General features: G+C 42.5%; 1 protein-coding gene across 8 annotated transcripts; it reads right to left on the bottom strand.

The window, feature by feature from the left end:
- Positions 1-62,818: 62,818 nt before the first annotated feature.
- On the bottom strand, positions 62,819-133,598 carry LOC110970024 (cytochrome b5 reductase 4). 8 transcript variants are annotated; one of them, XM_051957255.1, is made up of 16 exons: positions 133,397-133,598; positions 132,881-133,005; positions 132,393-132,546; positions 107,847-107,947; positions 90,560-90,644; positions 85,174-85,255; positions 85,022-85,079; positions 83,779-83,872; positions 81,499-81,531; positions 81,293-81,415; positions 80,830-80,970; positions 76,107-76,253; positions 73,308-73,458; positions 67,988-68,074; positions 65,659-65,820; positions 62,819-63,313 (listed from the first exon to the last, which is right to left on the bottom strand). In XM_051957255.1, the coding sequence occupies exons 2-16, from the start codon at positions 132,962-132,964 to the stop codon at positions 63,259-63,261; spliced, it is 1,557 nt and encodes a 518-aa protein (XP_051813215.1). In that variant the 5' UTR covers positions 132,965-133,005; positions 133,397-133,598; the 3' UTR covers positions 62,819-63,258. The 8 variants fall into 8 exon arrangements, with proteins under 8 accessions (XP_051813215.1, XP_051813214.1, XP_051813217.1 ...); XM_051957254.1 differs by lacking the exon at positions 133,397-133,598 and adding an exon at positions 133,227-133,390; XM_051957256.1 differs by lacking the exons at positions 62,819-63,313; positions 65,659-65,820; positions 133,397-133,598 and adding exons at positions 66,018-67,902; positions 133,227-133,390.
- Positions 133,599-144,179: the final 10,581 nt, after the last annotated feature.

Genomic DNA, 144,179 nt, shown 5'->3' with positions numbered 1-144,179 from the left:
TCAAATTACACAACCTTTAACCTCGGTTAATTCTCTTCTTGATCGAGATAAATTGAAGTGTTCGGGAAGATACTCAACTGGTTCTACTATATATGTACAGGCCATTGTACACCAAGAAGGTAGTCCTTGCGGGCCTGTAAGAGGTTTAGCCACTAACACAAACAAATCCTGGGTTGATTGGGGTAAAGACGAACATGCATAGCAAGATTTCTTTGTCATTCTTCGTACTCTTCTTAAATGATTGATACCATAGATTAGATGCAAAAGGATGATCAATTTCAGGATTTAAATCCAAATCCTTATAACTCAAATTTTCATCAGTTTCGATGACTATTGATGTTGCATCAGGTTCTTCAGATATCTGTGAAGGCCAATTAGATGTCTGAGATGTATTTTGTTCTATGTCAGGTGTGAATTTCGCCACTTTAGAGATCCAATATGGTGCACATATTCCTTGCCAATCAGGTGGAATAAATGTATGTAAATTATCCGCGCACATCCAAAATCAAATGTTCCAGTGCTGGAAATGGGAATTTGGAATAGACATGCAACCTGCGAGGACATGTGCGGGTGAACCCCAGTAATTGGCATTACACATACTAGAGGTGAATCCTTGCTTTGCTTTCAATCTGCGTCGGCCTCTTGATCCAAGTGCACATAGAAGTTTGGAGTCAAAGACTTCCACAAATTGTTACAAAATTCTACGGTGGGTCGCTCTGTCATGGAGCTCAGCACTAAAATTCGAACCTTAATGGTTTCATTTGCTACTGACTGATAATCAACAAGAACGTTTACAGTATGTTCCTCTATCGTAACATATGTAACGTTATGGATGTAATGGGACATAGTAGCATCAGGGGTTAGTACAGGCATTGCATTTCAAGTTCACTTACTGGCTTATTTTCCAGAGTACCTATCTCTAAATAAGGATCATGCTTCAAGTTTTTCAATGTAACTGCTCTTTTCATATGATCACTCATTCTCTCTTTTTTCCAGGTCATGCTGTCAAGATACTTCTCATACAGGCATTGCATTTCAAGTTCACTTACTGGCTTATTTTCCAGAGTACCTATCTCTAAATAAGGATCATGCTTCACGTTTTTTCAATGCAACTGCTCTTTTCATATGATCACTCATTCTCTCTTTTTTCCAGGTCATGCTGTCAAGATACTATTGTAGACCATGAATCATGGTCTACAATATCAGCAGGGAATACACAAAGAATTATAATAAAGCATGCAGAAATGCTAAATATAATCATGAGGTTAATAAAGGGATGCATCTGTGCACTTTATGTCTCCCTTGAGCTATTATGTGCTCAAGGTTCATGTCGTCACTGCAGCTTGTGAAGTCATTGATGTTGGTAATGGAGGTGAGGCCTTGATTCTGCTCGCATATATCCATTGAGGTTGACCCTTGACCTTAACCGCTGTGTGTGTCACCAGAAGCACTTGAGTCGGTGGGCCGTAACGTGGTTCCCCAGTATTCGGCTTCAGGCTGCGCACCAGGACGTAGTCACCTGGCAAAAAGTTGTGCATCAATTTCTCAGTCGGAAGAGGAAGAGAATCAATCACCTGCTGAGAATACTTAGAGACAAAAGAAAACAACTGTTTAACATAATTTTGTTGTAATTCTTGCAATTGAGTCAAATCCATGGATGGATTCATCCTCATTCATCCGGACACCTAAAGGAAAAGGTCTAGCCATTAAAACCTCATGTGGTGACAAGCCAGTTGTTTTATTTGGCATTGCTCTTATAGGTAATGCTTCAATGCTTCAACCCAATTCATTTGTCTTGATTGATGGACTTTCATTAATCGTTCCTTTATTGTCCTATTTAAGCGTTCAACCTGCCCTGAACTTTGTGGATGATATGGAATATGAAAGGTCCACTTAATACCTAACAATTTAGTCACTCTTGAGGTAAATTGTGTTCCATTATCTGAATCTATACCGAAAGGGATTCCATATCTCGGTATTACATGTTCCATTATACACTTAACCACAGTTTGAGCATTTTCTTTCCTAGTTGGATAAGCTTCAGGCCATTTTGAAAATCTATCCACAATCACTAAAAGATAGGAATAGCCTCTACACTTTGGCATGTGTGTAAAATCAATCTGTAGTGACTGGAATGGACCTTCTGGTTTTGGCAAGTGATCATGTTTCGATGGATTCACATGTGGATTACATCTGGCACGGATTAAACATCTTTGGATGAATCTTCTCACTTGTTTCTCCAATCCTATGGTAAAGAACAATTTAGAGATATAGTCAGTCACAGCTTTGTAATTGACATGTGTCACTCCGTGCACGTAAGCAATGAGAGAATCATAGGCCATTTTAGGTAATGCTACACGTTCATCAGTGAATTTCCATAAGTTATCCACATCTTTGTAACACTTCTTCTTTTGCCACAATTTAATTTCAGATTCAGTTGCCTGATTCTGAAAAGTAATCAAATCATTGATTGCATACTCACACGCAAAAGAAACGCAAGTTTCTTTTACCCGATGAAAAATTAAATTTGGTTTCCCAAAACAAAAATGCATTTGGTACTTTGTGGTGCATGGTGTGTTCTTAACATTTTCTGTTGCGTTTTGTAAGGTTGGTGTGAAATCCGAAAACGAATCGTCGCAATACACCAATGCATTGATGATGTGGACATGATTCACACTTTGCACGTGCAATTGAATATGCACGATTTATCGACACCTTCAGTGGGTATAAATTTCATTCAAGATCATAGGCATTTCACTTGCTGTTTAACTATGCCACGCTTAAACCAAATTGAGAGGAACCAAGCCATCAGACGTCTGCAAGCTGGAGAGTCTGTCCGAGACATTGCCCGTCACTTTAATGTCAACATCACCACCATTTACCGTCTCCAGCGTCAATACAACACCACACAGAGCACCGATGACCTTCCCCGAAGTGGACAGACAGAGATGTGGCTTCCTCCTCCTTTCCCAGTCCAAATAGGAGGTCTACAGGCAGACAGGGATGACGACCATACAATAGATAGAAAGGTGAGTACCCGGTGGCTTCGTGCCTTGTAGGCATGGACCATTTGTTGAATCTCTCAGATGGGTTACTCTGGGGGTGGTACGGTGTGGTGCGGGAGTGCCCCACTTCTGAGAGCCACTGCAGGGTCTTGAACAAGGTGTTCTCGAATTCACGACCCTGGTCGTGATGAAGCTGTTGTGGATAACCAAAACGTGGAATGAAATCATCGAACAGCTTTTCCGCCGCGGTTTTCCCTGATTTATTGCGGGTGGCATATGCCTGGGCAAACCGGGTAAAGTGATCCACAACTATCAAATCTCCCCCACACTGGGCTCTAGGTGTAAGTAATCGATGGACACTAGTTCAAGTGGTACTGTGGTGATAATGGATCCCATCGGCGCCCTGACATGTGACACAGGCTTCTTTTGTTTGATACAGGAGCACTTTCTGGTTACATACATTTCAATTTCTTTCTTCATATAGGGCCAGTAGAATCGGTCTCTGGCTAGATGAACAACTCTCTCCGTTCCAACATGGCCCATCTCGTCGAGATGTTTCAGGGCGATGGCTCTGTACTTTTCAGGTAAGACTAGTTGTTTTCTTTGCAGTGTCTTTCTCCACAGCAAACCGCTCTCCAGCTGAAGCCTTTCCCACTCATGAAGGAGTCTCTTCACTGGACCACTGAAACTCTTCCTGGTTTGACTTGTTAGGTTGTTGTACTTTTCCTTTAATTTGACGACTTCATTGATTGTTGTGTCCTCTCTCTGTGCCTTCCTGAGGTCTTCGGGACTGATCACTGACTGGGAGGGAGGTTTGTGTAGCCCTGTTCCTTGAGACAGGTTCAGCATCGCAACATAGGCCACATCACCTTCCTTTGCTGCTCAACTACCATCCCACATTGCTTGGACTGTCTCCTGTGACAGCTGTTCTGTGCAGGCAGCTATATACTCAGGCATGTCAAGTGGCAGTCTGGAGAGAGTGTCTGCATCAATATTAACTTTACCCGGCCTGTACCGGATTTCGAAGCGGAAGTCGGACAACTCCCCAACCCACCTGTGACCCACGGCATTTAGCTTGGCGGTACTCATCACGTAGGTTAGGGGATTGTTGTCCATGTACACAGTGAAACAGGGAGCATAGAAGAGGTAATCGCGAAATTTCTCGCACACTGCCCACTTCCAGCTGTATCCGCCCAGTGTGTTCATTAAATCTTGGATTCGGGGGAGCGGGTGTCTGTCAGGGACTGTTTTACGGTTGAGGAGATGATAATCCACGCATAGCCTTAGCGTTCCATCCCGTTTGCGCACCCGTATGTTGCTCCCGTGAAGCAACATACTGAGACAATGCGACTCAGCCGTTGAAACTCAAGCGAGCGCGCACTGTGGAATTAAACCACCATTGTGTGGTTTTTTTTCTGTTGGTTAACTATTATAGATACATTGGGAGTACTGTTTGAAAGAGACAAGTCTAAGTCGCCTTACGCTGCACCAGTGGTGACTGGTGCAGCGTAAGGCGACTTAGACTTCACAATCCACTTTTTGGCCAAAAGATCTTGGATGTAGTCTTTGACCTCTTAATAAAGTGGCTTGGGGATGGCTGCATATGCTCATTGCACAGGGATGTCATCCTTCATGGTGATGGCCATTTGGAGGTTGGGAATACATCCAATATCATCATTGTCACGGGCGAATGCATTGGATTCCTCATAGAGCATCTGTTTCACCACTGCCTGTTCCTCTACGTGCAGATGGGAAATGTCCACTGGTGGATGCCACAATGCTGCTGTGTTGAGAGGGCGTGTGTCAACTTCGTTCACCTGAACACTGTTCACCTGGTCTGTTTCAATTACTCTGTCAATTGGTTGGACACTGCCTAGTGCTGTGCGGCTGGCTAGAACTATATTGTACTTGGTTGGGTTACCCACAGGGATTTCAACATATGGTCTCTCTGTGTGGTGCACGTCTGCTAGACAGTCTCCCATATCTAGCTGCTCAAGCTGTGGATCATCGGGGCAGATTCCAAAGAGAGCAAGGGAATGGGTGAAACCAGGAGGTACTGGAAACTTCAGGTGGGCTGTCTGACCTGGGTGGATAACAATGTCACGATAGCCTACTTTCACTGGCACTTGCTCACAAATGTCCGTCTTTTTCTCTGTTCGGATGAAGTTCACTACTGCTTCAACCTGGTCAGTCTCGATCTGCAGGGCCCCTTTAAGGAGGTTGCATATGACAGGTAAGGCATCAGTTTCATCTCCCTGACTTAAGATAATCTCTTCAATTACATTGAAGCCTAGCAGTGGGCGTGGCAGATCAACTTGACTTACAAGAAATGGCACTTTGATGGAGTATTGTGGGTTATCATGACCAGGTAGGTTGACAATCACCTCCATCCATCCATCATAAGGGATTGCTTCGCTATTGGCTGCCTTGACATCGAGGTCATCACCGCCCATCAGCTCGTTTAACGGACGGATCTCTTGATGAGGTAGGTATCTCTGTCTCCAGGCTCGATCTATTAGGCTGACCAAACAGTGCAGTAACAGCATAACCACTCATATTACACTTCAGTAGGCACTTTTTCCCAATTAACTGAGCCACTCTCTCAGATGAGGGTTTGTGGATCAGTAGGGATGGTGAAGTGACTTTGCATTGTGCTGTTAGTGTTTGGTTGGGACTGGGTGTAGTTGCTGGTCACAGGTTGTCCCTCGTTTGTGACCGCTGCTGGTTTCCCGCCGGCTTGCGTCTTTGTAGACACCCTACTGCACGATGTCCCTCCCCGCCACATACAAAACAATGCTGACAATTCGGCAGTTTTTGCTCAATGCAGGAAGGACAGCCATATAGTTTCCCTTTCCTCTGTGGTAGCTTTGCGTGTGTATTGGCACAGTGACACGACAGTTGAGGGGGTTTCTGGGTTTGGGTGTCAGACTGCAACTTTGACTGTTTCAATGACTCCACCATTTGTGTCAGGGCTTGTACTTGTATTGTCAGTTTTTGCATTTCTTCATCTTTGCCTTTACAGTGAGAGTCCTCTTTACAGCTCCCTGACTTTTCTAAGCTCACTTCACCACTTTGGGCATAGATAACTTTGGCACGTGTGCTACGGCCTAGGTGCTGCCTTCTTTCACTCTCCTCACTAGTGGTTTTGTTAACTTGCTGCAATAGAGCTTCATCCATAACTGATGGGTCCGACAGAAGTGGCTTTAACTCCCTCCTGATGTCCTCATTTTTATCACTGAACCCCTGTCTGATTGAGCGCAGGAATGCATCCTGTACTGTGTGTGCCTCATACTTAATGTCTGCATCTATCTGTCTTGATGTGAAGATGACTCTCTGCTTAAGCCCTATCCTATAGAGGAATTGTTGGGGTGTTTCAGTTTCTAGCTGTTTGGCTAAAACTAGTTCTTGGAACAGCTCTGCGGTGCCTTTCTCCGCCATGTGAGACCGTAAGAAACTCTTCAACTCTGCTACTGTCATCTCATCTTTATCAGCATGTCTTTGAAGTGACCTGGCTTTATGACCCGCATGACAGCTCGAATTACCTCACGCTCTGTGTGTTGTTCTTTCAATCCTTCTTCTATCTGTTCGCAGATATTACTGAAGTTAATGTCTGCAGAACTGTCACCTGTCTGACCTCCATGCACTTTAAACTCTTTTCTGTTAAGCAATGCTAAATCTCTCAAAGTCACCTTCCCCTACAGGAAGGTGACTGTTCAGGCACTAACTGGACTGGTTGAGTAACAGGTGTGTGAACAGACTGATTAGGATCACCCCTATCATTGGCAGGCGAAAGACGAGAGTGACTGTGGCCACCAGTAAGGTACAGCTCAGGAACCGTTCCCTTTTCAGCTCCATCATAAGGTAATGTGTTGGTGTCAACTTGTGTGTCAATACTGTTTATGGTTTTAGCTGTCGATGTTGGTTGTGCGTGAGCCACAGTACCTGACCTTTCCTCTGCCGTTTCAACATGGTCAGAAGGACCTTTCATCATTTCATCAATTAAATCTTTCAACTGAAGCAACTCATTCATTCCCTCATCCTCTAACTCACGTAGACTTGTAGAAGACAAATGAGAACAAACATAGTCAAAGCATTCATCTTCACGCTGGTTCTCCTTGACATGATGCTGAGACAAGTTTTGCAATTTCAAAGATCTGGTTTGCAGAGAGGCACAGCAGACCCTTCTTGATGGATCTGACCAGATCCTTTCGTGCGTTGGTCGACATGGCGCACCCTTCTCGCTGATTGCAGTGTGATGTTGGACCGCTGAACACTGATGTTGGACTTCAGACCGATACTGTGGCGTTTCCCTCTGAGCGTAGACATGCAAACGGGACTGCTGGACGTGCTGAGCCCCTCACTCTGACCGTAGACTGACGAACTGGACTGCTGGACGTGCTGAGCCCCTCACTCTGACCGTAGACTGATGAACTGGACTGCTGGACGTGCTGAGCCCCTCACTCTGACCGTAGACAGACGAACTGGACAACTGGACACGCTGAACCCCACATTCTGACTGTAGACAGACGAACTGGACTGCTGGACGTGCTGAGCCCCTCACTCTGACTGTAGACAGACGTACTGGACTGGCGTGACCCCTCGGCTTTGACTTCCTTACAGGAGGTCCACAGGTTCTATAGACCTTTTTCCGAAACGTCATCATCGAACGTCACCGCCGGTCACTGGCCCTAGCAACGCGATTCTGCCATTTTAAGAGGGGTATGCTTTGCCTTGACGACCATTACTTTCCCACGTTTCCCTCCCGATTTGAACGACCAAAAGTAGATATGCCCAAAACCTGCGCTGTTTTTGGCTGTAGTTCTCAGTCATGGAGCAACAAGAACATTTCCTTTTACAGGATTCCGACTGAAAAGGGCCAGAAAAGGAGTTTATGGCTCACAGCATTGAGGCGGATAAACAATGATGGAACCAGATGGAGCCCACAGTCAAAATGGTCCTATGTTTGCAGTCAGCATTTCGTCAATGGTATGTTGTGTTTCATGAAATTATTACCCCTTAACTGATTTTCTGAAATTATTAATTAATAAGCTTAACCAGTTGCGCTTCAGTGTCCCGCCCGCGGTACACTTTGAAATCTGCATAAGCAATTTGCTAAATGTCTGAAACTGCAAACGCGATTATACAAACACTATACGCCGATGGAAAGCTTAGATTCTCATGAATCCGCCGATATAAACCACTTTCAGATGTGATTACCACAGCGGGTAATATAAACACATTTGTCCGACAAACAACGAACATCCATCCATCCGTTCTCTATACCCAGCTTCAACATACACAGCGCGACTCACATTTCCGGATTCATTATTACACACAGATGAAAATATTCCACAAAAAACGGCCATAATCCAACCTTGGACATCCAGACGAAACAAGCCAGTAACATATTTTGTCCAAAACATAGCTTGAAGTCGGTATATAATCCACGAATTGGTCGTTTTCAAGGAAATGCACCTCGCGATGCGCGTCCAATATTCCCTGTATTTCTCGTCATATTTTTATTTACAAATAGAATATTAGCGGGTTTTTTGTACTGAAAGTGGCTGGAATTGACTGCAGCTTATGATGTCTATAATTATCTGAAATGTTGAGGGCTAGCTACTTAGCTTAGGCTAGTGCTAGCTGTGCTTCCCACAAAAAGTCAGGGCTCTTTCTACTCACACTGCTATTTTTAAACCTTCTCTCCTCCCTTTCGTTCTGCTAACTACTATGCTGTAATCAGCAGCATTGTCCTCATTATTGTTAGCACCTCATACCCTTGGGTCTGGGTGGGTAGAGCTCATTTACAGGTATCTGACTCTTAGTTTTGATAATGCACATCTAACTAATATGCATACACTACTTCCACTTGAAATTAAAAGGTGTAATGGCTCACCCCGTTAGCTTAACATTAGCTTAGCATAGCGGAGCTGGTGTAGCCGTATCTTACAAGGCATTTATCATTCTGACATTGACCTGTATGCACAAAAACGCATAAATATAAGCATACCTCAAAGAAAACGTATGAGTTCAGGCTTTTATAAGTCTTCATCTTCTCCATTGTGTGGATGCCTGGGCTTGATAAGGTACTCGTAAATGGAGTGCCAATGAAGATCTGGACATGTAGTAGGGTCGTTTTTCCATGATCCCAGTGCAATTTGGTACGGACATGACTGCAAACCAACCAGTTCTATTTTTTCTTTATACCGTAGCTTGGCTTTTGGCTCAAGATTTCCGAAATAATCACCAGACGTTTTTCTCCGGGTCAAAACCGCGTCAAATCACGGTTGCTAATGACTTTGTTGCCCCCTCTTAAAATGGCGGCGTGCGTTGCTAAGGAAGGTATGGTCACGTGTCCCAGACTCTGACGTCACTGCGAAAAGGTTGTCAAGTGAGATGCAGATGTTGAGGTCTCAGAGAGGACTCAGGCTCATTATGGCCCTAAGGTAACAAAGGTTCTGAAGCAGACAAATAAAGATCTTAAGAAGAAACATTATAAGTTAACCATATGATTATGCTTGCTAAAATACATATATATTTTTTGAAGTGTTGATTTGATTAAAGTAATGATTCAGATGATTTATTATGTTCAGATTGAGAAGAATGATTTAAGAAGTGATTCTGTGTGAAGTAATCCTTGTTTAGGCTCTGTGTGTGCGTACAGGCCTCATAGGCTTGTGTGTCCAGGCCTTAAGAAAGCAGAAGTGAGAATGGCAGAAGTCCCCTTAGAAATGAGGAACTTGGAGTTTCCGCAGGATGACAGGATGGGCTGAGGCCTATTTGCAGAACATTGTCATAGCAACTGAGTGTGTGTTAAATGTATTTGCTGTAAAACACATGATTCTATGCAACTGTTGTGTGTGTAACAGGAAAAAGGTTGAGTCTTAAGACCTATGAGTCAAGGATATGGGCGTACCAAGAGGTAGAATTGTGTGTAAAACGGTGTATGTGTTAGTAAAAGCGAGAGAGAGTATAAAAAGGGAAGCGCAGAGACATTATACGGGAGTCGTTCGCCGGAGCTGCTAAGAAGAGCCGCAAAGGGAACTTGGCCGGAGTTCTGAAGAATCTTCACCTTCCTCTTTTGCCCGAGAGACGGGAAGACGACGCGGGACTTAGGCTCCAGAGATCGCTGAGGACATCGTTGGAAGCAAAGTCTTTTTCTGACTTTGTTCAACAAGCGAAGACCACACTCTGCCAAACGGAGAGTCCTAAGAGGTTCTGCAGTTATCCAGAAGAAACCAATAGAGGGAAGAACCGACTACACCCGAAGAGGCAAAGGAGGCAACAGCACCGGGCTGTTCCCCTCCCCGGGGCTGGGAGACCCAGTGACCCACTACAGCCTGAACAGACGAGGGTTTTCCATCACCACCATACCACAGAGAAGACAGCTGGGGCGTAAGCACTAACGTTCCAGCCAATTCCAGAGGTAACTGCCAGACCACGATTGGCTTACAGGACTCCTCCGCTCCCCCCTGCCGAGGGATAAGATCCTTTTGTCCACAAAGAAGACATCGTACCGAGTCCTACTGAGTGCTTTTCCCAGACGCAAGACAAGACCGAGTGATACGGTAGTGGCCACGCTGTTCGCTCTCTCTCCTAAATTTAATAATTAGAGAAGATTGTCAGGTACGCTCAATTTATTTACTTTAGTCTCATTTTTAATCAGAAATAATTAATTGTTTTAATCATGAATTGATGCTGTGCTCTTGCTAAAACTTGCTTAATAAAACGCTCTATTGCATTTAAAGAGAAGCCTAATGGAATTATTATAAATCACTGAAAATCTGCATAGTGGTAAAAAGTTAAGTTGATTGTGTGCATTCAATCCAATGGTTCTTAAAGGTTACTTAGTCCAAAGTGAGAGTGTTTAAACATTACCCCTGAGGTTAGTTCTTTCCAAACCTCTAAAACGAACCCAGGAATAGCACCAAGTGCAGGCAAGTCCTTAGAGAGAAGCTGACCGAAAACGGACGTGAATGATAAAACAATTCTACTACTAAGAAAGGCTGCTCAGTGGAATAGCATCTATCAGATAAGAGGGGTGAGACGTTCGGATGCAAGGCAGTTAGAACCTGGGCGAGTGTCTCTCAATTCCAGCTTAATTTATTCTGCTGAAACCTGTTAGGGGAAATACTAATAGGCAGATAGAATCTAACCCTTTAAACGGAGAGCTGGACCAAATTTAACCTGAGGAAAGGGTTAAAAAAGGCTAGACTGGCGAACATGGCGTCCCTGGGTGGGCACGAGTGAAGAAAGAAGTGTCCAAAAGAAGATTCTGAGGGTCCGGTACTGACACCTAGAATCAACCGCCAGAACCTTTCAGTGGAAACTGGGGAAGAGAGGGCCAATCTCTTCTGACCGAGGGTCCACGCTGCAGAGATCGGGGAAGGAGAGGACGAGACCTTCTGACCGAGGATCCACAGCACGGGTGATCAGCCGACAGAGAGACTCGGGATCATCACGCCTGACGGGAGGTACAGTGAGAACCGCAGGCTAGAAGAAGCCGCAGTGACCTTGGGCCAGCGCATCCCAGAAAAAAGGCACCGCGGAGCAGCCAGACGAAGTCTGCACTCATCCCTGCTCAACGGTCCTACGAGAGGTTTTGAGGGAGCAGACGACTCGAGACGACAAAGACGATGGCTGAGAGCCAACAAGACAAAGATGTACTCGTCCCTGATAAAGAAGAGGCGACAGCCCCACAAGACGACGCAAAAGCCGGAGGGTCCGGTGAGCGAAGAGAAGAAGATCCATCCCCCGAGGCCCCAATGCCGGGGGAAACGACGATCGACGAGGTGGTGAAGGACTCCACTACGAAGAAGACACGCCCAGACCTCACTCCAGTCCTCCAGTACCAAATTGTCCTGGCAGGCAAGGGGTGGGATACCTGGGAGGAAGAAATAAAGAAGCATGTGCACAATTTTAACCAGAAGCTGACCAGAGAGCAACTGAGGAAACAACTTCAGGAGAGCCTCGACAAAGATGGGTGCTTCACCTCCCGTGAGCGGGTGGGAGAGCACTGGCTGACGGTGCTAGGAAGCATGACAATAATGCCCAAATCGAAGGAAGGCGTGAGGCAATGGTTAATCTGGTGGGGTGAGTATCTGAAAGAATCAACAAGAGGTGCTCCAATGTCAAAAGTTGTCATGCTATTGAGTCCTTCTGCAGAGTATGACCCTGTGGTAAAGATGCTTGCCAAAGAGACGGGAGTGGTTCCAGTTCTGATCTCCAACAAAGTGCGGGCAACGGCAGTGCAAAGGGACCAGCGAGATGTGCTGAAGCCTATACATGAGTATGCAGCATCAAGAAGTGAGATGACGGTTGAAGAGGACCGGCGAAGCGAGCAGACGTACTCAGGGTCCGTGAGGGAGTCGGATGAAGAAGACCTGGATGCAGAGGAACCTGAGTATGCCGAGCCGCCAAGGCCAACAGGGTTTGCCAGCTGGGAGACTCGGCAGGCAGAAATTGGTGGACCACGTCGACCGTACCCGGTGCCCTGACCAAGCCTCGCAGGGGGCTACTCAGCACTGTCCCCCACGACACAAAGGGACATTTATGCTACTGATGAGCTCATTGCATCCAGCAAAAAGGTCCTCCAGTCCCTGAAGGAGTATACAGCCGCCCACAAAGCCGCAAAGTGCCCAGCAGATGAGGACCTCATTGAGGACGAGTCGATGAGCGACAGATCCGAGAGGACCCTCCCCACCTTACCACCGTTGCCCACAGATGGTAAGAAATTTAGCAACCAGACAGGAGCTACAGCTTACTACATCGAAGGAGACCCTTGGCAGTACCACGCAGATGCCCTGCTGGTGATATCCTCCTCCATCCTGAAGGTCAGAAATACAGCTTTCAGAAAGGCTCTCGCACGTAGAGGTGGCGAAGAGTACAAAAAGGAAAGAGAAGAAGCCAGTAGGGAGAACAGAAATCGTCCAGACGGATGTAGATCTGTGGTGGTAACCAGCGGGGGAGATTCAACGTACTGCTCTATAATCCATGTGATAGAAGATGAGTATCGTGAGGGAGATGACATTGAGTCATACAGAAGAAGGCTGTATGGTGCCCTGATCAAAGGACTGGCGAAAGCAAATGATCTGAAGTACAGGAGAGTGGTCATTTGTGCAGATGGACTGAGATCCAACACGCTGCCCTGGGAAGTGGCAGAAGAGGCAGCCACAAGAGCGGCAAAATGGCAGTTGATGGCGCATGAGGTCTGTAATGAATTAAAGCAACTGGTGGTCATGACCTCTCAAGCTCAAAACTAGAGGTCGACCGATGTGGGATTTTTAAAGGCCGATGCCGATGCCGATTTTTGAAAAAAAATTCAACCGATGGCCGATATCTAAGGCCGATTTTGGAAGCCGATATTCAAGGCCGATATACCTATATATATATATATATATATATATATATATATATATATATATCAGTATATGTACAAAGCATTGATTATGAAAGACAATTGCGAATTTGCGACACTAAAAGAAGAAACATGTGTATGCTAAAAATTAAACTCTACCATTGCAGTAGTAGAACTCTTAACATTTATTTAACTTTAAATTGCACACAGAAAAATACAATATCAAAACGTAACCTGAGTGACATTTTGTAAACAAATCAAACTGTAAAACTGTAAATTGAAAAGTGGCTTCAGTGCAAATTGCTCAGTATCAAAGATTAATGTTATCACACAATAAAACTTTAAATTGCACACAAAAAACCTGCTGCCTTTTCCATTCCTCATTGATAAAGTGGCACGTGAGGCTCATCAATGACTCTGTGTCCCCTGACCAGCAATCGGTTGTGAAAGACAGGAATGGTTCAACTTCTTTATCTTTGGATGACACTAGTTCTTGAATGTGCTCCTGAACTTTGTTGTAGATGTCTTCCAAGACAGTAGTGCGGTAGTACTTTTCAGACTTAAAGTTGTACCGAGGCTCTGCATGTTGCAACACTCTCCTGAATCCGATATCATCTACCACAGTGAAGGGTTGATTGTCTGTGGCAATCATTTCGACAATCATCTTGTCAAACTTCTTTGACCTTGGGTCATTATTTCCCCATTTTCTCTTGGCATCAAATAGCTGAACTAGCGTAGGTTGCTGTGGCTGTGAAACTGATAAGGCCATTTCATCCTTTTTCTTTATTGCCTCATGGTATGCCAGTGGATGACGACTCTTTAAATGACCCCACAGGTTTGATGTGTTCATTTTCTTTTTAACATCTGCTCCCATGCTGATTGTGTTGCTACAAATGTTGCATTTGGCTTTCCCCGGCGTTGGTTGGGTAAAATGATCCCATATAGGGTTTTGTGTTTGCGCAGCCATTGCCTGCAGGAAAAAAAAAAGGTTAATGTAAGTACCATTGGACAATTGTGTAAGAAATTAATGAGGAATAGACATTAAATTACTGTTTAATTTGTAAAGGCTGTCAATAATCCAGAAGTTTTCCATCTTATTTTTATAACAAATACCTTTTTTCACCAGTTGTTTTTGTAATAAAAACTTTAAAATACTGTTTGTTTTCCTGTATTATTATTACTACATTAAAAGTATAATAATTATATTGCAATACAGTGTTTTTTTTTGTTTTTTTTGTTTTTTTACTCCATTCATTACATAAAATATGAGTAATCTTGCACAACATGAGTGTTTTGTTATCCCACACAGCTTTTGATGAACAACTATATTCAATTACAGGATCAAACCAACACTAACTCATGTGTGGTGCTGCCGATATAAAAGTTATCTCTAGCATAACTAGACTTCTATTACTTAATTACGTAGCTCTTAGGCTTCGCTATTGGCTAATAATTCCCTTTACGTTTCCATCACTGTACTAAATTAAAGTTGAAAACTGATGACACCGCTAAAGGTGCGACTGCAGAGATAGCTTAAGCCGACTGTGCAATTGTTATTATGTCAGGAGGTCGTATGTAACTTAACCAAACTTTAGCGGACATGTTTTTAGTCCTGGAGCCAAGATTAATCCTGGAGCCAAGACGCAACAAGTGGATCTGTCATTGCCTACTGCACATATTCTCAATAATGCTTTTGCAATACGCATTAGTGCTCTTTGTATGTCTGTGGCATGAACCAAATCGTTAGTCTTTTTGTTGTTGAAGCCTCACTATGTAGCTAAGTTATTTGCTAACTATGCTAACATGGAGGATTGTTGCATGTTTGAGCCTGACGCTGGAAGTTAAACAGCTAACCTACGGTTTAATACCCACTCAGTAAAGATTTTTAAAGGCTACATCAACACTGTGTATTCGTTAAAACAAAGAAACAAATCTTTTACCTTTTCGGGAGCCTGATAGATTGCACTCGGCGTGTCCCATCTCCCAACTCCACGCTGCTCTGAACCCGGGGTCCTCCAGCTAAAGGACCCCATCAGTAAGCGGTGGCCTTAAGGGTGCCTGATCAAAAATCAGCTTTTTATTTATTCCATCGGCCGATGGCCGATGTTGAAAAAAATTCATCCATCGGCCCAAAACATCGGCCGGCCGATACATCGGACGACCTCTGCTCAAAACAAGGAGCGGAGAGATCGCATACTGAAGCCCTGCAAGGATGCAGAGAAGGCGAGAGGCCTTAAAGTAAAAGGAAAAACCGATCGACCGGCAGAAGACGGAGCAAAGCTGCCTGAGGTGTTCAGCCCTGAGCGGGAGAGAAAATCATCCACACCTGGTGAAGCAGCCCCGCCTGGAGCGTACCCTGGAGGTGAACACAGCTATGTCCAGAGCCAACCTCAGCACAGGTCCATGGTAATATGGAAGCAACAGACTCCTCCGGGAGCTGTGGTACAGAGGTTGTACCTACGGGACCAAGAAGGGGCCATGGAAGGCACAATCCCCGAGGGTGACTATACCAACCTGCAGAGCACTGGGCAGGACCCAAGAAAGCAGAGAACACCAAGGACCCCTGTACCTACAGGCCCAGCAGTTTCACCCATCACTCCAGGACCAACGCCTCCTGTCCCAAGACGACGCACTAGTTTGGAGCCAAGACGTGTTACCGTCAACTCAGCACCAGAACCAGATATCGTGGTGAGCAGCAGTGAGTCATCTGATGAAGAAGAAGAACAAGAAGACGACCAGTCACTAGAATCAGTCCCCCATCAGACACCTAACCCTCCAAAAGACCTCAGAGTGGGCACCAGAAAAGGTGAGAAGAAACCAGTAGAAATGGTGTCAGTAAGAAGAACCTCAGAAAGGTTGGCAAGAGATCCAAGCTTCGGCCCTATAAAAACCAGAGATGAGAGGCAAGCATACATGCCAGAGATCGGCCAGACCAGCTATGATGTGCCAGTCAGCTGGGCTGAAAAACCAGATGAGAGGAAAATCCTGCCGGTGAGTGCTACATTTGGGGAATGGGCTAATATATTGATGATGCCTAGTTATGGGACTCCAGCAGCATGTACACAGCTGACAGCTGGTTTCAGAACGGCCTTCATCGCCATAACCCATGATGTGATGCTTCGGAGAATGAAGAGGGCAGCATATAGCTACTCCAAAGAAGTGGAAAGGGCAATGTTGGAAGACTTTTACGAGGATGAAGAAACCGGAGAGAGACCCCAACAACAGCCACAGCCACAGGAGGCCCCAGCAGCATCTGCGGCTGGAGCAGCAGGTAATACAATGAGCCTGCTGACACCAGCCCAAGGCTTCACAGAATTCAAAAAGGTCAAAATGCTGGTGAAGGACAAAGAGTCTGGGCAAAGCATGGTAAATTACCTGAGAGACAACTGGTCACTGGTGAAGAACACTACTACGTGCGAAGAAGCCAGAAAGCTGTGGCTGACCTATGCAACAGGTAACACAGTGAAAGAGGGAGAAACTTCTCAGAGCCATTATGACCGGTTGGTGCTCGAAGACTCAGATGATGAAGAGAGCTGGTTGCTCAGGGCCAAAGCAAGGCTGGAGAAGGGACAGACCCTCACCCTCATTTGGCATGAGATCAAGGACAAAGTCCCACCAACAAGGTATATAAGAGCCCTGAGGACCCTGACTAAAGGCCACAGGGACGAGGTGGACTTCGCAGCCATGCCATATGAAACTACAGTATCCCAGCTCAATGCAGCCGTAAAGGGGTGGGACCTGAAGAGGAGGTTCTACCAGATGAGAAAAGAAAAAGAGTCACAACAGCAACCACCAAAGGCTAAGCCACCACAAGAGACCCCTCAACGACCAAGAGAACCAAACCAAACACAGCGTTCTCGGTCCTGGCCTCGACCAGCCCCCAGAGACCAGACAAGACCAGCCCAGAACAAGCAACCATTCCAGCCTCGACAGACCCAGAAGCCAGCTGGTGAAAGGAAGAGTGATTACCTGCCCCCAGAAGAATACAGAAAGCTGACCCCGGAGCAGAGAGACGCCCTCCGTGCTGCTCGCCAAGCAGCAGGCACACAGGGGCCTGAGAAATGATGGCCCAAGAGGCACGGGTCACCCTGGAACATGCCTACTGGAAGGGGGATGAAATCTACACTGATGTGGATGGAGTCCCTTAGCAAGTAGACTCTGGGGCAGAGGTGTCGATGACCCGCAAGAGCCTCGACATAGCAGGACACCTACAGGCCCAACTAGCTGATGGAGCAGTTAGGGAGTTCCCATATGCAATTTGGAAAGGAATTGTATGGGTTCTTGGGCCTTTCAATCTGGTAACGACAAAAGACCTAAAACGGCTACATCAACCCAAGAAGAACATGCCAGTCGAAAGACTGAAGAAGTTGCGGGCTCGCATGATCCGCTTTACACCTCAACAAGAAGAGTTCCAGCTCAAGCAGTGGTACAAGCCAGTCGATGTAAAAGAAGTCGCAGCACAGAAGGTTGAAGAGAGTGACCTGTCAGCTGCAGGAAAGGAGCGGCTGAAAGAAATCATCTCCAGAGCCAAGGTAGCGCGGTTCAAGAATGATTGTGGGGATCTTGGGGAGAAGTACACCCATACTATCATTGGAGGAGTGCATCCAGCGGTCCGCCAATATCCCCTCAATCCAGGTGCAGTAGAAGAAATGGACCTGATCGTCAAAGAGCTGAGCGCACTGGGGATAATCCGAGAGGAACCGAATCCAATAACCAACAGCCCAATCCAGGCAGTGAAGAAACCTGAGTCGGCAGGTGGAGGATGGAGGCCAGTGATCAACTTTAAAGCCCTTAACCGTCGGACAACCGCGAACAAGGCAAGTTTGATCAATCCCCAGGGCACCCTGAAGACTCTACAGGTCAAGAAGTACAAGTCCTGTATTGACCTAGCGAACGGATTCTTCTCCCTGCGCCTAGCCAAAGCCTCACAAGGCAAAACAGCATTCACGCATAAGGGAAAAGCTTATGTGTGGACCCGACTGCCCCAAGGCTTCAAGAACTCACCAAATGTGTTCCAAGCCGCTGTAATGGATATTCTACAAGGACTTGGAGCGACAATCTACATAGACGACGTGTTCATCGCAGACGACTCTGAGGAAGAACATCTGGCAAAGCTGCAAAAGATTGTTGAGAAGTTGACAGAAGCAGGCCTAAAGCTGAACCTGAAAAAGTGTCAATTTGGCCAGTTTGAGGTAAACTACTTAGGATTCCAAGTCTCAACTGACCTAGGGATCTCTGAAGGATACCGAGAGAAACTGGAGCAAATTAGACCTCCAGGATCACTGAGAGAACTGCAACAGATCCTAGGTTTGTGCAACTATGTGAGAGACCATGTCCCTGGGTATCAGAAGTATGCCAGATCACTGTATGCAAGATTGAAGAAAGCTGAGGACCAGCCTGAGGAGGACCGTGACAAGACTTGGACATGGACAGCGACAGACCAGCACCATCTGGAAGAACTGAAAAAGGCGATCCAAGGAGCTCTACGATTAGAACCCAGGAGCCTGACAAACAGATTGGTAGCTGAAACGAGCTGCGACGACGACGACGCCGTGGTAAAAGTCAGTAACGAAGGAGCAGGAATTGTGGCTCTATGGAGCTACACACTGACATCCGTAGAGAAGAAGTACCCGCCAGAAGAAAAGGAATTGGCAGTCTTGGCAAGATACTGGAGTGCCCTGAAGGACCTGGCACAGGGTCAGGGCATCAAAGTCAACACCCAGAGCCAAGTACACCGATTCCTGAGAAAGGCCACTGTAGAGAGTACCAAGGCGACCAATGCGAGATGGGGAAGATGGGAAGACATCCTACTGGACCCAGACCTCGAGATTGGGCCAACTCAACCTGCAAGTAAGAAAGCACCAAAGCCTGAAGAACCAACAGAGGATCCATATGAATGGACTCTGTACACCGACGGATCGAGAAAGGGTCCAGACAGCACTGCCTATTGGGGCTTCATCCTTAAGCAAGGTGAAAAAGAGCGTTACCGACAGAAAGGTAAAGCAGAAGGCAGTGCACAGACAGGAGAAGTTACAGCAGTCCTAGAGGGGCTGCTGGAACTAGAAAAAAGAAAGATTAAGAGAGCTAGAGTAATAACAGATAGTTCTTACTGTGCACAAGCTCTGAATGAAGACTTAGCCATTTGGGAAGAAAATGGTTTCGAAACTGCTAAAGGCAAAACGGTAGCACACCGCGACTTGTGGCAAAAAATTGCCGAGTTGAGAATGAACATGGACCTCGAAGTGAGGCACCAACGGGCCCATACGAGAGAAGGGGCCCACTGGAAGGGAAACGACGAAGTGGATCGTTTCGTCCAGATGAGAAAATTCGTCTTTGTCGGGATCGAGGAATGGGACCAAACCCCTAAAGGAAAAATCGTCCCAGAGAAGTACGTGGAAGAAGTGGTGCGGGCCGTACATGAGGCGCTAGGCCATGTGAGCACACTTCCTACCCGTAGGGAGCTGGAGAAGCTGCAACTCTGGATTCCAGAGTGCCGTGTGCGACAAGTACTGAGGGCCTGTGAAGTATGTGGTCGATACAACGCAGGACGCCGAGGGCAAAGAGTAGACGGGCTCACCATCAAGAGCACTATTCCCTGGGGTTCTATCTGCATGGACGTAGCAGGCCCAATGGGGGTTACAGGGAAAAGAGGTGAGAAATACCTTTTAGTGCTGGTTGATTCAATGTCAGGCTATGTGGTTACTAAACCAGTGAAGAAAGCTAACGGCAACAGTGTAGTTAGCATGTTGGAACAGACGTGTGGCATACTAGGGGTGCCAAAAGAATTGAGAACAGACAATGGAACACACTTCAAGAATGCAAAAGTGGATGCGTGGTGCCAACAGTATGGGGTGATGAGGATTTATTCACCTCCATACACGCCACAAGCAAATGGAGTGGTTGAACGAGCCATTGGGCTGGTAAAGAACTGGATAGGCAAGAATGCAAATTCCAAAGAATGGAGCACCAAAACCCTAGAAATAGGAAAGGCCCTGAACGACAGACATCGAGCTGATAGGCCTTCCCCTTCCGAGGAGCTGAATCAACGCCCCTTTGTGTCAGAAGAAATAGGGCGGGGCTCTGAAGATAAGATGGCAACACCGAGCCCTAAAGTGCCATTCCAAGTTGGGCAGCGAGTGTGGGTGAAGGCTAGAGACGCACCCACAGGCACAGCGGTGAAAGCCAAATACGAGAAGCCTGACATAATAAAAGAAGTTTTGGACAGCAACACAGTTTTGCTAAAGAAAGGAGGAATCCAAGGAGTGGAGCAGCTTAAGCCAGTTCCAGACTAGAGAAAACCAGGAATCAAAAACCATGGCTACGAGCACACAAGGCTTACCACCCTTCATCGGAGTAGCCAACGTTTAAGGGGTGGTTACTATGCGGAGAAGTACTACGGGACTCTGGGCAGGCAGAGCCCTGAAGAAATTGGACTACGCTAAAAAGGGACTCCTGTCAGATGAAAAAGAGATGTTAGAATGGAAGAAGATGACCAACAACTGTGTGGTTTGCTGGAAGCCAACCACCCTGATGGTCCAATGGGAAGGACCAGGGCAAGAAAAACCTACGAAGGTTAAGCCAAAACGAAGAGAGATGAAAAGTCTGCACCATAAACCAGTAAAGGTAACTGATGCCTATGTTTGTGGGTTATGCAGAATAGATAAGTTACCCAGGCTGATCTTCATCACCCAATGGGATCTACGCGGGGTAAGACCAGAGACTACGGAGTGTGCTTGTCAGTGATCCCACTGACAAGCACCCTTACATGCTCTACTACTGCAGCAGCTGCAGCCTCCAGAGAAAATGTGGGCAGCTGGTGCAGACTGGTGAAGCCGAAGGATGGCAGGTGAGGAAGATGGTTAATCCCCTCCAAGCGTTGGAACCAGGGGAGATTGAGGGCAACGAAAGAGAAGCATCGACCTCAGCCTGGACCCCCGAGGGTGAGGGAGAGCCATCAGCACCGCCACTGTATCCTCCGATACAGGATGAAGAAAGGGGAGCCACCAAGGGTGAGGCCCAGGAGCAACCACTCTGGAAGAAGACCATCCAGAGGGCCTGGCCTTACTGCACGTCTTCAGCAGAAATGATGTCTCCGCCACTAGCGACAACACAAGTCCCTCTGGTGTTCAGGGTCTATCGTGACCCAGATGGGCCCAAGTATACATCAGGTATGGAAATGATTCCAGGCCCTCACAGAGAGATGGCACAAGCGCATGGTTGGGAAGGACCATGGGAGCTAACTACTTGGGATAGGTTAGTAGAAGAAGTGTATGCTGATTCAACCATCCCCCTGGTAGACGCTGGACCAGTGCCAAGAGAAGAAGGTGCCAGAGGCACAAATCTCTATTACAGCGTCACAAGCCTCGATGCATGGGGCCACTCGGGCATGAAAGCCAAAGAGAAGTCTGCAGAGTACACCGTGACACCAGAAGACTGGCGCCGAGAAGGAAGTGTCCAATTGGTGAACTCCTGGGTGTCAAGGGCAGCCACGCCTACAAGACCGCATCAGACGATGACGGTGAAAGTACGAGTGCGCATGGTCATTGTGCCATTCGTGGGTGTGTACTCGCTGGGGGCAGACGTGTCCGAGGTACAGAGAGAAGTGAAGCCTGAAGAAGATTCTGCCAAGAAGGGGGAGAACGAGAAGGAGAGTGTTTGGTCAAGAATCAAAGGCCTCACCAAGAGAGTTGGGAAAGGAAAGAAGAATCCTGAACCCAGCCAACAGTAAGGTCAACCTGTCGTTGTGAAAATGCCGTATCAACCAGTGTATGCACCATACACGGATGTAGAATTGCATACTGGAAGGCCATATATACAGGAATGTAATGGTAAAATATACTTAGACTCCCCAGAAAGGGATTTCAAATACACTAACAGGGAATGTGGGACAGTGAACTATTTTTGCACTAATTTTGAGTACACCAGAGACCCGGATACGCAGAAATCTGGACCATTTCCTATACGTGCGCCACGTGTGGTGAGAGGGATCGATCTTCAAATGAGACAGAGACGGTTCGACGACGTGAACCAAAGAAGGCACTGGATATGGAAAGCGGTGCCCCCCTGCCCAAAGTCGTCTCCTTGGATCCTAAATGTGGCCTGCTTCTCGTGGGGGTCGACAGAAATCAAACTGACGTGGGGGCCTAACTACGCCGACCCATGGCAGGGTGAGTACTGCGAGATCAGTTTAGGAAGGAGGGTAATCTGGACCTCCAGCCCTTATATGTATAGGAAGATGAGATATCGGATGGTGAATCCTAGCTGTTATCTCCTTGAAAACCGAAGTCTTCCTCTGCGAACAATCACCCAAGAAATAGAAATCCACCCAAGGCAGAATGGAGGATACCTGCTTCCAAGAACAGTGGAAAATCCTCTCATATACCCTGGGCGAGGAAACTGGTTCTACCATGACCGAAAAGCAAAGGTGATGGAGCTGGTGGCACCAGGAGACCGGCCACTATATGCTGAGCTATTGCAGATCCGAGAATCGGGCAGAAGAAATGCCAAAAGGGATGACGGAAAGGCAGAAGACTACCCAGAAGACACCCCTTTTGAGGAGGCCCGAAGAGGAGTGCAAATGAATGCAGGATTGTTCGCACAAATTGCTGAAGGACCATTGCCAAGGCCAGATCGGTTGATCGTGACGTCATGGAAATGGGTGTGGAGAGGGCTGGACCCAGTAATAAATAAGTACCCTGCTCCTATCTACACAAAGTTACTCAGAGGAAGGGTCACTCGAGATGAAGAAGCAGAGCTGGCACGAGCACTGAAGCCCCTCTTCACTGTCTCACCCGAGGCAGAACCTGAGGATAAACCAGTCCAGATCCTGAAACCTTGCACCAAGAAGCGGCCCGCAGGCGGATCGAGAAAAGACTCAGGACAAAGGAACGACAAAAGGAGGAGGGATTCCGATCCTAGCCGACAGTAAGATAAACCTCTCCTTGTAAAAAATGCCACGTCGACCATATCTGTGTAATGATAGGTATACGGGGCGACCATGCATACAAGAGCTAAATGGGAAAATATATTTGGATCGCCCTGACAGAGATTTTGAATACACCAACAACGAGTGTGGCACACTAAATTATTTTTGTACCAACTATGAGTATTCTAGAGATCCAGACACTGACCGAACCGGGTCAATTAAGGTATGTACTCAGTGCATAGTGAAAGGAAAAGAACTCCAGGAAAGGCAGAAAAGGTACGAAGAATCGAGGGGTAAATGGAGGAACCAGCCAGTGCCAACCTGTCCGGTCGCAAGCCCCTGGATCCTGAATGTAGCCTATTTCCCCTGGGGAAGGACAAGCATCAAGCTTACTTGGGGACCCAACTATGCCGACCCATGGCAGAGAGAATATGTTGAGATCAGTGTGGGGGAATTAGTGGTCTGGGCTTCCAACCTCTACATGTACAAGAAGCTGAGAAAACGCATGGACGACCCTAATAGGTATGTTCTAGAGAACTGGAACCTTCCATTGCGAATGAGGGTCCAAGAGAAAAAAGTCCCTACGAATCTAGATGGGAGACAAATGTTTCCTAGGACAGTAGAAAGGCCTTTAGTACATGAAGGAAAAGGAGAGTGGTACTACCATGAGAGAAAGGCGAAGTTGGTGGAACTAGTGACTCCAGAAGGCCACCCGAGTTGCTGCAAAGTCGAGAATCAGGACCACGCAACGCCAGAGCTTGGGATGAACATCGGTACCACTATTCATCAGATTCCCCCTACGAAGTGGCCCGGAGAGGGTTAAAGGTGAGACCTTTTGATCAATACACAAGAATTGCTCAAGGGCCCCTACCGAAGCCAGATCGGCTGATCATTACGTCATGGAGATGGGTGTGGCGAGGGCTGGACCCACGGCTTGATAAGTACCGTCTTCCCATCTACACAAGGTTACTTGAAGGAAGAGTTTGCGGAGATGAAGAGAGGGAACGCTACGAGGAGCTAAAGGCCATCTTCCCCAAACCACCAGAAGAAGAATCTACAGAAGCACCAAAAGAAGATAAGGGGACGCAAAATGTCCCCAAAAAGCAGAAAGTTTATGGGCCTAGATGAAGAATTCGACATGGATGAACGGCATTCACAACCACGACAACGACCACGGAACGGTAAATGGACTTGGATATGTCTAGCGATTAGAGTTTTAGCAGTTATAGTGGGATGTGCATCAGTCCTAACTATACTGTATGTTCTTGGAGAAGAACCATGGGCAGGAGCCTATACAGAGATTAGTTACACCTCAACGAAGAGGTTTAACCAGACCTGCGGAGAAGCGCGGTCCAGAAACCTATTCCTACCAAAGCTACAGGCATGGGGGAATGATACAAACCAGACGGTCCTACCAGAAGTGATGAAGCTGCTGGGCCCAGTACAAGGCAAAGATGACGGCAAGAACCTCACCCTAGACATCTTAGCCTGGGTTGGAGAGATTGAAACAAACGCCACCGACAACCAGACCACTCTGCAGACCTGGAGAGACATCCTTGAGGCAGAAGACCTGATCAACGCGACCACGATGGTGGAAGACTGGCAGACCTACTCTGAAGAAATAGGTATCCAGTACTGGATCAGGAATGGAACCAAGATCAAGACAGGTCAGTGTAACTGGGTTCATCCAAACTCAGAAACCCCAAGATGGTACTGCACGAAGGCATGTGTCCTATGGCCGGGACAGACGACCAAAGGCTACTGGAAATCTGAAGTTGTGTATCCAGCACACCACAAGAATGAGACGTGTACCAGAATTCTCCCGTCAGACGGGATGTTTTGGGGATACTACAACTTCACATGTGATATCCCACCGCCTCCAACAGCACAACCACCTCCAACGGTAACCACAGCCTCAGGAAATGTAACCCAAGGCCCAACCACCATCGTTGCTGAAACAGGTTCAGTTTCAGCCACCCTTACACCAGCACCTGGGGTGAGTACAACTACCCAGAAAGCTACTATACAGTTAGTAGATCCAAACTTCAGACCAAGAAGTAACCACCGACGCCGACACCAATGGGACGTAATTAGGGCTTGTGTAACAAACAAGTTCTTAGCCTTAAACCCATGTTACTGGAACATGCTCGCAGACTGTAAAACGCAGAATTATCTGGTAATAACACCAGCTACACATCTGATGTTCTACGTAACTAAAGGCATGTATGGAGCTGAACCACGGGCCCATCATGAGGATTGGCTCAATAACACCTTGCCCTGGTTATGGATAGTTCCAGTGAAGCACTTTAGAGGAGCATTCCCGAAGGGTTATGCAAGAACAGGCCAGGGCCTGGCGGGACCAACAGAAACTGACATGTACGTGCAGAAGCTTCCTACGCCACTAGAGTTGATGGCGGTCCCCAGAGGGGGGTTCCAGAAGATTGACCAATGTGTGGTGAAGAAAGTAGCTGAAGCACTGGACGGAGAAGAGTATGTGAGTAACGGTGCCTCGCCCAGATGCCCATTATGGCAAGAATGGAACAGATACTACGGTACGTGGACCTACAACTGCAGCGGACTGACGGCCAACAACACAGTTAAAGGTATTCTACAAGCCTGGAGTGAAGGACACACCAGGAGTGAATCCTCTACCTGGTGGGGCCTGCAGAAGCAAGAGGTCCTAGACTGGGTGGTTCCATGCCTGAGTGAGACCGACAACTACTGGGTAAAGTACCAATATTTGGCTACAGTTTATTCCAAAGAGAGAGATATTTGGCCTGGTGTATGGAGCAAACCTGAACCCTACATGAATCCAAGGCCATGGAGCATGGTGTGTGACAGAGCTAACACGACGTGCACCATCGGCCTAGCCAGACAGCATTGCCAGGGGGTTCCAGGATGGGAGGACCACTGCCAAAACCACTATGGAGAAGACTATGCGACCTATGGGTTGGAGGTGAAATGGGTTAAGAAGAATGGAAAATGGAGAAGAGACATTCCTGAGGGAGTGGGATGTGCTAAAGCAATTCTGGGTCATCAGATGATGAACAGAAAAGAGGTGAACGGAAAGATCATTCCACACGTAGCAGACCCGACTGTCGCCATAGCAGAAGGACACGCCTTCAGAAAGAGCCTTTGTGAAGGTAAAGAAACCAGAGGGTTCGAGTGGTTGGGCCCCAACAGAATCTACAACAATGGGACCTGCCATTCACCAGAAGAGCATTGGATGCATTGTGGTCAAGGAAGAAAAGAGCATGAATGCACCTGGTGGGAGAGAGCCACCCTGACGGTGCAAGGAACGTTCGAGACAGCCTTAGAAACTGTGGTTGAGACCATCGAAGAAGGAGCTTCGGTGGTAGGAGGGTGGATCAAGAGTTTGTTCACCTGGTTATGGCCATATTTGCTGATGATTTTGGTAATAATCATCATAATGGTCATAATCTACGCAGTCATCAAGGGAGGAATTGGAGCTGCCTTCATTTCCTGCCAGAAGAACGACCACGCAGGCGCGAAGGAGGAGGCTAAGCAGTCCCTCCTCCGGAAGGAGGCGTGGACTACAGTATAAGAGGAGGAACACGGACGCGCCTCAGCCATTTTACTTGCTGAGCTCGAACCAGCCACAGCTAAACCAAGGACAGATTGAGAAGTGACCGCACCCTACAACAGGAAAGAGGAACCATGACTAACAACAGCACTCGATTCAATGTAAGTGACTTCACTTTGCTTTGCGACAAAGCCAGCTTCAGAGAATGCATGGAGTTTTGGGCTATTGAAGTCACTTGGATCATCCATTGCTGCACCGGGGCATGGGCCCTGGACCAGCCGCTGAGAATCGTCACCCTGGTCCTGGGGCTCGCCAAAGAAGCCCTAGTCAACATCTACCGACGGTGTGGCCTGAACACCCTGTCCCTGTTTATGACCTACATCCAGGGACGAGCCAGGATTGACACCACCCGAGTTGGCCTGCTTAAGGGAGCAGGTGTGATCTCCTGGGCGATATTGGATTTCGCCGCCCTGTTCTACAGCCCCCTGAGATGGATCAGCGTCGCCTACGAAGGGTTGCTAGTGGTGCTGCTGTTAGCATATCTAGTCACACTAGCAATGGCGCTGCAAGAAAGAGGAAGAGGGCGTTGGCTGCTCAAGCTAGGCGCCATTACTCTTTGGGGTGTAGGCTGGGGCATTATGGCAGTTATGTATTGGCTGCTGATAGATAGAGGGGTAGTTGGAGTAGTTTGGTTCATGTTGTACGGAGCCCTCTTTCCTCGGAAAGAAGGAGAAGCATAAAGTCCAGGACGCACACCACCAGTGGTCCTGCAATCCCCTTGGAGAAGCAGAATGGCACAAAGGCGCGCCCAAAGAGATGACAGGGCTGAATAAGAAGCAACACCATGCCCTGTTTTGCTCGCTAGCTTGCTACGCTATGAATATTTATACATATATTAAATGAAATCAAGAGTTTCTATGTCTGCTTAAATTCCAGATGAGTGCAGCCTGCGTTAAATGTGGGGGTACAATTGAAGAAAAGAAATGCCTCTGGGATGTCTCACCTACCTTTTGGTGTGAGATCTGTTACAAGGAAGCCTTCCCTGTTACCACAGCACAAGGCATTTATTGTAAGAAACCTGAGGCGTACCTCCCTGGTGTTGTCCTGGGACATCACATAAGCATACAAACCACGGCCATGCCGATGGGCAGCTCGATGGTCGCATATCAAGCTAAGCCTGAAGAATGGTGTCAAGAAAGTCCGACTGGGTATTACCTCCCAGTCTATGTTAGATTCTGGAAACTTCCAACTGGAGAAGGCGTCTCCACAACCCATGTTGCAGACGGAAGATGTGTCGCCATAGGGAAACCATGGAAATTACCCGAGTTACCTATAACCCCGATCGAATCAGCGATGCCAGTAGTTGAGAGGCCCCCTACTCCGCCGAAGAAGACGGATGGACGGTCCCAAGGCACGCAGACTGAACCTCCACCACAAGAAACGGAGGTCCAGTGGAACTACAGCCAGGAACTCAGTGAAATACTGGAGATGCCACTCCCAGTGATGGAAGCAGAATGTCAACTACCTCCGGTGCTGTCACCCATACCTTCACAGCCTCCGACACCTCTAACGGACGTGCCACCTGAGATATCAGAGCTACAGCCAGCCCCTGAAATATTGGGGTGCCAAGACACGCAGCCTACTATGACGATCCCAGACGCGCTAGAGGAAATCGAGCGCGCCATTGAGCAACTCACGATGCCCAAATTGGCTGCTGTGCAGGGTATCCAACGACCAGTGACGCCTGCAGTAGCAGTGGTACAGGGCGTCCAACGACCTGCATTACCTGACTTATCAGAGTTGCGAGTGATCGACAGCTGGGAGCAGTCACCCGGGGAGCTATACATCGTTGAAGAGGTCGTCACCACCACTGACACCGAGATGCCGCTTGGAGACCTGCTGGATCTCACTGCACCAGAGGACGACGTTGACCTCTTTTCCTGATTGCTTGGAGTCGCTATCTGTGACCTCAAGAAGGGGGTGTCAAGTGAGATGCAGATGTTGAGGTCTCAGAGAGGACTCAGGCTCATTATGGCCCTAAGGTAACAAAGGTTCTGAAGCAGACAAATAAAGATCTTAAGAAGAAACATTATAAGTTAACCATATGATTATGCTTGCTAAAATACATATATATTTTTTGAAGTGTTGATTTGATTAAAGTAATGATTCAGATGATTTATTATGTTCAGATTGAGAAGAATGATTTAAGAAGTGATTCTGTGTGAAGTAATCCTTGTTTAGGCTCTGTGTGTGCGTACAGGCCTCATAGGCTTGTGTGTCCAGGCCTTAAGAAAGCAGAAGTGAGAATGGCAGAAGTCCCCTTAGAAATGAGGAACTTGGAGTTTCCGCAGGATGACAGGATGGGCTGAGGCCTATTTGCAGAACATTGTCATAGCAACTGAGTGTGTGTTAAATGTATTTGCTGTAAAACACATGATTCTATGCAACTGTTGTGTGTGTAACAGGAAAAAGGTTGAGTCTTAAGACCTATGAGTCAAGGATATGGGCGTACCAAGAGGTAGAATTGTGTGTAAAACGGTGTATGTGTTAGTAAAAGCGAGAGAGAGTATAAAAAGGGAAGCGCAGAGACATTATACGGGAGTCGTTCGCCGGAGCTGCTAAGAAGAGCCTGTCGTTCAGTATAGCCTACTTTAACCCTTGCCTCAGGTTAAATCAGGACCAGCTCTCCGTTTAAAGGGTTAGATTCTATCTGCCTATTAGTATTCCACCTAACAGGTTTCAGCAGAATAATTAAGCTGGTGTCGAGGAATACTCGCCTAGGTCCTAACTGTCTTCTTCCAAACGTCTTACCCCTCTTACTCCAATAAATACTCTCTTACTAAGCAGCCCTCCTAAGTAGTAGAATTGATTTATTGACCACGTTTGTTAACGACAGCTTTCCTCTTAAAACTGTGGCACTTGTTGATATTCCTAGGTTCGTTTTAGAGGTTTGGATAACTAACCTCAGGGGTAATGTTTAAATAACTAGTTGGATTAAAGTAACCTTTAAGAACCATTAGATTTAATGCACACAATCAACTTAACTTTTTACCACTATGCAGAATAGGTGAATCATAATCATTTCATTAGACTTCTCTTTAAATGCAATATAGCGTTTTATTAAGCAATTATTAGCAGGGGCACAGCATTAATTCATGATTAAACAATTTAATTATTTCTGATTATTTCTAACTTAACTAAACTAAACTAAGCTGAGCGTACCTAAGAATCTTCTCTAATTAGTAAATTTAGGAGAGAGAGCGGACAGCGCGGCCTTAGCTGCCACGCCCGGTCTTGACCTGCATCTGGGAGAGCCACTCGATCGACCAGTAGACTCGGTACGAAGTCTTCTTTGTGGATGGAGGGTGTTCTTCCTAGGCAGGGGGAGTGGAGAGGTCCCGACAGCCAATCGTTGGTCTGGCAGTTATCTTTAGTAGCAGCTGGAACACAAGTGCGGGCGTCTCAGCTGTCTTCTCAGTCGGATGGTGGTGGTGGAAAGCCCCCGTCTCATCAGGCTGTGGTGGGTCACTGGGTCCTCCAGCCCCTGGAGTGGAGCAGCCCTCTGCTGCTGCCTCCTGCGCCTCTCTGGATGCCATGGGTGCTTGCCTCTCTTCATCTCTTTGGACAACTGCAGACCTCTCAGGACTCTCTGTCTGGCAGAGTGTGGTCTTCGCTTGTTGAACAAAGTCAGACAAAGACTTTGCCTCCAACGATGTTCTCAGCGAACTCTGGAGCCTAAGTCCCGCGTTGTCTTCACGTCTCTTGGGCAAAAGGGTCCGGTGAAGATTCTTCAGAACTCTGGCGATGCTCCCCGGCAGCTCCGGCGAGCAGCATCTCTCCCCTCCGGGGGAGAACTCCGAATTCAGTGTCTGTGTCTCTGGGTTTTATACCCTAGCTCGGCTTCAGCTCAGCACATACACATTTTCACACACAATTCTAACTAATAGGTACGCCCAGGTAATTAATTCATAGGTTTAAGACACAACCTTCTTCCTATCACGCATACATCATTCTTTCCATCTTTTCTGTTAACACATCCACTTGTTACACACACTTCAGTTGTCATGACAATGTAGGCCTGAGCCCATCCTGTCATCCTGTGGAAACTCCAAGTTCCTCATTTCTGAGGAGACTTCTGCTTTTCCCATCCTGTCTGCATACAGCTCAGAACAGCACAGATTACTTCCATTCAAAACTCACTTAGTTACACTGAATCACTTCTTTAAATCATTTTTCTTAGCATGATCAAATAACTTATTTTAAATCATTCTCTTCTATAGCAATCATCATTTCCAGAATATATATCAGCCTATTAAAATCATTCTTGCATCAAGCATAAGCATAATCATGTGGTTAACTTATATAGTTTCTCATTTTAACTTTTCATTGGTTTGCTTAAAGCTTTTATTTAGGTGGTGGTTGCTCCTGGGATCTCAAATAACTAGGCCCCACTTGACAAGCCGCAAAGGGAACTTGGCCGGAGTTCTGAAGAATCTTCACCTTCCTCTTTTGCCCAAGAGACGGGAAGACGACGCGGGACTTAGGCTCCAGAGATCGCTGAGGACATCGTTGGAAGCAAAGTCTTTTTCTGACTTTGTTCAACAAGCGAAGACCACACTCTGCCAAACGGAGAGTCCTAAGAGGTTCTGCAGTTATCCAGAAGAAACCAATAGAGGGAAGAACCGACTACACCCGAAGAGGCAAAGGAGGCAACAGCACCGGGCTGTTCCCCTCCCCGGGGCTGGGAGACCCAGTGACCCACTACAGCCTGAACAGACGAGGGTTTTCCACCACCACCATACCACAGAGAAGACAGCTGGGGCGTAAGCACTAACGTTCCAGCCAATTCCAGAGGTAACTGCCAGACCACGATTGGCTTACAGGACTCCTCCGCTCCCCCCTGCCGAGGGATAAGATCCTTTTGTCCACAAAGAAGACATCGTACCGAGTCCTCCGGACAACTGAGTGCTTTTCCCAGACGCAAGACAAGACCGAGTGATACGGTAGTGGCCATGCTGTTCGCTCTCTCTCCTAAATTTAATAATTAGAGAAGATTGTCAGGTACGCTCAATTTATTTACTTTAGTCTCATTTTTAATCAGAAATAATTAATTGTTTTAATCATGAATTGATGCTGTGCTCTTACTAAAACTTGCTTAATAAAACGCTCTATTGCATTTAAAGAGAAGCCTAATGGAATTATTATGAATCACTGAAAATCTGCATAGTGGTAAAAAGTTAAGTTGATTGTGTGCATTCAATCCAATGGTTCTTAAAGGTTACTTAGTCCAAAGTGAGAGTGTTTAAACATTACCCCTGAGGTTAGTTCTTTCCAAACCTCTAAAACGAACCCAGGAATAGCACCAAGTGCAGGCAAGTCCTTAGAGAGAAGCTGACCGAAAACGGACGTGAATGATAAAACAATTCTATTACTTAGAAAGGCTGCTCAGTGGAATAGCATTTATCAGATAAGAGGGGTGAGACGTTCGGATGCAAGGCAGTTAGAACCTGGGCGAGTGTCTCTCAATTCCAGCTTAATTTATTCTGCTGAAACCTGTTAGGGGAAATACTAATAGGCAGATAGAATCTAACCCTTTAAACGGAGAGCTGGACCAAATTTAACCTGAGGAAAGGGTTAAAAAAGGCTAGACTGGCGAACAAGGTCTATGATCACTGGACTGACACTCCACGTCATGACGAGGGCGTCAATCCCAGAACGAGCCCCCAAGAAACTGTTACAGGTCCCAAGACTGGAACCATGTAGCAGTTAATAATTTTTATGTTGAAGTCTCTGACTCGACTGAAATGACACAGACACAAGGCAATGAGGCAGAGACGTTAGGATGGCTTTCCTACAATGAGGGCAAGACGGCACCTCACTCAGTATTTATTGACATTACTATGTTTCATATAGGTCAAACTGACATGAATAAAGAATACTTTCTTACTTTTTTTCCAAACAAAACACACAGCTTCACAATCTCGCAAACATCTATTCAACTCCTCCCTCTCACATTGTGCACCTTAACATGCCAGTATTTCAGAAAACCCTTCTGTAAACAAAACATCTTAGTTATGTAAATAGTATGAGTGAAACAACCTGAGTTACCCAAATTATTGGAGTGAGTGTGAGCGTGAGTGTGAGTCTGTATGGATGTGCATGTACGTGAGAATGTGTAAAACCATATATATATATATATTAGCTCAACTTAATTATTAGTTTGACTTAAATATACGCCACGGCGCCAGTTACTTCAACCGTTAATACACGGATAGCCGGCTAGCCAGCATCGCCTGCTAATAACGTCTCTCATTTACCGCACTCAGCACAACTACAGTATTTCCACAGTCACACACTGCTCAGCACACACTCATATTAGCACTGGAACATTTTAACAACTTATATTATAACAGTAATGTGCCTCTACAAACCTGAAATGACACAGACACAAGGCAACGAGGCAGAGACGTTAGGATGGCTTTCCTACAATGAGGGCAAGACGGCACCTCACTGAGTCTTGTCAAGCCATTGTCCCATACTGCCACCTACTGTCCTGGAAGCACATTACACCTTCAATTTAATCAACCATCTAATCATGACCAAATGGCAGAAATACAACTAAATACAAAGCGATTAACTAAAAAGTCATATCCCCTCCCATGTGACCTCACACTAGTGAGTGTCACACAAACAGCACAGACAAATAGTTGGACTTCACCAAATGTATTCTTCCACAGCAGCACCAATCCCTGTCAAGACATGAAAAAACATTGTGGAATTTCTTCCATATCATTTTGATCAATTCACTTATCTGAAAATGGTGGGTCAACTGGTTTTAGTTTCAAAATTTGAGCTGCAATGGCAGCTTGACATGATGCCATTTTCTTAACTTCATTCACGGTAAATAATTTAGAAATAAAATCAAAATTTGTCAAAATAGATGTAGCTGTATAAGAGGATTCTTGACTATGAGAAAATAATTGATGTATTTTGTTTGCAGGAATGTAAACCTCAATGCCATCAGGTGAACAAGAGATAGTTGCATTCATTTTGCTCAACAAATCTCTTCCTAATAAGGACATAGGTGTTGTAGTACTTACTACAAATGAATGTTGAAGTTTAATTTCATCCAGGTCAACTTGTAGTGGTATAGACAATGGTTCTTTCTGTGGGACGCCAGAGATGCCGATAGAACAGACGGTGTCTCTACTAAGGGGACAGTTTGAATCATTTTTCTTCAGACACGATATGGTTGCTCCCGTATCCACCAAGAATGGGATCCTCTTTCCTGAAACACATAAACTTAATTGAGGAATTTCAAATGGTTTATCAGAAATATGGAATTGTGGAGCAGTTGTTATTATTTTAAGATATTTGACACCGTCTGGGTCCCTCCATCGGCAATCCTATGGGAATAAAGTTTGAATGGCTCTCAACAGCCTGCTTGTCTCAGGCTGTTGATTTGATCCAGATGTTGGCTGCTGTGAGTAAGGGGGGTTACTAGCCTGCTGGGGAAAAGCATTCGGCATATGAGATTGACTGTAGATTTGTCTTGGAAATTCACTGATGTTGTGAGACTCATCCTGTTGTTTTAAGAAACAATCCCTGACCCAGTGTCCAGGCTTTAAACAATAATGGCATACGTCATTTGATCCTGACCATCTGCGTGCTCTTCTACCTCGACTGAAACCTCTCCCTCTTTGGGGAAATTGGTTGAAACCTGGTCTATACTGAAAGGGCCCATTTTGACTCTGCGACCTGTATCCCCTAATTACGCCTCTACCTCTCTGTTGTATATTTTGCAGGGCTGCAAAGCATTCATTATCCACAGGAGAAAATTGTACTGCCTGTACTTTATTTTTGGATGTTGCAAATAATCCAATTGCGTCCAATTCTCTTATTTTCTTAAGTAAGTCACTGGGACTGAACGAATAAATGTCTGGGGCAGATATTTTTAGAGTATAGACTGCATTTTGATCCAAGCCGTTGAGAAACATTGATATAAAAAATGGATCATCAGTGTCTTTAATTTCCAGTTTAGCTTGTTCTTTCCAACATTTTTGGAATCTATCAGCATACTCAGATATAGATTCATTTACTTTACGTCGGCAGTTCAAGACTTGTGTAACGTCTCGATCTTGAGCAGCATTTTTGTTCAAATATTCATCAAGCTGCTGAATGTGTTTCTCCTTAAAATTTTCTATCCAGCCATGGATATTTCTTAGTGATAATAACTTCTCTATCAATAGGACCATCATTATCATAGCTCAGAGTGTCACATTCCTCAATTAACTTACTCATTTTGATATGAGGCATTAACGTGGTTAAAATGTAACAGACATCTTTGCCAGACATGGAGCTATGCATCAAAGCTGTTGTCCACCAATTCAAAAATGCTGTTGAATTTTTCAATGGAGGAGGAGCATCCTGTACAATGCGTGATATATCTGTAAGAGTCAGTGATTTATCTAGTATTTTATCCTCCATTAAGATCAACGGTGTCACACAAATTTCTTTTTCACTGTGTATTGGTCTTACAGACCATTCATTCATTCATTTTTGTGTTTCTACATAGTGTTCCTTGGTTATTTACAAAGCGCTAACACCATCTATTGGCCACCTTTGGCAATAGCAGCCTTTGTGTATAATTTCTGTTTCCTGTTCTCGTTGGAACGAGATTTCAGTTGCTAGTCAATACGAGCCTTCAGTTAGCACAAGCTGTTCTTCGTGGTCAAATGTAAAATCCATTAATTCTTCTGCAAACCCGAATCAGTTGTGATTCCCCCACGGGGGCAATGCTGGTGAGTTTTATTGTCATGTGTTTTTCATGACTGTTTTCTAAAGTGAATGAGAGATATATGGAAGAAAACTGATGTACCGTTTGTTAGCAAGCGTCTTAGCTTCCCGCGGTCAATCTGCTCGAAAGGAAAACAATGTCTTTGTTGAATATGGATTCGAATATGATTCAGACAGACATTAGCTAAAATGTGTTCTTATTTCTGTCTAGTTTTACAGCTTTATGTTTTACACAACGTGTGTGGAATAAAAGGAGAGGAGAAAATGAAGATAGGTCGGCATTCCTCCTTTTCGTTGTTCTCCTCGCCAGCTGTTTACACGCACTGGATAGCTGAACACGCAAACGTTTAGCGAGGCCAGTACAGTAAAACGGCAAACCCTCGCCTGTCAAGAAGAAGACAGAACTCCACGGCTAGGATGGAAGTCAGTTTGCCCGTCTAGACGACGCCATTAGCCCGCGCTCCCCAAGCCGTCACGGGAGCTGCCCAGACGTTCCCCCTGCTCCATAAGCCATGGATTCCCCAACCAAAATGCCACATTACAATTCTCCTGGCAAGACTGAAACAGACGCCGGTGACTGGGAGATAAGATCAGAGCTATCGGCATCAGGCTCGGTCCGTTCAAGGTCTCAACACGGGTCATCACACAGCTCTCGAAAGAGCACCGTGCTAGCAACCGCTAAAGCCAAAGCCCAAGCAGCAAGAGCAAAAGCAGCCTTTTCTGAAAGGGAAATGGCACTGAAACTTCAGAAAGCTGAATCAGAACTAAAAGCTGCCAAAGCAGAAGCTGAATTGGAGGTGTTGCGGTGCAGAAAAGAATTGGAGGCTGCAATAGCTGAAGCAGCAGTTCTTCAAGCAGAATTGGAAGATGACGACAGCCTCGGGGAACCAGGGTCAGAACTGAATCAAAGCCGCCAGCTCCCACCAGCACGTCCTCCAACACAGCCAGCCCTACGACCTCCAGCGCAGCATCCAGCGACACCGTCCGCCCTGCATCCAGCGACACCGTCCGCCCTGCATCCAGCGACACCGTCCGCCCTGCATCCAGCGACACCGTCCGCCCTGCATCCAGCGACATCGTCAGCACAGCCCCTGAGACCGACACCAGCTCCGAGACGACTCCTACCATCAGCACAGATAGTACCACAGCCAGCTCTGCAACCACAACAGTCTCTACAGCCAGCACTACAGCCAGCTCTGCAGCTACAACAGCCAGCTCTGCAGCTACAACAGCCAGCTCTGCAGCTACAACAGCCAGCTCTGCAGCTACAACAGCCAGCTCTGCAGCTACAACAGCCAGCTCTGCAGCTACAACAGCCAGCTCTACAGCCACCCGTGCCACCTACAAGTGCGTACCACATGCCACTCCAAGCCAGCAACCAAGCATGGCAGGGAGGAGAAGACTATGGGCCACCCACTCCTACTTCATACCCTACCTTACGTCATCACTCGCCAGTCCAAGATGGACACAACTCCCCGACGGCAGACCTGGCAAAGTTCATTGCTAGAAACCAGATCGTCTCTACAGGGCTGACAAAGTTCGATGACAAGGCAGAGAATTACTGGACGTGGAAAGCATCGTTCTGCAATGCCGTAGACAGCATAGGCCTGTCAGTAGCAGAGGAGACTGACCTCCTGATCAAATGGCTCGGCAAAGAGTCGTCCGAGCAAGCACGCAGGCTCAGGGCAGCCTACATCAGAGACCCCCAAGGTGCCCTCCAAGCCATCTGGCAGCGCATCGAAGACTGTTATGGCACCCCCGAAGCAATCGAGGGGGCGCTGTTCGCCAGACTGGAAAGCTTCCCGAAGCTCTCCAACAAAGATCCAACCAAGCTACGTGACTTAGCCGACCTGCTACAAGAACTGCAGGCAGCAAAGCAGGATGGATTTCTTCCAGGACTAGCTTACTTGGACACTGCTAGAGGAATAGCCCCAATCGTCGAAAAGCTTCCATACAATCTACAGGAGAAGTGGATGTCCTATGGCTCTCAGATAAAACAACAACAACAGGTGTCCTTTCCCCCGTTCAGTGTGTTTGTCAGCTTCATTCAGAACCAAGCCAAAGCAAGAAACGACCCTAGCTTCAGAGTCAACATGCCACCTTCGCCTGCCACAACCAGAGACAAGCCCAGAAGTCTTCAGAGTAAAGTCAACCAGCCCGTTGCAGTTCACAAGACTCAAGTTGCTGAGTCCGGCCAGAAAGGTGAGCTTGAAGCTGACACTTTAGACCTCACCAAGCAATGCCCAATCCACAAAAAGCCCCACTCTTTAGGAGCATGTAGGAGCTTTAGAGACAAACTGCTAGCTGACCGTAAGCAATACCTCAAAGAAAAGTCCATCTGCTACCGCTGTTGTGCTTCCACCACACACATTGCAAAGAACTGTGACAAAATCATAACATGTGCCGAATGTCAGAGCAACCAGCATGTCGAAGCCCTCCACCCAGGTCCGTCGCCATGGAAAGCGAAGCCACCCCCACCTGCGTCAGAGAACGGCAGGGAGAACAGTAAGAACCAGCGACCTCCAGAGACAGTCTCCTCCAAGTGCACTGAGGTATGCGGTGGGGAGATGAGTGCTAGAGGTTGCTCCAAAATATGTCTAGTTAGTGTCTACCCACAAGGTCAGAGAAAAGCAGCAACAAGAGTATATGCTATCATCGATGAGCAAAGTAACAGATCCCTTGCACGTTCAGAATTCTTCGAGATATTCAATGATAACAGCACTCCATCTTTGTACACTCTCAAGACGTGTGCGGGCAGCATAGAGGCATCCGGAAGGAGAGCGTGCGGCTACATGCTAGAGTCACTGGACAAGAAGACCTGCGTCCCTCTCCCCGTCCTCATTGAATGCAACGAACTACCAGACAATAGGTCTGAAATCCCAACACCCAGTGCAGCTTTGCATCACCCTCACCTGAGATGCATAGCTAGTGAGATTCCCCCCTTAGACTCCAGTGCCCAGATACTGCTGTTGCTAGGGAGAGATGTTCTGAGCATACACAAGATCAGAAAACAGATCAACGGCCCCGACAATGCCCCATTCGCTCAAAAGCTAGACTTAGGCTGGGTGGTGATTGGTGATGTGTGCCTCGGCACAGCGCACCGTCCCTCTTCAGTCACTGCCCTAAAAACGTGTATCTTGGGAGATGGCCGCCCCAGCTACCTCACACCCTGCTCCAGCCACCTCCGTGTGAAAGACCCTCCACACAGCCACTCAGTCCTTCGTGTTTCTCTGCCTCAGCGAGCCGCCGTCCGCACTGCTCCTCTGCTGCACAGGGACGACCTGGAGCCCTCCGTCTTCCACTGCACCGACAAAGACTACCAACCTGCTCCGTCCATCGATGACCTCAACTTCCTGAAGATCATGGATACTGAGGTATGTCAAGACAGCACTCAAAGCTGGGTTGCACCCTTGCCTTTTAAGGCTCTGAGAGAACAACTGCCAAACAACAGAGACTATGTCATGAAAAGACTCAAGTCAGTCTGTCGTACATTAGAGAAAAAACCTGCCATGAAAGAACATTATATGCAGTTCATGCAAAAGATGATTGACAATCAGCATGCAGAGATTGCCCCAGCCCTCCAAGAGGGACAAGAAAGCTGGTATTTGCCATCCTTTGGCATTTACCACCCCAAGAAACCAGAACAGATTCGCATCGTGTTTGACTCAAGTGCTCAGTATGAAGGGATTTCACTGAACAATGTCTTATTAAAAGGCCCAGATCTGAACAATGACCTGTTAGGTGTCCTCATTCGGTTCAGAAAAGAGAAAATCGCTGTGACTGCAGACATCCAACACATGTTTTACTGCTTTGTAGTCAAGGAGGAGCACAGAGACTACCTGAGGTTCCTGTGGTTCCGCGACAACAACTGGGACAGTGACATCATAGACTACAGAATGCGTGTACATGTGTTTGGCAATACACCATCTCCTGCTGTAGCAATCTACTGCCTCAGGAGAGCAGCAAGAGAAGCAGAATCTGAATTCGGCTCTGATGTCAGAGCATTCATTGAGAAAGACTTTTATGTTGATGATGCCCTTAAGTCGTTTGCAACAGAGGCAGAAGCCATCAGCGTGGTGAAGCGAGCACAGGAGATGCTCTCCCACAACCATCTCCGGCTGCACAAGATCACATCAAACACATCAATCAAGCTGTCATGGCTGAATTCCCCCCTGAGGACCGTGCAAGCAGCATCAAAGACCTGGATTTCACCACCGACGACGTTCCCATGCAACGTAGCCTAGGTATCAGCTGGAACATAGTCACAGACACTTTCACCTTTCAAGTGCAGAGAGACGACAAGCCCTTCACACGCAGAGGCGTGCTCTCAACCATAAACAGCATCTTCGACCCACTTGGCTTTCTCTCACCTGTCACCATACAGGGACGATCGCTGCTGAGAGAGCTGACCATGGAAAATGGTGAGTGGGACTCTCCATTACCTGAACACCTCCAAGCAGAGTGGTTGAGATGGAAGTCCTCTCTACAATGCCTTCAAGACCTACGGATCCCCCGCTGCTACACATCTCTCTCTACCTATGCAGCAAGCTCGAGAGAGTTGTGTGTGTTTGCGGATGCATCAACCAAAGCAATTGCAGCGGTTGCCTATCTGAAGGTGACCGATGAAGATGGACACTCCGAAGTCGGATTTGTGCTTGGCAAAGAAAAGCTGACACCGGTGAAAGAAACCACAATTCCCAGACTCGAACTGTGTGCAGCCGTCCTTGCTGTCGAGATAGCTGAGACTGTAGTGAGTAGCATGGACTTGCACATGAACTCTGTCACTTTCTATTCAGACAGCAAAGTTGTGTTAGGTTACATCAACAATGAACAGAGAAGATTCTATGTGTATGTAAGCAATAGGGTCCAGCGCATTCGACAAGCAACTTCACCTCAACAGTGGCTGTACGTCCCCTCAGAGCTCAACCCAGCAGACCACGGCTCCAGATCTGTCACTGCTGCGTCACTGAGAGACACCAACTGGTTGACCGGACCTGCCTTCCTGTCTGGTAAGCCTCCAGCTGATCACCAGTCACTGTATGACCTAGTTGACCCAGAGTCAGATTCTGAAATCAGACCTCAAGCCACAGTGTTAGTCACTGAAACCACGCAGTCCAGCTTAGGCACAGAGCGCTTCGAGCGTTTCTCAAAGTGGACATCTGTGCTTAGAGCACTTGCAGTCTTGATTCACATGGCACAGTGTTTCAGGCAAACAGACAAAGACAGCACATGCAGAGGGTGGCATACCTGTAAGAAAGCAATCACGCCAGAGAACCTAGAAAAAGCAAAGAAACTGCTGATCAAAAACATGCAACAAGAAAGATATCCCCGTGAATTCACCAACATTCAGAGCAAGACAGACATTCCTACACAGAGCAACATAGCAAAGCTATGCCCAGTGATTGACAGCTGTGGACTTCTCAGAGTGGGCGGACGGATCACACAGTCCGGCCTTGAAATAAACTGCACCAATCCCCTCATCATCCCAGCTCAGCACCACCTAATGACTCTCCTTGTGCGCCACCACCATGAGCAGGTTCAACACCAGGGCAGACACTTTACGGAGGGAGCCATCAGGGATGCTGGACTGTGGCTGGTGGGTGGAAAGAGGTGCATTAGAGGCATACTGTTCCGGTGTGTCACCTGCAGGAGGCTGCGCGGCAAAAGAGAACATCAGCTGATGGCAGATCTGCCTGCAGACCGGCTACAAGCTGCCCCACCTTTCACGTACGTCGGCCTGGACGTGTTTGGCCCGTGGGAGGTCATCAGCCGTCGGACAAGAGGTGGGCAAGCAAACAGCAAAAGGTGGGCAGTTATGTTTACCTGTCTGTGTGTGCGTGCTGTGCACATTGAAGTGATAGAGACACTGACTACATCCAGTTTCATTAATGCTCTACGGAGATTTTTCTCCATCAGAGGCCCCGCAGCACAGATTAGGTCTGACCGAGGCACTAACTTTACTGGTGCCTCAAAAGAACTGAATCTGGATGGCGATGCAGACATGCAGCGTTACCTCCAAGACCAGCAATGCACATGGATCTTCAACCCTCCACATGCCTCCCACATGGGAGGAGCCTGGGAACGACTCATCGGGGTGGCCCGCCGCATCCTAGACTCCATGTTCCTGCAGCAGCGCTTCACTTCACTGACACACGAGGTCCTCGTCACTGTTATGGCAGAGGTCTGTGCAATCGTGAATGCGAGACCCCTGCTGCCTGTGTCAACTGACCCCGAGAACCCCCTCATACTTACCCCCTCTATGCTCCTGACACAAAAGACAGGAACTCAGTCATCGCCTCCACCTGACTTTGGTCGGCCAGAGATCATCCGTCACCAGTGGAAGCTGGTACAACACCTCGCAGAGACATTTTGGCACAAGTGGCAACGTGAGTATCTGAACACCCTGCAAAGTCGAGCCAAGTGGCAAGACAAAAGGCCTAACTTGCAGGAAGGTGACATTATCTTGATGAGAGACAATGCGGTGCCGAGAAACCACTGGCCAATGGCAATGGTCATCAAAACCTTCCCCAGCAAAGACAATGTTGTCCGGACTGTGGACATTAGAGTGATTCGCCAAGACACTCCTAAAGTGTACAAAAGACCAGTAACTGAACTTATCTTACTTTTCTCTCCTAAGCAGGATGTTACTTGTGTTTAACTGTTTGCATCCAAGTGTTTGCATCTAAGAAGTAATAGATGTGGTATCCTTAAGATACCAAGCAGGGAGTGTATTGGTCTTACAGACCATTCATTCATTCATTTTTGTGTTTCTACATAGTGTTCCTTGGTTATTTACAAAGCGCTAACACCATCTATTGGCCACCTTTGGCAATAGCAGCCTTTGTGTATAATTTCTGTTTCCTGTTCTCGTTGGAACAAGATTTCAGTTGCTAGTCAATACGAGCCTTCAGTTAGCACAAGCTGTTCTTCGTGGTCAAATGTAAAATCCATTAATTCTTCTGCAAACCCGAATCAGTTGTGATTCCCCCACGGGGGCAATGCTGGTGAGTTTTATTGTCATGTGTTTTTCATGACTGTTTTCTAAAGTGAATGAGAGATATATGGAAGAAAACTGATGTACCGTTTGTTAGCAAGCGTCTTAGCTTCCCGCGGTCAATCTGCTCGAAAGGAAAACAATGTCTTTGTTGAATATGGATTCGAATATGATTCAGACAGACATTAGCTAAAATGTGTTCTTATTTCTGTCTAGTTTTACAGCTTTATGTTTTACACAACGTGTGTGGAATAAAAGGAGAGGAGAAAATGAAGATGGGTCGGCATTCCTCCTTTTCGTTGTTCTCCTCGCCAGCTGTTTACACGCACTGGATAGCTGAACACGCAAACGTTTAGCGAGGCCAGTACACACTGCATGATTGTTCTTCCGCTGACATTTTCAAAGCCAATTCTACTATCTTCAACACTTCTTCAGCCTCATCGTTAGATATACTGGAAATAATAGCCTTGATGTGTTTTGTATCAATTTGTATGTAAAAGTCCAATTTCACATTCAAAGTTCTTTCATAATGTTTCAGCGCTGATTTGAAGTTAGTAATCAAAACTTTTGACATGTCATTTAGCTCCACATCCTGTCCTCTTCCTGTTAATGCAAAAAATTATTTTAAATTCACATGCCATACATTCCTTAATGTATTTAATCTTTTCATTTCTACAGCTAGTCATATCACCTCCGTATTTTTTAGCAATGTTTTCAAGTTTTTTTTTTGCAATTTTCAATCCATAATGAGGCACATTGCATTTTCCATGCCCGAATTCGTTGGTCCTTATCACTGCTTTCTGGAAAGATAATTGTAGGAATAATCGTACTCGACATGTAAGGCTTTTGTTTCTCATTTGAACACAAAAACATCCAATCAATCAAATCTTCATCGGATTCATAATCAGGAGGTGACTGACAAGCGTCAAGAGATGGGTATAACGAAGTTAGAGGTTCGTTATCATGTATTGATTTATTGTCGCCAAATTGAGAAACTTTTGTAACTGTCTCTTGAGACATCACAATATTCAGTTTTTTTTGTTTTCTTTTCTCTGCCTTATCAACATTCCCTGGCCATTGTTTGCTCATAAGCTCCCAAGCATTAACCCTTTAAGCTGCGGTCAATTTTCCCCTGAAATTTCAACTGAAGATGTACAGAAAGTAAATTGAATCCTGTTCTTGAACTGTTTGGAGTACAGGCATGGCTGGGGTCTCCTTTGAAAGCTGACAACCTGCATTGTCACCCAGTGCAGTAAAATTACTCTAGGTGCTACTGACACAGAGTTATTTATGTTGGAACACACTGAATTAGGAGGAATTTTATTCACGCCTAAATTTTTTCCCTAATAAAACACCTGAAAATTAGTGTGGCAGCACTGTGAGAGCTTGAAACACAACAAGGCAACAGCCTGGGGTCTTACATAGTTCAGGACAAAATTTCAGAGCAAAACTACAAGAAATGAGTGTTTCACACATGTTTTTGTACTAATATGCCCAATTATGTCAATTTTGGACACCCTATGTACACCCTGTGAAAAAATGGTATATGGTCGTTTATTAGCCCTTTTTCACACTATTTTCACTCCAAAAACTCATAAAGAACTAAAAAAAATCACTTCAGATAAGCTTCAGTGCGGATCTTGATCTGAATCAGAGGCACAGACGGAGACAGAGAAAAGCTGCAGCTCCTCGCCGCAGCAGGAGTGCCGGAGGTGTGAAAAATCACACAGAGCCGCTAAAGCCCGCCTCTCGGCTATTCAGCAAGCTCATTGGCTACATGCCCTGTCAGTCAAACGTTTCCTCCGGCGTCATTTTGCTCTGAATTTAGTGGAGAGATGAGAGTCACCAGATCCATCGGTCTCGGCAACGGCTGGCTGTTCCGGGTTCGGAGGCAGCGATGAGTCACTTGATTGGTTGAAATGCGGTTGGGATCGAAAGCAGAGGGTTCAGTCGCCATTTTCTGACCGAGATCGTGAGGATTACAGAAAGCTTCATAAAATTATGGATAAAAATGCAGTGAATTATGGAACGCGCAGCGCCACCATGCGCCACGTGGACGCGCACGGAGCCGAGCTATTTGTGGATTATTTACTTATTTCTAGACTTGTTTTGGACAAAATATGATACTTGCTAGTATTGTCTGGATGACTACTCTTGGATTATGGCCGGTTTTTGTGGATTATTTTCATCGTTGACCGGTAAAAGACCATCGAAACGTAAGTTATGCCCTTTATGTGTCCCTTTAAACTTTTGTTGTTTGTTTTAGAAATGTGTTTATATTACCCGCTGTGGTAATCACATCTGAAAGTGGTTTATACCAGCCCGGTCTCATGAGACTCTAAGCTTTCCATGGATGTATAGTGTTTCTATCGTCCCGTTTAAAGCTAAAAATGCTTTTGCCGTTAAACTTCAGCCGGCCATTTTCGGCCCGAATACGGGCCCGTGAAGATGAGGATTCGTTTTCAATAACTTTTTCATGGCTTTTCTCTCTTTTTTCGGCAAATCGTGCTCTGATTTATTCTTAATATTTACATTTGTATGGAGCCATAATGCTGACAGTAAGATTTGGCATTGAAAAATGTTGAATTGAAAGCGAAAATACAAACATTTAAGTTTCAATCTTACTGGCAGTGTTTTCATGTGAGGGGCAGGGGCTGGGGGGGCGGGGCTTATAGCGCGAGAACGCGCTTCTTGGTTTTGAGGAAAGGGGGCAGGAGCTGATTGCCTTGTGCTGGCTAACACCATTTTCGTTTGATCAAGCATGGATCAGAGTTCACCTCAGGGGCGGATTGAATGTTATGTCATTCGGTCGTTTGACCGAAGGGCCGGTCCACATGTGGGCCAGTACGCTGGTATTTATTGAATAATTTTGATTATTGGGCACCCGACGCCCATATAGCTTATAGGGTTAAGCAGGTGACCCATGTATAGGGGCTGGAATCCGATGCAGCGGCCCGGGTTCGATTCCTGCCTGCGGCCCTTAGCTGCATGTCATCCCCTTACTTTTCTCCCCATCTCCTGTCCCTCTTCACTGTGACTATCACAATAAAAAGGCAAAAAAATTTTTATTTTTAACCCGTTAAACTTCAGTGTACCGCTGGCGGTACACTTACTAATTTGCATAGGAATTTCAAGAATGTCCGAAGGCTGCAAACGCGATTATACAAACACAAGACGCCGATGGAAAGATTCTCATGAATCCGCCGGTATAAACCACTTTCAGATGTGATTACCACAGTGGTTAATATAAACACATTTGTCCGACAAACAACAAATATCCATCCATCCGTTCTCTATGCACGGCTTCAACGTACACAGCGCGACTCGCATTTCCGGGTTCATTATTACACACAGATGAAAATATTCCACAAAAAACGGCCATAATCCAACCTTGGACATCCAGACGACACAGGCCAGTAAAATATTTTGTCCAAAACATGTCTTGAAGTCGGTACATAATCCACGAATCGGTCGTTTTCAAGGAAATGCACCTCGCGATGCGCGTCCAATATTCCCTGTATTTCTCGTCATATTTTTCATTTACAAATAGAATATTAGCAATTTTTTGTACTGAAAATGGCTGGAACTGGCTGCAGCTTAAGCTGTCAAAATATTCAAATGTGTTTTATATTCTTCCATCTGCATATTATATTTATTTCCCGATGGTCTTAATGCGTGTTTCACAGGTAAAATGTTTGAAAAAGGGATTTTTTATGGTCTGAATTGTAATCAACTCTATGGCCGGGGGGGGGTTCGAGTCGATTGCACAGGTGGGCTGGTCTGGTCCAAAAAGTCCCGGGCCGAATTTGACTCCCAATCCGGTGTTCAAGATTAACTGGTGTTCCGATCAACTGGTGATATTCAGTGAGCGAGGCAGCTGTTGGCTGTTACAACAGCATCAGTGACTGTACCGATGCCTGTTCAAAACACACAGACGTCAATAAACTGTTCCGAAATGTTCTTGTTGTCAGCTTTAACGTTGTCATTATTGCTCTGTTTGGACTCACGGCTGTTCACTCTACCAGTAAAATACTCGGTTTAATGAGGACTTCCACCTAACAAAGTGGAAATATCGCTTCACTGTGGTAGAGTGTGACGATCTACATCAGATTAACTGGTTACAGTCTGTGGTCTCAGTCCGACAGAAACAGCAAGAGAAGTTCTAATACCATTTTCAAAGCTTACTGCGATAAACCAGTTTGACCTGAGTTGTTCTACTTTTAAACAGACTTTAAGTAAAACAATGACATCATATAAACCATCTGACCACATTCTAACCAGAGATTTCACATTCAAACCTTCAGAACGTCGATATGCTTCATCTATTTTTTACCCCCGCTATTCAGGATTTATTTATTTTACTGGGGCATTGCAAGTTAATCAACATTGTATTCCATAGAATCAATGCATTGTAAATTAAATGCACTGACTTTATAGAACACAAAATTAAAGGTATTTTTTTTATTTCTAAAGACCTGAAACAATAATAGAGACGAGGATATTTATTCTACAAAACCTTAACGAGCCCACCCATGAACTATATAGCTAGCTGCTGTACAAACAAGATCTCACAACTCAAGACGTGAAACAATAAAATAAGAATGAATAAAAACAGACCAAATAAGATCATCTTGCTGAATTGTTCTACCATAAGTTCCATCTGCAGATTCCCTCTCAGACTAAAAACTGCCTCTTCACTGAACACCTTTACACTTATATATACTTATGACTACCAATAGCTGTGAATAAATGTTTTTTTTTTCTCCTTTTTATTAGCTTTATTTGACAGGTAAGTAGAGAGACAGACGGAAAAGTAGGGAGAAAACCTACAGCAAAAAGCCGTGAGCTGGAGTTGAGCCCCGGCCACTGCGTCGGGTTTATCTTCTTGTTTATAGAGCTCCTGTTGAGTCACCTGAGCTAATGCCCCAGTATATGTGATATGATGAAAGAAATTGGTGTCTTTTCTCAATGACGTCAGTTTAGAGTAGTATGACATAACGAACATGAATGTCCTGTGAATTTTGCTAAACTGCTGCATTTCAAATCTGATACGTTAAATACTGCTGAGCTGTTTTGGTCAAATTTTTACGTTTGTGTTATTTAAATAAGACAGTGTAGCTACAATGTGATCTAAACCTGCCAATACTGTATCAATATATTAATGTTATGCTGCAACACTTCGGCATTCTGTTATCACATGGCTTGGTGAACGTCTTGTTAAATAACGTGTACACCGTGTGCTGGTCTCCTGTCTGTTTTAACAGTAAACAGAGATCGCAGCTCCACTGGTTCCACAGTCTATGTTCCAACCGCGGTGACATAGTTTTTCTTTCATGTAGCCTGACAGCGCATGACTTTTAAAATGAGAACGCCTCTTATTTCCAGTTATTTTGTCAAGACCGAAATGTATAGAACAGCAGAAATCTCATTTTATATACGAAGTTGTCCCATTGTTTATTTCTTGGTCAGTAGGTAAGGGGTCCTGAAAAGCCACGCCTACGAAGCATCTGTCTCAGAAACCCTGCTATCACCAGTTGATCGGAACACCAGTTAATCTTGAACACCGGCCCTGGGACTTCGAAAACGCCAGTAAGTCTGTTTCTCTTTGTACGTATTAGTATATAATATTTTTCCACACAGAACCTCGTGGCATTAAAACCACTTTAGGCTTCATATTATGCTAATTTAGCAAACGTGCTAACGTTCTCTAAGCTAGCTAATGTAAAAGGGCTTTGACTCGTTTCTACAGACACATTTCCACTTACAGGAAGGATTCTTCATCAACTTAAATATTAATATTATTATTCAATATTATTTATAAAATATTATAAATATTATTTTGCCACAATTTGCCCCTCCAGAAAAAACGCAGGTAAAAATCCTTGATTCTGCGAGTAAAAAATCTTGATTCTGCGGACTAAATCCTTGATTATGCATTAGCTAGCTTAGAGAACGTTATGTAACGCATGTACAGCATATTTGACCAAACTGTGCATTTAAGCTCAGGACCAGCATTTTAAGCGCAGAAAAATCATGAAGGCTGCATAAGGTGAACATAATGTTGACAAGCAAGTTTCTTCTTCAGAATGACTTGAAATGTGATCTTCATGAAGGCAAATGATGTTTAAGGTGTTCTGGTTTAAAGAAATTTAATGGCATGTACAGTATATTTGACCAAACTGTGCATTTAAGCTCAGGACCAGCATTTTAAGCGCAGAAAAATCATCAAGGCTGCATAAGGTGAACATAATGTTGACACACAAGTTTCTTCTTCAGAATGACTTGAAATGTGATAAATATGAAGCCAAATGATGTTTAAGGTGTTCTGGTTTGAAGGAATTGCATGGACAGCATATTTGACCAAACTGTGCATTTAAGCCCAGGACAAGCATTTTAAGAGCAGAAAAATCATGAAGGCTGCATTAACATGAAGGTGAAAATGTTGACAAATACGTTTCTTCTTCAGAATGACTTGAAATGTCATCTTCATGAAGGCAAATGATGTTTAATGTGTTCTGGATTGAAAGAATTTCATGTACAGCATATTTGACGAACCTGCATTTGAGCTCAGTAACAGCGTTGGAAGCGCAGAAAAATCATGAAGGCTGCATTAACGTGAACATAATGTTGACACACAAATTTCTTCTTCAGAATGACTTGACATGTGATCTATATGAAGACAAATGATGTTTAAGGTGTTCTGGTTTGAAGGAATTGCATGTACAGCATATTTGACTAAACTGTGCATTTAAAATCATGACCAGCATTTGAAGCGCAGAAAAATCATGAAGGCTGCATAAGGTGAACATAATGTTGACACACAAGTTTCTTCTTCAGAATGACTTGAAATGTGATCTTCATGAAGGCAAATGATGTTTAAGGTGTTCTGGTTTAAAGGAATTTAATGGCATGTACAGTATATTTGACCAAACTGTGCATTTAAGCTCAGTAACAAGCACTGGAAGCGCAGAAAAATCATCAAGGCTGCATGAAGGTGAAAATAATGTTGACACATAAGTTTCTTCTTCAGAATGACTTGACATGTGATCTATATGAAGGCAAATGATGTTTAAGGTGTTCTGGTTTGATGGAATTGCATGGACAGCATATTTGACTAAACTGTGCATTTAAGCTCAGGACCAGCATGTGAAACGCAGAAAAATCATGAAGGCTGCATTAAACGTGAACATAATGTTGACATGCAAGTTTCTTCTTCAGAATGAATTGAAATGTGATAAACATGAAGGCAAAAGATGTTTAAGGTGTTCTGGTTTGAAGGAATTAAATTGCATGGACAGCATATTTGACCAAACTGTGCGTTTGAGCTCAGGACAAGCATTTTAAGTACAGAAAAATCATGAAGGCTGCCTTAACATGAAGTTCATGTTGACACACAACTTTCTTCAGAATGACTTGAAATGTGATCTTCATGAAGGCAAATGGTGCTTAAGGTGTTCTGGTTTGAAGGAATTGCATGTACAGTATATTTGACCAAACTGTGCATTTAAGCTCAGTAACAAGCACTGGAAGCGCAGAAAAATCATGAAGGCTGCATAAGGTGAACATAATATTGACAAGCAAGTTTCTTCTTCAGAATGACTTGAAATGTGATCTTCATGAAGGCAAATGATGTTTAAGGTGTTCTGGTTTAAAGGAATTGAATTGCATGAACAGCATATTTGACCAAACTGTGCATTTCAGCTCAGGACCAGCATTGGAAGCGCAGAAAAATCATGAAGGCTGCATTAACAAGAAGTTCATGTTGACACAAGTTTCTTCTTCAGAATGACTTGAAATGTGATCTTCATGAAGGCAAATGATGTTTAAGGTGTTCTGGTTTGAAGGAATTGCATGGACAGCATATTTAACCAAACTGTGCATTTAAGCTCAGTAACAGCATTTGAAGCGCAGAAAAATCATGAAGGCTGCATTAACGTGAACATAATGTTTAGACACAAGTTTCTTCTTCAGAATGACTTGAAATGTGATCTTCATGAAGGCAAATGATGTTTAAGGTGTTCTGGATTGAAAGAATTTCATGTATAGCATATTTGACGAACCTGCATTTGAGCTCAGTAACAGCATTTGAAGTGCAGAAAAAGCATGAAGGCTGCATTAACATGAAGTTCATGTTGACACACAAGTTTCTTCTTCAGAACTACTGTTCTAAACTGCTTTAAACTTTATATTTATTTACTCTCAGGTCACCTGAGACAGACTGGCGACGTGTCCAGGGTGTCCCCTGTCTTCGTCTGAGTCAGCTGGGATAGGCTCCAGCACCCCCCGCGACCCTAGTGAGGATGATGGATGTATGGATGGATGGATAATCTCAGGTCAGTTTAAACTTGATATTTATCTGATTTAAAGTCAGTTTTAAACTTCATATTTATCTGTTTTAAACTTTATATTTATCTGATTTCACGTCAGTTTTAAACTTCATATTTATCTGTTTTAAACTTTATATTTATCTGATTTCACGTCAGTTTAAAATTTATATCCATCTAATCTCAGGTCAGTTTAACATTTATATTTATCTGATCTCAGGTCAGTTTTAAACTTTATATGTACTTGATGTCAGGTCACTTTTAAAATTTATCTGATCTCAGGTCAGTTTAAACAGCTGTGATTTAAACTATTTATTGATCTGATCTCAGATCAGTTTTAAACTTGATGTTTTCTGCTTTTAGGTCAGTTTTAAAGTTTATCTGATCTCAGGTTTGTCTGATCTCACGTCAGTTTTAAACTTCATATTGATCTGCTCTTGTGTCAGTCCTAAACTTTTTCTGATCTCAGATCAGTTTTCAGCTTTATCTGATCTCTGGTCAGTTTCAACTTTATATGTATTTGATGTCAGGTCACTTTTAAAATTTATCTGATCTCAGGTAAGTTTAAACTTTATATTTATATTTATCTGATTACAGGTCAGTTTTAGACTGACCTGACATTTATCTGATTTCAGGTCAGTTTTAAACTTTATGTGATCTCCGGTGAGTTTAAACTTTATATTTACCTGATCTCTTGTCAGTTTTAGACTTTATCTGATCTCATTCAAGTTTAAATATATATTTATCTGATTTCAGGTCAGTTTTAAAGTTTATCTGATCTCAGGTCAGTTTTAAACTTTTTATTTGTCTGATCTAAGGTCCGTTTTAAACTTTATATTTATCTGATCTCATGTCAGCTTTATATTTATCAGGTCAGTTTTAAACTTCATCTGATCTCATGTCAATCTTAAACTTTTTCTAATCTCAGATCTGTTTTAAACTTTTATTTACCTGATCTCATGTTGGTTTAAAACTTGGTAGTGTCTACAGATACGGACCTGTACCCGTAGCCTGTGGGCTACGGATACGGCACTTTCCATTCGCCAGACAGATACGGACCCGTACACGAGTCTCGGGAGTCAAGAAGCTGCTAACCACTAAAAACTGTTGAAGGTAAGCAAAGGTTAAGGTTAGGGTTAGTGTTAGGGTCTGTTTAGCGTCCGTACCTGTAGTACCGATGCTACGGGTCCGTACTGCTAGCGTCTACCGGGAGTCACGTGACCAGATCTCGTGTATCTGATTGGCAAATGGCAAGTGCCGTATCCGTAGTCCACAGGCTACGGGTACGGGTCCGTACCTCTAGCAACAACCTTAAAACTTCATCTGACCTGGCATTTGTATTTGTCTGATCTCAGCTGTGATTTAAACTATATATTGATCTGATCTCAGATCAGTTTTAAACTTGATGTTTTCTGCTTTTAGGTCAGTTTTAAAGTTTATCTAATCTTGGGTTTGTCTGATCTCACGTCAGTTTTAAACTTCATATTGATCTGATCTCAGGTCAGTTTTGAACTTTATCTGATCTCAGGTCAGTTTAAATATATGTATTTGATGTCAGGTCACTTTTAAAAAATATCTGATCTCAGGTGAGTTTAAACATTATATTTATCTGATCTCAGGTGAGTTTAAACTTCATCTGATCTTGTGTCAGTTTTAAACTTTTTCTGATCTCAGGTCAGTTTTAAGTTTGTATTTATCTAATCTCATGACAGTTTTAAACTTTTTCTGATCTCAGATCAGTTTTCAACTTTATAGGGCTCAGTTCAGTTTTAAACTTTATATGTATTTGATGTCAGGTCACTTTTAAAATTTGTCTGATCTCAGGTGAGTTTAAACTTTATTTTTATCTGATTACAGGTCAGTTTTAGAATTTACATTTATCTGATTTCAGGTCAGTTTTAAACTTTATGTGATCTCCGGTCAGTTTTGAACTTTATATTTATCTGATCTCGTGTCAGTCAAACTTTTTCTGATCTCAGGTCAGTTTTAAGTTTGTATTTATCTAATCTCGTGACAGTTTTAAACTTTTTCTAATCTCAGATCAGTTTTCAACTTTATCTGATCTCAGGTGAGTTTAAACTTTATATTTATCCAGTGGTGGCTGGTGGTGAAATTTGTTGGGTGTTCTAACAAATACATAATACCGATTAAATAGTTAACACACCTGCAAAAGCAACATCACCTATGATACACAGTTACATCAATTACAGGTACTTTTTAGTGCTCTACATCAACCCCCGCTCTCTCTCTCTCTCTCACACACACACACACCTAAACTTGGGGAAAAAAAATCAATTTTAACTATATCACCTCAGATTTAAGATACACACCAAAAAATACATATATATATTTATAGTATACTAACAAGACCCTCCTCACCTTTAAATTTTAAATGTCCTGTATTTGTCATTACTGTGATACAACTCAGAACACCAAAATAACCTAACAAAAATATCAAAACAGCTTTGTTTGTTACAAGTCAACAAGTCTTTAACTATTAATTACAAACATGCTTGTTTTTATCCCATCCTTCTGATGAACTGTTCTGTCTTGAAAGAAGTGAAAGAAACAGATTAAAGTCAAAAATTCGAAATATGTTTTGTCAGACAGCATATAGCATGTGTCTCCTGTGCTCCTTCCTGATGCAGGAAATACAAGGAAGAGATGCAGTGAGAGGCACAGTGTCCTGAAGATCTACAAAGTTGTCTGTGCGGCAATCGTGTGTAGCTGCTATATTGGAGTCCAGAAATCAAATGCAAAGGCCCGAACATGAGCATAACATGTCTCCTTTAATGAACAGGTGTGAATCTAATAGAGTAATAACAGTATCCAAAAGGTTCACTGCAGTAAAAAAGATGAACCAGGATGCTGTTGCATTGTATTGCATTGCATTATACAGTGCCTTGCGAAAGTATTCGGCCCCCTTGAACTTTTCAACCTTTCGCCACATTTCAGGCTTCAAACATAAAGATATAAAATTTAAATTTTTTGTCAAGAATCAACAACAAGTGGGACACAATCGTGAAGTGGAACGAAATTTATTGGATATTTTAAACTTTTTTAACAAATAAAAACCTGAAAAGTGGGGAGTACAATATTATTCGGCCCCCTTGCATTAATACTTTGTAGCGCCACCTTTTGCTGCAATTACAGCTGCAAGTCGCTTGGGGTATGTCTCTATCAGTTTTGCACATCGAGAGACTGAAATTCTGGCCCATTCTTTCTTGCAAAACAGCTCGAGCTCAGTGAGGTTGGATGGAGAGCGTTTGTGAACAGCAGTCTTCAGCTCTGCCCACAGATTCTCGATTGGATTCAGGTCTGGACTTTGACTTGGCCATTCTAACACCTGGATACGTTTATTTGTGAACCATTCCATTGTAGATTTGGCTTTATGTTTTGGATCATTGTCCTGATGGAAGATAAATCTCTGTCCCAGTCGCAGGTCTTTTGCAGACTCCAACATGTTTTCTTCCAGAATGGTCCTGTATTTGGCTCCATTCATCTTCCCATCAATTTTAACCATCTTCCCTGTCCCTGCTGAAGAAAAGCAGGCCCAAACCATGAGGCTGCCACCACCATGTTTGACAGTGGGGATGGATTAATAGTGTTCAGGGTGATGAGCTGTGTTGCTTTTACGCCAAACATATCGTTTTGCATTGTGGCCAAAAAGTTGGATTTTGGTTTCATCTGACCAGAGCACCTTCTTCCATATGTTTGGTGTGTCTCCCAGGTGGCTTGTGGCAAACTTCAAACTAGACTTTTTATGGATATCTTTGAGAAATGGCTTTCTTCTTGCCACTCTTCCATAAAGGCCAGATTTGTGCAGTGTACGACTGATTGTTGTCCTATGGACAGACTCTCCCACCTCAGCTGTAGATCTCTGCAGTTCATCCAGAGTGATCATGCATCTCTTGGCTGCATCTCTGATCAGTCTTCTCCTTGTTCGAGGTGGAAGTTTAGAGGGACGGCCGGGTCTTGGTAGATCTGCAGTGGTCTGATACTCCTTCCATTTCAATATGATCGCTTGCACAGTGCTCCTTGAGATGTTTAAAGCTTGGGAAATCTTTTTGTATCCAAATCCGGCTTTAAACTTCTCCACAACAGTATCTCGGACCTGCCTGGTGTGTTCCTTGGTCTTCATGATGCTCTCTGCACTTTAAACAGAACCCTGAGACTATCACAGAGCAGGTGCATTTATACGGAGACTTGATTACACACAGGTGGATTCTATTTATCATCATCAGTCATTTAGGACAACATTGGATCATTCAGAGATCCTCACTGAACTTCTGGAGTGAGTTTGCTGCACTGAAAGTAAAGGGGCCGAATAATATTGCACGCCCCACTTCTCAGTTTTTTATTTGTTAAAAAAGTATAAAATATCCAATAAATTTCATTCCACTTCACGATTGTGTCCCAATTGTTGTTGATTCTTGACAAAAAATTGAAATTTTATATCTTTATGTTTGAAGCCTGAAATGTGGCAAAAGGTTGAAAAGTTCAAGGGGGCCGAATACTTTCACAAGGCACTGTAAGTGAAAGGCCCCTTAACATTTGGGGTGCTTTAATCAAACCCTTTAACAATGATTACAAGCAACTTTTTTCTAGTTTTTACAACAGATGAACACTTTCAGCCTCACTATGTGTACAGCCAACTTATAATGCAATGCAGTACAATGCAACAATTTCCTGGTTAATCTTTTTTACTGCGTTTGAACCTTTTGGATATGTAGGTGTTCTGAGAAGGCACTGGAAAGGAGATTGTAAAGAACACTTAATGCACAGGAAATTTAATACATGTTGAAAATTGTCAAACATTAACAGATAAGGGGAAGCCAGCCTGGCAGGTGTATGTGCTTGTTGTGCATGCAAGGGGTCGCTCACTAAAGAATATTGATTGATGGGATCCGGTGGCGATGTGGAGAGGAGAGGCTGTGTGCTGAGGAGGCTGTGATGCTCCAACTATACTTGTCAAATAAAATACGTTAAATTAATTATTTAATGTAACTCAAACAGCAGTCTGAAAAGGAAAACTTATGAAGAGGTCGAAAAATCCACGTGGGAGGAACAATACAGGTCTGAAAATCGACAAACTCCTATCAACGCCACCTCAAGCTAACCGAATGGCTGAAGCTAAGGGTGCAGCTGCAGCTAGCAACACGGAGGCGGACAACTCCGTTATATTAAACGAAATTCGTAACATGAACCTAAGCCTACAACAACAGATACAGAAAGTGGGTGAAGAGGTGACAATAATCAAAGTAAGCTTGGATTCATTGCAAGCAGATGTAGCTAAGCTAGGCTCCAGAACCAGCGAAGCAGAGGCCCGAATCTCACAGCTAGAGGATGAGAATACACAGCTCGTCAATAAATCACTAAGTATGGAGAATAAAATCATACAACTCCAAACTCACATTGAATACCCGGAAAATTACAGCAGAAACAACATCCGCATTACAGAGAAAGGACGGAGTATGGAGGAATGCGTGAAGGACTTGTTGCAGTGTTTGTTTGCAGACACATCAGAGGATCCCGCCGACCTGATCATCGAGAGGGCCCACCGGACACCGACAACTCGTTCTCCACTATACCGATGAAACATTGACCCCCGGCCAAGGCACATACACACGTGGACAAAATTGTTGGTACCCCTCAGTTAAAGAAGGAAAAACCCACAATTCTCACTGAAATCACTTGAAACTCACAAAAGTAACAATAAATAAAAATGTATTGAAAATTAAATAATCAAAATCAGCCATCACTTTTGAATTGTTGATTAACATAATTATTTAAAAAAACAAACTAATGAAATAGGGCTGGACAAAAATGATGGTACCCATAACTTAATATTTTGTTGCACAACCTTTTGAGGCAATCACTGTAATTAAACGATTTCTGTATTTGTCAATGAGCGTTCTGCAGCTGTCAACAGGTATTTTGGCCCACTCCTCATGAGCAAACAGCTCCAGTTGTCTCAGGTTTGATGGGTGTCTTCTCCAAATGGCATGTTTCAGCTCCTTCCACATATGTTCAATGGGATTCAGATCTGGGCTCATAGAAGGCCACTTTAGAATAGTCCAACGCTTTTCTCTCAGCCATTCTTGGGTGTTTTTGGCTGTGTGTTTTGGATCGTTGTCCTGTTGGAAGACCCATGACCTGCGACTGAGACCAAGCTTTCTGACACTAGGCAGCACATTTCTCTCCAGAATGCCTTGATAGTCTTCAGATTTCATCGTACCTTGCACACTTTCAAGACACCCTGTGCCAGATGCAGCAAAGCAGCCCCGAAACATTACTGAGCCTCCTCCATGTTTCACCGTAGGGACAGTGTTCTTTTCTTCGTATGCTTGGTTTTTGAGTCTATGAACATAGAGTTGATGTGCCTTACCAAAAAGCTCCAGTTTGGTCTCATCTGTCCAAAGGACATTCTCCCAGAAGCTTTGTGGCTTGTCAACATGCATTTTGCAAATTCCAGTCTCGCTTTTTTATGAGTTTTTTTCAGCAGTGGTGTCCTCCTTGGTCGTTTCCCACGAAGTCCACTTTGGCTCAAACAACGACGAATGGTGCGATCTGACACTGATGTACCTTGGCCTTGGAGTTCACCTTTAATTTCTTTGGAGGTTGCTCTGGGCTCTTTGGATACAATTCGAACGATCCGTCTCTTCAATTTGTCATCAATTTTCCTCTTGCGGCCACGTCCAGGGAGGTTGGCTACTGTCCCGTGGGTCTTGAACTTCTGAATAATATGAGCCACTGTTGTCACGGGAACTTCAAGCTGTTTAGAGATGGTCTTATAGCCTTTACCTTTAAGATGTTTGTCTGTAATTTTTTTTCGGATGTCCTGGGACAATTCTCTCCTTCGCTTTCTGTTGTCCATGTTCAGTGTGGTACACACCTTTTCACCAAACAGCAGGGTGACTACTTGTCTCCCTTTAAATAGGCAGACTGACTGATTATGAGTTTGGAAACACCTGTGATGTCAATTAAATGACACACCTGAGTTAATCATGTCACTCTGGTCAAATAGTTTTCAATCTTTTATAGAGGTACCATCATTTTTGTCCAGGCCTGTTTCATTAGTTTGTTTTTTTAAATAATTATGTTAATCAACAATTCAAAAGTAATGGCTGTTTTTGATTATTTAATTTTCAATAAATTTTTATTTATTGTTACTTTTGTGAGTTTCAAGTGATTTCAGTGAGAATTGTGGGTTTTTCCTTCTTTAACTGAGGGGTACCAACAATTTTGTCCACGTGTGTACTGGTAAGATTCCTCCGATTTTCAGATATTTAGAGAAAAGGTACGCTTTTAGAGCAAAGGAGCTGGGACAATTTCAGTGGAAGGAAAGCACGGTTGACTTTTTCCCAGACTTTTCCAAGTATGTACAGGATAAGAGGAATAAATTTACAGAGGTCAGACGTATGTGCATGAAGCAGAGACTGCAGTACTCTATGCAATACCCAGTGGTGTTTTGGGTCACAGCCGGTGTTCAAGATTAACTGGTGATCCGATGAACTGGTGATTTCAGCGTTTCTGAGACAGATGTTTCGTAGGTGTGGCTTTTCAGGACCCATTACCGACTAACCAGGAAATAAACAATGGAACAACTTAGCTTCTAAAAATGAGATTTCTGCTGTTTTATTCATTTTGGTCCTGACAAAAATATCTGGAAATAAGTCGTGTTCTCATCGTAAGAGTCATGCGCTGTCAGGCAACAAGAAAGAAAACTACGTAACCGCGGTTGGAACTAGTGGAGCTGTGATCACTGTCAAAACCTGTTAAAGCATCAGACAGGAGACCGGGACACGGTGTACACATTATTTAACAAACAGTTCACCAAGCTGTGTGATAACAGAATGCCGAAATGTTGCAGTATAACATTAATATATTGATACAGTATTGGCAGGTTTAGATCACATTGTAGCTACACTGTCTTATTTAAATAACACAAACGTCAAAATTTTACTTAAACAGCCCAGCAGTATTTAACGTATTGGATTTGAAATGCAGCAGTTTAGCCAAATTCACAGGACATTCATGTTCAAACCAGCAGCGGAACTTTGTTGTGTCATACTACTCTAAACTGATATGTCATTGAGAAAAGACACCGATTCCTTTCAGTATATCACATACACTGGGACATTAGCTCAGGTGACTCAACAGGAGATCTATAAACCCGATGCAGTGGATCGGGTTCAACTCCAGCTCACGGCTTTCTGCTGTAGGTTTTCTCCCTACTTTTCCGTCTGTCTCTCTACTTACCTGTCAAATAAAGCCAATAAAAAGGGGGGGACAAACATTTATTCACAGCTATTGGTAGTCATAAGTATAAGTATAGTGTAAAGGTGTTCAGTGAAGAGGCAGTTTTTAGTCTGAGAGGGAATCTGCAGATGGAACTTATGGTAGAACAATTCAGCAAGATGATCTTATTTGGTCTGTTTTTATTCATTCTTATTTTATTGTTTCACGTCTTGAGTTGTGAGATCTTGTTTGAAACACCAGCTAGCTATATAGTTCAAGGGTAGGCTCTTTAAGGTTTTGTAGAATAAATATCCTCGTCTATATTATTGTTCCAGGTCTTTAGAAAAAGAAAAAAAAAACTTTAATTTTGTGTTCTATAAAGTCAGTGCATTTAATTTACAATGCATTGATTCTATGGAATACAATGTTGATTAACTTGCAATGCCCCAGTAAAATAAATAAATCCTGAATAGCGGGGGTAAAAAATAGATGAAGCATATCGACGTTCTGAAGGTTTGAATGTGAAACCTCTGGCTAGAATGCGGTCAGATGGTTTATATGATGCCATTGTTTTACTTAAAATCTGTTTAAAAGTAGAACAACTCAGGTCTGACTGGTTTATCGTAGTAAGCTTTGAAAACGGTATTAGAACTTCTCTTGCTGTTTCTGTCTGACCGTCGGACTGAGGCCACAGACTGTCACCAGTTAATCTGGTGGAGATCGTCACACTCTATCGCAGTGAAGCGATATTTCCACTCCGTTAGGTGAAAGTCCTCATTAAACCGAGTATTTTACTGGTAGAGTGAACACCCGTGAGTCCAAACAGAGCAATAACAACAATGTTAAAGCTGCAACAAGAACATTTCGGAACAGTTTATTGACATCTGTGTGTTTTGAACAGGCATCAACACAGTCACCTATGCTATGTATTGCCATTGTAACAGCTGTCTTGCTCACTGAATATCACCAGTTGATCAGATCACCAGTTAATCTTGAACACCGGAAAAGGCACAGGTTTGAGGACGCAACAGCAGCGAAGAGATGGCTCGAGGAATATCATCCAGCAGAAGAAGTGCAATAACTTACAATTAATAAGACCATATATGAGACGGACTATCGTATAGAACTGTAAGTAAAATATTGCACAACATACTGAACACAGCAAACAATATGTAATACGCAGAATACAGGTACCCACTGGAATAAAGTCGACAATGTAACCTCATTTAAACATTTATGTTTCCATAATTGACTTGATAAGTCTTAAATTCTAACAGCAGGGATGTGATTTGAGGAAAGTGAAATTATCTGAAAAATTCAGCCGGGGGTCAGCGGGTCCAGGGCAGTGCCCGGTGGGGGGACAAGGGGGGCGAAGCCCCCCGAAGCTCCTGGGTTTTAGTGTTATTTAAGTGTCAAAAGTGGACTAAAATACCAAGTAAACATAAAAGAAACAAGTCATTATATTCATCATATACACATGTATTCAAGTAAATATGTAATATGATAAACTAACAAGGAGCAGAAATTCAAAATCTATGAAGAAGATACCATTCATCATGACTCAAAAAAAAAAAAAAAAGATTTAAGAACTTACTGAGTACATTGTTGGCTCTAGCCATATATACATATATAAACAAAATACTGACAAATGAACACATTTCTATATAAAACTATATATATATATATATATATATATATATATATATATATATATATATTATCATTTTCTGATATCTTTTTTTAATATATATGTATGAATTATATTGATAGTCTATATATGATTTATATAATTTTCTGATATATTGATTATATTAATACTCCATCTCTGATTTATATATATTCATTTTCTCTGATATATAACTTCTATTTATTGTTTTATATAGAAATATGTGTTCATTAGTCAGTATTTTGTTTATATATGTATATATAGTGTAATCATATAGTCTCTTCAAATTATTAAAATAGGCTAATTGACTTTACCGCCATTATCTGCTTCTCTAACATATATTAGTGTGTGTGTGTGTGTTTACAGTGTTTGCAAAATACCTGTCTACAGTCGAACTTAATATCAGAATATTCTATTACTGTTAATCCCGCTATGAATATTAAAATACGCCGAACCATTTGTCCTGTATCATAGCTACATGTATGACATTTGCAGCAAAAAATAAAAATAAAAACACGTGAAAATCAGTTTAATATTCAGAGTTAAGATGGATTAAATGCGCTGTCAAACAGCGCTGAGTGGAGCGGGTGACCGGACCAAGAGGGCGGCCGTATTTCTCGCTGCGCAGCAGCCCGAGCGGCGTCTACTCTTTATTATGTCTATGGTTGCAAGTACACATTACTAATCCCGTATGTTTGGTCCTGTTGTCGCGTCTCTTCCCTCCGCCGGGTGAAAAAATTGCTGGGCATTTGGTGGTGAGAGCGCTTTTCGTACAATTTCCTGGCATGATTTTTCGTTTTCATGTTGTCCATCAGCGCTTGGCATCCTCTGTCGCTGTATTTTGTCTCATCGTCGCACACCATGCACCTCGCTTTCCCAGCTACATCTAACTTTTGATAATGCCCTCCAATCGTTGTTTCCAACTCGTGCTTTTGCCAGCGCACTGTTGACAACTACGTGCGATCCAACCCTATACCCCTTACACCCCATATTTATTTTCTCATCGAATATGGGCGATTCACGTTGGGTCTCAAAATTGATACACCAAATAACATGCCTGATACGGTCTCGGAATATCTAAAAGTCGTACCTTGGGGGAAACGAAATCGGATTTTTTGGGGTGAAAAAAACGATTTTTTTTTTAAACGTAAAAAAAGCGGAATTCCGCTTTTTCCCTGTAACAGTACTAGATCTTTAATTTGTGGAAACTTGAGGACACACTTTGATTTTGACTTGATTCTAATTTCCTTTTACCTATATATGTTTTGATATTGAAATATAATGATTAATATTCACCATAATTTTTTTTCTCTTCATCTTTTTATATGTCATACGATCTTTCAGACTTTAACTATATTAATAAGATTTGTTTACAGGATGGTTGGAGCTTAAGCACTCTAACTCGAGACACGTCATGAGGAACATGGATGTACTGGCAAGACAGGACTTACCTGTCATTGTTCTTACCATCCTGTAAGAACAATTACAATTAGGACATGTGGCCCACTGTATATCCACAAACATAGGATGTTGGGATTTGCAGTGGCTGCTGATTTTGCAATGAATTCACATCACCAATCATTATGTCATACACATGCAATTACATCGCAGGTGGTGTGTCCCTGTCCCAGTGCAATGTAATGTGCATCTGCAATAAAGAAACAGACTATGAAATATTTTTTGCATTGTACACAATACCAGTAACATTCATGTAATGAACAATGACACAGTGCTGTACACTGCAGGATTGCACCAAAGTGTTGATTTGTACGTCTGAAGGCAGCTAAAGCAGCTTTTTATTCTTTGAGTAGTTAACTCTTTCAAAGGTAAACTAAACTCATTTTATAAAAGTCAACTTGAAGTGACAAAATTAAACTTGTGTGAGTCAAGTCTTTAGCCAGCATCAACAATGACAACTGCCACAGTCTGAAGAGTACGAGATTAATATTTATGGACTGATAAAAAATGTCCTCATAGTGCATTTTATTTTTCTGCAGATCTTGTAATTCTTGGAACTCCAATATCAAGAACCATAAACAACTGTACATGATCTCTGCCACACACACTGATTTTCTCATGTTTGTTTTCTTTAACCATTGCATAAACAATTCTTTTTGTCACAATTACAAATGATCGTTTTCAGAATATCTATAAAGCTTGTGCCATACACTATCCTGAGAATCCAGATTCCTTAGAATCTCACAACACATGACGGTGTTATTTTTCAATCAAAGTCCATCAATGCCTGGATATCTTGCGTATTATGCCATCAGCCACATCAGGTCCCAGGTGCATAGAAATAGAATATTTCTTTATATCTCAGAAATACAAGTTTATAAATTAAAAGTGACTCTCATTAACAAAAACAAAGTTTTGAAGGGTGGAGTGTGGCTGAGGCAGAGCTCATCATCCCTGGAAGGTATGGAGCTCCTCTTCATTGAAGTTCAACTGCTTCAGTAACCTGAGAGATGAACAAAGAGGAGCGGAGGTCCAGGTTAAAACTGTTCAGTGCAAACAGAGAACAAGACAAATCTGATGGTTGCATATGTTGTGTGAATGACTAGCAAAGTATCACATATTTAATACCTGACTGCATACATTGTTAAAAGAGTTTGGATTTTCAATTATGAACAAAAGAGGGGGCTGAGGGTGGAGTGGGCACATAGACTGTATATAAAGATGGACGTGGCATCTGGCTCCAAAATTGAAGCCCACCCGGAAGTGTCAAAAACTTGCAATATCACGCCGTCCGCTAGGGTTGGCTCCAAAAAGCTTTTGCTCCATAGACCCCAATTCATTTTTGGAAAAAATAAAATATGATAGACTGATTTTCTACAGCTCAGGATTTTTTTCCCGTTAGTTTTCATGGTCAAAATTAGAGATCAGGTGGCCGATCTTAAAATAAATCAACACTGAATTTTAAATAAATCGTTAAAGTTGGCGGAGCCAGGGGGCGTGGCTATACTTGATTGACAGTCCCATTGATTGGTCCTGCCTCGAGTTGCTCTCCGGTCCAGCCTGTTCGATGACGCTTTTTACGTCACTGGCTCCAAAAAATCCAAAATGGCGACCAGGAAGTAGCAAAATCCGGGCTTCATTTTCTCGGCGTTGAAACCAACGGGTGACGTCACGGTTACTTTACACCTGAATGGGCACAAGCTTGCTGGAGGATTTTAGGGTCCTTTCCCCTAAAAAGGACTCTGACATGATACAGACTGACAGAAAAATACTTATTCGCTATACTTAAATGACGGTCTAAAATAGCTGTACAATTCAATTACATATTTTTTTCATCCATGTGTTCACACAAACAATGGGTGGTCAGTTGCCATAATTCATAATATATAATAAGTAGTAATAAAGTTGAATGTTGGACCAGGACTGTCTTCAAAACTAGCTGTGCTGTCACAAAAAATTTGTTTGCAGGCTTATTTCCTAAACTTAGATTGTAGGAGGATTCTGAGAAACTTTCTCCTTTCATCAAATTAATGTGAAAGTGTCTTCAAATTCATGCTGTAGAGTCAAGCTCAAATATCCCATAGAAGTAACAATGACTGAAATTACCTTTCTGAGTGTAGGACTGTAAGTTTACAGACACTTATTTCTGCTTATGCACCATGAATATATTACACAAACTGAAAACTTGACTAAAGACTTGGTACCCACTCAAATTATTTTTTCCCCTGAACACATCAGCCAAAACAGTCTTTTAGCTCCCTGACTACCATCTATGTTGTGCAGCCCAGTGCCCAGGCATCAATCCATAGATTTTCCGTTAGAATAACGTTGCATGCATAAAAAAATGCATTTCTAGCCTCTGGGAATATTTCACAAACATTAAATTGTAATACAATTAAATTACAAATTAAAATAATGTAGTTAAGAGTTATAGTTAACTAATATTTTTGGAGGTGTCCTGTCAACAGTTGATGAGGTGAAGGTTTTGAATTGATGGGATGTTTTTTGCTGCTGTACTATATTCCAAACCAGCACCAAAGTACCAGCTAGACTGAATGGCAGCACCGTATCCAGTTTGCTTGTGATTACACCTAAAGTACAATTTTCAATACAAGCATCATCTTGGAATGTGGCTTCCAGTTTTCTTAATACAATCTTTGAAATGACAGACTGACCTGGTTTAACGCTGCATATGTGATAGCCATATGAACAAATTTTCCTGTGTTATAATCAACATTTCAGATAACCATATTCTTGAATTTACCTGTGTACCTGCGTGATCTGTTGTCTAATTGCTCATCTTTTCCATCTTGTCTGATGTTACTGTGATTATGTTGATGTTTTTTCAAATGTCAATGATTCTTTTGATGATTAAATTGTTATTCCAAGCTCTACTAATCTGGACCTTAAAAATGCACCATCTTCTTAAAGCACATAACACAGTCAGGTAAAGGATATACACAACTGTTCAAAACCTTTGGGGTCACTTAGAAATGTCCTTATTTTTTGAAAGAAAAACATTTTTTTTTCAATGAAGATAACATTAAATTAGTCAGAAATACAATCTTGACATCGGTAATGTGGTAAATGACTATTCTAACTGGAAACGGATCATTTTTAATGGAATGTTTACATAGGAAGACACAGACCCATTTCCAGCAACCATCACTCCTGTGTTCTAATGCTACATTGTGTTAGGTAATTGCATTGAAAAGCTAATTGATAATCATCAGTTAGCAAGAAGACCCCTAGCTGGATTTATGTTAGCACATAAATTAAAAGTGTGAGTTTTCATGGAAAACCCCAAACTTTTGAATGGCAGTGTTCAATAAAGACTAAAGTACATACCCTGTTGTTAGTTCTGTGAAGGCAGTGGGGCCACACGCACATACATAGCATTTGGACCCCTCTGGCCTGATGAGGAGCTCATTGAGTACTGACTCATTCACCCAACCTTTCCTACCAGTCCAGTTTTCACTAGGTTCAGACAGGATGTACTCCACCTGAAACCTGACACACAAAGCAACAACATATTGTGAACATATACTGTAGTAAAACAGTGAGCTCTAGATTAATCTGAAGAGCCTGTAAAGCAGCTGCATTTCTATGAAATTTTAGATGTGTCAAGTCAAAAAAAAACACTGCTACTGAGTGTGTGGGTGTGTGGCTGTGGCCGTATTTTGTAATATTGTGTTTGTAGTTTTGAACTGTTTTGTTGTCTGGGAGTGGGTGCTCTGTGTTTGCGTAGATCTTGTCGTTGTTCTTTGTGTGCGTCATTTGTTCTTTCTGTTACGTTGTCGTGGGTGTGCTGTGTTTGTGTGTAGATCTTTGTGTGCAGGTTGGCGGACGATGCTGATTGGCTGTTCCCCACTCTAAATCCTGGCGGCCGGCAGTGATGGGGGAGCCTCTCTGACAGCAGCACCCTTTTGTTTGCCAGACTCCAACCTATTTTGTGCAATACCTGTGTTTTCTTGTTAGATTATACTAGTGTGGTTTTTGCTTGTTAGACCTAGGTTTTCTTTTGGTAGTAGTTGTAGTTTTGCTGGATAGTTCTTTTGTTTGAGTGCTTAAAACTGCCTTCTTAGTTTGTATCCATTTTTTTTTTTTTTTTGATGAATAGCCCCATATTGTGGCTTACTTTATTTGTAAATATTGCAAATAAATGTTTTGGTAGTTTTCTTAGAACTTGTTAATTGTTTTTTCGGGACTGGGAAAATATTTTGGATTTTTTTTTAAAACCAAACATTATTCTCCGCACCTTCCCCTTAGACTGGTGCGCAACATAATTTGGGGTCCTACTTGTTTTTTCGCGTGCATCCATGGTAAGTATTTTTTCTGATTGTGATTCTGTTTGGTTGGCATTTTGTCTGTGTGTTTGGGGGTAAGTATGGATCTGGATGCGTTTGCACAAAATCTACCCTGGAAAAATTAAACAGGTGCACCAAAGCAGATTTAGTGTTGATTGCCAATTTGTTCAATATTTGAAGAGTTCATTTGCAAACTCCGTTTTTATAAATTTTCAGAAAACTCATTTTTTTTATTGTTTACTTGAGATAATATCAATCAAACTGAAGTTGAGTGGATTTGACTCAGTAGAAAAATACGACAAAATAGAGAAAAAATGTATTAGTGTATTATTATCTCAAGTAAGCAATAAAAAAATGACCCTTTATGGCCAAAAAGGCAGAAATTAGGGCGCAGTTGACACAGCATTTGGTGAAGGAGGGCATAATAAAGGCTTCTGTCAGTGCTTCTGAGGATGTGCCACGTTCGACGGAAGCGGAGGCGACCACGGCCAAGCCAATCCTCAGCGGCCTGGTGGATGTGGGAGCGGAGGCTGCCACACCCGCTCCGGCCTCTCTGGATTCTGTTGCTCTCCTACAGGCTGGTGTTGATACGGAGGACCTGAAGCTGGCCGTTTATATGAAAGAGGTGGAGCTGGAAACAAAAATCCACGAGGTTGAACTTATGCACCTCCGTATAAGGGCACTGGAGCTGAACAAGGCTTCTCCTTTGTCTAGCCCTTTAAATCCTCCCGCCGCTGTCTCTGAAAAATTTGATGTCAGTAGGCATATTGCTCTGGTGCCGACGTTCAGAGAAACTGAGGCAGATTCGTATTTTAATGCCTTTGAGCACATAGCAGCAACTCTAAGTTGGCCCAAAGATGTGGGGAGTTTGCTGCTTCAGTGTAAACTACTGGGGAAAGCCCAGGAAGTTTGTGCATCCTTGTCCATTGATGAGTTTAAATTATGGTATTGTTAAAGCTACTGTGTTGCGGGCCTACAAATTGGTACCAGAGGCTTATCGCCAAAAATTCCGCAACTGTGAAAAGTCTGCCAACCAAACTTATGTGGAGTTTGCAAAGGAGAAAACTCTCTTGCTGGACAAATGGTGTGCTGCGAGCGAAGTGTCTTTTTCGCAGCTCGGCGAATTGCTCTCGCTGGAGGAATTTAAATCGTGTCTCCCTGACAAAATTGGCATTTATTTAAATGAACAGAAAGTCGATACATTGTCCAAAGCTGCTGTGTTTGCTGAGGAATTTGTTAACACATCGGGCCTCTTTTCCTCCGGTGCGCTGTGATGTCGACTCAACTATCACACAGAAAAAAAAGTATAAAAGTGCATACAAAAAATACAAAGGCATAAAATGCAAACACAGAGCTCCATGCAAACACACCTTTCATTATTGGCATCCAGTTCATCCAGCTCACTGCGCCACAGTATGTCCTCTTCCCGCCGGTTAAAAAAGAGCAGTTTGGTTTTTCTGATAACATACAAACATGTTATGGGATTGAGTTTTAATCATGGTAGCAGCACTAAAATGAAAAGCATGATGTTTTTTTTCAAAACTGTGTTATAGAACAAGGTTGATGACAAAAAAATGTAGTTTGTAAGCTGTAGAAAGAAAACGGCATTTTTTGTGCTGAATTTACTCAGACTTACCCACTGTCATTACATGTTAAATGAAATCAATTACACATTGCCATTAAAAAAAAAAACTTTCTTTTTCACAACCAGGAAATGTTCAAGTATTTCATTATAGGTTCTGATCAAAAGGAAACTAAAATTTAAACACAGAAAGAAAGAGATAATACTTAGTGATATTGACATAACACATTCATTTTGAAGGTGCCAATCTAGAATAGTCAGAAGTCTAGAAAAAAGACAAAAAAACCCACCTGAATTTGAAAACATACAACCCTTCTCCTGCAGTTCTTCCAGCTTCCCTCCCGCCAAACACACAAAGACAGTTTAGCTGAAAGTCAACATTCATTTGTGGCTTTACTCAGGACTTGTACACTCCCTCCATCTAAGCTGGTTCATCACCACTTTGTTGCTGTCTAAAACGCTGCAACGAGAGTACTAATGGGAGTTGGCAAGAGAGATCATATTTCTCATATACTGGCTTCTCTTCATTGGCTTCCTGTGAAATCTAGAAAAGAATTTAAAATCCTTCTCCTGACATACAAAGCTCTTAATGACCAATCTCCATCGAATCTTTAAGACCTGCTATCATCTATCATCGTAGCAGAACTCTTTGCTGTCAGACTGCAGGCTTATTTGTAGTTCCCAGAATTTCTAAAAGCAGAATGGGAGACAGAGCCTTCAGTTTGGGTTTGGGAGGTGAACACCCTCTCTATTATTCAGACTAGGCTTCAAACCTTCCGTTTTTAACAAATCTTATAGTTTGGGCTGACTCAGGTGACCCTGAGGGGGTCAGTTGGAGTCCACATGTACAGGGCACAACTGACTTCTTATTAGATGTCCCTTAGTTGTGCCCCTAGTTACACTGCTATAGGCGTAGGTTGCTAGGGACCTCTGTAGAGGCCTTCTCTCAATGATTGTGTATTTACTATATATACCATTATTGCATTGCATTCCCTTTGTGTCCCCCTGTGTCCTTTATTGAGTGTCCATGCTCCCAGAGCTAGATGCTTCTGATCTGTGGTTGCTGTCCCACCAACTGGCCTAGTCTCCATCATGTCCACTGTGGGATGCTGCTGCTGTCTTTTCTCAAGCCCACTATTTCAAGGTGCACATTTCCACCAATCTACTCTGCAACACCTTCACTATAATTGACATGCTCATCGACACAGTTAACATCTTACTACCAGCTATATATGCAGTATATTGATTGCCAGAGCCTTACACCATAACAGCACACTAAGTTTCAATGTTAGCTTGTACTTTGTATATCTATGTTACTCTGACCATGCATGTATCCCAATGTGTGTTATATGCTTCCTTGTGCCCCATTCCCCTCTTCTCCCATCCCTCTCCCTCCTCCACCCCCTCCACCTCTTCTGTCCCTCTCAACCCGCTGGCCAGCGGCAGATGGCTCCGACCATATGAACTAGGTTCTGCTCAAGGTTTCTTCCCATTAAAAGGGATTTTTTTCCTGCAACTGTTGCCTGAACTGGGGGTTCAGGCATATGGTTTCTGTAAAGTATCTAGAGACAATATGAATTGTAATTGAAACTGAAATGAATTGAATGTCATATGATGTCAACTGATTGGAGAAAAAAGGCTACATTTTCTGAAGCCTGAAATCAGGGCTAAGAGGAAAGTATAAAGTATAGCTTCTCCCCAGACAATTTTAATTACAATACACTAAAAGGTTAGTATGAAATCCATCCATCCATTTACTTCCACTTATCCAGGGTCGGGTCGCGTAGGCAGCAGGCAAAGCACATCGTTCAAGACATCCCTCCCCCAGCTCTTCCTGGGGGATGCCGAGGCGTTCCCAGGCCAGACGAGATATATAATCCCTCCAGTGTATTCTGGGTCTGCCCCAGGGTCTCCTCTCAGGCGGACGTGTTCGGAAAACCTCCAGAGGAAGTCTCCCTGGAGGCATCCGAATTAGATGGCCAAACCACCTCAACTGGCTCCTTTTGACGCGAAGGAGCAGCGGCTCTACTCCGAGTTCCCTCCAGATGTCTGAGGTCCTCACCCTATCTCTAAGGCTGAGCCCAGCCACCCTACGGAGGAAGCTCATTTCAGCCGCTTGTATCTGCGATCTCGTTCTTTTGGTCACTTCCCAGAGAGAGGGTTGGAGCATAGATGGACTGATAAATTGAGAGCTCAGCTCCCTCTTCACCAAAACAGTCCGATACAATGCTGACACTGCACCGATCCGCCCGTCCAACTCACGCTCCATTTTCCCATCACTCGTGATACTTGATACTTGAACTCCTTCGCTTGGGGAAGCAATTCCCCCCGCAACCCAGAGGGAGCAATCCACTGGTTTCCGGCAGAGAACCATGGCCTTGGACTTGGAGGTGCTGATCCGCATCCCTGCCGCTTCACACTCGGCTGCTAACCGCTCCAGTGCGTGCTGAAGGTCATGATGTGAGGGAGTCAACAGAACCACATCATGTGCAAAAAGCAGAGATGCTATCCTGAGGTGCCCAAACCAGACACCCTCCTCACCCCGGCTGCGCCTTGAGATCCTGTCCATGAAAAACAGGAACAGGATTGGAGACAAGGGAAACGAGTTTGACTTTGTGCTGAGTATGGGGACACAGCTCTCACTTTGGTTGTACAGGGACCGAATGGCTCGTATGAACGAGCCCGGTGCCCCATACTCCCGCAGTGCCTCCCACAAAGCCCCTCGGGGGACACGGTCGTAGGCCTTCTCCAGATCTCCAAAACACATGTAGACTGGTAGATCGAACTCCCATGACCCCCTCAGCAGCCCCGCAAGAGTAAAGAGCTAGTCCACTGTTCCATGAATGGGATGGAATCCGCATTGCTCCTCCTGCATCTAAGTTTTGACAATCAGTCGGCGCCTCCCTTCCAGCACCCTAGAGTAGACTTTCCCAGGGAGGCTGAGAAGTGTGATACCCCTGTAGTTGGAGCACACTCTCCGGTCCCCCTTTTTGAAAATGGGGACCACCACCCCGGTCTGCCACTCTGCAGGTACTGCCCACGCGAGATTGTATAGATGTGTCAACCAAGACAGTCTGACAATGTCCAGAGCCTTCAGCTTCTCAGGGCGGATCTCGTCCACATCTGGCGCCTTGCCACCGAGGAGCTTCTTAACTACCTCAGTGACCTCTGCCATGGATATGGACGAAGATTCCCCCAAGTCTTCAGGGCCTGCCTCCCCCACAGAGGACGTGTTTACCTGGTTCAGGAGTTCCTCAAAGTGCTCTTTCCACCGCGCGACAATGTCCTTCAGTACGGGTCAACAGTTCTCCACCCTGGCTATATACAGCCTGAGAAAATCCCTGCCTCCCTTTCCTGAGGCGCTGGATGGTTTGCCAGAACCTCCTTGAGGCCAGCCGAAAGTCCTTCTCCAGAGCCTCCCCGAACTCGTCCCACACCAGAATTTTTGCTTCCTCGACTGCCACAGCCACCGCCCTTTTGGTCAACTGGCACCCGTCAGCTGCTTCAAGCCAAGCCCGAAAGGCCTCCTTCTTCAGCATGACGGCTTCCCTCACCACCAATGTCCACCAGCGGGTTCTTGGGTTGCCGCCATGACAGGCACCAGTGACCTTCAGGCCACAGCTACTAACAGCCGCTTCTGCAATGGAGGCTCTGAACATGGACCACTCAGTCTCCATGTCCCCAACCTCCCATGGGATGTAGAAGAAGCTCTTACGGAGGTGGGAGTTGAAAACCCCACGGACAGGGTCCTCCGCCAGACGTTCCCAGGTCACCTGCACTACACGTTTGGGTTTACCAGTTCTGTCTGGCAGCCTTCCCCGCCATCGGATCCAACTCACCACCTATGAAGCAGTTGACAGCTCTGCTCCTCTCTTCACCCGAGTGTCCAAAACATACGGCTGCAGGTCTGATGATACGACTATGAAGTTGATCATCGACCTTTGACCTAAGGTGCTCTGGTACCAGGTACACTTACGAGCAACCTTATGCTCGAACATGGTGTTTGTTATGGCCAATCCATGACTAGCCCTTCTGTTCCAGTCATGGACTGGCCATAACGGTGTCTTGTCCAATAAGACACCGCTCGGGTTCATATCGGGGAGGCCGTTCCTCCCAATCACCCCCCTCCGGGTTTCTCTGTCATTGCCCACACTGAGCGTTGAAGTCTCCCAGGAGAACTATGGAGTTCCAGGACACCATCCAGAGACTCCAAGAAGGTCGAATACTCCGAACTGCTGTTCAGTGCATAAGCACAAACAACAGTCAGAGTTTTCCCCTCCGCAACCCGAAGACGCAGAGAGGCGACCCTCTCGTTCTCCGGGGAGAACTCCAACAAGGCGGCGCTCAGCCGGGGGCTCATGAGTATCCTCACACTCGCCCGGCGCCTCTCACCCTCAGCAACTCCGGAAAAGGAGAGAGTCCAACCCCTCTCCAGGATTTTGGTTACAGAACCCTTGCTGTGCTGTGCGAGGAGGTGAACCCAACTATATCTAGCCGGTATCGCTTCACCTCCTTCCCTGCCAGTGAGGTGACATTCCACGTCCCCAAAGCTAGTCTACGCCATCAGGGGGCGGTACGCCTAAGACTATAGCACTTTTCAAGGCACTCAAAGCGCTTCACAATGGATCCATTATTCATTCACTCACACATTCTCACTCTGGTGGTGGTAAGCTACATTTGTAGCCACAGCTGCCCTGATGGAAGCGTGGCTGCCAAGCCACGCCTACGGCCCCTCCGACCACCACCAACATTCACATGCATTCATACACCAGTGTGAGAGCAACACTGGAGGCAAGGCGGGTAAAGTGCCTGGTTGGCATAGCACCCAAACCTGATTTCCTGCCCGGTGGGTGATGGGCCCACCGGGCGGTGACCCCGTGCTACTTTTTCGGGCTGTGCCCGACTGAGCCCCATGGGGCCCCAAGACTCGGCCACCAGGTGCTCTCTTACGAGCTCCCCCCACAGACCTGGCTCCAGGGAGAGGCCCCGGTTTCCCTAGTCCGGGCGAGGTAGCGGCCTTCGTCTTGGTATGGAATAGTACCAAAAAATACTGTGGTGTGGACTTTAGGAGTTCTGAGTCCTAATCTGAAGAATTTGATAATCCTCACCTGATGCCGTCCATATCTTGAAGAGCCAGATGGATGAGGCGAACCATGGGCGTAAAACCGGTGCCTGCTGCCAATAGGTACAGGTCTGTGGTATTACGGAGGGGACGTAGACTGAAGGTACCCTCTGGACCACTAACGGCTATATGGTCACCTCAAAGAGTAAACAAGTAATACAATAGCTTACACAGTGCTACATGTAAAAATGTAGGGTAATAGTGTAAACATCAAACAAAGTTCAAACATTAAAAAAAAACACTGACAATAAATATAGCTAACCTCCAGTGACTTTCAGCTTTTAATTTTTCATTGATAAGTGAGAAAAATACCTAAAAACTGTGACTGAGTTACATTTATGAATACATAATACAGGGGTAAGTCTGTAGGTGAGGCACAGAGCAGTCTAAAACACAGTCACAATGCAAACAAGAAAAGCACTCAGAGAACGCAGTACTTTGCCAAGGCTGTTCATTTCCCCATATGGCATTGTCAGAACTGTAGCATATTTTTGTAGAAATGCAGCATTTTTTATTAGTTATTGATGATCACAAATCACAGCAACATAGAATGTGTGGTCATTTAATATAGATGTACCCACAAACAAAATGACCTTGCTCTGAGCACAGGTGTGTGTTATGCATGTGTACATTATGTACACACAGTCATGCCATCTATAATATGCAGCGGGTGACAGGAATTGACGGGACTCAGAAACACCCCCACAATTTAATCAAGTGTTCATGGTATCATTTCCGATAAGTTCGCAGTGGTGGATTTGCAGTAGGATTGCAATCATGTGATCACCAGCAGGCAGCTGACTTGGCATTCACTTGTCATAGCTGCAAACACTTTTTGAAGGTAGTCACCTTTAACAACTAACATTTCAGAAAGAACAAAACATACATAATACTACCATTGGAATGACTACTAATACTTGTATCCCAATTTAAAGTACTGAAAAGCAAAAAAGTGTAATGCCCTTTTTGTGTTACAAGGTCTAGTTTAGAGCCATACTTGTAGATATCATGACATGTTGACACCCATTTGCAATGCATACATGTAATTATAACATACACATACAAATTACATGTACTAACTTGAATTCAGGGAGCTCTGTAGTTGTTCATGGTTGATTAAATTAAAAATAACAACAATAATGTTGAATTTTACAGTATCAGTGCAGTGGGATTAAACATGTTAAATTTAATTGTACAATGTCATGTTACAAGCAAAAGAACCTATACCTAAGTTCTAACTTAGGTATACCTAAGTTATACCATTACACGTTTTGAAGGTAGTCACCTTTAACAACTAACATTTCAAAAAGAACAAAACATACATAATACTACCACTGGAATGACTACTAATACTTGTATCCCAATTTAAAGTACTGAAAAGCAAAAAACGATTTTGACATTACCCATGCCATTTTGAGTAAGAATATCTCAGTAACTACAAATATAACCCTGCTGCTTTTTTGTACAGTGATAGAAGACAGATGGAACTGTCTTGTAGAAAAATTTGGGGTCTCTGGTACCTGTCCCACACTGAGATTTTTGCCACCAAAAATAGCCAATTAAAAATCTTCTCCAACTTTGGGAGCTCATATTTTCCAAACTGAGGTACCTAGAAAGCTCCAGTTTGCTAAGTTATCACACAAGTTTGTGTAGAATGGAACCCAGGGGTGTTAGAACACTTCTGTGCAGTATTTCCAGTACTTTTAAGGTCCCAAACACTACTTGTGAGTAAGTATCTCTTAATTTTTTTAGCATTTTTAGCAAGCCCCCATTGCCTGCAGAGTGTAGGAAAACACCTGAGGATGTTTGTGGGGCACTAGCTACATGCAGAGGCCTTGTTTACCAACTCACAGCTCTCTGGTATTTCTAGAGGCTGAGAAATAACCACTTAAAGATGCAAAAAATGCTGGTGAGGCTTTTTATAGCCCAAATTCTGAAAATTTCAGAACCCCACAACTCAGAAACTATTTGAGCTACAGGCCTACAATTTTGCATAGAAAGTACATTGTGACTATCTAATGGCATACAAATTTAGGACTAATTTGAAAATGGTGCGGCAACCACCATCTGGAGAAACCACATGGAATGACTCTTCTATGCCTGCAGGTCACCTGAATTTTTGCCATGCTCAGAGCCAAACACACAATCAGTCATTAAAAAGACTTGAACTATAAAAATACTATTATGTGCACGATGTGAGTGAAACCCAATCTATACTATAGAAAACAGGACTAATTTAAACAGAACTATTTCTGATCATTTAAACGAGGGGCACACAAGTGATTGAAATATATGAGTCAAGCACCTCCCATGTAAATCTACTACAGATTTATTACTTGCAGTCATTGCTTTTTACTGAATAAAATTAGTAGGCGCATATGTCCATTAGGGCCAAATCAAAAATATTTGGAGTTCCAAATATCAAACAATTTGGACACACTGGAAGTAGATGTGAAAACCTGTAGCAGTGAGAGGACAGAGTTGAGGTAAACAGGTTAAATATTGGGATCTCAGCTCATCATTTTTAGACAGTCTCATGAAAGATTTTCAAAGTGTTACACTTCTGTGACTCTGTGAAAACATTGGAGAATTAGAGCTTAAGTTCTCACTCTCTTTAAGCTGAATGCAACTGGAAGAGAGTGTCAGACACAAAATGCCCCCTTGCTAAATTACACAATTTCCTACATGATTGATTGTGTGGGAGAACCGATGCATGCATTGACACTAACCTGCACCCAGGTTCTCTTCCTCACATAACCCTTTCTTCCCACCATACATGACTTACCTATATGCAAGGTGTTGAGATGTGGGGTGAATACTCCATCAGGGTAGACTTTGATCATGAAATTGAGGTCTGATTCCTGTAAGGAGTGTTGGGCTGGTCCTCTCAGATTCTGGTCTACTGGAGTGTATGGCCTCACTACCTCAGTGTCTAGACATAGATTTATAACAAAAACAAAATCAAAGAACACCACGTTCATCATATTTGTGTCAAGGTCATCATACTCATGAATGAATAAATTGTATTTCTTCCCAAGCCTCATTTTGCTATAAGAGAATATTACTATTCTTAAAATGTTGAAACAATTTGTTTTAAAATACTGTCTGGATTAAAATTTAAAGCATGTTTTATAATCTTATAATTTCAATACAAGAATTGCCAATTCTCTGGCACAGTGGATGCCGCTTGGTGGTTAGCACTGTCGCCTTGCAGCTAGAAGATCCCTCGTTCGTGGGCCTGGGATCTTTCCGTGTGGAGTTTGCATGTTCTCCTTGTGGATGCGTGGGTGTTTATCGAGTACTCTGGCTTCCTCCCACAGTCCAAAAGCATTCTGAGGTTCAGTGGTGATTGTAAATCGTCATTAGGTGAGAATGTGAGTGATTGTTTTTTTTTTTTACATTCTTTTATTTTCAATGTGAGAGCATCCAGACCATAAAAACAAAAGGTACATTAGTACATTGATACATTTTTTGCGGCTCACATTTAGTTGTTTTTTTAATTATACAATTTCAACCAACAATAAAAATACAGAGTACCAAAAAAGATAAGTGTTTTTTCTAAGAACTCAAGAACGGGGAAAGATTCATGTCGATCTATAGAATAATAAAAAAAAGGGGTGAATGTTTACCAGGAAGTTTGTAGACAGAATTTTAAACATTTCCAGATCCAAAGACACATTTGGACAGAGACACGGAGTTAAACATCTTTAAATTTTTGTAAAGAGATTAGATATTCAGCCCATTTGGACCAGAGTCTAATAAATGGTTCCTTCTGAAGGCGAAGAGAGAAAGTAATTCTTTCCATCAGATAAATGTAATTCACAGTACTTCTCCACTCTTGTAATGTGGGTGGGTCAGGAAGTAACCAATGCCTTGTAATTACTTTTTTGCCAGCAGTTATCAAAATTCCAAATAAATATTTATCAGCTGGCCTGACCTGTAAGTCCAATTTCCCTAAAAACAGTGTGGAAAACTGCATTGGTAGGTTGGTGTTGATTATACTCTTTAAAGCTGAGTGTGATTGTTTATCTCTATACGTAGCTCTGCAATGGACGAGTGACCTGTCCATGGTATCCCTTGCCATCGCACTAAGTCAGCTTAGTGCGATGGCAGAGGATACCCTATTGGGGATCAAGCAGTTTATAGATAATGGATGGATTTGCCAATACCAAGACTGCATGGAAGCCATTAGCAGATTGTATTTAAATGATCATTTAAATTTTAAAATAAGAGTGTCAGTCTTTTGCATTTACATGTCTCTAACAATTACAAAAATTTAAATGAAAATGGCATTTGCTATTTCTTTTTCAAAGCCTTGATTTGCTCTACAGTGGACAGTATTTAAATGCAATAAGCAAGCCAGGGTTCACAGTCTATTGCATTTACATTTCAGGACAACCATCACTGTAGGGACAAGAAGGTCATACATTTGTCCACAGTTTCCACAGTAGAAGAATAAGAGGGCATGATAACCTCAAAATGCATGACTGACATCTGAAACGGTCTTTCTGTTGTGCTATGTACTAGTTGTTCCTCTAAACTAGTCATTGTTATTACTAATTTTGTAAATGTAAATCAGTGTAGAGTTGTTCAAATAATTAAGCTCAATCAGTTCATTTGCATCAATGTATTTTTCTGTGGTAATTTGACACCACATTTACACAAATATGAACAAAGAAAATAATATTAAATTAAATAAATGAATGATAAAATGTATTATGTTGGACTTGTTTCAGAGTCTCTTTTTAATTTGTAGTAGGAATAAGCAGAAATGGTTCAGTGTTCAGGATGCAATAAAAATCATCAATGGAAATGACAGTGACTTTGATAGACGTTGAATGAGCACAGATGAAGACCCTGATTACAGTGATAGCAACAAAGAGATGGAGAATGATGATTCAAGTGCATCTAGTGATTCAGATGTTCACGAATCAGCTAAGTTGAAACACCACAGCCAAACATTGGACCCTTCCTTGACCTTGTCCTGACTTACGGCATGGAAACTGAATAGTATTTCCCCAGAATCCTCTTATGTCTGACCATTTTTTTTTGGATAACATTTCAATTTACAGCAGATAAGAATAAATATACAGTGGGTACGGAAAGTATTCAGACCCCTTGAAATTTTTCACACTCTGTGTCATTGCAGCCATTTGCCAAAGGTAGTTGCTCGAGGTACGGACCCGTACTTTCCATTTGCCAATCAGATACGCGAGATCTGGTCACGTGACTCCCGGTAGACGTTGGAGGTACGGACCCGTAGCATCGGTACTACAGGTACGGACCCTAAACCTGACCATAACACTAACCCTAACCTTTGCTTGCCTTTCAACAGTTTGCAGTGGTTAGCAGCTTCTTGACTCAAGAGATTCGCGTACGGGTCCGTATCTGTCTGGCAAATGGAAAGTGCCGTATCCGTGTCCGTATCTGTAGACACTACCTTTGCCAAAATCAAAAAAGTTCATTTTATTTCTCATTAATGTACACTCAGCACCCCATCTTGACAGAAAATAACAGAAATGTAGAAATTTTTGCAAATTTATTCAAAAAGAAAAACTGAAATATCACATGGTCATAAGTATTCAGACCCTGTGCTCAGTATTGAGTAGAAGCACCCTTTTCAGCTAGTACAGCCATGAGTCTTCTTGGGAATGACGCAACAAATTTTTCACACCTGGATTTGGGGATCCTCTGCCATTCTTCCTTGCAGATCCTCTCCAGTTCTGTCAGGTTGGATGGTGAACGTTGGTGGACAGCCATTTTGAGGTCTCTCCAGAGATGCTCAATTGGGTCAGGGCTCTGGCTGGGCCAGTCAAGAACGGTCACAGAGTTGTTCTGAAGCCACGCCTTTGTTATTTTAGCTGTGTGCTTAGGGTCATTGTCCTGTTCAAAGGTGAACCTTCGGCCCAGTCTGAGGTTCTGAGCACTCTGGAAGAGGTTTTCCTCCAGGATATCTCTGTACTTGGCCGCATTCATTCTTCCTTCAATTGCAACCAGTCGTTCTGTCCCTGCAGCTGAAAAGCACCCCCACAACATGATGCTCCCATCACCATGTTTCACTGTAGGGATTGTATTGGGCAGGTGAGGAGCAGTGCCTGGTTTTCTCCACACGTACCACTTAGAATTAACACAAAAAAGTTCAATCTTGGTCTCATCAGACCAGAAAATCTTATTTCTCATAGTCTGGGAGTCCTTCATGTGTTTTTTGGTAAACTCTATGCGGGCTTTCATGTGTCTTGCACTGAGGAGAGGCTTCCGTCAGGCCACTCTGCCATAAAGCCCTGACTGGTGGAGGGCTGCAGTGATAGTTGACTTTGTGGAACTTTCTCCTATCTCCCGACTGCATCTCTGGAGCTCAGCCACAGCGATCTTTGGGTTCTTCTTTACCTCTCTCACCAAGGCTCTTCTCCCACGATTGCTCAGTTTGGCTGGACGGCCAGGTCTAGGAAGAGTTGTGGTCGTCCCAAACTTCTTCCATTTGAGGACTATGGAGGCCACTGTGCTCTTAGGAACCTTGAGTGCTGCAGAAATTATTTTGTAACCTTGGCCAGATCTGTGCCTTGCCACAATTCTCTCTCTGAGCTCCTTGGGCAGTTCCTTCGACCTCATGATTCTCATTTGCTCTGACATGCACTGTGAGCTGTAAGGTCTTATATAGACAGGTGTGTGCCTTTCCTAATCAAGTCCAATCAGTTTAATTAAACACAGCTGGACTCCAATAAAAAAACAGAACCATCACGAGGAGGATCAGAAGAAATGGACAGCATGTGAGTTAAATATGAATGTCGCTGCAAAGGGTCTGAATACTTACGACCATGTGATGTTTCAGTTTTTCTTTTTTAATAAATTTGCAAAAATTTCTACATTTCTGTTTTTTTCTGTCAAGATGGGGTGCTGAGTGAACATTAATGAGAAATAAAATGAACTTTTTTGATTTTGGCAAATGGCTGCAATGACACAGAGTGAAAAATTTCAAGGGGTCTGAATACTTTCCGTACTCACTGTAACTACAGTAAATGTCTGTCTGGCAACGCTGTAACCAAATTTATGGAAGTGATACCATCACTATGAGCATCACTGACTGATAAAATGGAGGGCAGTTATTATAAGTTTACCCCGCAGAAGTGGATTATTTTTTTAATAATGCTGCTGGCTCACTGTGTATGACACAAACAGTGTTGCACCTCTGAAAAAGAAAGCTATGTCTCAGAGAGGGCCTGCTTATCAAGTCTGCATAATCATCAACCACAAAGTGGTTAATTACAATGTGAGTGGTGGCCTTGTGAAGTGGTCGAATAATGCCCCTTAGACACTGAATCAGTACACCATAAAATATCTGAAGTCGAGTGTGCTGCATTAATGTGTACTGCACCGGCACTTCACGACTGAAGGTAACAGCATTGATGTTTTCACTGATGTTCTGGCTCATCTGCAAAAGTTTCTCTCAACAGCTAAAGTGAGCACTTAAACATATAAAACGTTATCTGGCGATCTGCATAGTTCCTTACCTTGAATGAGGGCTTTGAGGTAGACGTGTTTTCCAACAGGCACATTCATGACAGTCCCACATGGTAATTGCAGTCTGAACACAAAGGTGTTATGGTTCACTTCAGTCTTAGCCACCAAAACACAATCTCGATATAAGAGAGCTGTTAAAAGGAGATGAATGGTGCATGTCAGTTACTTTTTTTCTTGAGTCCCTAAAAAGCAAGCAAATTCCAGGATGTGGAGGAGGTGACTTTGGTTGACTACAAAAGCTACCTTGTACATTACTAGGTGAACCTTCAAATTTGGAATTCCAATATATATATGTGCATTTACTGCAAAATAAAAATACCGTTGTTTTTTGTACAAGTCGCCATTATGGTCTTGTGCCTCTAAATGATTCATTGGTATGATACATGTCATGTGATTCGCATTCAAATAATAAGACATCTACAGGGGAATGAGTTCTTTGATACTGAATCTCACCTCTGTCTTTTTTGCGTTGAAATGTATTGTGGAATTCCAGTGGTTGACCAAGACTTTTCCATTTTCCTTTTGTCTGCTTGCGCATTGTCACCTGGATTTTTCCCACTGAGTTGGCAGTGTGGACTGTTGATGACAATGATAGCTAGAGCTAGAACAATGAAAATTAACGCATACTTTGTAGATGTTTAGAAAATATATTGTCTTACCAGCAACACTTGCCTCAACTTCATCAGCGAGACCTGAAAGATGGATTATACATGCATAAGTATAATATTGTGTACAATGTGCCCATGTCTTAACACAATGTGTCCATGTCTTAACACATTTATGTGTGTATTATGTCTGTATTGTCAGCAACACGTCTAGCGGCAAACTCCAAAAGCAAATGCAACATTCATATGAAGTTTGGCAGCCACATTGCAGTAAAACAGCAAAACTCGTCACTCAAATATGTGGAGGCGGGAAATATTAAGAATACAGTGCAATGCAGTTTAATACTAAATCACAAGCAGAAGTCTTCAAGATTAAAACAGACACACTGTGAACTAGAAAAGGATTCACAGATCGCAGTACTCTGCCAAGGCTGCTCAGTTGACGTATCATTTCCGACGGATGAAATCTTTATTAAAAAATGACCTTACGCTGAGTACAGGCATGTGTTGTGCATGTGCATGTTATGTATGGATACCAAATTATGGTAAATTACTCTTATAAAGGTCTGTTCATCTGTTCATCACTTTTGGCAAGCCTTTGTTTTGCTAGTGTTAAAATAACCGTTCCCTCCATGCTTTTATTTTGAAGGTGTATTTTGAATGTTATGGGCTTTAATTTTGTCACCATTACAGTGGCACAGGAAGTGTTTATCTCAGAAGCGGTTTCTTGGCATGATGAAGATGCTGCCACAAAGTCTGAAAATTCACATAAAGATGAAAGAAAACGGTTCCACGCTGTTGCTGTCTAGCAAAGGATGTGTATAAACTTAGAAGCTGCAATGGGGGGACAAGCTCTTACAGTGAAGAAATGAGTAAAGGACAGTAAGGTGAATTTATGTTCAAAATAAGGCTGACTGCTGAACGTAAATAATGGCTTTGTGAAACATCAGGAGTTTCACCATTGTCTGGCTGGGGTTTGCTACATTGCGTGACCTAAATATGTAGCGGGCAGCAGGAACTGATGGGAGTCAGAAACACCCCACAGTTTAATCATTTGTTCCTTGTATGATTTCCAACTGATAAATCACAGTCAATTTGCAGTAGGATCGCAATCATGTGATCGTCAGCAAGTAGCTGACAGTGTTCACGTCATGGTTACAGCGATGCCGTGCCAGCAGCTATATATCCCAATGGGAAATCCTTAACAAAGCCATGGATACAGATTATAAGCTGCATCACTGCCAAAATCTAATAACTTGGTCCTTGTGTCATTTCTGACCTTCCCTGAAAATTTCTTCCAAATCCATTTGTCTGTTTTTGAGTAATGTTTCACACAGACAGACAGACAGATGGATTCACAGACAAATATACGCCAATCGTAACATAACTCTGCCATTCCTTGGTGGAGTAATAGATGGAAACCATCAGTTGTGTTTCTGCAAGACTACAATAGTGGATTACATTACACTGCATGTAGGGCTGCAGATTTTCAAAACACAAACACACACTTGAGTCTGGAATCTACGATGATATATCATGTTTGTTAGGACCAGGAGTTAGAGCTCATACAAAATAAGAATGTCATTATTATTGTGCAGCTCCCTTCAGGTGGCTTTGGGAATTAAAACATGCAGTGATAGTCAAAAGTCTGCATGATTCCATTCAAGGATTTTGCTTTGATTAATTTATTTCTTGCTGTGGAATTAGTGAGATTTCCATGAGTCTAATATGCTTTCATTGTGTTTTTAGGAATGAACATTCTCTTACCAACATTCCCATTCAGCGTGTCACTATATAGGTATATGGGTGTGTTAGCATACTATGCGCAGCAGTCTCTGCAGTTTCTCCCATGGTCACAATGTTAGGAAGAGACAAGCACAAGGTAAACCAACATAACCAATAATATCTGAAGCTTTTCAGAGGCACGGAAAATATTGTAAAAATTGACAGTGAAGGCCACTGAAGGCTACTAGATGGAGTGAGTGACTAACACAATATTGCCTAATTTAAATACATACATCATGCATCACTGTTTTTGTTATGTTAATATGGTGCCATTATGTTTTATACTAAACGTTATTTTTTTGTGTTTGCTGTAAAATTGTACTAAATAACAGCAATGTCTTTTTAATTACTTGATTGCTCAATTCCAATTCTCTTGAATCAAAGAATTGATGTTGAAAATACATTGACTAGCTTTTTTTTTTTTTTTTTTTGAATATTTGTATAATTTCAATGGTATTGGTACAGACTACCAAATTTTCAGTATTGTGATATTCCTACCTTTCACTGAAGAAAGAATAATAAAAAGTAGAGAGCCATCATGCTACTCACATAAATGTATCAAGAAAGACATTTTGCCCAGCAGTACTTCCACTTGTAGAACACGCGCCTCAAGGTCAACAGTAGTACAGCCTGAGCTGGGGATCTGACAAAACAAATTATATGCATAAATATGTTTTCTTCAACCTTTGATTCAGCTAGTTTGTAACTTCACCCTAGAGGCTAGTGGTGTAGCTACTACATGCATTAAAGCTTTAAATGTTTAATGAATAGACAGGGAATGGCATCCCAACCACTATCCTCTCAAACCCTCACAACAGTGACAGGGACACATGTAAACTCAATAAAGGTCAGGATTTCTGCTAAATAAGTTATTGGAATCAGCAACTGGGACTGTCCAGCAGGGGGAGAGTTGGGAGTCCAGTGGACACTGCAGCTTACTTTATTTTGGATAAAAATATTTATTTATTGTAATAATTTACAATAAATAGTCCTCCAGTTTTACAAACATTGTGAGGTGATTTCCACTTCAGGAGTATTATTCTACTAATACTTCTGCTAAAAAGAATCCAAAGACAATACTGTTTTGTTTTCATCTCCCAATCAAACCAGCTCACTGGCTGTGCTCTATCAACCTAAGACTGTTACTTAGGTTACTATACATGATACTTACTATACATGATGTGCTCATGTGCTGCTTGCATCTTACTTATCAGCAATGCTAAAGTTGTTGATTAGGAGCATCCAAAAATGTTAGTCTCACGTTCATTACCATCACCTCCAGTATTTGACCGTCTGGAAAAACTAAGGTCTTTTGGCATTTGCGTTTCACTGTCTTTAACTTTTTTCATAAATTCCACAAAGTGGAACTATCTGTGTTACTGTCTGTTTAATTAACTAGCTAATGTTGCCTCACATGTCAACTGTCCAGCACTTAAGGTAAGCATCAAGTGCTTATTTAACTGAACACACGATGAGGGAACATGGACATGTTTACCATTTTCACAAAGACATATTGTTTCCAACTGAGCCCCTCCACCGTAAATGTACTTTAAAAAAATCCTTGTATAAAACCTTAAAAAAAAGGTTCTAATGCTGTGGCCCAGCAGAGGGGCCAACTTAAGCCTGGGGAGCTGCCAGGCTTGCCATTAACTAACGGAAACCCTGTCATAAAGCCTGCTTTGTGACTTATCCTGCATATAGATGCAGTATGTAGGACATGGGAAGAGTGATTTCTGGGTTTTGTTGTCGTGCTTGCTCTCTGTCTTGCATAGATGCACATATACAGGATTACCTTTCTTTTAGTATAAATGACCAGATGAACAGTCACATCAGTTTGGAACCAGTCGTACCTACACCAACAGCAGACAGCGGATAATTTTATTTTACAAGATTTTTAAATGTTGATGTATGTATTTGATTTGCTTCTGAATATACTATCTTTACCGGGGGCGAGAGTCTTTGTCTGGTAGAAGAGCCTCTGACGTAGATGGAACAAGACCAGTTGGTGGTGGAGGAGGGATGATAGCTGAAGTGAAGAACAGCAAAAAAATTACTATAACTAATAATTTGTTCAACATTGAGTTTAGACCGTCAATACACTTACTGTATAAAACGTGAAGGCAAAACTGGATTTTTCACCAACTTGCAAAGGCTGGCCAATTTCTGGGCAACCACTGGTTTTACTCATTTCAATACATTATGATAATCACCTTGCACTTGATTATAATTTACTTGCGATATAAAATCGTACAGAACAATTTATTGTGCTCATTGTCATGCCAAAATTCTTAAGCAATCCAGTTTTTGTAAGCAGTGACTGATTTGAAATTGTTTTCCTGCAGTTTTGTTCATGCCTAAGAAACTCTGACATAATTTCTCTTATGAATCTTTCATTTTAGCTGCAAAATTGTCATTTAGGCCCCATATATATTAAGCATTTCAGAGCAGGAAATCAACATAGCAAAAATTCTCAGAATGTCGGATTGTGGATCTTTCTTTCAGGATTAGGAAAAGCATTATTATTAATTATTATTATTAACTTTGTTCATATACACACGTGGACAAAATTGTTGGTACCCCTCAGTTAAAGAAGGAAAAACCCACAATTCTCACTGAAATCACTTGAAACTCACAAAAGTAACAATAAATAAAAATTTATTGAAAATTAAATAATCAAAAACAGCCATTACTTTTGAATTGTTGATTAACATAATTATTTAAAAAAACAAACTCATGAAACAGGCCTGGACAAAAATGATGGTACCTCTATAAAAGATTGAAAACTATTTGACCAGAGTGACATGATTAACTCAGGTGTGTCATTTAATTGACATCACAGGTGTTTCCAAACTCATAATCAGTCAGTCTGCCTATTTAAAGGGAGACAAGTAGTCACCCTGCTGTTTGGTGAAAAGGTGTGTACCACACTGAACATGGACAACAGAAAGCGAAGGAGAGAATTGTCCCAGGACATCCGAAAAAAAATTATAGACAAACATCTTAAAGGTAAAGGCTATAAGACCATCTCTAAACAGCTTGAAGTTCCTGTGACAACAGTGGCTCATATTATTCAGAAGTTCAAGACCCACGGGACAGTAGCCAACCTCCCTGGACGTGGCCGCAAGAGGAAAATTGATGACAAATTGAAGAGACGGATCGTTGGAATTGTATCCAAAGAGCCCAGAGCAACCTCCAAAGAAATTAAAGGTGAACTCCAAGGCCAAGGTACATCAGTGTCAGATCGCACCATTCGTCGTTGTTTGAGCCAAAGTGGACTTCATGGGAGACGACCAAGGAGGACACCACTGCTGAAAAAAACTCATAAAAAAGCCAGACTGGAATTTGCAAAAATGCATGTTGACAAGCCACAAAGCTTCTGGGAGAATGTCCTTTGGACAGATGAGACCAAACTGGAGCTTTTTGGTAAGGCACATCAGCTCTATGTTCATAGACTCAAAAACCAAGCATACGAAGAAAAGAACACTGTCCCTACGGTGAAACATGGAGGAGGCTCAGTAATGTTTTGGGGCTGCTTTGCTGCATCTGGCACAGGGTGTCTTGAAAGTGTGCAAGGTACGATGAAATCTGAAGACTATCAAGGCATTCTGGAGAGAAATGTGCTGCCTAGTGTCAGAAAGCTTGGTCTCAGTCGCAGGTCATGGGTCTTCCAACAGGACAACGATCCAAAACACACAGCCAAAAACACCCAAGAATGGCTGAGAGAAAAGCGTTGGACTATTCTAAAGTGGCCTTCTATGAGCCCAGATCTGAATCCCATTGAACATATGTGGAAGGAGCTGAAACATGCCATTTGGAGAAGACACCCATCAAACCTGAGACAACTGGAGCGGTTTGCTCATGAGGAGTGGGCCAAAATACCTGTTGACAGCTGCAGAACGCTCATTGACAAATACAGAAATCGTTTAATTGCAGTGATTGCCTCAAAAGGTTGTGCAACAAAATATTAAGTTATGGGTACCATCATTTTTGTCCAGCCCTATTTCATTAGTTTGTTTTTTTAAATAATTATGTTAATCAACAATTCAAAAGTGATGGCTGATTTTGATTATTTAATTTTCAATACATTTTTATTTATTGTTACTTTTGTGAGTTTCAAGTGATTTCAGTGAGAATTGTGGGTTTTTCCTTCTTTAACTGAGGGGTACCAACAATTTTGTCCACGTGTGTAAGAATCAACTCCTGCTTCCGATAACAGTTCAGGAGAACTTTAGTAAGCTGAAGCCACTATTTTTTCCCATTTCATTTCATTTCATTTCATTTATTAATTTCAGGTTCACGACCATTTTTGGTTTGGAGCACAAACATTTACGTAAAAAAACAAAACAAAACATGGCAAAGTATATTACTTTAACAGAGGTAGGACATTTTTCAAAAAGGCACCGAGCCTACAAATGATATTTGTATTTTCGTTCTGCATTAAATATATAAATTTAAACATAGAAGGATGCCTTACATAGAAATTAGGTAGGTATTGTGTCCTGTAACGCACAACATCAGGGTTCACACATTCAAACAGTAAATGAAATTCATCTCCAAATTTTCTTTCATCACAAAGGTTACACAAACGAAATTTTTTATCTATTCCTTTGTAACGTCCAACAATTTTTTGAAGTCTGTTGGTACCAATTCTTAATTTGCAAGTGGCTTGCCTGTAGTGTCCGTTCTCACACTGTAGATATTTCTCCAACTTAAACACTGTTTTGAAAGACACATACACATCACAGGAAGACATAGTTTGACATTCACTAAACCACTTTTGTATGAACTGGTCTTTCAAAGTTCGCTCAACAGCGAGTTTAAGCCAGTTAACATTGGTGATTTCCTGAGATCTCCAAATATAACAGAGTCCACAATCATCTAGAATCTGTTTCACTTGCAGAAGCCATGGAGACAGGTATTCTCCTTTACAATACATATCAAACAAGAGATTGTACATCTTTTTACTTAATTTAGCGTCCTTACTCTTTACTATCCCTCCCCAGAATCCAATCATTCTTTTCTTAATCACTATTGACAATGGATAACGTCCAAGCTCACCATACACCATGTTACTGCAAGTGCTCATTTTACTTTTTGAGATATATTTTAGAAATCTGAGATACAATTTTTCGAATAGATCTACTTTTTCAAATCCCCAAACCTCGCAGGCATAGAGCATGACAGGGGAAACAAGTTTATCAAAAAGTTCCAATGCAACATTAACTGATAAATCATACTTCCTGCACTTAGCGATTACAGCAAACATTGCTCTTGTCGACTGTACATGGAGATCCTTTAATCCGTTCTTAAATGAACCATTATAACTAAACAAAAGACCAAGGTATTTAAAACTTGGAACAATTTCTAATTCCTGCCCATTACATAAAAAATTAATTTTTTAGTATTAACTTTTCTATGCCCGAACACAATTACTTTTGTTTTATCACTGTTAATTTCTAATTTCCATTTCTTACAATATTCACACATGGTTCAGTGCCTTTTGCAGTCCCACTTTGGTTGTAGACATGATGATAGTATCATCTGCATACAACAAAAGAATAAGTTTCATGTATAGATCTGTTAAGGATCCACCAATATCAACAGGCTGGCATCCATTTTCGAACAAGAATTCCTCCAAATCATTCACAAATAGGGCAAATAACAGGGGAGACAAATTTTCTCCCTGTTTAACTCCTCTTAGGCTAACAAATGTCTGAGACTTCACCCCATGTAAATAAACACATGATTTTATGTTGCAGTACATACTTTTAACAACTGCCAAAAACTTACCCTTTATGCCCATTTTAAACAACTTATACCACAAGGCTTCTCGCCACACCATATCAAATGCTTTTCTATAATCTATAAAGGCACAGAACAACAACTTCTTCTTGAATTGGTAAATATCTATTATTTGTTTCAATAGAAAAATATGATCATTGGTAGAATAGCCCTTCCTAAAACCAGCTTGATTTGCACGTATGGTTGCATTCTCCTCGCAAAATTTACATAAACGTACATTTAAAATATTAGTAAATAATTTTCCCAAACAACTTTAAAAGGGTAATACCTCGATAATTATTACAGTCTTTTGGGTTGCTCTTTTTCTTGTATATAGGCACTATAAGGCCTAGAGCCCATTCTTCAGGAATTATCCCACGATCCAAAATCTTATTAAACAGATTTACATACACTGGGACAAAAACCTCAGAGGAATATTTGATATATTTATTAAAGAGCTCATCAACTCCAGCTGCTTTTGGACAGCATCTTTAACTTCTTGGTAACTAAAATTTTTATTAAGAGAACTGCAGTCAAGGGTGGGTATATCTGCACTTAGATCATCTATCAGGACTAAATCATCATATGATTCTACTTCTATGGATTTAAAATAATGATAAAACTCCTCAAAAGAAATGGGGCTTTGGGCTTTACTTTTACCAGGGTCAGCAAGTTTTCTCCAATAAAGTTTAGGATTGTTAGACTTTAAATTTAACAGTTCTCTATTAAATTTTGTTTTATAGGCTTTTCTTGCTTTATACAAAACTTTCTTATTCTACAATTCTACAATTTCATTTAGCAGACGCTTTTGTCCAAAGCGACGTACAACACAAGCAAGAATTCAGACATAAGGAAAAACCTGTAGTAAGTGTAAAAAGTGCTTCAAGTGTGATTGGTCAAAGGTGTTGCCATCAAGTTGCAGAAGAAATTGCCAACCAACCCCCCCCCCCCCACCCCCACCCCCCTTTTTTTTAATACTTTGTCAGCGCTAAATAAGTGCTGGGTTTTGGACCACCTGACTTATTCTACCCCTAAGGTGGAGTGAGATTAAGTGCCTAGGTGTTCTTATATTCTTTACTTTTTATTCTTAAATTTTCTGGAGATAAAGGTTTTTTTTGTTGTCTATTAATTTTCTTTGCAGCACAATATTCTTGTTTTTTTTGCCTACAATCACGATTAAACCATCTATTATAGTCACCCTTCATTTTTTGGATATATAGGTACGTTTGTGACCTGCAAGTGTCAGAAAAAAAAGCAATACATCATCATAATGTCTACTCTGAGTCATTTTGCTCTTTCTGACAGTAAGAGAACAAAGACTTGTTCATCCACCCATTTTCTACAGACCGCTTTATCCTATGTAGGGACAGAGGGACAACAGTTAATAAACAGAAAGACTATTTTAAAATAAATAAAACAAACAAACACAGTCCTTTCTGGCAGTATGTATTTATATTTGTTTGTATGCTTTAGTAGGCATCCAAGAAAAGAATGCAAGTCAGTGTGATGAACTCTGAAGTGGTTAAAACAAAGCTATGTATGTGTATACCTTTAAGAGCTGTGCTGCCCTTAGCTGCCATTCTGCCTACCAGGCACTCTTTCAACATGGATTCATAGTTCACCCAGCGATGGACCTGCTCACAGACACACATCATCACAGCAGTTTAAGTAAAGTCATTAAGTCACTCATTCCCACATTACAAACCTTACAAAACTACATCAACTTTAGCAGTCCTCTCCGTGTTCAGGCTTGTTTTTACTCTAGCTGAGCCTTTTCAGGACACCAGCCTTTGTACACTGCTTGGGCATCCCTTAAGTTTGCCCCCACTGAGCTACAACAAGCTGCAACTTCTTACCATGGTTTGAAAAAAAAAAAATCACTTCCACTTGTAAGTTTTCCCTTTTCATTGCTTAACAACATTGAAAATTGTCCTTTTAATTAGGCTTTTTGGACAAGAATTTACAAATAAAGATTCTTTTATGTCAAAGTGAAAACAGATTTCTACAATACAATGGTCACTTGATTAAAAACATCAATCGTAAAATAAGTGACAACAAAAATATTTGCCTCCTTGCTGTGGCTCATCTAATTCAACACAGGTGCAGCCAGTTGATGCTACAATTCAAACACTTAGTAAAATGAAGATCAAGTGGCTGCATAAAGACACCTGTATCTGGAAGGTCCAGTCACTGGTAAATCACATGTAACTACACTATGCAAAGCAAAAGAACACTCTAAGTAACTTTGAGAAAAGATTATTGAAAAGCATAAGTCATGGGATGAATACAAGAAAATGTCCAAGTCACTAAATAACCATTGGAGCACAGTCACATTCATCATTAAGAAACGGTCAAGATACGGCACATGTAAATCTGCCGTGTGCAAGCTGTCCTCTAAAACTGAGTGACCAAACAGAAAAGACACAAGTGAGGGACACCACCAAGAAACCCATGAGTCCCTGAAGGAGTAAGAAGCTTCAGTGGCTGAAATGGAAGAGACTGTTTATAAACCAACTGAGGACTAGGTTTACCAACGGTCAAAGCTTTATTGGGGTGTAGCAAACAGAAAGCCACTGAAAGCAGCTTGTATTAAATCACAAACCGAGTTCACCTGAAGTCATGTAGGAGGCTTTGAAGTAAATTCGACAAAGGTTCTTTGATATGATAACACCATAATTGAGCTTTTAGGCCATCAGAGCAAATGCTATGTTTAGTGGATACCAAACATAATGATGTGAAGCAAACACCACCCAATCATCCCCATCATGAAGCATGATGGCGGCAGCACCATGAAGTGAGGATGCTTCTTAGCAGCAGCCCTGGAAGGCATGTACTAAAAGGGGCAAAATTAATTCAGTCGTGCAGGGAGATCCTGGAGGACAACCCATGCAGTTTGCAAGAGAACTGCAGCCTGGGAAATTTATTTTCCTGGAAGACGATAACCTAAAGCAGGGATGGGCAACTTTAATGACACAGAAGGCCACATTTTCCCCCCCCAGCCTTACTGTGGGCCAAACTATACAGTCACCTCCAAAAATATTGGAACAGCAAGTTCAATTCCTTTGTTTTTGTTGTATACTGAAGACATTTGGGTTTCAGATAAAAAGATGAATTTGACACAAAAGTTCAGAATTCCAGCTTTTGTTTCATGGTTTTTACATCTAGATGTGCTAAACAACCCAGGAAAGATAATCTTTTCTTTGAACCCACTCACTTTTCAAGTGAGCAAAAGTATTGGAATAGACATTATTAAATTAACTTAAAGTGAACAACATTTAATTTTTGGTGGCATAACCCTTGTTCTGTCCTCACTAAATGGAAAGCTATCTAGCTAAGACAGACAGCGAACAGGAGACTTCATGTGGTAAAAACCTCTTTACTTTACTGTACTGTAAAGCTGTAACACACAAACATACAACAATCAGAACTGAGCATTACACATCTCAAACACACATTTAAATGTTACACCACACAACTGACTAGCATCTAAATTTACTTAACTTTGAATTGACTTGTAAATTAAGCTGTCCAAATTAGCCTAATTAGCATCTGAAAAGTCCGCTAGCTTAAATGCTAACAAATGCTAACGTTTGTACTCTTAAACTCATTTTAACCTCAAATTGCTTATTAAAATTAAAATGACTAATTGTTAGCTTGCTTACAGACTGATATATAAAACACTTTTCGACTCAAACCCAAAACTTACAGCCTTATGTGGGCCAAAACAACACAAGGACGCTGCACTTCCGCCATGACGGTTCAACCCGGTCTCACGGGGATTCGTGAAACTGTCACGTAAATTTTTGTTTCGGTTTTCGTGCGCACCAACACGATTTCGTCATGTTTTTCGTGCCACTCACCACGAAATGTTTTTCGTGTTGCTCACAACGAAACCCGCTGTGGTAATCACATCTGAAAGTGGTTTATACCAGCGGATTCATGGCGATCTAAGCTGTCCATCGGCGTATACTGCTTGTGTGATCGCGTTTGCGGCCGTCGGACATTCTTTAAATTCCTATGCAAATTGGTAAGTGTACCACCGGGTTATGGTTAGGGTTATGGTTAGGTTATGGTTAGGGATGATGTCATGCAAAATATAGTGTTGGATTCGCCACGGTTTTACATTAAAAGTATAATATACACATTCGTTTGAAATACGTTCTGAGTGGCACGAAAAGTCCGCCGTTTAAAATACATTGGTGCGCATTTCGTGGTGAGCGGCACGAAAAACATGACGAAATCGTGTTGGTGCGCACGAAACCGAAACAAAAATTTACGTGACAGTTTCACGAATCCTCGTGAGATCGGGCTGGACGGTTCCATACTGAGCTTCTGAACAATCAACATGACAATCTCCACTCTCGCCACCAGAGGGCACTTCGAACCAGTAGAAAAAACCAACCAAACTCATTCACAACATTAAACTAACCATCACACTCCCCGCCTGGTATAAATACTTTTATGCCACTATATTCAAATTAACCAGTCTTTTTATCACTGTTTGGAGGGAGCAGTGGAATGAGTTGAGTTATAGGTCGGAGATAGATACGTGGAGTGCCTTGTTTTACAACTCTTACTTCCACCTTTCTGATCTTTTTGTCTTCGCTTGGGATGCACTTAGTAATGAGTCCAATGGGCCATTCATTGCGCTTCACCAGATCATCCTTTACTAAGACGACATCTCCTTCTTTGATACTGTCCTTGTCTAAAGTCCATTTCTTCCTCACTTGAAGAATTGACAAATATTCTTGTCTCCAACATTTCCAAAAGACATTCGCGAGGCTTTGAACATGTTGCCATTGCTTTTTGTACATGTCTTTAATGTCAAATGTCCCTTCTGGAACAGGTGCAACTCCTGCCTTTTGAGTTAGGAGCATGGATGGTGTCAAAATCGTTGGTGTGTCTGAATCTGTGGTGATGGGAACTAGTGGACGGGCATTAATGATAGCCATAACCTCCGCCATTAGGGTTGTAAGGACTTCATGTGTAAGGCGAGTAGGACCTGACTGCAGTAACATGGCGTCAAGAATGCGGCGAGCGGTGCCTATCATTCTTTCCCATGAGCCACCCATATGGGATGAGTGGGGTGTGTTAAAGGTCCATGTGCAGCCTTCTTTGCTCAAGTAGTTTTGCATCTTCGGATCATCAGTGCTGATTTTCAACTCTTTACAAGCCCCGATAAAGTTGGTGCCACGGTCTGATCTGAGAACTTTGGAAGGACCCCTGACAGCGAAAAACCTTCGCAAAGCATTAATAAAACTTGAGGTGGACATAGTGTCAATTATTTCTATGTGAACAGCGCGTGTGCCTAGGCAACTGAATAAAACTGCCCAGCGCTTGCTTTCTGCACAACCACCCCTTGTCCTGTGGGTGATTACAGTCCATGGTCCAAAAACATTTAGGCCCACTCTTGTGAATGGGGGCTCCATAACGAGGCGATCCTCAGGGAGATTGGCCATTTTCTGTTCAGCGGGTTTTCCTCTAAGCTTGCGACATGTGACACACTGATAGATTACACTTGACACTAGTTTTCTGGCACCGATTATCCAAACGCCTGCAGATCGAAGCGCTCCCTCGGTGAGGTGGCGACCTTGGTGAGCGACATCTTGGTGGTAATGTCTCACAATCATAGTAGACACATGATGCTTTTTAGGGAGTATCACTGGGTGCTTTTCGTCATATGGTAGATCTGCAAGAGATGTGCGACCTCCCACTCTTAACAGTCCATCTGAGTCTATGAATGGGTTTAGAGTGCACAGGGGGCTTGGTTTTGGGATTTGTTCTCCTTTTTGTAGCTTTCTTATTTCCTCTTTGAATGCACATTGTTGAACACTTGCGATGACTGTCAGTTTAGCTTGAGTTTGTGGATTTGTGGTGTTCGAGTCTGTAGCTTTTGATTTGTTTCTGGCTACTGTGATGAGTTTTGTCACACCTCTAATGAGATGTTCCCACGATGAGAACCTTTCGAAGCGATGTGAGCCAAGAGGTTTGGTGCTGACTTGAGTAGCACAGACAGTGACTTCTGGTCGAATCTCTGCATCTTGTTCTGGTTCGATTAGTTTGAAGTTGCTTGTGTCTGCCGTATGAGGAGACTGTGACAGTTCTTTTGTCAGGAAAGGTGGTCCGGTGAACATACTGGTTCACCGGACCGGTAGGAGAAGTGCTGTTATTGGTCGTGTAGCAATGTCTGCTGGGTTGTCTTCTGATGAGACATGATGCCACTGTGATGGCACAGATGACTTTCTGATCCTTGAGACTCTGTTTGACACGTAGACATAAAACCTTCTTGAGGTGTTGTTGATATAACCTAGCACAATTTTACTGTCCGTGTAGAACTTGACAGCGTGCAAGTTAATGTCCATTTCTTGGCATATGAACTCTGTCATTTCCACAGCAAGGACGGCTGCACACAACTCCAGACGTGGGATAGTGTGCGCTGGCTTTGGTGCTAGTTTGGATTTCCCCATGACAAATCCACTGTAGTACTGTCCATGTTTGTTTTGAACTTGTATGTAGGCGACAGCTGCTATAGCTGTGGATGAAGCGTCGCTGAAGACACAAAGTTCTCTGTGCTGCGTTGAGGAGAGAGAGAAGGGCACATACGGTCTGGGAACGTGTATGTGCTCTAACTCTAGAAGAGAATCCTTCCATGCAGTCCACAGCCTCTCTTTGTCCGGGGACAAGGGATCGTCCCAGTCGCATGGTTCGGAGGAGAGTTCTTTTATGAGTGCTTTTCCTTGTACAGTAATAGGCGCAACAAAACCCAAGGAGTCGTACAAACTATTGACGGTGGATAGTACACCTCTTTTGGTGAAGGGTTTTTGTTCTTTGCACACTTGAAAAGTGAAAGTGTCAGATTCAAGATTCCAGCTGATGCCTAAACTTCTCTGAACAGGTAACGGGTCACTGTCTAGGTTGAGACTTTTAATGTCTTTTGCCAAATCACATGTTGGGAAAGCCTCCATGACTTTGCTGCTGTTTGAAGCAATTTTATGTAAGCGCAGATTTGACTCGGCCAACATTTTCTTGGTATTTTGCAGGAGAGCGACGGCTTTGAGTTCAGTGGGAAGAGAGATTAGACCGTCGTCCACATAAAAGTTCCTGGTGACAAACTGTGATGCGTCTTTGCCATGTTCCTTCTCTTCTGTCTCAGCTGCTTTGCGTAGCCCGTAGATTGCGACAGAGGGAGAGGGTCCATTCCCAAACACATGAACTTTCATGCGGTACTCGATGACCTCTTTTGTGAGGTCATTGTCTTTGTGCCAAAAGAATCGCAGAAAATTGCGATGATCTTCTCTCACTGTGAAACAGTAGAACATTTGTTCCACGTCTGCTGTTACTGCAATAGGCTCTCTGCGGAATTTTATGAGTACTCCTAGCAAGGCATTGTTAAGATCTGGGCCGCTTAGGAGGACGTCGTTGAGTGCTATGCCCTCATGTTTGGCACTTGAGTCAAAAACCACACGAATTTGATTGGGTTCTGTGGATGATACACTCCAAACATGGGGCGGTACCAACACTCTTCATTAGGCTGCAAGGGAGGTGCGATTTCTGCTTGCTGATTGTCTAAGATTTTCTGCATGAACTGTAGGAAGTGCTCTCTCATGTCAGGTTTTTTGTCAAGACTGCGTCTGAGTGTGAGGAGTCTTTTCAAAACTTGTTCTCTATTGTTTGGTAGACGTTGTCTGGGTGTAGCAAAAGGAAGCGGTGCAACCCAGCTGTTAGTTTCATCCTGGTACATTTCGTTTTGCATTATTGTGAGAAACTGTGCATCTTGCTGCGAGGGTGCTAGCCTTTCATCATCTTCTGTTTTGATGAAGACTGTATCCCCAAGACTGTCTGTTTGTTTTGTTTGGTAAGTATCTGTGAAGTTTTGAGTCTCATCTGCAACTCGCTCTATCCTTTTTTTTTTTTTTACTTGCAGGACATTGGAGCAGGGACTGAGGTACGAAGGACGTCCGTTGAGCAATGTGTTAGTTTTGTATGCTCTGACAGAAACTGGTTTGTGTGCGCCACTTACACATATGTCACCCACGATGACCCAGCCAAGGTCTCGACGCTGGGCGAATGGTGCATTACTGGGACCATTGCGTTGCTCTCTCACCTTGTGAAGCCTCAGGATGTCTCTTCCTAGCAGCAACAGGATCTGCGCGTTTGGATTGACAGGATGAATCTTGTGTGAGAATGCCTTTAAATGTGGGTGGTGGTGGGCAACTTCAGGTGAGGGTATCTCTGAGCGGTCCTCTGGAATCATGTCACATTCTCGCATAGGAGGGAGTGGTACTTTATTGTGACCATCCATAGACTCAATGATAAAGTCTTTAGCTTTCCTCCCGCTCACTTCCATGACACCTGAGCATGTTTTTAAAGTATACACCTCTGTGCCTTCGTTTACTCTGAAGATGTCAAAAAAGTCTGAGCGAGCAAGAGACTGATTACTCTGTTCATCCATAACACAACACAAGTTTAGTGCTTTTTCTCTTTGCCCTGCTGGATAGACTTTAGCTAGACATATCTTTGCACAGGACCTGGGACTATGCTGTTCCCCACATACCTCAGTACACATTGTGGTAGCAGAGACAGGTGGTAAACTTGGCTCAGGCTCCCCGCCGTGCTGTTCCACCTCTGGCGGCGGTTTGATGTCGGATGCAGGAGGGCCTGGATGCAGAGCCGTATTGTGTCTTTCACTCTGACATTCTTTGCATGTCACTTTGATAGGACAGTTTTTAGCTTGGTGTTTATTTGTTGCACAACACTTGAAGCATATGTTTTTCTCTTTCAAATATGCTTTTCTCTCCTCTAGTTTGTTGCGAAAGCCGCGACATTTCCTGAGGGGATGTGGCTTTTTATGCAGAGGACATTCTTTGTTCGGTTCTTCACTTGTCTCTGTTGACTGAGTACGCTGCGCTATTTCAGTCCTTTTCACCGATATCATGGGGCGGGTACTGCTTTTAATTGGTTTGTCATACTTTGGCTGAGTTCCTGACAGAAAAGAGAAGCTAGGGTCATTTCTTATACATGCCTGCTCTTGCACAAATCTGGAGAAGATGAAAAAGGGTGGGAATGTCACATTACGATCTGCTTTATATTTAGATGCTTGTGAGATCCACTTTTCTTGTAAAGAATATGGCAACTTCTCTATGAAGGGATTAACACCCCTAGCAGTGTCCAGAAAGGCTAGCCCAGGAGAATAGCCCTCTGCTTTTGCTAGTTCAACTTCAAGTAGAAGGTCCCCTAATTCTCTTAGTTCAGTATTGTCTCTACAGGTAATTCTGGGAAAGTCCTCAATTTTCTTAAAGAGGGTGTGTTCGATTACCTCAGGTGCACCGTAGGTTTCTTCCAGGCGCTGCCAAACCATTTTCAGAGCTGCAGTTGTGTCGTTGATTTGAGCTGGACTGATTCTCTTCGCTTGTTCAGTTGACTTTGGTCCAAGCCATTGAATCAGAAGGTCTAGCTCTTCTTTGGGTGACAGAGACAAGTCTTTAGTAATATTCAGAAATGATGATTTCCAGCCACGATAGTTTTGCGCATTGTCATCAAATTTCTGCATAGTGCCTGTTACGAGTTCACGTCTCATCAGATACTTAGCTACATAGCTTACACTTGATGTCTCCTGAGTGTTAGGAGGAGATGAGCTGAATGGCTGGTACTGATGGTTTCCGGCTGGATAGGTTGTGCGAGGACTGGGTGTTGATATGTAGTTGTAAGGGAGGGGATTTTGTTGCTGAAGTATTTGCTGGGAGTCAAGATTTGTAGTTTCAACTTGTTTGAAAGGGTTTGTGCTTAAGATTGGAGGTTGTGGTGACACTTGGTTGTCCGGTAGGAAGACTTGACTGTCAATGTAGTTTTGAACCTTTTGTCTGGAGTCTACGGTGTTGCTGGGTGTATGTTCTCGGCATAGTGATTGCAGTTCTTCATACTGAACAGCTGCCTCTAAAATGTTTGCTTCTGCTGTTGCAGCTGCTACTTTTTTCTTTACCTTTAATATGTGCAGTTGCTTAATGGCTTCAGCTTCCTCTTCTGCATAGGCCAACTGCACTTGTGCAGCCCCAGCTTTGGCTCGTACTTTGAGTGCTGCAACGCTTGCTGATGACCTTGTGGACTGCTTCGAGGATCCAGAGCAACGAGACCTTGTTTCCCACAAATCTCCCTGACTGTCAGGCAGGTAGCCTCTCTGCTGACTTTGGGGTTGAGTGTCTGCTTGCTGCAACATGATGACTGGGTGACTGAAGTAACAGCTTCTGGTGCCGTCTGCTGATTATAAGGCTCTTTACTGTTCTGTCCTCACTAAATGGAAAGCTATCTAGCTAAGACAGACAGCGAACAGGAGACTTCATGTGGTAGAAACCTCTTTACTGTACTGTAAAGCTGTAACACACAAACACACAACAATCAGAACTGAGCATTACACAACTCAAACATTTAAATGTTACACCACACAACTGATTAGCATCTAAATTTACTTAACTTTGAATTGACTTGTAAATTAATCTGTCCAAATTAGCCTAATTAGCATCTGAAAAGTCCGCTAGCTTAAATGCTAACAAATGCTAACGTTTGTACTCTTAAACTCATTTTAACCTCAAATTGCTTATTAAAATTAAAAGGACTAATTGTTACTTTGCTTACAGACTGATATATAAAACACTTTTCGACTCAAACCCAAAACTTACAGCCTTATGTGGGCCAAAACAACACGAGGACGCTGCACTTCCGCCATGATGGTTCCATACTGAGCTTCTGAACAATCAACATGACAATCTCCACTCTCACCACCAGAGGGCACTTCGAACCAGTAGAAAAACCAACCAAACTCATTCACAACATTAAACTAACCATCACAACCCTTACTTGCAATAACTGCATCGAGCCTGCGACCCATTGACTTCACCAGGCTGTTGCATTCCTCATTAGAAATGCTGTTCCAGGCCTTCACTGCAGCCTCTTTCAGTTCTTGTTTGTTGCTGGGGGTTTCTCCCTTCCGTCTCCTCTTCAGGAGGTAAAATGCATGTTCTATTGGGTTAAGGTCCAGTGACTGACTTGGCCAGTCCAAGACCTTCCAGCTTTTCCCCCTGATGAAGTCCTTTGTTGTGTTGTCAGTGTGCTTTGGGTCATTGACTTGTTGCATGATGAAGCTTCTCCTGATTAGTTTGGATGCATTTTTCTGTAAATTGCCAGACAAAATGGGTTTGTACATATCAGACTTCATTCTGCTGCTACCATCATGAGTTACATCATCAATAAAGACTAGTGAGCCCTTTCCAGAAGCAGCCATGAAAGCCCAAGCCATGACACTACCTCCACCATGTTTCACACATGAGCTTGTATGTTTTGGATCATAAGCAGATCCTTTCTTTCTCCATACTTTGGCCTTTCCATCACTTTGGTAGAGGTTAATCTTGGTCTCATCAGTCCATAAAACTTTGTTCCAAAACTTTTGTGGCTGATCTCTGTACTTGTTTGCAAAATCCAATCTGGCCTTCCAATTTTTTTTGCTGATGAGTGGTTTGCATCTTGTGGTATGGCCTCAATATTCCTTCTCTCGAAGTCTTCTTCAAACAGTGGATTGTGACACTTTCACCCCTGCCCCGTGGAGGTTGGCAGTGATGTCAGTGAATGTTGCTTTGTGGTTTTTCTTCACAGCTCTCATAGTGCTTCTGTCATCAACTGTTGTTGTTACCCTGGGCCAAACTGTTCAATGTTTGTTGCTCAGTACACCAGTAGTTTCTTTCTTTTTCAGAACATTCCAAATTGTTGTAGTGGCTATGCCTAATGTTTTTGCAATAGCCCTGATCGATTTTCCTACTTCTCTTAGCTTCAAAATGGTTTGCTTTTCTCCCATAGACAGCTCTCTGGTCTTAATGTTTGCTTAACAGAAAATGCAGTTTTCACAGGTGAAACCCAAAGGCAAAAACAAGAACTATTTAATGTCTTTGCAATCGATCTAAAAGGCAACACCTGGGCAACTAGAAACACCCATCAGTCACATGTTCCAATACTTTTGCTCACTTGAAAAGTGGGTGGGTTCATAGAAAAGGTAATCTTTCCTGGGTTGTTTAGCACATCTTGATGTAAAAACCACGAAATAAAAGCTGGAATTCTGAACTTCTGTGTCATATTCGTCTTTTTATCTGAAACCCAAATGTCTTCAGTATACAACAAAAACAAAGGAATTGAACTTGCTGTTCCAATACTTTTGAAGGTGACTGTATCTGTGAATTGTCATCATATTTAACTTGAACTATTTATACACAACCCTCCTATTCCACTTGACGTTTCAAGTACGGTCCTGAAAAGACCTTCTCTCACCTGGCTCAGCAACATGTGTCCTAATGAGATACCTGTGGTCTTGCCTGCTGCTGCACAATATTCTGGATGTCAATGTCAATTTGTGTGTTTCCAATTTGCATGAGCTGGAACAGAGTTTCATCTGTCAGCCTGTTTCTCTCGTTTGATTTATAATTGAAAAGCTGCTGTCACAGATATAAGTGCTCCCAAACATGCTGGCCATGGAAAGTGAAAAATCCTGAAGCAACGGGAAACAGGACTCAGGTAGCAGTCTCCAGAATGAAATCCCCTTCTCATTTCTCTGAGACTGAAAGAAAGGGTTGAAGTGTGGTTCGCAGAGTTCCAGCTGCAACTCTGCGGGTTGCTCACTGACCACGGCAGAGAGGAGGGCCGTGAATAGCACAACTCGCGGCTACATGGCGTGGAAGTCTTGGAAACGATCATTGAACTGCTGCAGAAGAGTTTCTATGTCGGCTCTGTACTTCTGGAATATTTTTTCACATCTCTGCGTATGTCATGGTGCCACTCCAGTTCCTGCCCTTTTTCTCCCCTTTTCCTTCTCTTCCCCATTGTTGCCCTCTGTGTATGTTTTGGCTTGTGTCTCTCTGTCTCCCTCTGCCTGCTGTCCTTCCCTCCTGTGTCTTTCTCTCTCCCGGTCACTCGCCCTCTGGCTGCCAAGTAATTGCTCATGGGCTGCAGCTGCAGCGTAATCAGCCAACGCCACTCACCTGCTCCCCTCCTCTACTATATAAACCCTCTGCTTCCCCCAGTCAGTCCTGGAGCATAGTTCAACACACCCACTCCCTTCTGGACCGCATCAGCCTTGGACCTTACTGCCTCCCTCTTCTGTGGATTCCCCCCCCCTTTTGGACTCTTTTGTGCTTTTGTTGTTTTTTGGACTCTTCTCAGTTGCCTGCTCTCTTAAGAGACAGCCTCCCAGTATGTGAGTAACTCTCAGCCAACCTGTAGTAATAAGTGGTTTTGTTTTCGGAGACTTGAGTTGTTTGGCCTTGCCTCTGGTCCGGTTCTTAGATATCTGGTGGATGTGATTTTGGATTTTGGTTTAATAAAACCCTTTTCGCCTTTAACACCTGCTGGTCTGTTCGTTGAGTCTGCGCTTGGGTTCATCCACACATTATTCGTGACAGTGCATCTCTTCACAGGAGGGAAAATGTGCCCAATTTGGAGACATGGATGAGAATCCATCTCGGAACAGTTCCAGTTTGCGCCGAAAGGTGTTCATGTGTGCATACAGTTCCAAAACAGTTTGGAATCTCCCCTGCACCTGTTTGTTAACTATGCTTGCACTAGGAATTTGAAATGAAGAGCCACTGTGGCTCACTGATAAGAATAACAATGAGCCACAAAAAGCCACAAATTTCTGTGTCAGTGATAGCGGAAAAAATGGAGTCATTTTCCTGCATTCTGGTGCATTTTGAGGTAAAAAATGCTCAATTAAACAGTTCTATTTTATTTCTACTTATATGTATGTTATTTTCATCGTTTTTACACTCCTTCTCAACTGCTCTGAGCAACGTGAAATGTTTAAGTCTAAGTCCTGAATATAAATATCATCACAAAGTGTGAGTCTATATCATTTTGCTAAACTTTCAGATCCAAATTTAATGTTCTTTTCGTAAAAACAGGCAGTCAGAGTTGAAGACACATTCCCATGTATATATGCATTTGGCCATTTAAAAACCTGTACCTGAAACATGTTCATGATCAAAACTTTTTGACCCATAAAAATATTAATTTCATGTCCAATTTGCCTTGTTTTCCTCCTATGTCCAATTCTTTAACCCTCACTATGTACCATATCTCACAACTGTAGCATAAACTCAACAAAAACCTCCTCTTTCTTGCTTTTCCTGATCACAAATGACTCGCCTTGTGGCACACCGTTCAGAGATTTCACGCAGTAAAAATAGCATGCTTTTCTGTGATTGGCCGAGAGCCGCTCTTGGCCAATCTCGGAGCCACCCGAATCTTGATCACGGGTGGCTCCGACCATTTCCGACGCCTGCTGAGAAAAAAGTTTGTTTCTCTTATATTATCACTCGGGCGTTTAGAAGAAAAAGTAAATCGAACCCTTTTTTTGTTGCTTTTTACAAGAAAAATAGAGCGCCACTGTGGCTCACACGATTCAGAATGACTGCGCTATCCAGCAAAACGATGTGCCAATGGTGCTGTGGCGATCGGCTAGCGCAAGCCTAGGTTAAGGTGAATTAAACGTGAGGTGATATCGGTAAGAATGGCCATGTTGCACAGAAAAGCTGTATCCCGGAGTTTGCAACAGTACGCACTTGTATCACAGCAAAGACGCTCCTCCAAAAACACAGGGAGTTCAGTGCGCAGCACACTTCCACAGCTCATCCATCTGTCAGCGTGCCCCATAGGCGGCGTTCACCTCTTCCAAAAAGGCAACAAAGTTTCTGTGATCGAGACCCATGTTACCCTGTCAAATAAGATTCGTAACTTTGGTCACTAAATCCATGATGTGGCTGAAGCTTTGCGCGGAGCGCCTCCTGGAAATTAAAAATTAATAATACAAAGACTATGAAAATAATTTGCACACACGCTGTCATAAATTCCTTAAACAGAATCTAATCAATAGTCACCTACCTGATGTATGATGCAGTACAGTACGGAGCAGTCAACACCGTTCTGATGGAGAAGCACAGCGAATCCAGTGTGTCTTCCCTGCATGGACAGCGTGCTGTCGGTTACGACAGCTGAAAGTTTGCCAAAGTCTCCATGCTCATTTACTACCATTTTTATGGCATTGGATATATCTGTGCCCTTTGTGGTCTCATGCAAAGACACCAGGTTCAGTAGTTCCTCATGAACTTCAAATGAACTGTCAATGGTTCTTGTGAAAATCAGGAGCTGGCTCACATCTGTCACATCCGTACTCTCATCCAGCGCCAGGGGAAAATATTTGCAGTCTTTCAGCTTTTCCTCAACACGATTCTGAATATCAAAAATTCTTGCATTAATTTTTTTAACGTGTTATCTTTTGTGTGATTAATTAATTGAAATTAATGCGAAAAAGAGCAGCTCTCTGCAGCTGGTTTGTGGACAATCATGGTTAAGAACAAAGGAGCTCACTGAGGACCTGCGGCTGCAAATTGGCTGCTCACAAGTCAGGAAAGGGATACATAACTATATCTAAATGTTTTCAAGTTCCAGTGGCAACAATGCAAAGTATTGGTAAAAAATGCAAGACGTTCCACACCGTGGAAAATCTCAGAGGATGTGATGGGAAAAGTGACACCTGTGCTGGCCAGGAGGATAATGAGAGAAGGGAAAAAGAATCCAAGGATCACCACCAAGGCCGTCCTGGAGAATCTGGACCCAGCTGGTGGCAACATCTCAAGGCAGACAGTCCAACGTGCACTGCACACTGCTGGGTTCTTTGGACGCAGACCAAGGAGGACGTCACTTCTGCATATAAGGCGCACAAAGGCCCTCTTGGCCTTTTCAAATGCTCATCTGGACAAAGAAGACGACTTCTGGTCTTCTGTTTTATGGTCAGATGAAACAAAAATGTAATTGTTTGGCCACAATGATGTAGTCTTCATTTGGCATAAGAAAGAAGAAACCTCAACCCTAAGAACACCATCCCCACTGTTCAAGATGGTGGTAGGAACCTCTTGCTTTGGGGGGGGGTTTTCAGCCAATGGACCAGGGAACCTAATCACAGTAAACGGCATCATGAAAAAAGGAAGAATACATCAAGATTCTCAACAACATCATCAGGCAGTCTGCAGTGGAACTTGGCTTTGGGCACCATTGGACATTTCCGCATGGCAACAACCCAAAACACACAACAACAGTAGCGAAGAAATAGTTAGCGGTCAAAAACAACATTTTGGAGTGGCCCAGCCAGAGTCCTGACTTGAATCCAGTTGAGAATCTGTGGAGGACGCTAAAGATCAGGGTGATGGCAAGGAGACCCTCCAACCTGAAAGAGCCAACTCTGATATTTGTGTCCATTCATCGGAAAAGATGAATGGACACAAATATCAATGGAGATGTGCACAAAGCTGGTCAGCAGGTATAGGAAGTGTTTGACTGGTGTAACAGCCAATAAAGGCTTTTCTATTGATTAATGGGTATCAACAATTTTGGACATGCCACTTTTTGTTTAAATATAAGTAAAAGCTGAGAAATTATTTTTGCCACAATGATGGCTCTTGTACATTGTCTTATTGTTTGGGAGACACCTGTGTCATTTCAAATCAAAAAAAGCCTTGCTGGTTGAATGAAAGTAACTAAGTCAAAATTTGCTAATAAAAAATAATTTCGGGCTTGACTGTATGTATGTACGTATGTATATACGTATGTATATACTAGTGTTGTCAAAAATATCGATTTATCGATAAATATCGATAATTATGAACTAAAAACAATTCAATATGCATTTTCCCATATACCGATACTCAGTTTGTACCTCTCCCGTTGGTCGCAAAACAGCACCACCCGTACACAGCACACTCTGCTGCCTGCCTGCATGCCGGCTGCGGCCCCTCCCCTGTCCCCACGCACCATGTGAGTGCTGCTACTGCTGCGTGCTAGGTGCTCGCGACTCACTCACTCGCTACTATTTTTTTTATTTTTGCGGTATGTAAACGCTGGCTCATCAAGATGGTAATGGCATGTGCAGGACCCTCGCCACCCGTTTTAATTGACAAAAGAAACGTCAGAAGTGCTGTGTGCTGATGAGTGTGTGTGTTGTTGTCTTGTTAGTGAATAGCGATGGCTAAAGCTAGCAAACAATAGGCTGCATATCCGTTCTAGAGAGTTTGTAATATGAATAGAAACCAAGATGATGTAGGAGTGACTATGATAAAAAAGAAACGAACTTAGATGCTGTTGTGCTTCACTACTTTACTTTTATTTATTTCTAAGTTAAATTGATAAGTCATTATAAAGGCCTGATTCAAACTAACAATTTAAATGCTGTAACCTGCGAGCCACAACACTAAGTTCATTCCTTTTTTTACCATAGTCTAAGTTAACTGCATCATCTTATTTTCTATTCATATCAACCAATCTATATCAGTAATTGATAATAATATATCAATAGGCACACTACTGTGATAAGCACACTACCTCCTTGATATATTTTTCATTTCTTAATTATTATTGCATTGCATGCACAAATTGCACATACTGTTATTGTGAGAGAATAGTTATCATTAGCATTACTCCAGTTCCAGAGTCCAGACAGTTCATAATTTTTTTGTAGTGGACTACTTGCACTTGACTGTTTGAAAATAGAAGATTGTGCTGCTTTTATTTTTACTTAAACTTAAATGCCTGGCCTGCCTTAAGTGCCTTTAAGGCAGTGTGTAACTCAGGCTTTTTGTATTTGTTTTGAATTTGAGCATTGTTACTGCTTCAGGGATTTGTGTGAAAACTTCATTCATTAAACATACTTAACTTGCTGACTGTATTATAGTTGGAACTGGAAACTGTTGAAAGTACAGACAGATTGCATCTTTTATTTGATTTTTTGATATTTTATTTGTACTAATAAGGACTAAATAGACTGAATGAAATGTGAAAACGTGCACTACCGTTTGTTCTGTCATTTTCTTTAAATAAAAAGAAAACATTTTGGACAGAGATCTTATGGTTGCGTGGTATCGAAAATCGTATCGAATATCGATATTTTTTCAAAATATCGATATCGAATTTAGAAATCCAGTATCGTGACAACACTAGTATATACATATATGTTTTGGTCTGGAATATGTGCACAACACATTTCACTGCACATTATATGTATAATTGTGTTTGTGATAAATAAATTTCTTGAATCTTGAACAGTTTTCTAAAGAAAACTGAGATCAGATTATAGTGTCCAGATGTATAAGGCCGATCAAGATCTATCCACACAGGCTTAATGTTGAAACTGCATCTAAAGATGCATCTACTTAGTACTGACTTTGGAGGGGGTGAGTATTTGATCATTTATTTTATGTTCTATATTTTTAATCAACAGACATTACGTTGTAGAAATCTGTTTCACTTTGACATGAAATACTCTAATCATAAAAGTTCTTGTCAAAAGGATGAATTATATTTACACTGACTCAATGAAATCCAACAAAGGGAAAACTTCCAGGGGGTTGAATTCCATCCAAACTTAAAACACGTCCTTAGTGGATCCATTTTTAAGATCTAAAAAACTCGTTAACTGATGAACACTGGGTCTTCAGAAAGGCCCGTGGAGCAGACATTGAACTGACTGGCAGAGCAACTGCTAGTATGAAATGATCCTACTGTCTTCTCATTTGTACACTGGTAAATCGTTAGCAATTACAATAACATTGATTGACATGATTACTTGTTGCTGCAACTCAGCAAACAAATGCTTGTTCGTTGAAAAAAAGGACAATATTTTTCAAATCGTCACAGTGTCTTTCAAAAGTTTCAGCGCCTGAATTGTTTTGACCATCAACATGAAAAAAAGCCTTGATTGTATGTTTGATACTGAGAAACAGAGCATTGCAATGACTTGCAATGCTTTACTTTACCTGGTCAAAGAGGTCAGTGCCATCTTTTCCTGCTGCCTTCATCAGCTCCTCTTCTCCACCAGGGTGGTAGTCCATGTAGGGGGTTACATTGTACACCATACCTGAAAACATACAGAGAAATAAAGAGTTTTATGTATATATATATATATATATATATATATATATATATATATATATATGATTATATTTATGTGTATATCTTCTACTGCCCACCACAAACACTGTGTCAGATGATGAAACTAATACTGATATTAACTATTTAACCATTTTACATTAAAAAACTACAAAAATTATTTGAAAGATATTCAAAAGACAGCAGCACAGCAGAAAACCCAATCATTGTCAGCTGTCAGCAGGTGTGCCATTTACATTAAAAAATTTAAGCTGTAAACCAGTCCATCACATAAACAATGTACTCCTGAGGGCGTACAGCCACACACACACACACCCACCCACCTACACCCACCCACACCCACCTACACACGTCTGGTTCTTATATCCCCGTGGGGACTTACCATAGACTCCCATTCATATCTAACCCCTAACCCTTACCCAGACCAAAACAATGCCTAACCGTAAAGAAACTTTTTTGCACTTTTACTTTTTTCAGTAACAACATGGCCAAGATATATGCACACACACACACACACACACACACACACACACACACACACACACACACACACACACACACACACAGAGATGAACCAGTAAAGTGCTGCACTGCAGAAGCCACACATAACAAATGATGAAAAAAAAAAACCGCTGCACTCCAGCTGTCCATCAGATGAAATGTGTCAAAGACTCTAATCAACAGAAGACTACACTAGCATAATGTGATAATAGATGCAGATTTAAAGCATCAGCTTTTATGCCAAAATAACTCACCTGTCAAACAGGGTGAACGCAGTGTTATTGTAGCTTAAGTATGTATGATTCCACTGGAATTGGTCCTTGGGCCAGGACCCAAAATTTCAGATATCGGTACCACCTGAGGTGACCAATTCTTTTTGGTATTTTTAACTTGCTATATGTCTCTAGTTTGCATTTTGATATGATAGCCCTTGCATACTCACAGCTAAATATATGTTATCACTCGTTTAATGGACATGACCGACAATGAAATGCATGGAGTGTGAACCAAAAGTCCTATCAACACGACAGGACAATTTGATGGGATTTTTCTTTATTGCAAAAAAATATGAAATGCCACATGCTACACATGACCTGTATAATAACTTTACAGCTCAGAACAATACTATAACATACATGAGACCGATAAAGATTTTTTTGCTATGGTAACAAGATTATCTGTAAGCAGGACGGAACAATAAAATAGCAAAAATTTGACAAATAATTTCAAAGTTAATTTCTATTGAAGTTTTGAAAAAAGACAAACCATGTCTTGTGATTTCAGTGTGAGACAGCAGACTATAATACCTTTTAAGTGGTATCAAAACCGTCAACACTGTGATGACAAGTTCAAAATATAACCCAATTATAACAGACTGCTACCAGAATTCATATGTCAAAACACTATTGCAAAGACTAATTCCATTACGAAGCTGAATTTTCAAATGCTTTTGCAGTTTAGATTTTAATTACATTTTCATCAGTTCCATCCTGTTGTGCTGTGCAGTAATTCTCTGAGAACAGTACAGAGTTATGAGATGAAAACATAAAATAGAGGTAGGAGTCAATTCTTACACATACCAGTATCATCTAAAATAAATGCAGTCATTCAAGTTAATTCAAAGTGGATCCTAGAAAAGGAAAGGATATTACCACAGTTAATTGATCTAATTCAGCTTAATTAACTTTAATTAGAAGTGTAAAAGGCAACTTGCACAACTAGAGATTTCAGCAGTTTCTTCAAAGGACCTGAAAACAAATGTACATCTCCCCACCAATAACTCCTTTTATAGGAAAAAACAAGTGAAGGCAAATACACAATTATCAAATAAGCAGGAAAAGATTAATTCATTTGGGTCTGATGTTTAATTATTATAATAGATTATATGTACAATAAATTTCTCACACTTTTATTTGATTATTGAGTTATCTTAAATGTGACCTTTGCAGACTGCAAGAATTAACCTGCTGAAACCCATTGATGATATTAATGTAATTTCTTTTCCTTTTTTTTTTTAACTGTTTTTAGCCTATAATCAAGAAAACAATGAGACTTTATCATTGTTTGAATTTTTCAGGATTTTGTGAAAATGTTACAAAATTGCAACAGCAGCTCTTAGTGTATGCAAATATTACAACTTAATTTTTTAACAAAATTCACAGATGATTAGGCATTGGTGATTCAATAGTATCAAAATATGTATCTTGAAATGAATTGTATTGATATGAAACTGTTGAATATACCACAATAAAATGCAAACTAATTTAACAAGTCAAAGCTGTAATTGCAATCCCTGTTAGAATGCACCACCACACAACAGAAAAGCTGTAAGAAAATTCTCTTATTACATCCATCCATCCATCCATTCTTTATACGCCGCTTTATCCTCACTCGGGTCACTAGGGTCGCTGGAGCCCATCCCAGCTGACTCGGGCGAAGGCAGGGGACACCCTGGACAGGTCTCCAGTCTGCCGCAGGGCTACATATACAGACAAACAATCACACTCACATTCACACCTATGGACAATTTAGAATAATCAATTAATCTCAGCATATTTTTGGACTGTGGGAGGAAGCCGGAGTACCCGGAGAAAACCCACGTATGCACAGGGAGAACATGCAAACTCCATGCAGAAAGATCCCAGGCCGATGCTGGGATTTGAACGGGGGATCTTCTTGCTGCAAGATGAAAGTGCTCACCACTATTCAACTGTGCAGCCCTATCATATTTCAACTTCATTTTATTTTTTTAAACATGCAAAAGTGGAATTGTATTAAATCAGTACTCCACTATTAGTTTATATTTAGGGATCGAGCCAGCGAAGCGGGCCAGCGGAGCTGGAGAGTCCCTATTGTATTTGCTCCATTTCTTCTTATCATTATTAGGGACCGAGCTAGTGAAGCGGCCAGCAGAGCTGGCGAGTCCCTATTGTATTCTTATTAGGGTCCGAGCACCGAGGTGCCGAGGACAGGCAGTGCAAGGGCACCGACTGTCCAAGGCAGCACCGGTGCCTAGGACCCTATTGTAACATTAGGGTTTTTAGGGACCGAGCCAGCGAAGCGGCCAGCAGAGCTGGCGAGTCCCTATTGTATTTGCTCCGTTTCTTCTTATTATTATTATTATTAGGGTCCGAGCACCGAGGGTGCCGAGGACAGGCGGTGCAAGGGCACCGACTGTCCAAGGCACCAACAGTGCCGAAGGACCCTATTGTAACCCTAGGGTTTATTATTTATTATCAGGGTCCGAGCACCGAGGGTGCCGAGGACAGGCGGTGCAAGGGCACCGACTGTCCAAGGCACCAGCGGTGCCAAGGACGCTATTGGAACCTTAGGGTTTTTAATTATTATTATCCTGCCAAAAGAACTGCATTTTTCAGGACCTGAACATGCTTGAAAAGTCATGAAAATTTGCACACACATCAGAACTGGTGAAAAATTTCATATTTTTTAGAGCATGTGGAGGTGTGTAGCAAAATGGCTCCATAGCGCCCCCTACACTTTCCCACAGCCATCATGGCTCCATAGCGCCCCCTACACTTTCCCACGGCCATCATGTTTCACCTACAGCTGCCAAATTTGGTACACATATGAAGCACATCAGACTGAACAAAAAAGTCAGTGACAGCCATATTCCAAACCCAACAGGAAGTGAGCTATTTTGCGTTGAATGTCAGATTTTGCCCATTTTTCATTTTTTTCCAGAGCGAACTCCTCCCAGGGGGAAACTCCAATTCGCCTCAAATTCGACCGGTACATACAGGAGGCCTTAATGAGCAAAAGTTATTAAAATCTTTTTCCAAAGTCAAAGGGCGTGTCCGTGGCGGTCTGTGGAATTTTGATCCTTCGCCATGAAATTTCAAGTGCTGTGTAAATGCCCTGAACATGCTCCAATCTGCCTGAAACTTTATATGTATGATCAGATTCTTGCCCTGATCACATCCATATGATGAAATCCATTCACAGTCAGAGCGCCACCTGCTGGCAACAGAAAATGTCATTTTTTACACTTTGATGTATTATTCTTTGTCTCTTGTTCAGATTCACCTCAAATGTGGTGATATAAACCAAAACATGTTGATGATGATTCACAGTTAAAATGGTGATGTGTCATCAAAAGGCGTGTCTGTGGGGGCACGGCAAATTTCGATGTCTCGCCATGACTTCTAAAATGCTTATATCTCAGCAAATCGTCATCATATCTGCCCCAAACTTCATGTGCTGGACACCAGGCCCAGTGTGAGGACATCCACGGCGAAAATTTTAGAAAAAGTCATTGCGCCACCTATTGGTAACAAGAAGTTTAGAAATTACATTTGCAAACACCATTGCTCCAAACTTTTTCATATCATTCTGAAAATTGGTCAGCTGATTCTTCACCCCCAGACAATACCACAGTGTGAAGATTTTGATATTTGATGAAATGCTGTTGCCGTGCCAACGCGTTGTTTTTGTGACAAACAAAGTACTTTTTGACAGGCTTAGAATGTTCAACAGTTCACTAAAATTTACACACACATCACAGTCGTCTCAAGGAATAACACTGTATGCATCTCTACAGGGCATGTGCTATAGCGCCCCCTACAGTATGTTTAACAAACAGCCCCGGCAGCACGTTTCACCTCGTGGAGCCTCTTGGAGCCATCCCCGAAACCCCACAGGAAGTCTGCCATTTTGAATTAAATTTTCTCTATTTTTTTAATTTTTGAGAGCGAACTCCTCCTCGGGGTTAACTCCTAGAGACCTCAAATTTTACCAGGGTATACAACACGATCTCCTGATCAAAAGTTATTGAAAGATTCTTCCAGAATCAAAGGGTGTGGACATGGCGACCTCCAGAATTTTGATGGTTCGCCATGAAACATCAAGTGCAATCTAACTATCCTCTGCATGCTCCAGTCTACCTCAGACCTCACATGATTAAACGCAGTCCTGTCCTGATCACATTTATAGGCCAAAATACATTCAAAGTATGTACCATCGCGCCCCCTAAAGCATTTAAAAAATAGCCTCCACACAGACTTTCACCTATGACTATGAAATTTGGCATGCATATGTAGCACGTCAGTACAAACAAAAAAGTCTCTTGGAATCATTCTCTAAAACCAACAGGAAGTCCGCCATATTGAATGAAATGTCAGATTTTTGGTAGTTTTGGTCATTTTCAACAATTCATTTGTCACAGGCAATAACTCCAAAACACCTGAATTTGGGACAATATATAAAACACGCCTTCAGGTTGGATATTTGTGAAAATTGTTCACAAAACTCAAAGGGCGTGGCCATGGCGGCCAACGGAACTTCAATGTTACGCCATGAAGCAGGACGTTTTGTGTAAATCCCCTGTACATGCTGCAATCTGCCTCAAACTTTACATGTTTGATCAGAGTCCAGTCCTGATGAGTTTCAAAGACCAATATACAGTCACACAGATAGCGCCACCTGGTGGATGGGCACAAAGTGCTGAATGAATGGTCTGTACATGCTCCAATCTGCCTGAAATTTGACATGTGTGCTCAGAATCAAGCCTTTGTGACATTCATGGGCCTAAATACGCTCTCAGTTATAGCATTGCCTGGTGGAGATGCTTGGGGTTGCCGACCAGCAAGGATGCGAGGACCCGTTCAACGCTGCTTGCAGCTTTAATTAGGGTCCGAGCACCGAGGTGCCGAGGACAGGCGGTGCAAGGGCACCGGCTGTGCAAGGGCACCGGCTGTCCAAGGCACCAACGGTGCCGAAGGACCCTATTGAAACCCTACGGTTTATTATTATTAGGGTCCGAGCACCGAGGTGCCGAGGACAAGCGGTGCAAGGGCACCGGCTGTCCAAGGCCGGGTGCCTTGGTGTATTTCCGTCATTTCTTATTATTATTATTATTAGGGACCGACCCAGAGAAGCTGGCGAATCCCTATTGTATTTGCTTCGTTTCTTCTTATTATTATTATTCTTATTAGGGACCGAGCCAGCGAAGTTGCATGTCGTAGAGACATGCAACCACCACTCACATGTTTGTCCGCTCGAGCTCTACGAAAACCTGTCTGACCGATTTGAGCTATCGTCAATCTCGGGGGCGCTATAACACCAAATATGAAAACCCTTAAAACATTATCTCCTCCGAAACCGTACAATATTTCGGCTTGATATTTACACAGATTATAGTGAATATCCAGCCAAACAAAAGCTATCAAAAGAAAAATGCTAACTTGTCTAGTTTTTCTTTTATAAGCTAACAAAGTTTGTCTTCACCTGAAACCATGTTTCGCTTCGATTTGACCCCCTAAACGTGCATAACTTTCTATGAAATTTTGCACGCACGTTCGCCCGCTCGAGCTCTACGAAAACCTGTCCGAACGATTCCAGCTATCGTCAATCTAGGGGGCGTTATAACCAAAAATATGAAAACCTTTCAAAGATTATCTCCTCCGACACCATTCAATATTCCGGCTTCATATTTTGACAGATTATAGTGAATATCCAGCCAAACAAAAGTTATCAAAAGAAAAAGGCTAACTTGTCTAGTTTTTCTTTTATAAGCTGTCAAATTTTGTCTTCACCTGAAACCATGTTCCGCTTAATTTGACCCCCTAAACGTGCATGTATTTTGCTGAAATTTGGTACGCAGGTCCGGTCTGCTTAAAATTTCAATATTCTGAAAACAAATTCTGGAAAAACTCTATGGCGCCACCAAGGGACACAAAAAAATTGTATAAATCACAAAAAACCTCAGCTCTGCGCACAGGAATGTTGTGGAGATATGCAACCACCACTCACGCGTTCTTCTGCTCGAGCTCTCCGAAAGCCTATAGACGGATTTGAGCTATCTTATACCGAGGGGGCGCTATGACCTAAAATATGAAAACTCTTAAACATTATCTCCTCCGAAACCGTACAATATTCGGGCTTCATATTTGGACAGATTATAGTGAATATTCATCCAAGCAAAAGTTATCAAAAGAAACACAGTAACTGCTCTAGTTTTTTTTTTCATAAGCTGTCAAAGTTTGTCTTCACCTGAAACCATGTTTTGCTTCAATTTCAACCCCTAAACGTTCATGGATTTTGCTGAAATTTGGTACACAGATGCAGTCTCCTGACAATTTCAATATTCTGAAAAGAATCTGGAAAAACTTTATAGCGCCACCTAGGGAAACAAATACTGCAAAAATCACAAATGGGCTCAGCTCATCGCAGGGGAATGTCGTAGAGACATGCAACCAACATTCACGCTTTCATCTGCTCGAGCTCTACAAAATCCTGCCTGACTGATTTGAGCTATCTTCAATGTCGGGGGAGCTACAATCTGAATATTCAAACCCTTGAAACATCGTCTCCTCCGAAACGGTACAATATTCCGGCAGAGGAACTCCTCTGGCTTTCATCTTCGGTCACGGATGGGAGCTGCTTGCCGACCGCGTGGGGGGCGGGGCGAGGTCCCGCCCAATGCTGCTTGCAGCTTTAATTATTATTATTATTATTATTATTATTATTATTCCCCGCACGTTTCACTTAATGTGAGCCCCGAAACGTGCATAACTTTTTATGAAATTTGGCACGCACGTCGGGTCAAGCGAAAAATTCGATATTCTGAAAACAAAACCTGCAAAAACTCTATAGCGCCACCTAGGGACACGACAAACGCCAACAAATCACAAGGCCAACACAAAAATCCACAGCTCGTCGCACAGGAATGTCGTACAGACATGCAACCACCACTTACGCGTTTGTCTGCTCGAGCTCTACGAAAACCTGTCTGACCGATTTGAGCTATCTTCAATGTAGGGGGCGCCAAAACCCAAAATATGAAAACCCTTTAAACATTATCTCCTCCAAAACCGTACAATATTTTGGCGTCATATTTGCACAGATTATAGTGAATATCCAGCCAAACAAAAGTTATAAGAAGAAAAAGGCTAACTTGTCTAGTTTTTGTTTTATAAGCTGTCAAAGTTTGTCTTCACCTGAAACCAAGTTTCGATTCAATTTTGCCCCCTAAACATGCATGTATTTTGCTGAAATTTGGTACGCATGTCCGGTCTGCTGAAAATTTCAATATTCTGAAAACAAATTCTGGAAAAACTCTATAGCGCCACCTAGAGACACAAAAAACTGTATAAATCACAAATAACCTCAGCTCTTCGCACAGGAATGTCGTAGAGACATGCAACCACCACTCACACGTTCGTCTCCTCCCCCTCTATGAGAACCTGTCCAACTAATTTCAGCTATCATCAATCGAGGGGGCGCTATAACCCAAAATATGAAAACCCTTTAAAGATTATCTCCTCTGACACCGTTCAATATTACGGCTTCATATTTGGACAGGTTATAGTGAATATCCAGCCAAACAAAAGTTATCAAAAGAAAAAGGCTAACTTGTCTAGTTTTTCTTTTATAAGCTGTCAAAGTTTGTGTTCACCTGAAACCATGTTTCGCTTAATTTGACCCCCTAAACATGCATGTATTTTGCTGAAATTTGGCACGCACGTTCGCCCGCTCAAGCTCTACGAAAACCTGTCCGATCGATTTGTGCTATCGTCAATCTAAGGGGCGCTATAACCCAAAATATGAAAACCCTTTAAAGATTATCTCCTATGAAACTGTACCATATTCCGGCTTCATATTTGGACAGATTATAGTGAATATCCAGCCAAACAAAAGTTATCAAAAGAAAAATGCTAACTTGTCTAGTTTTTCTTTTATAAGGTGTCAAAGTTTGTCTTCACCTGAAACCATGTATCGCTCCAATTTCAACCCCTAAATGTTCATGATTTTGTTGAAATTTGGTACGCAGGTGCAGTCCCCTGAAAATTTCAATATTCTGCAAAAAATATCTTGAAAAACTTTGTTGCGCCACCCAGGGACACAAATACTGAAAAAAATCACAAATGGCCTGAGCTATTCGCACAAGAATGTCGTACAGACATGCAAACACCACTCACGCATTCGTCTGCTCGAGCTCTACAGACACCTGTCGACGAATTTGAGCTATCTTCAACCTAGGGGGCGCTATACACCAAAATATGAAAACCCTTTAAACATTATCTCCTCCAAAACGGTAGAATATTCCGGCAGAGGAACTCCTCTGGCTGTCATCTTCGGTCACGGATGGCACTTGCTTGCTGACGGCACGGGGGGGCAGGGCGAGGTCCCGCCCAATGCTGCTTGCAGCTTTAATTATTAGGGTCCGAGCACCGAGGTGCCGAGGACAGGCGGTGCAAGGGCACCGGCTGTCCAAGGCACCAACGGTGCCGTAGGACCCTATTGAAACCCTACGGTTTATTATTATTATTAGGGTCCGAGCACCGAGGTGCCGAGGACAGGCGGTGCAAGGGCACCGGCTGTCCAAGGCACCAACGGTGCCGTAGGACCCTATTGAAACCCTACGGTTTATTATTAGGGTCCGAGCACCAACGGTGCCGAAGGACCCTATTGGAACCTTAGGGTTTTTTATTATTATTATTATTCTGCCAAAACAACTGCATTTTTCAGGGCCTGAACATGCTCGAAAAGTCATGAAAATTTGCACACACATCAGAACTGGCGAAAAATTTCATATTTTTTAGGGCATGTGGAGGTGTGTGGCAAAATGGCTCCATAGCGCCCCCTACAAAATTTTAAAAAGTGGTATTAGGCCAACTCGGAGGGAATTTGGCCGAGAGCTAAAAAATTTGGGAGGCATATGCAGCACATCAGGAAACACAAAAAAGTCAATCACAGCCATGCTCTAAACCCAACAGGAAGTGCGCCATCATGCGTTAACTGTACAAAATCTATGATGAACTCCTCCTAGGGGAAAAGTCTGAGCGATCTGAAATTTGGCCAGTACATACAGCAGACCTTCCTGAGAAAAAGTTATCAAAATCTTCCTCCATAGTTAAAGGGTGTGGTCGTGGCGGCCTGTCGAAATTTGATCCTTCGCCATGAAACAGGAAATGCTGTCTAACTCTCCTGAACATGCTCCGATCTGAATGAAACTTTACATGTATGATCACAGACCTGCCTCGATGACATCCATACAGCAAGATTCATTCACAGTCACAGCGCCACCTTGTGGTATCAAGAATTTGACATTTTTTAGACTTTCATGTACTATTCTTAGCCTGTTGCTCAGATTCACCTCAGATGTTGTGACATAAGCCTGAACACATTGATGATGAAGCACAGAAAAAATGGTGACGTGTGATGAAAAGGCGTGTCTGTGGCGGGACGGCAAAGTTTGATGTTTCGCCATGAAAATTGAAGTGTTCATATCTCAGCTGCAAAGGATCCTATCTGCCCCAAACTTCATGTGCTGGACACCAGAACCAGTTTGAGGACATCCACACTGAAAAATTTAGAAAAAGTCATAGCGCCACCTCTTGGTAACAAGCAGTTTAGAAATTACATTTGCACACATCATTGCTCCAAACTTTGTCAAATCATTCTGAAAATTGGTCAGCTAATTCTTCACCCCCAGACAATACCACAGTGTGAAGATTTTGATATTTGATGAAATGCTGTTGCCGTGGCAACGTGTTGTTTTTGTGACAAACAAAGTACTTTTTGACAGGCTTAGAATGTTCAACAGCTCACCAAAATTTACACACACATCACAGTCGTCTCAAGGAATAACACTGTATGCATCTCTGCAGGGCATGTGCTATTGCGCCCCCTGCAGTATGTTTAATAAACAGCCCCGGCAGCATGTTTCACCTACATCCACAAAATTTGGGAGGCCTATAGAGCACATCAGAACGCACAAAAAAGCCTCTTGGAGCCATCCCCTAAACCCAACAGGAAGTCCGCCATTTTGAATTAAGTGGACAAATTTTCTCTATTTTTTTAATTTTTGAGAGCGAACTCCTCCTAGGGTTTAACTGCTAGAGACCTGAAATTTTGCCAGGATATACAACACAATGTTATGATCAAAAGTTATTAAAAGATTCTTCCAGAGTTAAAGGGTGTGGACATGGCGACCTCCAGAATTTTGATGGTTTGCCATGAAACATCAAGTGCTATCTAACTATCCTCTGCATGCTCCAGTCTACCTCAGACCTCACATGATGGAACACAGTCCTGTCCTGATCACATTTATAGGCCAAAATACATCCACAGTATGTGTCATAGCGCCCCCTACAGAATTTAAAAAATAGCCTCCATAGAGACTTTGACCTATGACTATGAAATTGTGCATGCATATGTAGCACGTCAGTGCAAAAAAAAAGTCTCTTGGACTCCTTCTCTAAACCCAACAGGAAGTCGGCCATTTTGAATTAAATGTCCAATTTTTGGTGTTTTTGCTGATTTTCAACAATTGATTTCTCACAGGCAATAACTCCAAAACACCTCAAGTTGGAACAATATTTAAAACATGCCTCCAGGTTGAGTATTTGTGAAAATTGTTCACATAACTCAAAGGGCATGGCCATGGCGGCCAACTGAACTTTAATGTTACGCCATGAAGCAGGACGTCTTGTGTAAATCCCCTGTACATGCTGTAATCTACCTCAAACTTTACATGTTTGATCAGAGTCCAGTCCTGATGAGTTTCATAGACCACTATACAGTCACAGACATAGTGCCACCTGGTGGATGGACACAAAGTGCTGCAAAAATAGTCTGTACATGCTCCAATCTGTCTGAAATTTGACCTGAGTGCTCAGAATCCAGTCCTCGTTACATCCATGAGCCTAAATACACTTTGTCGCAGCATTACCTGGTGGACATGCTTGGGGTCGCCGACCAGCAAGGATGCGAGGACCCGTTCAATGCTGCTCGCAGCTTTAATTATTATTATTATTATTATATTATTTGTCTCTCAGAACAACTGCATTTTTGAGGGCCTAAACATGCTCGAAAAGTCATGAAAATTTGCACACACATCAGAACTGGCGAAAATTTTCATATTTTTTAGGGCATGTGGAGGTGTGTGCAAAAATGGCTCCATAGCGCCCCCTACAAAATTTTAAAAAGTGGTATTAGGCCAACTCAGAGGGAATTTGGTCTAGACCTACAAAATTTGGGAGGCATATGCAGCACATCAGGAAACATAAAAAAGTCAATCACAGCCATGCTCTAAACCCAACAGGAAGTGCGCCATCATGCGTTAACTGTACAAAATCTATAATGAACTCCTCCTTGGGGGAAAGTCTGAGCGATCTGAAATTTTGCCAGTACATACAGCCGGCCTTCCTGAGAAAAAGTTATCAAAATCTTTCTCCATAGTTAAAGGGTGTGGTTTTGGCGGCCTGTCGAAATTTGATCCTTCGCCATGAAACAGGAAATGCTGTGGAACTCTCCTGAACATGCTCCGATCTGAATGAAACTTTACATGTATGATCACAGACCTGCCTCGATGACATCCATACAGCAAGATTCATTCACAGTCACAGCGCCACCTTGTGGTATCAAGAATTTGACATTTTTTAGACTTTCATGTACTATTCTTAGCCTGTTGCTCAGATTCACCTCAGATGTTGTGACATAAGCCTGAACACATTGATGATGAAGCACAGAAAAAATGGTGACGTGTGATGAAAAGGCGTGTCTGTGGCGGGACGGCAAAGTTTGATGTTTCGCCATGAAAATTGAAGTGTTCATATCTCAGCTGCAAAGGATCCTATCTGCCCCAAACTTCATGTGCTGGACACCAGAACCAGTTTGAGGACATCCACACTGAAAAATTTAGAAAAAGTCATAGCGCCACCTCTTGGTAACAAGCAGTTTAGAAATTACATTTGCACACACCATTGCTCCAAACTTTGTCATATCATTCTGAAAATTGGTCAGCTAATTCTTCACCCCCAGACAATACCACAGTGTGAAGATTTTGATATTTGATGAAATGCTGTTGCCGTGCCAACGCGTTGTTTTGTGACAAACAAAGTACTTTTTGACAGGCTTAGAATGTTCAACAGCTCACCAAAATTTACACACACATCACAGTCGTCTCAAGGAATAACACTGTATGCATCTCTGCAGGGCATGTGCTATCGCGCCCCCTGCAGTATGTTTAATAAACAGCCCCGGCAGCATGTTTCACCTACATCCACAAAATTTGGGAGGCCGATAGAGCACACCAGGACACACAAAAAAGCCTCTTGGAGCCATCCCCTAAACTCAACAGGAAGTCCGCCATTTTGAATTAAGTGGATAAAATTTCTGTATTTTTTTCATTTTTGAGAGCGAACTCCTCCTCGGGGTTAAGGTCTAGAGAGCTGAAATTTTGCCAGGATATACAACACGAAGTTATGATCAAAAGTTATTAAAAGATTCTTGCAGAGTCAAAGGGTGTGGACATGGCGACCTCCAGAATTTTGATGGTTCGCCATGAAACATCAAGTGCTACCTAACTATCCTCTGCATGCTCCAATCTACCTCAGACCTCACATGATTAAACACAGTCCTGTCCTGATCACATTTACTGGCCAAAATACATTCACAGCATCTACCATAGCGCCCTCTAAAAGATATAAAATATAAAATAGCCTTCACACAGACTTTCACCTATGACTATGAAATTTGGCATGCATATGTAGCACATCAGTGCAAGCAAAAAAGTCTCTTGGAGTCATTCTCTAAACACAACAGAAAGTCAGCCATTTTTAATTAAATGTCAGATTTTTGGTGTTTTTGGTCATTTTCAACAATTCATTTGTCACTGGCAATAACTCCAAAACACCTGAATTTGGGAAAATATATAAGAAACGCCTTCAGGTTGCATATTTGCGAAAATTGTTCACAAAACTCAAAGGGCATGGCCATGGCGGCCAACTGAACTTTAATGTTACGCCATGAAGCAGGACGTCTTGTGTAAATCGCCTGTACATGCTGTAATCTACCTCAAACTTTACATGTTTGATCAGAGTCCAGTCCTGATGAGTTTCATAGACCACTATACAGTCACAGACATAGTGCCACCTGGTGGATGGACACAAAGTGCTGCAAAAATAGTCTGTACATGCTCCAATCTGTCTGAAATTTGACCTGAGTGCTCAGAATCCAGTCCTCGTTACATCCATGAGCCTAAATACACTTTGTCGCAGCATTGCCTGGTGGACATGCTTGGGGTCGCCGACCAGCAAGGATGCGAGGACCCGTTCAATGCTGCTCGCAGCTTTTATTATTATTATTATTTTACAAGTCCACCACGTTTCGCTTAATTTGACCCCCTAAACATGCATAACTTTTTATGAAATTTGGCATGCACATAGGGTCACGCGAAATATTCGATATTCTGAAAACAAAACCTGCAAAAACTCTATAGCGCCACCTAGGGACATGACAAACGGCAACAAACCACAAGGCCAACACAAAAGGCAGCAGCTCTTCGCAGAGGAATGTCGTAGAAACATGCAACCACCACTCACGCGTTTGTCCACTCGAGCCCTACGAAAGCCTGTACAACCGATTTGAGCTATCTTCAATCTAGGGGGCGCTATAACCCAAAATATGAAAACCCTTAAAACTTTATCTCCTCCGAAACCGTTCAATATTCCGGCTTCATATTTGCACAGATTATAGTGAATATCCAGCCAAACAAAAGTTATCAAAAGAAAAAGGCTAACTTGTCTAGTTTTTCTTTTATCAGCTGTCAAAGTTTGTCATCACCTGAAACCATGTTTCGCTTCAATTTTGCCCCCTAAACGTGCATGTATTTTGGTGAAACTTGGTACGCAGGTTCAGTCTGCTGAAAATTTCAATATTTTGGAAACAAATTCTGGAAAAACTCTATGGCGCCACCTAGGGACACAAAAAACCTGCATGAATCACAAATAACCTCAGCTCTTCACACAGGAATGTCATAGAGACATGCAACCACCACTCACGCGTCCATCTGCTCGAGCTCTACGAAAACCTGTCCAACTAATTTCAGCTATCTTCAATCTTGGGGGCGCCATTACCTGAAATATGAAAACCCTTTAAAGATTATCTCCTCCGAAACCGTACAATATTTCGGCTTCATATTTGCACAGATTATAGTGAATATCCAGCCAAACAAAAGTTATCAAAAGAAAATGGCTAACTTGTCTAGTTTTTGTTTTATAAGCTGTCAAAGTTTGTCTTCACCAGAAACCATGTTTCGCTTAATTTGACCCCGTAAAAGTGCATGTATTTTGCTGAAATTTGGTACGCAGGTCCGGTCTGCTGAAAATTTCAATATTCTGAAAACAAATTCTGGAAAAACTCTATAGTGCCACCTGGGGACACAAAAAAACACATAAATCACAAATGACCTCAGCTCTGAGCACAGGAATGTCGTAGAGACACGGAACCACCACTCACGCATTCGTCTGCTCGAGCGCTACGAAAACCTGTCAATGGATTTGAGCTATCTTCTACCTAGGGGGCGCTATACACCAAAATAAGCAAAACCTTTGAACATTATCTCGTCCGAAACCGTACAATATTCCGGCAGAGGAACTCCTCTGGCTTTCATCTTCGGTCACGGATGGCACTTACTTGTAGGGTGACCACCTGTCCCGTTTAAGGCTGTTTTGTACCGCTATTTCAGTGTTTGTCCCGCGTCACGCATATCATGACAATGTCCCGCTTTTCCATTCATTGGCAAAAAAAAATACTAACATGAAAATTAACCAGCCCAGAGCTGCAGAACTTCTGCATATCTGCGCTGGCGGGGAGCATTTCATTTCGACCAATGGTTGCAGGAGACAACGATGACGTCCGTCCAATAGGTTGCGTTTTAGGGTACGTCCTGCGTCAAAATGTATACGCCCCAAACAAACACACGAGAGAGTCCGAGTGAGGAAAGTAGAACGAAAGATGATGTAAATGAAATGAGTGGATCACAGTCAAAAAAGAGAAAGTGTTCTTTCAAAAAGGAATGGACGTCTTCACACAGCTGGGTAAGACCCACTGACGAGCCTGACAAAGCCTTCTGTTCCCTATGCAACAGCAGTTTCTCCGTTGCTCACGGTGCAGAAAATGATGTCAAACGACATGCTGGGCGCGACTCTCATCAAAAAAAGGTCCGACAGCAAGAGACATCTAAATCAATGCAGTCGTTTTTATTGAGCCCAAAGCACGACAGTTTATCTGATAAGGTAACAGCAGCTGAAGTTACCAGCGTGTATCACTCAGTGAAGCATGCACACTCATACCGCTCCACAGACTGCAGCAATAAGCTTGCCCCTGTCATTTACCCGGACTCGGACATAGCCAAAAAAATTTCATGTGGCCGCACGAAGAGTGCTTGCATTGTAACGCATGCCCTTGCCCCTTTGTCAGTTGAAAAATGTTTGAGTGAATTGACATCCCCCATTAACATACATGACAAGCCCCAGCTCACACCGTTTTTCTCGGTGGCCTCAGATGCCTCAAATCACGGCAGTGCCAAGCTTTTCCCACTGGCAGTAAGATATTGGACGCCAGAGCTGGGTCTACAAAACAAAGTTCTTGACTTTTATGAGGACAGCGAGAAGGCATCTGGATCCATTCACAAGCAAATAGCAAATAAACTAAAAGAGAATGGCCTCCAACTTGATATGATCTCTGCATACACAGCTGATAACGCTAGTGTTAACTATGGCAAGTACAATTCTGTTTATCAGAAGTTGAAAGCAGATAATGCCAAGATTGTCAAGGCCAACTGCATGGCTCACATAGTGCATAACTGTGCAAAGTATGCTGGAGACAGACTGGACATAGACATTGAAAGTGCAGTGAACAAGATTTTCAGTCATTTTTCTTCATCATCCAAGCGCACTGAGGAGCTGAAAAAAATCTTTGCATTTGTTGAAGAAGAATACCATGCCTTACTGAATCATGTGTCCACAAGATGGCTCAGTATATGGCCAGCTGTCACAAGGCTGCATACCTGCTGGCCTGCTGTGAAGAAATATTTCTTATCTCTTGGAGGAGAGCAATGCCCAAAGGTGCTGTGGAAGCTGTTTAAGAAGGATCAAGACAGTGAGGGGCAACCAATTGAGTTACAGGCATATCTATCCTTCCTCCACAATGCACTGAAGATATTCCATGATGTTACCCTGCAGTTGGAAAGTGATGACAGGACAGTCTGTGAGCTCTATGACATCATGTCCACACTTCAGAGAAAGCTCCAGCAGAGACAGGCGGACTCCTTCTTTGGAACAGAGACAAATGCACTTCTCCAGCAGTTTCCAGACAGTAAAGCAGCAGCAATCAAGGAGGATTTTTGCTCCTTCTATGATGCTGCACTCAGCTACCTACAAAAATGGTATGACTTCTCAGACAGCAATTTTCACAAGCATGTGGCAGTCTTGGAACTGAAGAGGGAGTTCACATTTTCCCACCTCTGTGATGCAGTGAATGTCCTTCAAATACAGGATAAACTTGACATGGATGAACTATATGAGGAGTACTGTGTAACACTGCCACGCCAGCAGGAGATTGCTAAAGGAACAGTCCCTGTTGTGGAGAAATGGTCATTATTGCTCAAGGACACAAAGACACCAAATTTGGCTGCACTTGGATCCTTTCTCTTCAGCATCCCTGTCACCAATGCATTTGTGGAAAGAGTGTTCTCCTTGATGACTGCAGCATGGAATGACCAAAGGAACCGGTGCTCTGTGGAGCTCATCAAGAGCGAAATTCAAGTAAAGAGCAACTTTGCCTATTGTTGCACAGAATTCTACAGCTATGCAGTGAAAGAGAAGACCTTACTGGAGGCTGTAAGGTCAAACAAAAAGTATAAATTCAAGAAGAACTAAGGTGAGAGTCATATATTTATGTATTTAAATGGTCAAATAAGCATGTTTTATTGTGTATGTATCTAATAATGCTAATATTTGTTGGCTGTTGTTCCTTCTGTGTTTCAGAAATGTGCCCTCGAGCCTCTCCACAGTGCTGCAAGAAGCTGACCTACTGAGAGAAAAGAGAGACTTTTTCTTCTACCCAAGCATGAGATTTTATGTTGATATATATATATATATATATATATATATATATATATATATTTGCACTGGCATTTTATTTAAGCCAAGATTTTCACACAGTGCCCTAGTTGAATTCTGTCAGTATGGGGTATGTTGGAAGAGCATATAGGCCTGTTGGTTATTGGCCTGTATACTTGAAAGACTTTATGTTCGGCCTTTTGAGTGCTTTTATAAGATGGATTATTAATGTTATTGTGTCAATATATGTTTTACTTAAGTAAGTAAAACACATTTGTTACTTAATTCTGTGTGATGTTTCCTGAAAATATATAGGCTATATATTAAATATTTTTGTTTTACTGGTCTTGTGGTCGAAATTGTGAAGTGTATGGTCAGGGTTTACAGATGGTTGGATCCATCCCGCCTTGTCCCTCCAAAACATGCCAGGTGTCCCACTTTTTGTCTTTTTGGAGGTGGTCACCCTACTTACTTGCCGACGGCACGGGGGGGCAGGGCGAGGTCCCGCCCAATGCTGCGTGCAGCTTTAATAATTAGGGACCGAGCCAGCGAAGCAGGCCAGCGGAGCTGGCCAGCGGAGCTGGCGAGACCCTATTGTATTTGCTTCGTTTCTTATTAGGGACCGAGCCAGCGAAGCAGGCCAGCAGAGCTGGCCAGCGGAGCTGGCGAGACCCTATTGTATTTGCTCGGTTTCTTCTTCTTCTTATTATTATTATTCTTCCCCGCACGTTTCACTTAATTTGACCCCCTAAATGTGCATAACTTTTTATGAAATTTGGCACGCACGTCGGGTCAAGCGAAAAATTCGATATTCTGAAAACAAAACCTGCAAAAACTCTATAGCGCCACCTAGGGACACGACAAACGCCAACAAATCACAAGGCCAACACAAAAATCCACAGCTCGTCGCACAGGAATGTCGTACAGACATGCAACCACCACTTACGCGTTTGTCCGCTCGAGCGCTACGAAAACCTGTCTGACCGATTTGAGCTATCTTCAATGTTGGGGGCGCCATAACCCAAAATATGAAAACCCTTAAAACATTATCTCCTCCAAAACCGTACAATATTGAGGAAGAGGAACTCCTCTGGGTTTCATCTTCGGTCACGGATGGCACTTGCTTGCCGACGGCGCGGGGGGGGCGAGGTCCCGCCCAATGCTGCTTGCAGCTTTAATTATTATTATTTTACAAGTCCACCACGTTTCGCTTAATTTGACCCCCTAAACATGCATAACTTTTTATGAAATTTGGCACGCACATTGGGTCACGCGAAAAATTCGATATTCTGAAAACAAAACCTGCAAAAACTCTATAGCGCCACCTAGGGACATGACAAACGGCAACAAACGACAAGGCCAACACAAAAGGCAGCAGCTCTTCGCACAGGAATGTCGTAGAAACATGCAACCACCACTTACGCGTTTGTCCACTCGAGCTCTACGAAAGCCTGTACAACCGATTTGAGCTATCTTCAATGTAAGGGGCGCTATAACCCAAAATATGAAAACCCTTAAAACTTTATCTCCTCCGAAACCGTACAATATTCCGGCTTCATATTTGCACAGATTATAGTGAATATCCAGCCAAACAAAAGTTATCAAAAGAAAAAGGCTAACTTGTCTAGTGTTTGTTTTATAAGCTGTCAAAGTTTGTCTTCACCTGAAACCATGTTTCGCTTCAATTTTACCCCCTAAACGTGCATGTATTTTGCTGAAATTTGGTACGCAGATTCAGTCTGCTGAAAATTTCAATATTTTGGAAACAAATTCTGGAAAAACTCTATAGCGCCACCAAGAGACACAAAAAACCTGCATGAATCACAAATAACCTCAGCTCTTCATACAGGAATGTCGTAGAGACATGCAACCACCACTCATACGTCCATCTGCTTGAGCTCTACGAAAACCTGTCCAACTAATTTGAGCTATCTTCAATCTAGGGGGCGCTATAACCTGAAATATGAAAACCCTTTAAAGATTATCTCCTCCGAAACCGTACAATATTTTGGCTTCATATTTACACAGATTATAGTGAATATCCATCCAAACAAAAGTTATCAAAAGAAAAAGGCTAACTTGTCTAGTTTTTCGTTTATAAGTTGTCAAAGTTTGTCTTCACCTGAAACCATGTTCCGCTTAATTTGACCCCCTAAACGTGCATGTATTTTGCTGAAATTTGGTACACAGGTCCGGTCTGCTGAAAATTTCAATATTCTGAAAACAAATTTTGGAAAAAATCTATAGCGCCACCTCGGGACACAAATACTGCAAAAATCACAAATGGCCTTAGCTCTTCACATAGGAATGTCGTACAGAAATGCAACCACCACTCGCACATTCGTCTGCTTGAGCTCTACGGAAACCTGTCGACAGATTTGAGCTATCTTCAATCGAGAGGGCGCTATGACCTGAAATATGCAAACCTTTTAAACATTGTCTACTCCGAAACTGTACGATATTCCGGCAGAGAAACTCCTCTGGCTTTCATCTTCGGTCACGGACGGCACTTGCTTGCCAACCGCGCGTGGGGGGCGGGGCGAGGTCCCGCCCAATGCTGCTTGCAGCTTTAATCACATATTGGAATTGCTTGAACATTATACTGATTTCTGGTGTCTGAGGACTCTTAACTGGTGCATTTCATTCTCCTTTGTGTCTCCTTATATTTGAAACTGAAGGCAGCAGTTTTTTTTTTTTTTTTTTTAACTGTGAAGCACAAACGAGCATCACACTGCAGTTGATGTGTGTACCTGTTAATATACTATTAATCCTATACTAAATTAATTGGGTAAACTTTTAAACTTAACCCCATAGACCACAGTACATCCATCCATCCATTCTCTATACACCGCTTTATCCTCACTCGGGTCACGGTGGGTGCTGGAGCCTATCTCAGCTGACTCGGGACTTGCCATAGATGGCACAATTGATTAATTTATTCATGACCCAGTGTATGGGGCTGTCAGTGTAAATAAACAGCATCCATTAAACCCCAGTGTTGCATTTTTCCACCATAGAAAGAATTCCCTAAATATCACAAGTACAGTTGAAGACAAAATTATTAGGCCCACTATGAAATTTAAAAAAAAAATCCAAAAATTCTCAAGCGCTGTTAAGCAGATCAAGGGATTTTTAACTCAGCTTTTCCAGATATCCTAGTTTTATTTTGGAACTTACAATATTTTATTTTGCACACAGAAACAAGATTATTTAATAAAAAACAAAAACTACCAGGGTCATTATTAGCCCCTTTGATGCTAATAGTCAGTTGTGTTTCCTTTTTGCTGGATAACAGCTTGCTGTTGTTTGTTGTAGTCTGTAACGAGTCTCTGACATCTCCTGAGGAATCCCTGCTTGTTCTTCTTTGACAAATCTCTCAGCTCCTCCAGATTTGATGGTCTTCTGGCATGGACCTTGGTCTTCAGTTGACCCCACAGATTTTCAATGGGATCCCAGTCAGGGCTTTGTGCAGGCCAGTCAGTCACGTTCACTTTGGTCTTCTGGAGGTAGATCTTCACCAGGAGCGACGTGTGTTTTGGGTCGTTGTCATGTTGTAAGACCCAGACCCAGTTTAGCAGCTGACTGCTGAAGGTTTTCTTTCTAAATCTTCACATATCCTCTTTCTTCATGATTCCTTAAACCTTGACCAGATTCCCAGTTCCAGATGCACTGAAGCATCCAACAGCATGATACTGTCACTACCGTGTTTAATTGTGGGGGCAGAGTTCTTTGGGTTCTGCGCCTCTCCCTTCTTTCTCCAAACAGAAGCAACGTCTCTATGACCAAAGAGCTCTAGTTTGGTCTCATCTGAAGGACATGCTTCCAGTCTTCATAATCTTTCTCCAGGTTGTCCTCAGCAGACTTCAGTTTGGCTTGAAGGTTTCGGGTTCAGTCCACTTCTGTGCTAGGCTCTCGGGACTGTCTTCTTTGATGCTACAATTCCTGATGTCTCTAAGTCATTAACTAATGTTTTGGTGGTTGTTCTAGCGTCTGTAGACACATCTCTCACAGATTTTCTTTCCAGAGTCTTTGAAGTCTTTGGTTTCCTCCCTTTGCCAGACTTGTTCTGTGCCGTGTGGCTCTCTGAATTTCTTGATGAGACTTCTCACTCCACTTCTGGACACTTGGAAATGCTGTGATAACTTTATAGACCCTTCTCCTGCTTTGTAAGCATCAACAATTCTTTTTCTCTTTTTGTTTTTGGCATGATGCTTTCTCAAGTTATAGCTCAAATCCTTAAGTTTTTATACTGTGTGTAAAGTGTAGGACAACCCCAGTTTTAACTTGATTGATTGATTGATTACAAGCTGTGAGCACTACAAAGTTAAAGTGCATGATTGCACAACAGTGGTTTGTGGTTTGGCTCAATAAAAAAGGAAATTCTTAAGGGGGCTAATAATTTTGACCCTGGTAGCTTTTTGTTTTTGTTGAATAATTTTGTTTCTGTGTGCAAAATAAAATGAAGTAAGCTTCTAAAATAAAAATAGGATGTTTGAGAAAGCTGAGATAGAAATTCCTTGATGTGTTTAACAGCACTTGGGAATTTAAAAAAAAAAAAAAAACTTAAATTTCATGGCGTGGCTAATAATTTTGTCATAAACTGTATTACACTTTTTAAAAAATAATTTGAGTTGTTTATCACTAAAAATCTGTATCTGTATATCTATATGTAGAAAAAAATACTACAGATCAAATACTTGTTTGGAAAATTATTGAAATTGTTCCTGAAGAGAGAGCTGAAGAGAGAGGCGTAAGCGAAAGACATGTTTGAACTTGGAATGTGGTATGTCTCACAGTATTAATATTTTCCTAAAATACATTCCAAAAATGTTGCAATTTTGCAGTTCAGAGTGTGGGGTGCTGGGAAATGTAGAGTTTGTCTCCATTCAGGAAGAAATAGGTACAAGCTGAACAGCCTTAAAAAAATGTTGTAATGTTGCAGCTGTGGGCCTCATAGGGTTAAATGGATTGCAATACAGCGGTTATGGTGAATGTGAAGGTTCCACAAAAAAGTGATTAAGCTGCCAGTGTGGCAGTGTGGTCTTAATGTACTTATATTAACCCAGTGTACATTTTAGTACCACTTTGGTTTGGTCACCTGAGATGGTACCAATATCTGGTCTGGCCCATGGACTAATTGGCTGATGTGTGTTTACTGATAATGTCACAACTAGAAAGTATTTGGATTGTTAATATGAAATAGTTCAGATGATGTGTTTTAGTTTTAGTCCATTTACTTTGTTTAAATTGTGTGACTAAGGGAAAAAAAACACATAAAGATCAAACAATTTGTTAGAAAAAGTACGACTCTTTGTAAACAACAGTATAATGTTTTCTGTGGGTCTACAAGAGCTTCATGGAAGCTTGCGTTATGAGCTGAAGATGTGAGCTTGAAAAGACATAGATGTTTATCAGATATTTTCACAATAAAAGACAAAACTAATAAATTGTATTACAGGAAGCAGGAAAATCTAGTTTGATCCAGATCAGGGGACTAAAAGTCAAGAGGCATCTGTTCTCTCAGTTTTTACTACTCATTTATTTTTATTCTTAAATCGTAAATTGCTTGTTCCCCACTGTTACTAAATGGCTCAAGTACCCGGTAAAATCAAAAGTGCTCGAAGACAAAACAAGGCAAAAATGTGTCTAAAACCAGTATGAGTGAGGCAATTTGCTTTAATCAACCAAAAAATATGCCTCCAGTTAACTTTGATTTCACAACTACTGCACCTACCCTGGGGAGTTGGACATATTTTTCTTATTGCAGCTGCTTCGTATCTCCTGTGTTGCTACATAAAGGTTTAAAGGCATTATGGAGGATGTTTTTTTTGTTTAATTTGTCTGATTCACATAAAATGAATATACTGAGCTTTAGTGGACTTGTATGTATGGTCTCTAAAAGAATTAAAAAAAATAAAAAATAACTGTGGACATGGCAGGACCTGAAAAACATCAGCCAATCAAAGCGCTCGGACCGAGGCGTTTGGTTTGCTCCCTTTCCTGTCAATCAAAAATCTTCCGGCTCAGGCCTAGTTATGTATATTACATATGCCTTGGACTTATATGTTTTCTGTATGTGTGGCTTTGGTATCGCTTCGTAGTTAGCTGGCGACTTGTTTTGCTCATCTTTTTTTACATAATGGCAGATAAAGATCCAGGGGGACCCAGCCGTAAAAGACAACTTCACGAGTCCTACACAAGTTTCTGGAGGGGGGCGCTGCTTCGTAAATGTTAAGAGGGGGGAGGTTAGAGGAGGCTGAGGGAGAGGTTGTATGTGCGCATGCGCATGCTACGTTCAAAGTCGTAGGAAATTAAATCTCCTCTAATGCCTTTAAGCCATGTAATGTACAAGCAAGGAAATTGATATTACTCTTGTAGCACAACCGCAACTCTCTAATTCCACTGTATTCAAGGAAGAATCAAGCCTCAAGTATTATCAAGCTGACATCAAATACCATCCACTTTCTCTAAGTACTACAGCTCTATTGCAGGTTCTTAATCTATTTCTTTGAATTTGTAACCTGACTTGGTCTCCTGCAGTCTCACCTCTTATGCAGGTCCAGCAGTCATCTCTTATGTTGTGTTTCTGCAATTCTTCCTCAGTAACTTCAATCCGGCATCCTCTGAGTCCGGTCAGATCTTTTCCACTCTTGGAAAACCGGATCCAGTCCATCAGACTGTGGCCAGGTTTCAATGCCACCTTATCAGACAGAGACATATAAAAGAGCTTTACGTGTATATATCTCTGGAGATGTGTGAAGGAATGTAAGGAACAAACAAAGACAACAGAGTCATCTAGTGTTCGTGTCACTATAGAATATTGTATCTACAAGTTCGTACTTTTGCCATTATCCTAAACTGACATGTGCGATTACATGTATATTGAAGTAAAATGTTTAGCTAACGCTACAGGAACTCCCTTATATTAGGTTATGCACTTCTATCATCTTATCCAAACTAATGTCAAGTTTTGAAAAAGAATCAAGTGTTCAACTGTGTCATAACAACTGGCTGTCATATGGTTAGAGTGTTACCTTATTCCTACCGGACTGGCCGGATTGAGCAATCCGCTGCTGGGAACTCGATGCGGGAAAAGACTGGGTTGGTATATTCAGCATGTTGTGGACACTTCGGAGGCAGTCCCACTTTGGTACAAAACCTATTAAATCAGTGAAGGTTTACCACAATAACACACATACGACGGTTTGGTTTTCACACGTTTCATGGTGTCGCTGGTACAAACTACTTCCTTGTTACGACACATCTCTTTACAAAACTGTGTTAAGCAATGCTGCTTGGCTGGAAGGTTTAGCTAAGCTAGGCTAACAAGACATGTACACGACGAACTGACGACCGTACTCATAAAATCAAATTACAAACCGTCAATTATATTTCGTTAAAGTTGAATTTCCGGGGTCACTAAACCAGCAACTTCAATAATTCCAAGATTTCAAGTGGTTAATTAAGAGTTATCTGCTGCCATTGAGATACCGTCACCGTGTAGACTACAATAATTTTCGCACATTTTAACGACAACGTCAACAACTAACGTCATCAAATTGCGACGCTCGGGTTGTTCATTCCACGGTCGGCTCTCTAGTCTTCGGCTGAATCCCAAACCGCCCCCTACACACTCCCCCTCCACTACCGAGTGTCACTCCAAAAGAAGTCACACTCGCAGCTGTGGAGGGCACCTATTATTGAAGGGGGAGGGTATAAATACGATCGTCAGGAATGGGACGCCCTGTCGCCTCACCGGAAAACGGAAGACGTCATTGCCATGGTAACACAAAGACGCCTACTATGCATGGCTGTAGCGCTGTGGCACAGGTTGCAACTAACAAGGATCGCTGCTGCTTCCAGAAGACGAAAGCATCCCACTTTTTTTTCACTGACATGTTTTCCAATCCTATTATCTGGCATTTCAAATCCAACAAATTAATAAATGAATAAATGAATTCTGTCAGTTGTGTTCAAATTTTAAGGTGTCAGGGGGTGCACAATTAAATCAAACGTCAGCAGAGAAGAAGATTTATTTCTTTTGATTTACCTTTTTACACCACTCTTTTTGTGATGTTCTGTCAGTGTGAAAAATGCGTGGGAGAAATAATGGATGTGGAACTCACATCAGTATGTTTGTTTCCTCCTCCATTTCGACGTTGCACTTCCTGAAAAAGTTGTCCAGAGTGTGCATCGATGCAGACTCGTTATTTAAGGGCTGAACAGTCCACTCTCCCTCCGCACCACGCGGTTTGGGACGGCCCTTAATATGGAGGACCCTCCGCGGGAACGCGCAAACGGAGGGGTAGTGTGTAGGGATAGTGTGTAGGGGGCGGTTTGGGATTCAGCCTTCTTGTCATAATAAAGAGTAGACGCCGCATCGACGGCTACTGCGTATTTCTCGCTGCGCAGCACCCCGAGCGGCGTCTACTCTTTATATATGTCTATGGTTCTTGTAATATATTGCAAGTAATGACAGCATTTCACGAATGAAACACTAGTGAAGCAATGCGATGTTCATTGACAATCAAAATATGCTTCTGTCACTGCTATCATTCTGACGTCGTAAAATAAGCGCAGTTATCATAAATAGCCTCCGATCAATTACACCAATAACAATAACGGTAGCATTATATGTAATTTCTTGTCTGCCAATTCTCAGGCTCCAGTTGTGTATGCAGGCTGACTGACAGCATTCATTTATTAACAACAACATGAAAAATGCCAGTAACCCACCTGAAATCAAACCTTTGAAAAAAAATATAAAGGATGAACTAATTTGTCTTCCACTTGATCCACTCTCACTGTCAGCATCCTCCTCTTCTGAATCTATCTGGTTTTCATCTGACATTGTGGACGCACAGTATCTAACACGGTTCTGTCGTATTCATTTACAATGCCTTACCGCTAATTTCCATCATGGCAACTGAAGGGTTTACTTTTGAAAGGTTAATCTGTTAAGAGGATTCCTGGACAAGTCATTTGAGGTCCATATGCACCTAGTAAAGATTTAGCAGAGTTTTTCTGTAATACTGACAGGAGTTTTGTTAGGAGTTAAAAACATCCAACACCTCATTTGCTTGGAAGATGGATACATTTCATGGACAAATTTAGCTTATTTTGGCAGGAAAACTACAGGTGGAAATAATGAGAATAATGACAACCATGTTCCATTGAGTGTTTGAGTTAATACTTTAATGATCCCGCATGCACAATACCAAAACACCAAGACTGTCTCACCTAAGTGCCCCACCCTTTATCATAAGTATTATTGTTTTTTTGTTGTTTTTTTCCCTTTTGCTTTTACATTTTTACATGCCTAAGGCTGTGATTGGTTTTATATGTTTTTATGTCAGTTTCATTAGCATCTTGTGATGGTGTCTTTGGGATCTGTGGAAAGGGATAATTTTTAATGATTTCAAAATTCTTTGGCATGCATGTGAGTTCTCCATGTGCAAAATCTGGGAACCTTCTTGAACTGCCAGAGAAGCTGGCGGTGTTGAATTTGACTGGGCCAAAGGCTCCATTCTTGAGTTTTGGAGTTGAGATCAGAAGGTTGAAAATACCTTAGCAAAAAATAAATAAATAAAAATAAACACTGTAGCAACGAGTAAAACCAATGGTTAACACAAGGAAACAAACATGCTGAAAAGCAAGGCCATCTTATATTAGGACACAGACTTCAGCACGTTGGAAAGATGGCAAATTTTTTCATCTAGCTTCAAAGAAATTCTGGAAAACCATCACATGAAACCATCAAATGATGCAGGAAGTTTAAGACATTTATTCCTTCTTGACAAAATCATCTTTAACAGACACCAGAGCAATTACAAATATTTTAATTTCAGCACAAATGTTATTTTATTCCAATTGTAAACGCACTTTTGTGTGTCAAAAATATTATCTAAAAAACGTGTTGCTCAATATAACAGCAATGTGTCAGCATGACGTTTAGCTTATTCAAATTTGTGGATTCACGGTATTTTTTGTATGCTGGGTCTCTGTTCACTTCATCACATCCCTTGTGTTGGAGCTCCTAACTAGCTGCTTATGCTTCATTTCTAAAATGCTCATAATATGTAGAATTTTTTGGACATTTTATGGTTTTGTTTTGTTTGTTTGTTTTTGTGCTAATATGAAACTGCTAGGGCTGCACAGTGGAGTAGTGGTTAGCGCTTTCGCCTTGCAGCAAGAAGATCCCAGGTTCAAATCCCAGAGTGGGCCTGGGATCTTTCTGCATGGAGTTTGCATGTTCTCCCTGTGCATGCGTGGGTTTTCTCCGGGCACTCCGGCTTCCTCCCACAGTCCAAAAATATGCTGAGGTTAATTGATAACTCTAAATTGTCCGTAGGTGTGAGTGTGATTGTGTGTCTGTATATGTAGCCCTGTGACAGACTGGTGACCTGTCCCGGGTGTCCCCTGCCTTCGCCCGACTCAGCTGGGATGGGCTCCAGCGCCCCCTGCAACCCTAGTGAGGATAAAGCGGTGTATAGAGAATGGATGGATGGATGAAACTGCTATTGGAAGCACCCAGAACCCAATTTGAATTACCAAAATTGATATGGTACTATAGCATTCAGTCCATATGTTCCTCTATGCACCTCCCTGCAGATGGCAGCAAACATCAACAATGCTGACTCAATGGCCAACATTTTTCTTGGTTTTGGTTGGTGTTTTGCTACCTTCCACAACATATAGCATGAACGCAGACCAATCCTGTCACTGTTGACGACTGCACACAGTACAGCTATGTTTTTCAATTACTTTCACACAAGAGATAACTGCACATTACTCTGGATATGATTTAGAGCACCTCTGTTATGTTTCTATGTCAGTTGCTATGGTGCTTCCATAGTATTTCAGCTTTTCTACAAGAGAGCTCCTTAAGTGCTCTGCAAACTGTGTGTTTCTTTAATTGTCTTCCCTGTATTGCATCTGCATGTTATATATTGTGTTATATATATTGAAGGCAGATTTGTGAATTGTGATGTTGGTCTATACAAATAAAATTTGAATTGACTCACTTAACATTTGCCTTGTCTTGTATTGTACTTCTCTTTCTCTCTCTCTCTTTTGTCACACCACCCATCTCTTCTCTCTCAGTAGATCCAGCTGTAAGTACAATTTCAAAACTATTTGGCAGATCATTACCTTAATCCCAGGTTTGGTCTGATGAGTCACGCGCCTCATTTGCCACGGTGTAGGGCAGCTTGGGGCCCTTTCACAAACACTGGCCAAGGACCACCAGCCAGCCCTCTGGGGCCACCAGACACTGGGGTTGAGGTTAGTGTAGTATTGTGTTCTGCCAATACTACCAGGAATCCCAGCAGAGTGGAAATAAGAAGACAGAGTTAAGTGTTAAGAGTAAGTCTGGACAAGATCTTAAATATCATTTAGCATTGAGTATTTCCTAAAAAGAATGTTTACATTATTATGTCGTCTAACGCATTGCTCTTAAGCAGTTATCAAATGATTAGTAAAAGTCCTGTCATTTTGGTATGCTTTGCACATACGTACTCTTTTGATATATGCTTAACAACTTTAAACAGTGTATGCTAGAAAATTGTATATTTTCCCTCCACTCTATCTTTGTTGAGCAATAAAAAGACAAGAGGATTATAGAAAAATCTATTTCTCTTTGTTCTCTATTCTGGAAACAGTAATGTAAACAAACATGCTGAAAAGCGAGGCCATCTCATTTTAGGACATGGACTTCAGCAGGTTAGAAAGATGGCAGATTATTTCATCTAGCTTCAAAGAAATTCTGGAAAACCATCAAATGAAACCATCAAATGATGCAGGAAGTTTAAGACATTTATTCATTCTTGAAAAAATATCATTTTGATTGATCATTTGATCATTTTGCATTGTTATCATTTTGATAACAATGACACTACAGATGTAGATGCACCTGAGGCAGAAGACCATTGAATCAGACCATTAAATTGTACATCCAGGGCATTAAAATGATGACGCCATTAAGACAGGCAAAGTCTATCGATTTTGTGACCCAAAGAGAAGCTGCAACTGATGGGTAAGTGTCATAGTTCCCTTATTAATAATAATAATAATAATAATAATAATAATAATAATAATACATCGAATTTATATAGCGCTTTTTTGGTCACTCAAAGACGCTTTACAAAATAGACAGAAGGTGTGTGTGTGTGGGTGGGGTGGGGTGGGGGGATTAAGCAAAAGCCAGATTAAACAAGTGGGTTTTTAGAAGGGTTTTGAAGGTCAAAATTGAGTCAGAGTTCCTGATGGGTGGTGGAAGTGAATTCCAGAGTTGGGGGGATTGAGTACAGCAGGATTGAGACCCTTAGCTGTCTCAATCCTGCTGTAATGATATAGCTTGATTGATTGAGCTTAATGATTAGCTTTCCAAGAAAGAAATCAGCAACTTGTGCAGCCAGAAAACACACTTCCTTATACAATGTAGAGCTGTGGCTCTCTGTGTGTATACTTGCTATGCTAACTTACATACTGTTTGAATTTTACTGCTAGCTATATATGGAGTATGTTTAATGTCAGAGCCGTACATCATAAGAGTAAACTATGAGTCAGTTTTCAATGTTAGCTTATACTTTGTTTGTGTCACATATCCTGTCATACATGTATCCAAATGTGTGTTGTGCTTTCCTTGCTTTCCCACCCCTCCCTCTTCTCCCATCCCTCCCCCTTGCCCTCCTCTGTCCTTCTCAACCCACCCGGCCAGCAGGCAGATGGGTCCCCCCTATTTAGAGCCGGGTTCTGCTCGAGGTTTCTTCCCTGTTAAAAGGGTGTTTTCCTTGCCACTGTCGCCTTTGGGCTTGCTCTGGGGGCCAGGCATATGGGTTCTGTAAAGCGTCTTGAGACAATTTGACTGTAATTGACGCTATATAAATAAAATTGAATTGAATTGAATTGAATTGTGGCTGGAGAACATCAGCATTTTCGGCAAAAACTGATGGACGCTGCAAATATCTAAAAATTGGTTCCCAGTCACAGTTGTTTCAAATGTAAAATTCCCACAAAAATTCTGGAGAGTCCTCATTTGTCCATCCAAACTGTAAAACAGTGGAATAGTGTGCATTTTGCATAATAACTGCAAACATATGACTATGATTAGTAATTGCCTTCGGTCACTACCCAAAGCTCATGACCATAGGTGAGGGTTGGAACGTAGATGGACTGGTAAATCGAGAGCTTCGCCTTACGGCTCAGCTCCCTCTTCACCACGACGGTTTGGTACAACGCCCACATTACTGCTGACGCCGCACCAATCCGCCTGTCCATCTCTCGCTCCATTTTCCCATCACTCGTGAACAAGATCCCGAGATACTTGAACTCCTTCGCTTGGGGAAGCAACTCCCCCCAACCCGGAGGGAGCACTCCACCGGTTTCCAGCAGAGAACCATGGCCTCGGACTTGGAGGTGCTGATCCGCGGATACAAGCGGCCGAAATGAGCTTCCTCCGTAGGGTGGCTGGGCTCAGCCTTAGAGATAGGGTGAGGAGCTCAGACATCTGGAGGGAGCTCGGAGTAGAGCCGCTGCTCCTTCGCATCGAAAGGAGCTAGTTGAGGTGGTTTGGCCACCTGATTCGGATGCCTCCAGGGAGACTTCCCCTGGAGGTTTTCCGATCACGTCCGTCTGGGAGGAGACCCCGGGGAAGACCCAGAACTCGCTGGAGAGATTATATACCTCGTCTGGCCTGGGAACGCCTCGGGATCCCCCAGGGAGAGCTGGAAAGCATCGCTGGGGGGAGGGACGTCTGGAACGACCTGCTTCGCCTGCTGCCCCCGCGACCCGGCCCTGGATAAGCGGAGGAAAATGGATGGATGGATGGATAGTAATTGCTTTGGTGACAAATTTGGATTTGGTAGGTGTCACTACCAGTGGGCTGTAAGTTCCAGTGGACCTTACAACAGTAAGGTCAGAGACCAGCATGAAATTTATGTAATGAAATCTTATTAGGAAAAGTGTTAAATTATTCTGACATCTATAGATAAGTTTATTTTTCACAAATTAAGTAAAGATACTTAATTATTGTAGGAGCCAGGATAATTGTTTTTCTTTCATTAATTTCTATTTTTCTTGAGCTATCCCCATCTAGTGGCTGAAATATGGTGATAAAAGCCAGGGAGGCAGCCAGGAAGGTGTGGCCTACCAAGGAGAGACAGTCTTTTGACCGCACATCCAAGGCCTGCAGCAAAATTCATCCTCAGTTTATCGTCAGCATCCTACGCCTTTTTTGTTTCTAAGTTTCAAAGAAGTTTTTGTTACAATAAATAGTACTTTATTTTTAAAAAAAAATTTCTGTAGATATTATTTTCTGTTGTGTCATGTGTGTCGAGTCAGACACCTAGGTACAGCCACCACAGTGGCTGTACCTAGGTAGTACAGCCACTGTGTACAGCCACAGTGTACAGCCACAGTGGCCACAGTACAGCCACTGTGTACTGTGTGGCTAGGTAGTGTACCTAGCCACTACCTAGGTACAGCCACCACAGTGGCTGTACCTAGGTAGTGGCTATTCCTGCACAGTATATAGGTGCAGAAATAGACACTACAACTATACTGTCAAAAGTTACAAGCAAAATACATTTCATTTAGAGATTAATCTGGCTCATGGAAATTTCAAAACCCAAGATCTGTGACATCTTCCTTTTGATGGTCAGGGCTTAAAGCTTGTGTCCGGAGTTTCCGTTTGTTTTCAATTTATGTATCATTGTTTAACAAAGCTTAAATGTGTTAGTCTAGTTCGATACTATAATATAATGTTAGTATGACGCGATATGAAAATTTATTCATGAGCTCCGCCTTCCTCTCATAGACCCCCATGTTATTCCAAAAAGCACCGATCGCTGCCGACCAATCAAGTTCGACCTTTGTCGTGCTGTCAATCAACGGTTACGCGCACAGCAAGCAAGCCCATGCAGAGGTGGGCGAGCTATGCACTATGCAACCGCGCGCACATTTGTTATGCTTGTGTAATTAATTGCACTATAATTGCGGGCCGAGTATTTCTATATATGGACTGTGAGAGTTTCTGTATAAACTAGGATGAAAATACTGGCCCAAAACTAATGAAAATGCCCAGTATTTAATATAGTGCCAATTCAACTCTGAACAGCATTATTAACATATCAGCAATATAATTTACCTATATCTATCTACTGCCATTTAGGCCTTTCGGATTTTTCATTGATCAACCCTAAAAGCTTGCGCTGCATATTTTAAAATCTACATTAACTTAGTCTTTTTTCCCCCCATTGAGCATTTGGGGCAACAGAGGAAGCTGAAAACACAAGATCTGGCATATTAAACTATGTGAAATTGGGCTCACTAATTTGTTCACAAACAAACCATCATGAGCATTTATTTGAAGTCTTATTTATGTCACTTAAGTCCAATATTGTGATGGTTCTCAAGGAGGCTCAGGTGCAGGAAATGAGAAATGACAACTTCAAGAGCAATTTAAAAGGAATTTATTTATAGAACTAGAAATACAATGAGAAAACTACAAATCTAGTCAGAGACTATAATTGGAAGTGATGGAAGTCACACAGGAGATTGGGTAAAGCTAAAGAAAACAGAGCCCTTACTGGTGGGCAGAGAACTTAACAGCTACAACAACTTATATTAAATACACAAAGAACAGTGTCCCACGATAGGTAGAACTTAGGCAGGAGGGCAAGAAAACACAGGAGGAATGACTAGGAAACACTAGGACAGAATCCACGCTACATAGGAATACACTAGAACTCCAAAAGCTCTGCTAAACTGAGCTGCTATGGGCAGAATCAATTAACTAGGAAATAAACTGCCCTAAAATTACACAGGGAAAACTGAGGCCATTTATGCGGCAACGAACTACACATAAATACAAGATACCTATGAGCGAATATAACAACAGTAGCTACCAGCCTGACTCAGAATTGGGGAACTTAGCTGACAGGAGTGGAGAGTGGGGAAACTGGGCTGTAGATGGCGGGAGCAGATGGCATGGCATGGAGTCCACTCCATCTAGAGACAGTGTGAGGTGGAGCGTGGCTGCCCAAATCCAGGGTGGCATGGATGGTTAGAGAATCCAGAGGTTGGAATGGCTATGGACAGCTGAGGCTTGTGAGGAATGGATCCGGGGGGGAGCAGGTGAGATACAGGCTGGAAAAGCACAGAGCAAACAGTTAGCAAGACTGAGAAACCACAACGAGCAGAACTAAACAAGAATCACAACTAACTGTTGCTTTTTCATGGTCTGGCGTCAAGTAGTGAGTGAAGTCTCCTCTTATGGCATAGGGTTGTAGGTGATGAACCAATCCCACCTGCTCTCTCCAGGTCAGCTGATTGCTGATGCTGAACACCTGCCGCCTCCTGCTCCAGCTGCACCTACTGATTGCTCAGGAAGAGAGGGAGAGAGTGCTGCCACTAACTGGGGCTCGCAACTGCGGCCGTGACAAAAATTTACTCTGGCTAACTCTGAATTGAAAATTTTATTAGTTAATTACACCACCATCTTAGCCAGCTTGTTTATAATTTTGTCTAACAATTGTTTGGTTCTGGGCAGTAGCATAATGTGATTTTGTTATCTTTTCACCCACAAACTATGAGTAGATTAATGGCCAGAAAGCTAAAACAATTAGTTATAGAGTTGACAACATTGTAGTTTACTGGCAATTCTCTATGAGGTCATGTGATCCCCTTCATATAACACATTTAAAATTTAAAAATTATTCATCAGTGCATGCTCAGAGGCCATTACACAATAATAACAAAGGAATTTACTTAACAGTCTGTGAAATTCTAGGAGCAGCAGTTGCATAACATCTATGACCATATCTTTCATGTCTCTTTGAAAGAAGACATCTGTAAACAGCCACCATACTCTGTTGACTGCCTTGCTATCTTACCAACCTTTCACCTCTGACCTTAGTTCGTGCACAAATCAATTCTGCCTCGAACATCAGAAGTGAGTCTGCTCAACTCTGTCTCTAAGTCACTCTGTGTCTACGTCAGATCCATGTGCAACAACAGGGCAGCAACCAATGAATTAGATGGCTGCAGGACATTTGGAGATGTAGTTCTCATTCATTCTAAAGTATGTTTTACCTTGGTAAATATTATTTGCGCTATTTGCGTAACATACTCCAGATTTTAAATAAACCAGTAATCACTAACATCATAGCTTAATTTAGGTAAACAGAGTGTCATTCTGTATTAATAATTTCATTTCAGGTACTACTTTCATCATTTATCAATCATTTTCAGACGTTGCAGCAGTTTAACTTTCAGTTTACAAAAATGTAGAATGCTTACTTCATTTAAAGGCCAAGAATGTGTCTGCATTTGTCTCATGAGACCCAGAGATGTCAGCACAAACCTAACGGCTGTGGCAACCGTGGTGGGTCAGAAGAGAGGGAAAGAACAGGAATGGCCTTGTCAGTGTAAAGGGGCTACATAGCAACCCTGCAGAGAACCTTTCAGCGTGACAAAACCAATTGAGATCTGTTGGGGGACAGAGCTTGCCTGTCAAAATAGGCTTCTGTTTCAAAAATGTCTTTAGAGTGAGGTATGTGCTGGCTAACACAGAAAGAACATCCAGAGACTCCACTGTAGAAATAACTGCTTAAAATGATAATTATAATATAGCACTTCTTAAAAGTCAATTTAAAGTCACACATTAAACAGCACATAGCAAACAATGATAATGCATAATAAAACTACCAAAGTAAAGCAAAACAAAAACGTTGTGTGTGTGTGTGTGTGTGTGTGTGTGTGTGTGTGTGTGTGTGTGTGTGTGTGTGTGTGTGTGTGTGTGTGTGTGTGTGTGTGTACTTGTACTTGCTACATGGTGAGTACCATTTTCTGCATTTAACTATCAAAGTGAGGACATTTTTACAAAGTGAGGACATTTTGGCCGGTCCTCACTTTGAAATAGCCATGTTGGAGGGTGAAGACTTGTTTTTAGAGAACAGGTATGAATTGAGGTTTGGTTAGGGTTAGGGTAAGGATTAAGTTTAGGCAATCAGTTGTGATGGTTAAGGTTAGGGTAAGGCTCTAGGAAATGCATTACGCCTATGGATGTCCTCACTAAGATAGAAGTACAAACATGTGTGTGTGTGTGTGTGTGTGTGTGTGTGTGTGTATTTAGAGAGAGAGAAAGAGAGAGATTTCAATAATCACATTGTTTTGTTTTCTGTCCCTGCTTTTTCTTCATATTTGTAAAACAAATCCTGACCACCAGTTTCCATTAGATTTATTCACTTGAAGAGTTCATTTGCAAAAACAGATAACTCCGTTTTGATAAATTTTCAGAATTTTTTTTATTTTATTGTTCACGTGAGATAATAT

The sequence above is a fragment of the Acanthochromis polyacanthus genome, chromosome 12 (genome assembly GCF_021347895.1).
Source record: "Acanthochromis polyacanthus isolate Apoly-LR-REF ecotype Palm Island chromosome 12, KAUST_Apoly_ChrSc, whole genome shotgun sequence".
In the NCBI taxonomy this organism is placed as follows: domain Eukaryota; kingdom Metazoa; phylum Chordata; class Actinopteri; family Pomacentridae; genus Acanthochromis; species Acanthochromis polyacanthus.
Note: the sequence above shows the minus strand (reverse complement) of the source record. Positions and strands in the feature narration are given on the sequence as shown.

What these genes read in the sequence shown, in the direction of transcription:
- LOC110970024 (XM_051957250.1), bottom strand. Translation starts at nt 99,223, where the DNA reads ATGTTGCAGCAAGCAGACACTCAACCCCAAAGTCAGCAGAGAGGCTAC.